Genomic DNA, 144,179 nt, shown 5'->3' with positions numbered 1-144,179 from the left:
TAACATTACATAATTTATTTTTCAATTTCCATGTATTATCTTTATAAGCACAATGGAAAACATTCATAACACATTCCTAATCATTATCATTTTAACATAAGTGCACAACGGATAATAAATGGGAGGGGTAACTCCCTGTAATGTGAGTCTGCCGACAATAATAATGACAATCTTAATTTACATAAAAATCACAGTTGGAGAGGAACCCCAAGTTCCAACTCTCAAAATCTACTAACTCTTACAACTGAGCTGCACCATTGTGCAGCCTTGCCTCTTGCCTAGCAGAGGTGCCCACCAGCCACCTCCATCGTTCACCATCATTCAACCTTCTTTTTCCCGTCATTCGACTGTCTTGTACAGTGTTGCCCAGTCATGTCACCCACCCAGCGCACACCCTGCGGCCTGCCTACACTATGCCACCCAACCCCGCACTTCAACTACGTTTCACCCGACTCACGAGTCGCTCACCCATTTCACTGACAGGCTCCTACCCACTTCGCCCAAACTCTCGTGTTTCCCAACTTGTGGGTCACCTGTTTGTCACCTCGGGCACTCCTGCCCACTCTACGAACTACCGTGTCAACTGACTCATCACACTTTGTGTGTGCCCACCCACGCTCAGCCCGTTGCAACTTGTGTGCACTTGCCTTCTGTAGTGAGCTCGCCGCCCTTTCGACATGTGGTTATACTACCGCCCGACCTGCGCTTAACCCGCCAGCTCGCCCTGCAGCCACGTTCCCTGAACGCCCTACGGCTTCACCCAAATGTGTTTGCCTCAGCTCTGTGCTTTGGCCTGGCCACTGCCTGCACTTCGCCCTTCACCCAATTCCACCAAGTCAGCTTGCACTCCTTGCTATCTCATTCAAGACTTTAACTTTTTCGTTATTCTTTCCTCTACCAATCCATCCCTAATATATATGGTCATCCTCCCATGGTGGGGGCTTCAACCACTGCCAAACCGACCCTCCATTTCCATGTTTCACCATTTTCAAACGTCGGCCTATGGTGTGGGGTACCCATGTGTGGGACCGCCTACCCATATAAACTCGCAACCCACCAACACTTAGTTGTTTTCACACATGACTTCGTGCAATGCTCCTTGACTTATTTGGTTGGCCCAACTCGTCGTTCGGACATGCCCCTTGACTCATCGGTTGTGTGACCAACTCCTCTCGCCCGTCACACGCCCACCAACTCGTGCCAACTCGTGGTTAAACGCGTTCACCCAACACACCCAGCTCGCCAACTTCCCGATGATGACTCAGGGACTTTACATCCTCCCCCACCTAAACTCATTGTCATTGTTGACAATTCTCCATCCCAGCAACCATTCGTCACCAAGCTCATGAAACCACACAAACTATGTATATGGGTAATCCAAATGTCTCCACCTCTCGACCTGCTTCACGACATAGATATTCCATTGCACTGTAAGGAAACATGTGTTGGTACCCCTCATGTCGATGATTAGTTGGGTAGATAATCCAACCATGCATCGCCTCCATAAGAACTCATGCCCCTACATTTTCATGACTCTCCACTGCATGCTACCTGTCAATCTGTGTCATCCCACCCCTAGATATTTGCTCAAAATGTTGGAGACCCACTGCCATGAGTAGCTAACAATGAGGCACATCTCCATGATAGTCTAAGAAGATGAGGAGGGAGTAGAGCCTAAAGGCTCTCCCTCACTGATCAACTCAATCCACCTATCCAGATCCTCCACTTCTAATATCTACAAGTATGTTTCCCGATCCTCCATCTGAACATTTGGCCTTACATAGTCATCGTCATCATCATCCTCCACTGCTTCTAGCCTCCTAGATAGATCCAAGATGATATCTGATAATGTCCTGATAACCTGTGACTGCTCCATAAGTTTTGCCTCTGTAATAGATAACCACTTATAGACCTCTTCATCTCGCTTCTCATTCTCCATATTCATCGATGTTAGTTTACACTCGGCCTTAGTTACTCCTATGGTCGAAACACCGATAGGTACATCCTCTCGTTCATCGTAAATGTACAATTTCTTCATATGGGGAACAACCATAGCTTCAAATTTATTCATAAACTCCATTCCCAATATAGCCTTGTAGTCATCTATACTCACTATAATGAAATTTACTTCCCTATCCATTCACCAAGTGTCACATCCACTCTCTCAGCTACATGGATTAGAGAATCTAGAGGAGAATTCGATGCCTTCATTTGTGCTTGCACTGGTACAAATTTCAGTCCAATCCTTCTCGTAGTATCCTCACTCATAAAGTTGTGAGTTTCCCCACTATCCACCATAGTGAGTACAACATCACTCCCAACTTTCATCTCGACATACCCTAACTTGTTTCTTTCCGGGTCTTTTCGTGATACAGCTTCCATAGCCACTGCAACTCCCAAACTCTGCATAACCCTTACAGAAGTCTCTTCTTTCTTCTTCGCATTGGCTTGTGCTAATCCAGCCACTTTTGGTCTTAAAGGACAATTTTTCACCATATGTGGTTCCTCACAAATCCAACACTTGAACGGTTTCTTCATCTTAGTCTTATCATGCGATCTCGAAGACTCCTCTTTCGTAGACTTTTCTTTTAGTTTGTCATTATTTTTCTTCTTATCATTAGATCCTTCATCATAGTGTTCTACCAAGAAATCCACAAAAACAAATGATTATTCAAGTGTCTTTATGTTTTTCCTCTTCACTTCATTCCGCGCCTAAGGTTTCAACCCTATGATCAAGTTGAAGACCTTGTTCCTTTTTGCCATGTCTGGAAGCTCCAAAACTGCACTTGAGAACTCTCACTGATAACCTTGTAGACTCCCTATTTGTTTTATGTATTTTATCTTCATCCTTGCATCCCATGTTTCACCTTGTGGACTAAAATGAGTTTGCAAAGCCTTCTTCATTTCATCCAATGAAGTAATGTCTGCAGCATTGCCATTGGCAATATGGTCCATTCTTCTTTGCCACCACATCTTAGCATCTTTCGTCAAGAATTGAGTAGCTACCTTCACTTTGGTTTCCTCATCGAACATCCCCAAATGGTCCAAGTATTGTTCCATATCCCATAGGAAGTTACCAAGACTTTTCACACTCCTCGTCCTGTCATAATAATCCAGCTCCTTGACTTTCACATGAGCCACACCTCCACCTGAGTTGTGCCCAACAACGCTCTTCAAAACCACGATCTTAATTCGAGCATCCTCAAGATCTTTTTGTAATTTCAAGATTTATGCCAAACCTTGATCTCTTGCTTCACTAATCTTCTTGACTTCTTCTTCTGTTTGTATGTATTACCATCCAGTATAATCATACCGAAACTTGAGGTCTTCAAGCTCCCCTTTCACCTTCTCATAGCCTTCCTAAGCATGCATGTTCTTAGCCTTCATTGAAGCCATGTCAGAAGCTAGCTCTTCCATATGATCCAATACCCTATCAAGGAAAGCTTCACCTGCATCCTTGCCAAATCCACCTATCATAACCTGAGGTTCTTCTGCCATCTCTACCATATTCCTTCCTTGTGATCTTATATAGACCATAAACCAATGTCACCAAATCCCATGGAATACAGAGCTCCGATACCACTTGTCATGCCCCTACCCTGGCGGTACTCTTCCAACCGCACAAAGAGTGGTGCAGCATCACCACCCGTTTTCTTTTTAACAATACTCACAAGTGTGGACTATGCCTAACATTCCATACTTAGTTTATTTTTCAATTTCCAAGTATTATCTTTGTAAGCATAGCGGAAAACATTCATAACACATTCATCATCATTATCATTTTAACATAAGTGCATAGTAGATCATAAATGGAAGGGGAAACTCCCTATAATGTGAGTCTGACCACAATAATAATGACAATATTAATTTACATAAAAATCACAGTTGGAGAGGAACCCTAAGTTCCAACTCTCAAAATCTGCTAACTTTTACAACCGAGTTGCACCACCGCGCAACCTCGCCTATGACTGGGTAGAGGTGACCACGGGCCACCTCCACCATTCACCATCGTTCAACCATTGTTTTCCCATCATTCAGCTATCTCGTGCAGTGTTGTTTGGTCGTGTCACCCACTTGATGCACAACCCATAGCCTTCCTACACCGTGCCACCCAACTTCGTGCTTCAACTACATTTCACCCGACTCACGGGTCGCCCGCCCGTTTCACCAAGCATGCTCCTACCCACTTCGCCCGAACTCTCGTGTCACCCAACTCACGGGTCGCCCGTTAGTCACCTTGGGTGCTCCTGCCCGCTCGCTGAACTACCGTGTCAACCGACTCATCACACTTCATGTGCGCCCACCCGCGTTCAGCTCGTCGCACCTCATGTGCACCTACCTGGTGCGGTCAGCTCGCAGCCCTTTCGACCTATGGTTATACCGTCACCCAACTGTGGTTATGCCCCCTGCGGTCACACTAGCCGAACGCCCTGCGACTTCACCCAAATGGGTTTGCCTCAGCTCCATGCTTTGGCGTGGCCATCGCCTTCACTTCACCCTTCACCCAATTCCACCAAGTCAGCTCACACTCCTTTCTAGCTCATTCAAGACTTGAACATTTTCGTTATGCTTTCCTCCACCAAGCCCTCGCTAATATATATGGCCATCTGCCCATGGTGGGGGCTTCGACCACCGTGAAGCTAACCCTCCCTTTCCACGTTTCACCATTTTCTAACGTTGGCCTATGATGTGGAGAGCCCATGTGCAAGACCGGCCACCCATATAAACTCGCCACTCACCAACACTTAGTCATTTTTGCACATGACTTCGCGCGACGCTCCTTGGCTCATCTGGTTGGCCCGACTCGTTGTTCAGATGTGCCCCTCAACTCGCCAGTTATATGTGACCAACTCATCTCACCCCTCGCGTGCCTGCCAACTCGTGCCAACTCATCGATTAAATGCATTCACCCAACGCGTCTGACTCGCCAACTTCGCGATTATGACTCAGGGGCTTTACACCGGGTATATCTATGTTCTCCTCACCATCATGCTCAACCTCCCCCTAAAGAGCCTAATATCTAAATCTAGGTCTCCACCAATAAGAGCGTCCCCTGGTCTCACCCTCTAACTGTCTCTGTCTTGCGTGGTCCTTTTCAGAAGATCTGGTGCCCTGATCTGGTCGACTTTCCCCACATGATGTAGATGGATACACCCCCAAAACCTTGTCACCTCTAACATCTCTATTGTAAGGGTGAGGATGGGTTTGGTATGTCACCATCCTTAAATGGGCCAACCGCAGATCGTTCCAATGAATTCCACCCTAGAATTTCTTCATACTGGATTTCCCTTGAGCCATGGGTTTGTCTCTTGTTTCACTCGTCATTGTGCACTCATACCCAAAGCTTCCATGATCTTCTATCTACTTTCCCATAGCTAGGCCTAGATCATGCTCTAATACCACTGTAATGATCCTTAATAGGAATATAAGTGATAACAAGAAAATATTACATGCAACAAATTACAAAAACGAAATATTCAGCAAACACCCATATAAAAGCTGCAAATGGAGAACTCCTGAGCCATTTTATTATATTTCTACAAGTCAAATACAATAGATGATGGAATGCTTCATTCGGGCTTGTCTAAAAGTACAAGCAGGACCAAATCCAGGTAGGAAAATGGTTGAGCTGAAGGCTGCCCAGCGGTTGTACCAATCTGCACTGCGTTGCCCAGAAACTACTACTCTACTAAAGTTCGAATGGATGGAAGGTGCACTGGAACTGCCAAGAAATTTATATGCTTTTCCCCCTGGACTCATTGGCCAAAACCCACAGAAACCCATAAATGGTTTGGCCCAATTTGGACTTCCAAAAATCAACCCCAAAAGGCACTATTCAATCCCTAGCAATTCTACATTGTCTGTTGCAAAGATAAGGCTTACAAATCCACCTCTGGTGCTTAGAAAATTATGAAACTTTATATTTTGGATCCTTGTTGAAAACCCAGCAAACCCCAGAAATTATTTTGGCTACTTTAGACTTCCGATTTTTGACACCCTTATAGCCTCACCTCAGCTCTAGCTCCGACTTGTTGGAAACTGCCTATAAATCCACCTAAAAACTTCTCCAAAATGATAATTTCACGCATGCTATCCAATCCCTAACTCCCAGGATGATCCCTTGGCCAACTCAGTTGCTCCCAAGTACCACGAAAATCTATCGTGTGGCCTCTACGCTGTCCCAGAGCGCAGTAGTTCGAATTGTCGGAATGTTGGTTGTAAAACCCAAGAAGCACACTGGTCTAATGCTGCTACCTCAGCTCTCCAACTCCCAGACAAGAAATCAGATCTCTTATTGCCTCAATATCCCTCTACGTGTTTCTTCGCTGCCGAGAAATACGAACTCCTTGGTCTGGTTTGCTTGGTGGTGCTATGGCACTGCCCTGGAACTCCTAAAATCCTTGTAGAAATGCCTCTCTAGGGCAGGCACAAATGGTCCCCCGAAGTATAGGTTGAATCTCCCGCTTGAGAGATTTATGGATAAACATTTGGTTGACTCAGCTAAACACCAGAGTGAACAGTCAAGTGATTTTTTTTGCAAGATGTATGAATGAATCCCAAAATGAGCGATGCTCGCTCATTATAACTCCTTGGGCCTCCCTTGCCTCATGTTGCCCCCTCCATCCACCTATTTGAATTTCCCTCCAAGCTAATCGAATGAGCCAATTTGAATTCCCATGTGGGTGGCCCCCACATTCCACTAGCAACCAAATTAAGTCGAATTGCCTCCTAAGTCCCTAAGTCAAAAATGATGGGTTCTCTTCCTTAGCCAAAATTGTCCAAAATTGTGTAGCAACACTTTATTACAAATGTGTTTGAGAATGGACATAACAATCCAATACACCAATATTTTTTGTAAAAAATATTGAATAAGAGTAAATCTACCCCTAGAGTTAGCCAATGATATATCCATAAAGATAGTATTTTCTGAAACTTCTCCAGTAAACAGTCCCAAACTACAATCTTGTAATTGTAGGGTTTTAATATAAAACCTGAATAAGAGAAACCCTCCCCAATATGAGAAACTACAACTTCAAATAAATTTTCAATATTGGATATCTCCTCCATATCACCTAAAGAACGCATCAATAATGATTTGCTAGAATTTAAACATAAATCGGAAGTAGCACCAAATCTGACAAAAATGGAATGTAGGGCATATCATTGATCCTAGACAACTTGTCCAAAAGTTAGAATATCATCTACAAAAAAGGAGTGAGTGGAAGAGACTCCAATATTTACATTTAGTCCACATAAAGTACCCAACATACGATACTGACGAATCTTATCTCTCAAATCATCCATGATCAGAATAAACAATAAAGGAGACATAGAGAATCCTTGGCGCAATCCTCTTTCCGTCAAAAATAATTTGAATGGAAAACATTAATAAGAATCATGAAACTAACAGAAGTTATGCAATATATAATCCAACGGGAATTATGCATCGAGAGCCCAATATTTAGGAGAATCACTTTGAAGAAAGTCCAATAATGCAATTATATGCTTTATGAAGGTCATGTTTCATAACTAGGGCCTTTTTATTTCTAGTATAAATGGAGTGAATACATTCTTGAGTTATTGCGATTGCATCATGGATCTGGCACTTAGGCAGAAAACCAAGTTTCTCTGGGAAAATATGCAAAGATAAAGTGTCCCTTATCTGGTGAGCAATGATCTTGGAGATAAATTTGTATGTGATATTGCAAAGTGATATTGGCAAAAAATCCAAGAAATTAGACATATTTTATGCCTTGGGAGTGAGAGTATGAAGCTGGAATCTATGGCCCCCAAGACCTTTCGGGATACACAAGACTCCTCAACCATATTCAATAGATCCTATCGCATGATATAAAAAAAGGGGAAAAAAATCAACAATCTATCTGTTCAGACTAGGGCATGGTTTTTTTCCAAGGACCTAAGAAGAACTAGGATCTCATCAATAGAAATAAGTTTTCTTACCTCCACATTCGATTCTTCCGAGAACATATTTGGAAAAATATCTACCCCCATAATTGATCTTCTATTTTGACTCCATTCCTACTAGAGAACAAATTTTCAAAGTATAGTACAACCTCCCTTTGAATATCAGTTGTACTATGAGCTCTCCCACCCCCCGAAGAAACTTCCATATGCCAAATAGCATTAGTATTCCTCCTCTGAGAAGAAAAATGTCGAAAGAAACGAGTACTTTTGTCGCCCTCCTTTATCCAAATTTCATGGTTTTTTAAACTATAGGAAACCTCTTGTAATTTTAAAATGTGTATTTTCTTTTGTTCAAAGTCCCGCAACAACATCAAATGGGATGAGGATGGAGACAAAAAATCTAAATTGCAACCAAAACTTTCAAAATCAAGATCAATCCTATCTAGATCCTCCCTCATTTTGATCTTTTTTTGTTCTGCTCTTAGGCCCGAACTATAGTTTTCAAACCGTTTAATTTATTTGAAATATTAGTCATCGCCGAGTCTATTGACATTAATGTGTGTTCCAGTGTGAGAGATGTGTTGTCGGTTAGGATTGATGTCAACATGGTTGTAGGTGGCTTGGTTATGCATGCGTATGTCTGTCTCTAGGTGGCTTCTATATGCATGATGTGTAGATGGTCCTTGGCATGTCTAATAGCTTGGACCAGCTTGGAGTTGTGATGATCATCTTGATCATATTGTTGCATACAAGTGGTGGTGGCTACAACCGGAGTTCGAGTTGAGGAGCCTTGTTGATTAGGTGTCCATGTCTCGAATTAGGTCTTCCATGTTGATGATGTTATACAATGGGATTGGAGAGGATATACATGTGTCAGTGAATGCTTGAGATGGTTGTACATGTGTTGAAGGATCTCTGACATGTTTTGGAGCAAGATATGGATGGCAAAGATATTGTGGAGAATTTTGATGGCCCATATGTTTAGTATGGTTGTTGGTTGGCATCCTAGTCAACCTAGTTTGACTTGTGATGATGTTGGTGATATGGAAGTGACTTGGTGAAGTGTTGTAGAGGTGTCAGTGACTTCCATAGGTCCTATAGAGGCTTTTCAAGCTCTAGAAGAAGGTTGAGTAGGATTTGAGATGATTTGACTAAGTTTTGACCATCCTCTGCCCCAGTCGCATGGATAATGGGTCATGGGAGAGACTGAAAAGCTCCAATCACTGGAACACAAACCTATTGGGAGAGACTAAGGAGCTCCAGTCGAACTATTCTGTGTTATGCGTGTGACCGATATCTACGCTAAATATGATGTCTCTATGTTATGTAGAGATCATGGAAACTATTACATATTTGTGATGAGGAGAAGAAAAATATCAAGGAGGAGCTCACTACCTTGAGGACCCAATTGGCGGAAGAAAAAAGAATTGAAGTAGTGTGCAACAAGAAAAAGGAAAGAAAGACTACGTATAAGCACTCGAAAATGTAGCAGATAAAGTGCGGAAGAAACTTGAATAATAAAAAAGCAAAAACTTGAAAAGGTTAAGAGTAACATAGGAGTGAATATATCTAGGTATATTATTCAAGGAGGAAATATAAGTTTGGATGTAGCAAATATTAACAGATAATCAAATAAACCGAAAATGAAGATTGCGAGAAGCCATGAGAATGTTGGAGAAAAGAGCCAACAAATTCATCATCAACAACAAAGAAGATATTTGAAAGGAGCTTCTATGACAATAAAATCATACACTCCTATAGTTGAGAGTAGAAAATTTCAAAGGAGAAATTAGAACTCATTTGTCCCTTTGATGAACAAGATTGAGTTTTTCAATCGTCACCAATTTGGACATGTGGCAGTTATTTGTAGGAGAAAATTGGGCACATTTGTGCAGCGGCTTATACAACAAATATGATGATATTATTTCATGTATACAAGTTTGTTTAATGGTTTATGTTATGCTTCTAACCTTTTTTGTCATAATGCGATTGATGGCAGATCTAGTAAGAGAATATGGAAATATAGCATGAGAAACAAAAGATCAAATACTCTAGCTTATTATCTTGGTAATATAGTGTTATGTGTCTCATAACTTTGGACACATGGCCAAGGATTTACATAAGCATAGATCCATGAGAACTTCATTAGAAAATGAGTAGCCAAATAAACATGCACAACAAAGGAACCAACCAAGAACTACGTGGAAGAAAACGGAGGAACAATTAGGAAAATGTGGTATTTCTATTTGTTCAGGTGATCAGGATTATAAATGGTATATTAATAGTGGATGTTCACATCATATGTTAGGATATAGGAGAAAATTTCACTTCTTAAAAAGAATCAAAAGTGGTCAAGTTTTTTTTGAAGGGGGTGAACTAATGAGAGTATTGGGAAGTGGTAAGGCCAACTCTAGTGAAAGGAGTACCAATGCTAAAAATGTATGTCTCATTGAGGGCCTAAAGAACAATACTATAAGTGTTATCCAAATGGTGGATGGAGGTAAGGAAGTGGTCTTCAACTCCAAAGGTTGTTTGATCAAGAAAGAGGGATCGAAGAGGGTATTTGCTAAAGGAGTTAAGACACCGGAAAATGTTTATGTTTTGAAGGGAAGACTAAGAAAAGGAATGATATAAAATAAGTACTCTTCATCTTCAGATCTAGAGTAGAAGAGATCAACACATATTGTAGTCCACTCTTGCATGGTATATATTTTAGACTGCTAAATGAATGTGAGGCGTTCATTGACTCAAGGGGAGTGTTTAGCACAATTTATTTTGCATCTAGTTAGGATGTGATGTTAATGATTCTTATCTCTTTGATTATGATTTCTTGACTATGTATTTTTACTACTAATGTTTTTTCTGTTAAGATTATTTTGATGAGGACATTTTCTATTGTCATGAGTGGATATGGCACATGTTCAAGGGGAGAACTTCATATGCTTCCAATATTTCAGTGGTGTTGATGGCATCATGGATCCTTGGAGAAGTTTACTATATGTTCCATGCTATGTTCTTATTTGGCATAAGTTTGTTGTAGGAGATTTCATTTTGGTTATGCATGGACAATATGATACCTATACTAGTTGACATGAGGACAACTAGTATTATGCATTTTGGTTTGATGAATGATGCATGTGTTGGTGCCATGGAGCTTAGTATGATAATTGATTATGTTTGTATTTCTAAGTATTGTGGTTAATGTGATATTGTTGCTATCACTACATCGTGTTGCCACTGTCAGTTCAGTTTATATTATAGACGTTCATGCTCCATATGATGATTATTTTTGTTTCTATGTATCACTAAAGAGCCTATATATTGGGTTGATTGGTACGCTATGTTGTTGGTTTATGATGATGGTGATTTATGTTATTGTTGGGCCACTATGTATTGTTATGTGTCACTGATTACTGCTGCTGAAATATTGATGTGTGATTGATGATTTGGAGAGGTTGATACATGTCTCTTATGTGAATTATATTGATACTATCTTGTTGTCATAAAGACAACATGTTACTGATTATATCCTCCATGTACTTGCATTATGACATGGTATTAGACATGCATTGACGAGAGGATTTTTATGAGATCCATGTTTGGCACATGTTACATAATAAGTCATAAGAGTTAGTCCAACTATGTATGGATTGTTGGTAGTGTTGTTGCAGCCATTTATTTCATGTTTTGTTCATGTATACTCTCACACTTATCATGGAGAGACAATCTAGATTCATGCATGCATTGAGAGAGATAGGTACATGAGTAATGGTTTAGACATATATGGGTTTATTGATGTAATTGTACAATCATGTATTATCATTTTATAAGCCATGTAATAACTCTATGAGGCATTGAACTCTATTGCATATCATTTGGTCATAGTCATTGGTCCATGTGGAGTAGCCTCTTTCATTTGGAAAGGATGCATTGGCAACTATATTTATCAGTTTACATTCAGCTATCGTGATGTTTTCATGCAGTGGAGTATGGTAGTTCATACTGTTGTGACCTATCGTCATGTATTTGTTTCTGCTATATCTACTTTTGAGAGATTTTTCTTCTAGATAGTCATTTTTCTTGATGATATATGAATTTTCTGCTGCTAGAGAGTACATATTGGAGAGGATGTATTTGATGTTGTTGTTTCAAAGTTGGTTTGATATATGTTATTTTTTCTATGGATTTGATCAGATTTGTTGTTGCTAGTTGGTCACATCATTTTGCTACTACTATATGTTGGTGATTTGATTTGCTGCTACTATTATGACAAGGATTATGTTGTTGTTTTTTTAGGAGATAGGGCATGTATTTCACATATTGTTGGTTCTACTTATTGTCATGTTGCCATAGGAGTGAGAGAGTTTATTGTTGCTGCTGATAGGATATTTATACTACTTCTCTAGTGTGTTGTTGATTGGGCATAGCTCGTAACTAGGAGAAGTTTAGTACACATATTTTTCAGATATGAGGGGGAGTGTTGTTGTTATTCTTATCATTTAGACTTGCATTCCATTATTCATCACGTGCGTATGATATTGAGTGGATTATACGTTTTTGTTGATGGAGTCCATTGCATGGAGAGGAGAATATAGCATTTTTCCTTGACATATTTAGCCCTTTTCCGTTGATGTCAGAGGGGGAGAATGTAAGGATGTTGATAAGCTTTCAGTGGATAGTTTCAGATTATTGTTTCAACTCAGGTTACCATTAATGCCAAAGGTGGAGATTGTTAGAATTGATATGTTTTCTAGTATTGGAGATGTGTTGTCGGTTGGCATTGATGTCAACCTGATTGCTTGGGTTGTAGTTGAGTTGGTTATGCATGTGGAAGTGTGGCTACAAGTATCTTGTGTATGGATGATGTGTAGATGGTCCTTGGAATGTCTACTAGCTTGGAATAGATTTGAGTTGTGATGCTCCTATTGATTATATTGTTGCATACATGTGTTGGTGGTTGCTATAGGAGTTAGAGCTGAGGAGCCTTGTTGATTAGGTCTCCATGTCCCAGATTAGGTCTCCCGTGTTCATTATGTTATACATTGGGTTTGCAGAGGATATAGAAGTGTTAGTGAATGCTTGAGATGATTGTATAGGGGTTGGAGGATGTATGACATGTTATGGAGATACATATTGATGGGAAAGATGTTGTGGAGAATTTTGATGGCCCAAATGTTTAGCATGGTTGTTGGTTAGAATCCTAGTCAGCCTAGTTTGACTTGTGTTGATGTTGGTGATATGGAAGTGAATTGGTGAAGTGTTTCAGATGTGTTAGTGACTTACATAGGTCCTACATAGGATTTTCAATCTCTGGAAGAAGGTTGAGTAGGATCTAAGTTGATTTGACTGAGTTATGACCATCCTTTGCCCCAGTCACATGGATGATGAGTCATGTGAGTGAATGAAACACTCCAGTCACTGGTAGGAAGGCTTGTGGGAGTGACTCAGGAGGTTCAATCAAATATAGCATGTGTTGTTCATGTGACCAAGGTTTTTCACAAGAATGTCTTCGCATTCCTCATGGAACTCAACTAATTTTGGTATTATGGTGAATTTTATGATCAGAATTTTCCATAAAATGTTGAATTAGATTGTGGGGCCTCTAGAAGTTGATCAACATTGAAGATATCAGAATGATAGTGGATTTAGTGGTTGATTGGTTCAAGAAGACTATATCAACCAAATCCGAAGCATTTGAAAATAATTGTTGAGTGGTCGAAAACATGTACTGTGTACTAAGTTACTCAACACAAAAAAATGATAAATAGAGGAATCCTTTGTGGCTATTTTGTTGGTTGTTTTGAGGGTGTGAGAAAATTCCATTGTGAGGGAATTGTGAGTGAGTAGATATTTCTCCAACTATTCACACAATATTGTAGATATCTATTAGAATTGTATATGCATAATTCAAATGTGATTTCGGAAGCCAAAATCAGATTGTATGTGTTGGAGAGTGGAGAATAATTGGTAGCTTGTGGTGTGCTTGAGAGAAGTGTTTTGGTGTAAGAAGAGGAGAATATTTTCCCTCCTCTGAGTCATAATTTTGATTCATATTTTATTTGCATAATGATGGTGTTGTTGGGTTGCTCATGTTGAGAAAATTGAGAACCCGGTGTGAAATATTTTGAAATTTGGTTCGCATGGAGGAAGTGAAGGCATGGATGCTTTGGAGTAGAAAGTGATTCAACATATTCAATTGAAGGAACCATTTTCTGCATCCAATCGATGTTGGAAAGTCCAATGGGTGTTAAGCAACGATAGTTGGTCGTGGGTGCTTCCAATGGATAGATTTCCATATATCTGCAAATGAAACATATTTCTTGTCTGAGAGGTGCCAATGTACTACGAAGGAAGCTGAGTCTTATGGATTATGGTTGTAATAAAATCCATGTAAATTTGTTCAAAAATTTAATAAAAGAATTGAGTCGTGTAGCAGCAACAGCATGGTTTTCTCCCAAAAGGGTTTCCACCATAAATATTTGTGTCTTCATGTGTGATATTTTTTCTTATACTTTCCATGATTATTATGCTTTGAGATTATTGTTTCTTTATTTTTTTGATAAGATAATATTGTGGATGTGTGTTTTAAATTGATAACCCAACCAAAAGATTTAAAATTTATATAAAGGCTGTGACTACTAATTCGCCATCCCCCAATAGAGATCTAGATTAAACAAGGTCAACCTCAAAACCATCTATCAAAGACTAGGAGGATCAAATCAAAGAATTAAAGTCCTCCTCCTCTACGGATGCTCTGTTAAACTTAAAAGGAAGAACCCTCTGCATCTCTTCCCCCCCTCCAATGAAAAAAAAATGGAAAATGATCAAACATTTCTACCCTGTGAGATCCACAACCGAACATTTCCAAATAATTCCAAAATATTATCACGTATCAAAAGTCTATCAAGTCACTTCCCAATGTGGTCCAAACCAAGGCATCCATTGCTCCATATAGGGCCAAGGGGATAAGGGCATACCAAGTTATTCTTAACAAACAAATCCTTTAAAAAGGATCCCATGGTGTATGTCCTACTACAGGTACCCAAACATTCCCCCTCACATAGGGTGGAATAAAAATTCCCTGCAACAATCAAGGAGCCAATATTTAGAATACCACATTACTCCAATATCTACCAAAATTTTATCTATATAGTTATGCGATTAGAAAATTAATACATTAATTAATCACAAATTTTTTAATTTGAAATAAAAATAAGAAAGAATAATATTAAATTACTGTACAATTGAAACCTACAAATTAGGCAAACAAAAATGATAATCACCATTTAATGCGTTACAAGAAATTTATTAAATGAAATACCAACTTTGAGAGATTAAGTGAGAGAACTTAAAAATTACGTTTTTGTTAACATTTACTCTTATAAATTTGATATAACATTGCAATATATTTATTAAATTAAATAAATAAAGAAAAAAATGGAAAATTATTAAACCTAACTATTGTTATAACAAAAAAATGAATTTATGAAATTTTAAACCAATTTAGAAATAATATAATATAAAATTTATAGAAATTGTTATTAATTTTAAAAAGATAACAAGATGTAAATTGATAAATTTAATGTGAACTCTTTCAACATGGTAGTTCAGTTGCTAATTGTTATGATATGAAGTAGTATGTAAATTATCAGATATTTGGTTCAAATCCCCTTAATTAATCCATGGCTTGGAGAGGGAAATACATAGACACCTTGAGATTATAGTGTTAGCAATTGGAATTGACCCTATGTTGCACGAGTATGAACTTAGTCCAATTGTCAGTTCTGTTAGATACCAAACATACAATAAAATAAAATAAAATAAATTGGCGCCAAGCAAAACATAATAGAACTTAAATCGAAATAATAAATAAAATCATATCAATGTAAAAATAAAAGGATAAATTCACCAATAAACTACCAAGTATATTACAAAAAATATGATAAAGTTATGCTTAAAATCTCAAATCAACATTATTAGGGTTTATTTCTCCTTATATTTTTGGATATATAAATTAGTGTTTATTATTTATGAACGGAAATTATAATTATGTGTAAAATAAAGAATAGTGAAATAAAATTCAAAAACCAAAAATTAACGAAAAATACAACCTAGGAAAGCCTTTCAGGATAAAGCTTAGTTAGAAGGTGAGGCCATTATGCCCTCTTTCTCTGAATGGAAAAATTAATTCAAGTACAAACAAGTGATGTCTATGGTCCATGGGCTACGATAGTGCAAAAATCCTCTCTATTTTTTATCTCCCTATTCATTCATGACTACTCTGCTCATCAATGGAATAAAATGCACTCGAATAGAATTGAAGCCCTTTTTCTCCTAGTGATCCACTTATATCATAGCTCATTTACTTACTAATGGTTAGTCTTGACTCCTTCAACTCTTAACTAGAGTTACAATATTGACTCTTCTAGACTCTTCCTCACCATGATCACATGGACAACCCCTTTTCTATGAATAATGGGGGTTTATGTGGCATTCTTTCAAATTATGGTGGTAAGAACATGAAGGTAAACTTGGAAGTTATGCAACTCAGAAGTTGATCTAGTTATGTTATCCACTTGCAATGATTGATATATTGTAGCTTACTCTAGGCCTGTTGGTATTTTAGTGACTAATGATATGTGTGGATTACTATTTCCTTTCCCATTAGACAGGGCTTCCACTTATTCACATCTTGCATCAGGGCATAGAGCTCTCTGTCATAGGTAGGGTAATTGAGAATTTCCCAATGCAATACCTTAGAATTTTAGCATACACGCCTTCCTCCTTGCATCAAATTTATTCCATATACCACTAACATCTATCTATACTTTAAAGGGTTGATACAAGTTAAGTAATGGCATAACTAGTGGCAGAATAATCTTCTTCTTAACTCCTCAGAGGTCCTTTTTTGTCTATTTCCCCATTAGAAATTATTGCCACTTGTTATTATGGCGTGGGGTAGTGTTGCTACTATTTAAAACAAGACTGAATTTTCTCAGCCATTGTGATTCCCCAATGAAAATCTCAACCATATAAGTATTAGTAAGCACCAACCACTACATGATGGTCATTTCATTATCTTTGTGTTGTTGAAAATTACGTAGATTCACCTCCTTCTCCATTTATGTATAGGTGATATTGTCATCCACATCCATTTTTCTTTCAACCTGGTTGCTTGAATCAATGGCTATGATAATCTTCTCCTTTTCATATTTATTTTTTATTATTTGGGTTAAGCTCCATATGAAACTTATAACACTTCTTCTTTGTATGAATATTAATGTTACAATGGTTGACATTATTGTTGGTACCTTTGCACAAGTGTGTTCTGGCTTTCATCTTTTTATTTTTCCCTTCTCTCATCTTCTTCCCCTCCTTGGAAGTATCCAATCCACTTAATTTCCCTTTCATTTGGCCTATTTTATATAGCTATTGTGATTATACAGAAGCCTCATCAACTGATTAATTTTGAACATCATCACCTTATTCTATGGATGGCTTTGTATAACCTCAAGATACTTAATAATTACATCTAGGTCCCTTGGCGAGATAACTAGAATTCTGGCCATCTTTCTAAACTCTATGGTTTATTCCTATATATTCTACCCTTTATTCTTCCTAATGTCTCTAGATGCATTAGCCCTCCACATGCCCAATAGAGTAACATTTGTGATTTTATGAGGGTTTGGAAATACTCTCACTTATTCACAAGAGGATATCCCTCCAACCTCAACGTCTTTGTGTGAATTTCCCACCAGATCAGGGCATGGCCTTCTAATTTTAGTTGAGAAAACAACATATTTTTTTCTTCCTCTATATGATGAAAACCAACATACACTTCTACTTGTTGCAACTAGTGATTTCTTATCTTAATATCAACATAATAAAACTCTATGCCGACCATTTCTTACATTTTTAATAGCTCCCATGAATGGTTCATGGCACTCAAACTAAGTTGATATTTTTTGGGTTCTTTATTTAGCTCATTCTTTATTTCTTCTCAATCTTCTTATATCCCCGCTTATTGTACCTCTGCATTAGAATCCCCATATTCTTTGAATAGGCTAATATTATTCATCATTGCTTCCATGAGGAGGTTGACATTATAGTTTATATAAGTAATTTGTTCTTCTAGTTGTGCCAACCACTCTTCTGCAGGATATAGAGGGTTATTCATAGATTCATTGGCCATGAATAGAGTTTTGTGACTTTTTTCATAACTAATCTAAATCCCCTACAACTCCCCACATTATAACGAAAGAAACTTTGTCAATTAAAGCTATATTGTAAAATGTTACAAGTCAATTTATGTCTTGTGGGCAATGGATCCAAATTGCAAAAGCACATAAACTTAGTAAATTTTGCATACTTTAACAGTGAGAAATAGATCAGATGAAACATCAAAAAACAACAATTTCGTGACGTAGTTCATCCCTCCTGGGCTACGTATCTGAGTCCAGCTTCGAATGTTAGCCCTTTATATTATATGCTCAAAATTGAAATTACATCAACATACAATGCTCAAATTGCAAAAATAACATTTCCATTATGTCTATAACACCCAAAAACACTTGTGTAGGCTCTTATTGGGCTCAAAAAGGCTGAAAATGGCCAAGTTATGTCTCCTTCTTCATTTCCCTATTAATTGTCCTACAAAATTTACCCTTTGCCAAAACTAGCAACGAATTCTACCTTTAGCGGTTATGTGAGATGACAAATTCAAGAGGGAATGGAAATAATCATACCAAAATGGTGTAATTTATTGGATGCTTAAATGTGCCAATAGGGTCACACCCTTATTCCTCCACCCTCAGATCAATTGTGTAGTTGTAATGTGGCTAGGGGTGCGGGCTAGAGGTCAGGCACTCACCACGACTACGTGGTGTATTAAATGACTAGGTTTGGGATGGTTAAGTGAGCATGCCAACCTCAACCCCCTCAAATGTGCTAATCATTCAACTATATCATAAATCGTTAGACCATAATATAACAATAATTATGATGCCGTTGTGTTAGAGTGGACGGTTAACTTAGCGAAGGTCACAAGGTTAAACCTTGTCGAGGTTTCTTAATCGCTCAACAAAATTTTAGCCCATAAAATAGAGCCATGTGGCAGCCTTCCATAGGGCCACGTGCTAACCTTTCATTGTTCCACATCGTGACTTTTGGTTGGCCCAACCACAAACACCACAACCAATCACACGTTGCCACTTGTCATGTCCTGATTGGTGCTCTGACAAATTTATTGCACAATCACCTGCTGATGTCAGGGCCACATGATCATATGTCCTGCATAATCACTTGCTGATGTCATGGCCACATGATCATATGTCCTGCACAATCAACCTTGAAAGTTGAATTTTTTAGTTGTTTTCCCAAAACTCCATAAAATGATACCTTTCTCATATGGTGTCATATTGAGGTGATTCAAGCCTCGTTGGAACAATAACAATGAGATCTATGGTTTGGCACTATTTTTGGAAGAATTTAATAACATTGATTTTTTAGCATAATTATGATCCCCTGGATCATTCCTCCCCATTGGAAGATTTTGGGCCACCAAAAGTATGTTTTCAATAAACAAGTGATGGTAAAAATCTATAACTTTCCTGATCTAAATCTAATTTTATTTACTTCGGTTGCTACCTTTGAGCCCCACTCGAAGATGCTCCACATTGCCTCTATGTGACCTCCTGATTCTCTTGTCAAGAATTGAGTCTTCTTGCAACTCATTTTAATATTTAGGAGAAAAATATTCTATAGATGGAATATAAACATTCTCTTATTGATCATAAATCATTGGAGGCTCATACAATCTCAAGTTTGCCACATTCACAAAAGAATAAATTTGCATGTAAGGTGGAAAATCTAATCGAAAACCATTGTTACCAATCTTCTCCAAGATTTCGAAAGGACCATATTTGATTGGATTGAGATTTTTACCTTCACCTTGAAGTCTTTCCTTATTGATGTACAACAAAACTTTATCTCCCACTTGGAAATCATGATCAACCCGATGCTTTCCATGTCTTGCTTTGTACTTGGATTTTATTTTCTCTAGATGCTTATGTACTATTTGATGCAGTAGCTAAATTTGTTCAATGAGTTTATTGGCTTTATCCACATCACTATGTCCATCTACTACAATATGTTTACCAAAGATGAAATCCAAAGGAGACTTTGGAAAATAACCGAAAAAAGCTTCAAATGGATATACTTGTGTATATGAATTCTTGACACGATTGTAGGCATGATGGATGTAATATAAATGCTCATCCAAAAGTTTAGGATTATTACAACAATATCCTCGAAGGAGATGAACTACTGTTTTTTTTCACTACTTTTGTTTGGTCGCTGGTTTGCAGATGAAATGCAGTGCTCTTCTTCAACTGTATATCTGTGAGTTCCCATACACTTGAACAAAAATTCCAGAAAAATAATTAATCTTGATCAGAAATAAAAGAAGTGGTCAACCCAAAGTGAACCCATACATTTTGGAATAAAATATTTGCGTTTTGTTTAGCTGTAACCTATTTCTCACATGGCATTAACACACACACTTTTCTGAAATAATCCATAACAACATGTAGATAATCATGAACTTTCCTAGATATTGGTAGTCCCCCTAGAAAATCCATATAAATACCTTCCCAAGGATGAGAAGTAATAGGAAGTGGAGTGTACAAACCTAATTTCCTATTGCTAAGATTTTTATTAGCACAAATGGAACATCCTTTTACATATATTGAAACAATTCCATCCATGCTAGGATAATAACAATACCGATGAATTTTAGAAATTATTTTTCCTACACGAAAGTGACCAACAATAAGAGAAGTGTGGAACTCCCTTATGACATTGAATCTTTCACCCTGTGGAATAGATAACTTGCCAAGATGATACAACAATTTGTTATCCTTGTTTGTCGTTTTGTTTGGAGGATCCTTGTAGGCCACTTCATGTGAGAGTTTGATATTTTTTCATGCTTAAGGAGAGATTATATGAGTCAAAGTTCTTATAAAAGAATAGCTCATGGAGATACATGCCACTCTAGTTAAGTGATTTCTTCCTTGTATTGACAACGAATACATCATTTATTCATCATCATCTTGCAACATTTAACGAAGCAACCTCCCCACTCTTGACACCAAGCCCAGATACGTAATCCACACTGGGTGAACTTTGTTATCGACTTGTCTGTTTTCTCAATTTGATGGTTTCCTTTATGTCTCATCTTCTATAAAGAGTGCACATGTGGTTTTTCATACTCTTTCGCATGCAATTTTTCTGACATCACAGAAGTAAAAGATCTTGGTTAATTATGGTAGCCGAGAGAATCTAGATCAGACATTCTTTTAAGAGATTTCTATTTTACCACATGGCTCGAAATCCTCTCACCAAATAATCCCTTCCACATATTTTTAATGGAATGTAATTTTCCAAACCAAGTCACATTCCAAACCCCAATTTTTTTGCCTTGATAAGCATTCCGAGATGGTTAGATGAAAAACTTTGTTGCGCTTTTTCCCAATCCATAGGAAACTAAACATATTTTTCCTAATATGGTTAATAATAGGCTTTGTTAAATTTGAAATGGATATCCAGAAGACTGGGATGTTTTCTAGAATATAATTCACTAATACCTTTCTTCCTCCAAGACTCAACCAGTTGTACCACCATAAATTTATTTTATTTCTACTTTTCTAAGGAGCCACTTCGAGTCCTCTCTCTGGTAACCATTTTGTTTTAGGAAGAATCCCATGTATTTAAAACCTTTTTCAATGGGTTCCATCTAGAAAGGCAGAAATCCATTGATGTGTGAGAATATCTTTGAGTTGACCCCATTATGATGAAAAGTAGATTTAGAGGTGCTAATCTCCATCCCTATAGCTTGGAAAAAAATATCGATAACTCGATGAAATGCCTTCCATTCTATGATAGAACCAGCCCCTAATAGTATAACCTCATAAACAAAGAGCAAGTGGGTGATGTGTTAATTGAATGTGATTTTCACACTTTTGATGTTTTCCTCCTATTTTTCATTAATAATAATGATACTCAAGCCCTCCATCACAAGAAAAAAAAGTAAGGGGGACAACAAACACCCCTTTCTAAGTCCTATAGAGTTGTAGAATGATATGGAAGGAGATCTATCGATTAAGATAGAGAAATATGCACAAGAAACACAACCCATAATCCAATTGGTGACCTCCAAGCCTAAACAAATTTGTAATAAGACTAGTCTGAGGAAATACCAGGTTACTATGTCAAAATATTTGTTGAGGTCAGGGCTTTCATATTTTTAGCTTTTATGGAATGTACAACTTTGTGTATGATGCCAATACTATCGTGAATCTTTCTATCATCTTTCTATCATAATTTATTTAGTTATATTTTTCTCCAATATTCTCTTGATCCTTTTTATATCAATTTTGATATGATTTTTTAAACTAAAAAAATCTTCCAATTCTTCTAGATTCATCCACAATTTCACATAGATCTAGCCCCATAACGTCAAAAAAGGAAATGAAGAGTTTGATCATCCAACCATTAGGGCTTGGACTTTTACCTTTGGAAAAAAGCTTGAAAACCATTGTTATCTCCTCGTAGGAGACAAGACTACCAATAATATCAGAATCCTGGGACTAAATGTTTTTAGATAATTTTGTGCAATCTAAAATTGAGAGACAATGTCAGTAGTGCTCGAGTCTTTAAAAGGGGAATAAAACCGAGATATTGTAACATCCTTTAGATCTTTTTCACTATAGACAATATTAGCTTCCTCTATCTCAAGCTCCAGATAGAGTTTATGTTCCTTCTAAGGTTTTCATAGTTGCGAAAGGATTTTGTATTTTCACCCCTATGCTTTACCCAAGTTTCCCTACTCTTAAGTCTCTAGGTATGTTCTTCGACCTTCTTTAGGATTTGCATTTTTCTAGTTTCCAAGAGACTCATTTTTTGAGCTATATCTGCTGGAAAAAGAGAATTTGAAAAATTCTAGGAGAAGTGATTATATTAAAATTATGTAGCTAGCAAATCCCCTCTAAGACCCACATTCCATTTTTTCCCAAGTCTCAAACTCCTTTTTGAGCTTCCTCGGTTTTTTGACAAGGGAGTCCATGGTGGAGGAGAAATTTAAAACCACATTATTTTTCCAACATCCTTTTACCAAAGATCTAAAGGAATCGTCTTACATCCAACTGCAGTTAAATTTATAGGAGAAAAAGGTCACGTAGTTTTAAAAAGCCTATTCTAATAGAAATGGTAGATGATAATAATTTTTTTCATGGCGAGTCCAGAATTTTTATCCCCATATTCTCTGTTAGCTTCACTACCATTGAAAATATATAAAGTCACCTTGAAATACCTTCCATTCCCAACCTACCATTTCACCACCTGGGAGCTAGTGGAAAGGGAGATATATCTTTGAGGTTGTGTTTCAGATGTTAGGTAAACTTGACTCAAGATAGAGTTAAAGTTGACCAAGATAAATAGTAGTGGTTTCTTAGGCACATGGTATAGTGTACCCATGGTATTATTTCCCATGGTATTTCATGTAATGTAGCCTTTAAAAGGTTGGGAGGACTTCAATGAAAGGTAGGCCAGGGAGGTGAGCAGTGAAGGCTACCTTGGCTGGGATGGCCAGGGTTTTGGCCAAGGATAATGAAATTTCATTATGGTGGGTATTCCCTGGAGTTGGGGTTTTTCCCAGGGAAAAATATTTTGTGCATTGTGTATGTTTTATTATTGTTTCTATGTTTATTAAATTATTTCTCGATAAATAAGTTAATATATATGGTAAATTTTATATATCTCAATTTAATTTCCTCATTTGGTATTAGAGCCGAATGTTGGATTTAGACGGATGCTTCTATTTACAAGGGTTTATGGGCTGATGAATATGATGTATATGAAGATATTTCTACAGTGGGAAATGAGGAGAGATATAAGTGTTTTTTATTGCCAGGTATATATGACCTAATTTTAATAAACGTCCCTTATATTATCTCGTGGAGACGGTTGATGTCAACATTAATGTGAATGATGTAGAGGTGAAGGTTCTCATTTTCTGTTACTATGTGTGTGGCTTTCAGATAGATGTGGATGAGAAGCACAAACAAAGATACCTACAAGTTATATTTTGTAGGGAAATTTTTGTGCTTGGACTTCGAGGAACTATAGAGGAGAGCCTGATGCGATGGAGATGTTAGCTTGCTATAGAGAAACAAATGGTTTATCGTGACAGAATGAGGAAAAAATAGCTAAGACCCTTCTAGTCAACTGAGGAGAGATGGGTGTCGTTGGTGGCATGTGATCATCAAAGGGTGCAGTGTTAGATATAGCAAATTGAGGAGAGTTCAAGTGGGAAAGAGAATCCCAATGCTCAGATCACATATATGGCATTGAATTTCTTAGGAGCATACATGCATTGCATGTCACTTGGAATATCAAGTGTGTATCCCTAGAGCTCGATGAGACATCAGAAGGACGCATTTCTTTTTGCAACTAGTTGTGAGCAGCGTGTTTATTTGGAGGCTAAGATAGCACCAGTGGTCGAGATGTTGGTCATGGAGGCCATGATGGCATCTTGTCCTTGTTAGGAGCACGATGGAAATCTAGACTTGATGATGGAGAAGGTTTCAATGATATGCAATCCATGGTTTATACAACGCAACTTTCAAAATTGAACTATGGGTCTGGAATGGTTGAGGATTGGTAGTGGACTGCAAAGGAATTAGCGTGCAAGATAGTGGGCACATGGCCTATGTATGAGAGACCAAAACAGAGATGGTTACAGATATTATATATCAACCACCATATTTTTATTTTCTATAAAATCTCTTAAGAATCACATTGTGTAGATCTTGCATGAGGTTAATGGAGGATTTTTAAGATAGGAAAATGTAAGCTTGGATCGGTTAATTTGAAGCATGTTTTATACTAAACATACCTTATGTTTAAGAAATTTATTTAACACTAAGACAATGAGGATCGATAAACCTAAAGTTGTAGCCTCATTGGTGTCTCTAGTCTATAGCCACGACCGCAATAAGAAAATGTTTGTGGTAGTAGAGTGTTGGGCATGGAATCCCCCCATAGCATGTTTTGGGGATCAAAGCCCAAGTTTTGGTCAAAGGTTTTGTAAGACTCAGCGAATTGCGAGAACGAAGCACGAAGCAGAGGTTAAGTCATAGGGTTGTCCACCCTAAAGTAATGTAAATTCATGGCGGCCTACCCATGGTCCGCGGACCATGGGATTGTATAAATAGAGCGATGCTCTAAGTTGAAAAGGTAGTAGATGATAGAGTGAGTAGTGAAGGAATGGTTCGAGCTTAGAGTATGATTCTAAGTGTATTAGGTCATAGTAGTAGGAAGAGGCTTTGTAGCCGAGTGAACGGAGGCCTAGCAGAGTCCACAACTGGGTGTGTGGACCCCTGCAACTGAGTGCATAGGGCGGTGTCGAGTTTGTGAGCGGGATTTAATATTAATAAAGAGATGTTGATTCATATTTCTGTGTATTTGTTGTGCATTATTTTCTTTATAGTTTATATATCGCGTGCATTGATATGATCGCTAAATATGTTGTAATAACCATAAATCTTACACACACAAGTTAAGTAATCGATTAATTACAAGCAACTTGGGTATTTTACGGGTCACACCCCGAGTAGGGCTGCGTGGAAATAGCAGCACGGGTTGTGAAGGACTAACAAGTGCACGTAGCGACGGGTCGAACTACAAACCTCCTGAAGCCCATCAAACATCCCCAGGGTGCGGAAACCTGGTTCTAGCACCCTCCCATACTACTTCGGGTGAAACCTCAGTTTGCACTCCGTGGACTGTTGCCGCATGGGCCAGTAGTACCGAGATTTGCTTGCTAAATCACCTCTGAACTTGGGTCAGGCCCATACAAGCTAACAAATGGTTCTGTTTTTGGAACCAGGATCTACATACAGGATTTCTAATTTCGTGCCACTGGAATCCAACGAAGAAAGAAATTGAAGAGTGGTTGGACAAGAAGATTCACGAGTTCACGGCACAGGAGAATAGAAATCTACGAGTATCTAAGGAACAGTGGTTGGAGAGCTACTTGTACACGGAAATCCATGAAATTTTCTTTGCATCCTTTCCTTCTGAGCTATATGAGTGGATCGCGAAGTTAGCAGACAGTCAGGGAAGGTGTAGGCTCGACAAACCAATAGTGTGTACTTTGGAACTAGTGCACAGACTAGAAGAATCAGAAGATAAGATAACACAAGTTGTGGACCACTAGCTCAACCGAATAATAGGAGGATTTATCATCGAGCTCACGATAGACATGACCGTCAGCTACAGTGAGGTAGAGCAACGTTTTCTCAAGGCACCTCGAGGTAAGTATATTAAATCCTTGAACACTTGGATCAAGATGCTATTGTGTGAAAAGAAGATTATGCAAATAAATTAATGTTTGGGACTACGCGAAGTGGGAAGATCTACAAAAGCAGAAGTAGTTAGGAGTTGGAAAACAGTCCTTTAATTTCACCCTCGCGGGAAAGCGAGGAGGAGCTCGTGCAAGTTTCTCCAAGAGGCGTGGTCAGTTTGATAAGACAAAGAATTCCATGTTTACCACCACCACCCATTTCACCGCCCTCACCTCCATCTCCACCCACTCCACCTCCGCCACCACCACAGTTCAGTATGGCAGGTGCAATCAAACTATTGGTGTTTCGAGGAGTAGGAAATGAAGATCCGAACCAATTCTGGTGTGTGGTAAGAGCAATATAGGAAACACAGGGCGTTGTGGATGATAATATTAAAAAGGCTACATTGGTGAGCACGCTGTAGGATCGTGCACTAACGTGGTATATCAAGCATTCTAATGACCACCTGAACGTAGGAATTGCAGAGATCCAGACCACGTTGAATAGGGAATTTAACAGGCCAAAATCAGAGACACAATCAATCATCGGGTTTAAGGAGATCGCAATGCTCCCAGGCAAGACCCCCTGGGATCTGGACCAAGGGCTGAAGAGTATGATCCACGAAGCCAATATGACATTAACAGATGCACAGCATCACACATTGTTTGTGGCCTCACTTACGCCACACTTAAGGACGACGTTGTCACAGCAAAAACTTTCTACCCAGGCCGAAGCATTGGAGATGGCAATGATATTACATGAGGCCCCTATACAAGACTCTGGGTTGAGAGTCCAACAAATCCATGTGCAACTGTAGAATCTATGTCTGCAGATGCAAAGTTTGAAACAGGACAGGACAACTCGGCTGGAGGTGCGCAAGGAAGTATGGTGCATAAAATGAAATGGCCAAGGGCATGACAAGGACCATTGTCCACTATTCATGAACTACTTGGCAGGGGGAGGGCCAATGCCGTTAAGACCGCAGGCATAGGCAGGGCCGAGCACGACGTCTGCATTATGGTGCATGATCTGCCAGATAGGAGGAAAACACACCACGGATAATTGCATCTATTGCAGAAGTATATGCAAGCATCCCAGCAATTGTTTTGTAATTTATGTAGGTCAGTAGGCCATGATGAACGCACCTACCGAAGCTATGAACTAATGATGGATCGAACTCCTGCCTACAGGGTGCAGGCCGAAACGCAAGCCCTCGACCCAAATGCAGGGATGGTGCATGCTGGGTTTCAGGGGCGCGGTCAGGGTCGAGGTGGAATGGGACCAGGAAGGGGTCGCGGCCAGATAATTTGTTACAATTGTGGAGGGCCAGGGCATTATGCCCACAATTGTACGAACCCGACTAGGATATCATGTTGGTACTGTAATCAGTTTGATCATGAGGCAGAAGATTGCCCTTCACTGATAGCGAAGATGCACGCAAAGGGCATACTCCAACCCCCTCTGACCCAGAATTTACAAATGATGATGTATGAACCACGCGAAGAAGACCCAAATGTAAACATGATGATCAGGAGCAGTATGACAATGGGAGATGATAAAGGGAAGCAGCCAGAAGAAAGTGCTTGGGTTTGCAAGGCTCCTACAAGGGAACCCAAGTTTGATTTAGAACATGCGAAGGAGACAGTGATGGAAGCTAAGAAGAGCTTCACGGAGGCCTCCACTTCAGGTAGTAAGAATCAACTAGAACCAGGAATGGATCCTTCCATGCTTACTACCTTTATGGAGAAATGCATGAAACTGCTGCGTGACAGCAAGGTAGTCAAAGGGCTACAGGAACTTATCACTGGGCGCGCGGGGTCAAGAGAATCACGCATGGTTTGAAAACTTGGAAAGCATGCATTACGCACAGGAAGGGAGATGAGGTTGACTGCATAAATAGGCGAGTACGAAATGGATCGCGTAATCCTGGATTTGGGTTTGGACGTGAATGTACTACCAAAGAAAACATGGGAACGCATGGGCAGACCTGCGTTACAATGGTCCCCTATTCAGTTATGAATGGCGAACCAACAAAAGATTTTGCCCATGGGAAGATTGCAAGGGGTGACAGTCGATATTGAAGGTGCGAGCAAGTAGGCAGATTTTGAAGTGATAGAGATTGTCGATGACAGTGATCCTTATCCCGCGCTACTAGGAATAGACTGTGCTACCGATATGAATGGAGTCATAAATCTGAAGAAGTGCAAAATGGCGTTTGAGAAAAAGTCACTACGTGTAGTAGTACCACTAGATTTAGCTGAAGGAGCACGATACACTAAACCGGTGCGTGACAATGATAGTGATGACGATCTCTATTGTATCTACAAGATAACTGGACAAGGAGAGGATTGGGTGAATCCGACTGCAGATGGAAGGATTTCGTGAGAGCGCGAAAGCTCCTGCACTTCAGATTCATACGAAAAGATAGAGCGATGGCAGAATCAGCTGCATGAAGTGAAAACACTAAACTGCAACATGATGATCAGGTCATTGTGTTGCGCAACAACAGAGGCAAGGGAGCTACTGACATATGATGGATTGTCAACGGTGGATAAATTTATGAGAAAATTCGAAAGTGTAGTACTACAACATCAGCGGTTCGATGCGCTAAAGTGGGCACTGCGCGCAACACCCACACGATGGTGGGGTATCCATCAAGGAAATTTCGAGGACTGGCATGGATGTAGAAGGATGATGCACCTACGGTTTGAAAACCCCAGCTTCAAATGCAAGTCAGTCAACAAAGGCGGAACAACTTGCGCGCCCGCCTTTTTCAATGGGTACAGACATATGGTGTAAAACCCACACAAGCGCACACCAGCCCCAGAATAACGACTCGGAACAAAGCGCAGTAGCAGGAAAGGTGACGCGCACTACAGGTTCTTTGTGACAAAGCCTTTGATAGGGTGTGCAGAGTACTGAACAAGGTTCATCAGGTGAGACGAAATTATTGGGACTTATGTGTACCAGTAGTTTGATGGGCCTACTGGACCATGTGTAAAACCCTGAACACGGAGATGATTCCAAAGGAGCGGAACAAAATGGTGACGGTACTTAATAACGAAAATATAAAAAGGAATCCACACATACTGGACCCTATAGTAGTGACAGTGCACAATGACTAGAAGGAAGAAATCACACATCTACGCAAGGTGGAACATCTAAGGATTCACGAAGCCATCTGACGAGGGAACCTTAGACTTTGTGCACTCGAAAAGGACCGGGTACAATTGAGGAAGAAAATCATTTTGATGGACACTGAGATCAAGAGGCTGGAAAATGAGATCACACAGGCATGTCTCGCCGATAAACCAAGGATGACAAGGCAAGATACAGGTGATCGTACCACTGTGTTAGAAGAATGTCGTCGCGAATTGATGACCATGTTTCCATGGCTATGAACGCACCTCACCAAATGCAGCAACCAGGGAAGCACACTACATATGGTAGAACGCACAGCCCTAGCGGCTACGCAGACAGTTGAGGAGTTTTCGCAGTCTATGCTAGAAGGCCAGTTGAAGTCTCGCACAGGTGGTGCGACCACCTGACTAGCCGTAGGGAGCACAATCACAACGCTCTAGAGAGTTGAAAGAGAGCACGGGACTTTAAAAGAGTCTGTTTTGGAGCTGCGCGATAAGGGAGATACGTATAGAACTATCATGTCACAAGGATCACGACCGCGCATAGGGGGTTGTGTTGCCACACGGGTAGGCTGGGAAGTGACCATTGGTATCACTGTTCATGACGAGATGTCCGATTTAAGGCAAAAAGGAGTGGGCGGTGGGCATTTAGGAAACAAATTAAGGGCAAGGTTTGGGACAATCTGCCGCCAAGAATGCATTAATGACTCAGAAATGGGGGGAACAGTCGAATTCAAATTCAAAAGACACTATAAAACTCCAAAGGCTAGCCACGAGACAACACTTGTTCATTTGATATTTGAGCTATTACAAAGAGCACAGAGTGTTGAGCGCCAAGCGGTATTTGAGCCCCCAAATTCGTGAACAACCACAGACAGTTCGAACAAGATGACAACTACCAGGAGAGGTGTGGGTTTTGCAGAGAGTACCGCCAAGGAAGCCACGCAGAACCCTACGGTGCAGGTTGGGGATGTGCTGGAAATTCCGAAATCACCTCGGACGCTGAGGCCCAAGAAGGATAAACAGGCAGCAAGACCAGTCTGCATGTCCCCGCGAAATCTGTGGTTTGGTAAACTTTCCATGGAAGAAAAGGGCAAGGCTATCACCATTGAGACAAATGATGAGCAGGAGGACCTACAGGCTCTCGTAGATGAGATAGAGGTGGATGAAGAAATGGAAGAAGACATCCAGCCGGTGCGCGCTGCAGAAAAATTGCCCGAGTATGTTCCTCCATGAAAAGGAAAAGCTAAGGTACCCAAGGATTTGGATGCCACTAAGAGCACACTCCAAACCCCGCTCCTCCCAGATGGAATTCTGTTTGAGGGCTCGGCCCTGGGCCGCGTGCCCACAATGAAATTTGAAGACTAGGACCTCACAGACAGTGAGAAGTTCCCACATTTAGAAACTAAGAACCTCATGAAACAGAGCAAGGAGGGGTCAGTTACAATGCTAGAGCTGCAGAAATGGTTGCGTGGTGTGGAGAAGGCCGAACTACTCCACCTACTATGGATTCCACACTTTCACCGCACAACTATCACATTCTTCGTTATCAGGCAACTTCTTTTCCTAATGCACGATGGGTACTTATGGCTGGAGGAGCCTATTCCCATCACGGCGGAGTTTATCCATAGGATTTCTCTGCTTCCCTGTAAGAGAAAGGACCCCGCAGAGATAGTCAACAAAAGCGGATATTTGGCACTCACAAAGGCCATGAAGAAGTACAAACTGGAAATGAAGAAGAGGGGCTACACAATCAGCAACATTAAAGATAAAGGGGTGCGCATAGCCACCCAACTCCTGGCTGGGAAGGTGATGATCAAATTCCGCAAAGACGAGGTACCAGCGTCGGTAGTTGCGTTGGCAGTAAAATGCGCGGAGGGGGTCCAATTCAACTAGGCCGAGTTCCTCTACAAAGAATTCCTAATTAACTACAAGGAAGCTCAAGAGCATGGCAAGACCTTCCACTATGCATGGTTTCTCTTGTCTATTTTATTAGTGACAGGGGAATTGCCTAAGGACAGTCAATTCCCTCATATTGGACAGGACTTGCTAGAGGCTACAACATATGCGTCACTCTGGGCTATGAAGGATGCCATGCGAATCCGCAAGACTAAGATCTTCTAGGTGCTCATGGAGGTGAGTGTCCAAATGTGGATTAACAGGAGACCATGCCTATGCCCCACAGTGTACAACAGTCTGCGGAGCTTTGCAGACTTCAAGGTGGATATGCACAATGTGTATATCATGGCGCATAAGGATCCGACACAGAACTGGACCAAGCTTCCTTTCATCACAATTGATGATGCCATCTTCTCTGTGCTCGAATCATGGCCTCCTGAGTGGCACGCCCCAGAGCTAGCAAAGTAGGATAGAATAGCGGCACAAAAGCAGAAGGATGCCACCAAGCTATGTATCACCTAGTTGGCTCAATAGAAGCACAACGAACAGTTGGCCGCGAAGGTAAGGGCTACTCGTGAGGCAGCAAAGGTAGCCGTAGAGTAGGAAAAGGTCGCCGATAAAGCAGCAGCAGCACAGGTAACAGGGGCTACCACAAAGCAGGAGGAAGGGGGCCCAAACTTGTCCACAGGACAAGGAGCAGAGGACACAATAGAAGGCGCAGACCCAAGCACAACATCTACACAACTGAAACAACCACACATTATGGAAATATCAAGCCCATGAAAGAAGGCCAGGGCTTCCAAACTGGACATCGAACTAATTACATTGACAGAGGGTGACCTCTACGACATCGGCAACACAGTTCGCGAGCTCACCAGGGAAGTGCTCCAGGAAACTATGACAGAGTAACAAAATGTGTTGGGGGCCCTAAGGGTGCAGTTGAAGGAACAATAGCTGCCTATGGCACCGCAGGTACATCAATAGTGGAGCAATTGATACACGCAAAAATGGCCAACACTATAGTGCTGCCAGAAGGAGCGCTAACAACAAAGACCGAAGAGGGCAGAGCCACAGTGGGCCAGATCAAGGGACTTTGCCTAAATTTGGTTGCCCTTCCACGGGACACGTTGTACCAGTTGCGGGATGGCATAACAACAAAGCTATACGCCCGGGAAGGTCACACGATCCATGTATTGAGTGAGCAGAAGATCAACATCGAACAGATCAGCCTACAGCATGACGAGCTAGTGTCACAGAATCGGCAGATTGCGCAAACAGTGGATGAAGCGTGCCGGTGCATTCCAGAATTATCCATCGCCACAGACCTACAAACCAATATTTTGATCCACTGTCTAGCAAGTGGACTCTGAAGCACGCGCAAGGAAACAACACGAGTGCAGTTAGAGCTGAACCTTCAGATTGTTGAGCTACAGATGAAGGCGCAGCCTTCCACTCCTCCGGAAGTTAAAGAACAGTGCATTAGCGTAACTCAGACATGATTAGATGAAATTGGAAGGGTGGTGCAGGACTGCACCAGTATGTTGGACCAAGTGTTCGATGTCCTCACATCCTTACAAGAGCACCCCAACATACATCGCCTGGAAACAGAGGCGCGTGAATTGTAGTAGCAGTGTGACAGTGTCAGGGGAACGACACAGATAGTCATCCTCACCCAACAGCTGGCTAAGATGCAACAGGCAAGGGCACTGAAGGAGCAGCTGGATGTTGCAAGACAGAAAGAGACCCTTCTCAAAGCACACATCCAACCTTGGATTGATGAGGCTTTCACCATTACGATTGAGATTAAGGGCAAGCTCGCACAGATGCAAGGACTATATGCGCTAACACAGACAGAAGAGCTTCACAAAGAAGCAACAGAAGAGCGCATGCAACAAGTCCAACAAACAACAAAACAATGCGTTGCAGACCTCTGGGCAGTACGGGAACACTTGGAGGGGATCCGTTCCAAGCTCGCCGCACCAGCAGAGTGACTCGGGATGAGTCACGATGAATGTGTTGGGCACCTGTTGGGCATGAAATACCCCCACAACATGTTTTAGGGCATAAAGCGCAAGTTTTGGTCAATGTTTTTGTAAGACTCCATGAATTGCGAGCATGGAGCGCGAAGTAGAGGTTAAGTCATAGGTCTTTCTGCCCTAAAGTAATGTAATGTAATGTAAATTCATGTCAGCCTACCCATGGTCCACGGACCATGGGATTGTATAAATAGAGCGAGGCTCTAAGTTGAAAAGGTAGTAGATGATAGAGTGAGTAGTGAAGGAATGGTTCAAGCTTAGAGTAGGACTCTAAGTGTATTGGGTCATAGTAGTAGGAAGAGGCTCTACAACTGAGCATGCGGAGGCCTAGTAGAGTCCGCAGCTGAGTGCGTGGACCCCTGCAGCTAAGTGCATAGGGCGGTGTCGAGTCTGTAAGTGGGATTGAAGATTAATAAAGAGAAGTTGATTCGTATTTCTATGTATTTGTTGTGCATTATTTTTTTATGTTTGTATTAGTTTATATATCACGCGCACTCATATGATTGCTCAATATGCTGTAATAACCATAAATCTTACGCACTCAAGTTAAGTAATCGGTTAATTAAGAAGGAATTTGGGTATTATACAGGTCGCAACCTGAGTAGGGTTGCGCGGAAACAACAGCACAGGTTGTGGAGGACTAACAAGTGCGCATAGCGACAGGTTAGACCGCGAACCTCCTAAAGCCCATTAAACATCCCGAGGGTACGAAAACCTGGTTCTAGCACCCTCCCATACTATTTCAGGTGAGATCTCAGTCTGCGCTCTATGGACTCTTGCTGAAAGGGCTAGTAGTACCGAGATTTTCTTGGCTAAATTACCTCTGAAACTGGGTCAGGCCCATACAAGCCAACATAGAGGTAGTGAGGATTAAAGGTTCAATACTCGCTAAGTTGCAACATGCATGGATGCTGGACAGATTGGACTTGTGACATGGGATCTCTACTTTGGCTTGAGGTTGTGGCTATGGGTATGTCCAATGTGGTAGATGATAATTTCGCAGTGATGTTTGATGGGAATTCATGTGGTTTGATAGAAGGTTTCAAAGCTTTTGCTTATGTGGCTATGGAGATCAAAATGGCCCAAAGTGTGGAGAAATAACAATGATAGAGGATGGGTCAGAATAGCAGCAACAATAAACAAGAAAATATATTATTAATTTAATGGAGTCAAAATTATTTCATGTAAATGGGCCTACTGTTGTTGTATAAAAACTGATGTATGTTAACCCGATAATGCAATATGAATCAAATCATAGTACTATAACCTACTTCTGCTATCAATTTTCAGAAGCTTAAAGATCAAGCTGAACAATATAACCAGAAGAAGAAGAATCAATCACACAATACACATGAAAATACTTTGGGGAAAGCCTCAGCTAGAAACCCCACACTATTGTATTATCATAGAGGTGGAAATACATATGAATTATACAAAGCCTGAGCTCTCACAGCTAGCCAACTCTTAGTATAATCCTCACAGATGCTCATAGGTAATCTTGGTTGCTCTCCAACCTTCCTCTCTTCCCTCCAAGCTACTATTTCCTTGCACTGTTTCTTGTGGATGATCTTCCTTCTACCAAGTGGATGACCTCCTACCAAATGGATGATCAAGCCTCCAAAACTGCGCAATCTTCAAGGATGATTCCTTGAATGCATGCATGAGTTTTCTTTATAAGAAAACACATGCAACTGATAGTACATTGTCCTTGACTTTAATCTCAACTAGTTCTTTCTCAGAATAGACATGCATGAGTTTCTGATGAGGGAATCTTTAGTTAACTAGAGTAGAACTGGTTGAGTGCATGCATGCATCAATTCACTGTTAACTCACTATTAGTTCCTCAAACAATTTGGAACTAATTTAACTGGACTTAACTCAGTAAACTGAGTTAACCAATCACAACTCAAATATAACTCAATCTTATCTCCTTAATTCAAGGGATAACTCTTGCATGACTTCAGAAAGACTTTTAACTTGAATTTCTCCAACTAATTGATTTGAAACAAATTAATTAATTATTTCCAAGTAGTTGTTAAGACTAAAATCGATTTTAATTCACAATTTAATTCAAGGACAAATTAAATTGGAATATTCGTGCTGGCATATTTCAACACTCCCTCTCAATAAGAAAGGGATTCTCTGATACCCCGGTCCTGTCTCTATGGAACTAGAATTTACACTTTGACAATGCCTTTGTCAAAATGTCACCATCTTGCTCCTCTGTCGAAATATATTGTAACAACATGATCCTCTCGACCTATGAAAAGCCACGAGCAACAAATCTTGCATTATGCTTCTCCACACTACCATCAGTAGCTTTCTTTACCTTGTAAATGCAACTGGAACTCACAACTCACTTGTTCTCTGGTCTTGGAACCCCGTCCCAAACACTATTACGAACTATGGAGTCATACTGCTCTACCATAGCATCAACCCAAATTGGTTGTTGCACTGCTTCCTAAAAGGAAGATGGCTCAGTCTCAACACATTCCCCAGCAAGGGCCATGTATCTACTGTACCTCTCAGCTTACCTCCTCTATCTGCGTTGAGAAGATGGTGCTCCCACATTATCTCTCACATCCTCCAACAATATATCAACTTCTCTTGTGCGCTTCCGTCCATCTCTGGAAGACTCTGCTTGAGCGGATGTCTCCACTACTGGAACCTTTGCACGCGGCTGATCTGCATCAATCTGAGGCTCCTCCTCCTTAGGAACCAATAGCTCCTCCATAACCTATAGTTGGATCTCCCTCTCAAGGGAAACTCGCATGACCTTCTGCTCATCAAACTTGAGATCTCTACGAACCACTGTCCTCTAACTGGTAGGAAAGTACACCCAATAGTTGTGAGGTATATCAATGTACCCCACAAGTATCCCCAACTCTGCTGTTGGCTCAAGCTTCTTCTATGCATCCTTTGTCACATGGAAATATACCGATGAGCCAGAGAACCTGAAGTGACCCACATTTGGTCTCTTACTGGAGAAATATTCCTCAGGAATCTTCATGCCAAGTATGTGATGCGGGATTCTATTCTGCAAATAGAACACTGTGTTGCATGCCTCAGCCCACAATTGAAGTGGTAGGCCTTGGTTGTGCAACATTGCCCGTGTTGCCCCTACAATAGTTATGTTCTTCCTCTCAGCCACCCCATTCTGCCGTGGGTTATGAGGTGCCGTCAATTCTCATTTAATTCCTTGCTCTGCACAGAACTCCTTAAACTCTTGAGAGACATATTCTCCACCGTTTTTGCTTCTCAAGGCCTTGATCTTCTTCCCTAACTCTTTCTCAACCAAAGATTTGAACTCAAAAAAATTTGTGAAGGTTTGGTCCTTCTTCTGCATGAAATAAATCCAGCATTTACAAGAATAATCATCAATGAAAATCACATAATACCTTTGATTCATTGTGGATGCCATCGAGAATGGTCCACACACACTAGTATGAACTCGCTCTAAGATAGCCTTTGCTCGACCGTCTCAATCATGAAAGGAAGAGTTGGTGTACTTTCCCAAGATACAACCTTTGCATGTGTCAACTTGCTCAAGTTTACCGTTGGGAAGTCCTGTAGATATCTCCTGCATTATCTTCAAAGCCCTATGATCTGAATGGCCCAACCTCCTGTGCCACAACTTGCCAATGTCTTGCCTTTGGACCAATTAGGCTTTCGTACTCAATGATGCACAATCATCTACCTCTAGTTTATATAGATTCTTCACCCAAATCCCTATCCTCTTGGTCTGAACCATGGCTATGTGTCTTAGGAACGCGTTCCCTTTACTGAAGACAACATCAGAGCCTTTTTCCTCCAACATCACGACTGATAACAAGTTCTTCTTCAGTCTAGGCACAGACTTCACATCTGTCAAGGTGAGAGGAGCTCCATGCTCCCTTTGAAAAGAAATCGTGCCCACTCCTGAAACATTATACCTTCTGTTGTCACCCATTGCTATGTGCATCTTGAGGTATTTCTCCTCCAAGGCACTAAATAAACTTTTATCGCCGGTCATGTGGAATGAGACTCCAAGGTCAAGATACCAGACACAACCCATCATCGATGACACCATGCATGCGATGAGGGTAAAGTCCATTTTGAACTGAGAGGTTAATGCCTCCCCTTTCAATCCTTCCGAGGATCCCTTCTTGGACTTATTTGATGGGAAATTAGTTGCATAATGTCCCATCTTGTGACAATTAAAGCATCTTACTTTAGACTTGTCACCCTTCTTCCCTCCATGAGAAGAATTCGATTTTGAATGGGAAGTCTTCCCCTTCCATTTCCTTGCCTTACTTTCTAAGGCCATATTTTCTTCATTGTCATCCTTGGATGAAGAACTATCTCGTGTGCTCCTCTTGATCTCCTCCTACATAAGATCTGACCATAGTCGTTTCCAATCCAGAAGTTTCTCCCTTCCATTCACAGAGTCCGGTAGATATTCCAACTCTTTGGAAGGCCAAGAAGAGCGAGGCTCACCATGTCATTATCGGCAATAGTTATTCCCGCACTGCCATGCTCATCTCTACAGGTGGTGTATGTGGAAATAGTATCGCCCTTCTCCATCTTGATTCTTTGAAGATTATCCTTGAGCGCCAATTTCCTCTGGTCACTACTGTTCTGGTAGAGGTCCTTCAATGTCTTCCACATTGAAAATGGAGTATCCTTCCCATGGAGACTCGAGACAATATGGTCTCGAACACCTTCAATGATGATCCATCTCGCCTTCACCACGCACTTTTTCCACTCAGCCAATTCTTGTGCATTAGTTGAAGCTGGCTTTGGGATTTCATGATCAATGAATTCCTTCAAGCCATTGTCTTCTAATACATCCTCCATTCTATCTTTCCATGCTATGTAATTTGAGCTACCTTCGAAGGCATACTCAAGTCTCAAACCATAGAATGCCATTGGCCAACCTTTAAGTATAATATGAATTCGATTTGCACCTGCAACCTCGAAATTCAAAATTCAAATTCTCTTCTAAGTATATTGTTCACAACTCTGATACCATGTAGAAATTTCTACAAATCTCGCTTTGATACCATGTAGAAAAACTGATGTAGGTTAACCTGATAATGCAATATAAATCAAAGAAGAATATTATAACCAACTTCTACTACCAATATTTGGAAGCTTAAAGATCGAGTTGAACAATATAACCAGAAGAAGAAGAATCAATTACATAATACACATGAAAATACTTTGGGGAAAGCCTTGGCTAAAAACCCCACACTATTGCATTATCATACAGGTGGAAATACATAGGAATTATACAAAGCCTTAGCTCTCACAGCTAGCCAGCTCTCAGTACAATCCTCACAGATGCTCATAGGCATTCTTGGTTGTTGTCCAGCCTTCCTCTTTTCCCTCCAAGCTCCTATTTCCTTGTGTTGTTCCTTGTGGATGATCTTCCTTCTACCAAGTGGATGATCAAGCCTCCAAAACTGCGCAGTCTTCAAGGATGATTCCTTGACTGCATTCATGAGTTTTCTTTATAAGAAAACACATGCAACTGATAATATATTGTCCTTGACTTTAATCTCAACTAGTTCTTTCTCAGAATAGACATGCATGAGTTTCTGATGAGGGAATATTTAGTTAACTAGAGTAGAACTGGTTGAGTGCATGCATGCATCAATTGACTGTTAACTCACTATTAGTTCCTCAAACAATTTGGAACTAATTTAACTGGACTTAACTCAGTAAACTGAGTTAACTAATTACAACTCAAATATAACTCAATATTATCTCCTTAATTCAAGGGATAACTCATGCATGACTTCAGAAAGACTTCTAACTTGAATTTCTCCAACTAAGTAATTTGAAACAAATTAATTAATTATTTCCAAGTAGTTGTTAAGACTAAATTCAATTTTAATTGTCAATTTAATTCAAGGACAAATTAAATTGGAATATTGTTGTTGCCATATTTCAACAGCTATAAGACTTGGTACGACATGCGTACCCCTGGATAATCGTTGCTAAAGTCTGGGTTAGACCTAAGTGATAGGGGGATGTTGGGTTAATAGATACTCGGGTAAAAACTTTGAGGTGGGTAAAGGCCAGAGTGTGCAGGGTTGGGGTGACTCACTTGGCAAGGTTGGCTGGATTTTACTCAAGGAACCCCAAAGTCAAGTTTAAGGGGGGGAATGTTAGGTAAACTTAAATTGAGATAGAGACAAAGTTGACGAAGGTAAATAGTAGTGGTTTTTTGCGCACATAGTATAGTGTACCCATGGTATTATTTCCCATGGTATTTCTTGTAATGTAGCCTTTTAAAGGATTGGAGGACTTCAATGCAAAGTAGGCCAGGGGGGTGAGCGGTGAAAGCTCACTTAGCAGGGTTGGCCAGGGTTTTGGCCAAGGATAATGAAGTTTCATTATGGTGGGTTTTCCCTGGAGTTGGGTTTTTCCCAGAGTAAAATATTTTTTGTGTTGTGTGATTTATTATTGTTGTTGTGTTTATTTATTTCTCTCTTGGTAAATAAGTTAATATCTCCAGTAAATTTTATGTTTCTCAAGTTAATTTCTTCATCATAAGAATCTCCAAACAATAGGGAGTCAAGGGATCTATGCAAGCATGAGACCCTCAAGTATCCCCTGGGGCGATAATGAAATTTAAGTCTCCTGCTAAAAGGAGAGAGGGATCTCCTAGTAGTCCACTCGATTAGAACTTTTCCAAAAAGTCCCACCTCTCCCCATAGGGACCATAGAAATTTACTAACTTCATTAGAAAGTGGAATCCCCTTACAAAACCCTTTAAAATAATTCCAATCAAAGAATAGGAGGCATGCAAAGAGGCATACTTTGGATTCCATAAAGAGAGGATACTTGCAAATAGTTCATACAAGTCCATAGAAACAAAATACCACCGTAGACATAAATGACATAGCACCTCTCTAGCCTTCATCCCCATAACCATAGATTCCAGAAGTGAAATAATCGAGGGTTTATAAATTTCAAATAATGTTTTGAGGGAAAGAAATTTGGAGGTACCCCCCAACCCCCCTAATGTTGAGAGAAAAAATAATCATTTGGGAAAAACCTTAGAGGGTGAATGTGCTCTAATATCCATGTAAATATTTTCCTTATCAGAAGGGGGAGTCAGTGTTAAACCACCCTTAATGATATAATAAGGATTTCCCTCTCTAGCCAAAGACTTTTTGTTAGTTTTATTCTTTCTAATGGTGACATTTTGAAATGTAGAAGGTTATTATAAGGATAAGGATTTGATGGGGGAAATACCATCAAAGGTTGGTATCAATGTAATGCTCAGTCTGTCCTTATAAGAGAGAGTTGAATATTGATTCAGGCTGGTGAGAGAGAGGAGCTCCATCAAGAAACTGAGAGATGGGTAAAGAGTTTGAAATGAGGTTATTTCCTACCACTAGAATAGAGTCAATGAAAGGAGAATTTGTAGAGGAAACTGAAGAGGAAAGATTATAGGAAGAGGAATATGCAAGGTTTGTTTTGAATAAATCAGAGAATATATTAACATTTGAACTCAGAATAGGGTTTTGCAAGAGTCCAAAGGGATTTATCCTTTGAACAGTAGGAATCGAACATAAGTTTTTAGTCTCCAAATCTAGGTTTTTGCAACAATGAAGGTCTTGGCAAGAATATTTGGAGGGTTTGGAATTCGAGAGAACATGTTTTTCTATATTTTCAATGAGCATAACATATTCAATCGAACGAAATTGGATGAGGGAATCAACAGGAAGAAGAGACTTACAAGTCTGATCATCAGATCCATAGGAGTACTTTGATAAGGGTTATATAACATCTCCAGTCACAGCCATAGACATATGTTCCTTTTTGAATGAAACCTTCATGGATAGCACCTTACTCTAGGACTAGAATTGATAGCCTAAGATTTTGATCCTTCTACCTGGTCTTCCTTCATGTCTTTAGAGACAGGAATGAAATATTACAAACCAGCTAAATCTGACCTAATGACTTTTCCTACCCCAGCTGAGGAAACTATTGAATTCCATGTCCTTTGGTCCTCCAAAGAATGAGAAGAAGAGAGAGGAAGCCTTAGCACAATAATGTGTGGATATTCTCTATATTTTTTATGGAAATGAGGTATGAAATTCTAGCGAGGAGGCATTGCACGTGCTAGCCATGTGCTCCACCCCTTTGCAATTCAAGCACTTGAACAAGGTCTTCCATAATTTGAATGGTTTCCATATAGTTGTCTCCCCCAACATGATTTTTAGATTTCCTAGAATACACTCAAAGACATCCATCTCTACGAGGACCAATGTAATCCTTTTGTCCAACACTCTTAAGGAAGATTCCTCTAGAAAAAAAAACTTACTAGGGAATTTGTGATGGTTATGAAGAACACCTCTCACCCTACCTCTATTGGGAAGTTGGGTAGTATAACCCACAGGTTCTTTCGAGTTCTCTTTTATGTTCTAGGGAAAAAATCTGGGTGTTATCTTTGAAGCCACAAGGTTCTCCTACCGATGACCCAGGGCATGCTAAGGATCGGCTCCAAGTTAGATTATTGCAAAACATGGAAATGAATCCATTTGTTTACCAACATACATATGATCGGGGTGTAGCCTAATAGTGGCTTATACATTTCTCTTACTCAGCACATGATCTCTTCATGAGATAATGAAATATAACTGAATTTTTCCCTTAGGGAATTTTTTGACAGAGATTTTGCTCTGTCCATCTTCACATCCAAGCCAAGATTTATCTCCTTCATGGCCGATAGTTCCCTAAAACATGCTTAGGCATGTTTATGGTTTTCTTTCTCCCCTGAGCATCTTTTGTCAATCACTTCTCTTCCTGCTCCCACTACCTGAAAGGTTACCTATAATGACTGAACCTCATTGTCATTTAGACCAAAACCTGTCATATATTCTCATCTCATTAAGGGGATCCTTGAAGATTCCATCAGATTCTAGCACCTGCTTATAGGTAGACCATAAGAACATAGATTTACTACAAGTTCCTTTAAAGACTAAGAGATGTATGTTGGAAGTGCTCCTAAATCCCTTCACCTTGATCCAAAAACTATGGGGCACATGCAATATAATTAATCAGAGAGGATAGGAGGATGGTCCACAAATATAGAGAATCTACTAAATATATGCACTCCAAAGATTTTTTTCAACCCGAATCATGAAGAAGAAACAAAGACAGATTGACCACCTGAAGAAGAAGAATGAAACATATAGAAGTTATATTTAGACAGAATCCAGTAGGACAAAATTGGACCATCTCGCTGCAGTGGCTGCAACACAGGACAAGGATTGATCTTTTTCTTTAGAGGCTGCATAATTTTGCTTGCATAGGGGACATTCCAGAAGTTAGGCATGCGAGAATTTTGTGCCCATTTTTGCTCAATTTTGACACCCTTCCAAGACCTTGTTTTCCCATTTTGGAACTCTATTTGACCCCTAGTTATACCTATTTCGACCACATTATCTAGAGTTTGGCCAAAAGGGTAATATGTGCTTAAGGTATGAAAATCTGCTTAAAAATTGTAATTTAATCTTACTCTTAAGTAGTTCCCTAAGTTAATTGTTCCTTATTAAAATTATAGAGTCAACTAATCGAAGTCTTATGCAGATTTGAAGTAGCTCTGCCATTTCCTATAGACATATTGCAGTCACAATTTTCCTACAGATGCTCAACAATTTCCTATAGGTGTAGATTTCTTACAACCATCCATATTTCCTGCAACCATCCAAGTTTCATGCAACAAAATCAGTAGTTTTCTATGTTCCACTTAATCTCAGAACAAATAAGAACATGGGTTTTGTACAGAATTCCATCTACATGGACGTTGTCTTATTGGCTGCTCCAGATTTATCATCAAAACCACCTATATCTCCAATCTCCTTCTCATTGGCCGCATGAAGAAAACTTGCAGTAGATGTAGTGAAATAGTCTGATCCATGCTTTCAATCATGGATCAGACTCAGCAGAGCTATTTTTAATATTTTGTACCTATAATATAGTAAATAGTTCAGCAAGTAATTTTTATTTATTCAGTCCGCTCATATGCTTGAAAACTTGTATAAATACTATTACATTGTATGTGTAAGGGGATTGGTTGGCTGATTAGCGCATCAGATTATACGAGACTGTGATCTTTTCTATATTAATACAAGTTATATGTCTTGTCCATTTTACTGAGTAAACCCTTTTAATATTGAAGGGGTTGTGAGTAAGGGAGGCCCCCCTTTACTCACAACTCCTTTAGTAGTACTAGCATATTCTTTTTATTATGTTTATTCAGTGATATCGTTGTTGCACAGCTAGTGTTCTCTTTTCTAATTCAACAACATATATCGATTGATTTATGGTTCATATTTAGGTGATTCATTTAATCAGTTTCAACTTTCCATTATCAAATTGATTTCTTTTAGCTGTTTTTTTTATCTTTTATCTTTCTTGATCAATATCGGCAATATTAGAGTTGTAGAGGGAGGTGAATCCACTCTATAGCATTTGCTACCAAGTGTTGATGTAGAAAAGAGGCATTAGTGTTGTGTATATGTGACTGATTTAATTAGGAAGCACTTGAGGTATCAAGCCTGCATATATTTTGCACGACATCTCACAAGTTTACTTACCCTTGGTTGATAATTTATGTTGGTAAATTATAAGTCTATAATTTAACTCAACATTTTGGCATCATTGTCGGGGAGGTGCTAAGGGATGATACTCAAAGTGTTTTAGTATGATTTCTGTTGTTTAAGATTTTCAGGACTAGGAGAGTCGATGTTGTAAAACGTAGGGTAAAGCCTATGCACCTGCCGGGTTTAGAATTCACCAGAGCCATGTCCTAATTGCTTGGTAAGTAAAAGATTTTGAATTTTTTTTCATAATAGAGAAATAGCGTCCAATATTTAGAAATGTCTTTTGTGGTGGTGTGAGCACCTCTTCATTCGCTAATAAACTGGCAAGAAAAAGGAAGCCTGCAAGAAACAAGGAAGAAAAAGAGGAAGAATCCAAATGAGAGGTTTGTGGTCCTGGAGATAGCTTGGTCTCCAACCCTAAGCAAACTAATATTTCCACAGTTGAATATTTTGCTGAAAAATCTTATGTTGCTGCCTATTTAGAACCTCCTCTTACAAGGAAGACAGTATCTCTTCTCAGTGGTCAACCTAAGAAGGAATTCCTTGTCAATCCTATCCAAGAACCGGAGTTCCAGACCATTGACTCGGAAGAATCTATGGTTTATAAGGGTCCTACGTTCTCTTGGATCGACATGGCTCATGAAGAAGGTACCGATAATAAAGATGGATTCCACGTTGAAGAGGAACTAGTCACATTTGAATTTCCGATTAGGGAGATTGTTGGAGCTACTCAAATGAAAAATATTCCTCCTTCATCCTTTCCCAACTTTCATGGTGTCTTTAGTGAAGATATTGATGCCTTCTTATTCGAATTTGATATGTAGGAGCTATGACTATTCTTCCAATGCTCAGAAGTTGAAGCTGTTTCCTACTACATTAAGGGATTCATCTCTTGGGTGGTTTATGGGGTTGGGATCAAACTCCATTGCAACTTGGGATGAAATGAAAAAGTTATTCTTGAAAAAATATCAAGATTATTATAAAACTAGGGACCTCAGGGAAGAAATTTTTGGCATGACTTAGAAGTAAGGGGATATCGTTGAGGACTTGGTCGAAATATTTCAATATAATCTTGAGAGATCCAAGATGAACTAGTTGAGGAAAGAAACCTTGAGAACAATTTTGCTCAAGGAAATCATACCGGAATATCTAGAGGTTTTGAATGTAATGGGAGCCAGTGATGCATCAAAATTAAGCTATGATGATGTGTGTGAATTGTCAAAACGTTATTGATGAGGAAATTCTAAGGTTGGAGGAGGACTAAGAGACAATTCTTCTAGGATTGTCAAATCATTTGCCGGAGCTAGAGTAACCAGAGTTGAAATGGGTAAATTATTTGAAAATTTTAAGACTGATATTCTTAACACTTTATCTTCACAACTAGATGTTTTGCAGGCTAATAAGAAACAAGAGGAATTAGAAAAATCCATAGTAGTATTCTGCTCCAAATGCAGGAAGAAACATGCTCTAAGGAAATGCCCTGCTGACAGCATAGAGGTATGACGAAGTTGCCAATGCACTCTATGAAATGGCACCTCAATGACCATGGAAACCATATGCTACAGGTATGTCACAATCACATTTTCAATTTTCATATGCTCATAATTAGTGTTGGTTTGTGTTATACTCTTTCCACGACTAACCCACGTAGTGAACCAGGGGGTTATAGGGGGGGCGGAGCCCCCCTTCGTTGTTCCGATTGCGCAGCACGGGGGTCACAGTGGGGGTGGCAGCCCCCCTTATCTGGGGGGTTGGAGGGGGGTGAGTAGCCCCCCTCTACAGGGTCTAGGGCAGCGCCCTGGGAAAAAAAAAATTGGACCATATATTAGGTTGGGCAAACCAACCTATGGTTTTCGGTCCATGCTTTTGGACGCGATGGTTTTTGGTCCATGGTATTGGATGCTTCGGCATGTATAAATATGTATTATAACATTGAAAGGAACATAATGAAAAATCAAGCTGGTAGTCCCAGTTTTGAGATTAGTGGGAAAATCTCTGTGTATATGTGTTTTATATGTTATGCTCTCACATTATTTATTTTCTATGTTTTAGAATTCGTATGCAGGTAATTTCTGTACGGGGTTAAAACCTACATTTGGTATCAGAGTTGTTTTGGCTTCAAGGGGATGCCTTTGTTGCTGAGGGGTTTCACTCGGGCCTATGGTAGACCCTGTTCAGTGGGAGATCTGCGGGATCGATTCTGGTGGTGAAAGAAGATGGTAAGTAGTGGAAAGATAAAGATCGAGAAATTTAACGGTCAGAGTTTCGAGTTATGGAAACTAAAGATGGAGGATCTGTTGGTGGATAAAGATCAGTGGATCACGGTAGATCCGAGTACTAAACCAATGGGAGTTTCTGATGAAGAATGGAAGAAGTTGGATCAGAAGGCAAAGAGCACAACACTATTGTGTGTCTCGGATTTAGTATTGTTGAATGTATCAGGGGAAGCTATGGCGAAGGCTTTGTGAGACAAGCTAGGGACTTTGTACCAATCTAAGTCTCTGGTGAATAAACTGTTCCTACGGAAAAGGCTGTATAACCTGAGGATGAAAGATGGAGACTCAGTGACAGAGCATCTGAATGTGTTTAATACTATGGTAAGTCAGTTATCATCTGTTTATATCAAAATTTCTTATGAAGATAAGTGCATTAGTTTGTTGTGTTCTCTACCAGATTCGTGGGATAATCTGGTTATTGCCATAGGTAGCAACGCAACTGCCTTGCAGTTTGATGAAATAGCCTCATCCTTGCTGACGGAGGAGATGAGATGGAAAAATATGGAGAGCTAGAATGGTGATGCCTTGTCTGTAAAAGGACAGTCCCAGAACAGAAGCAAAAATAAGTGATCGCGTGGGAGATCTAAATCTCCAGGAAAACCTGTAAAGGTGGTGTGCTAGAAATGCGAAAAGGAAGGGCACTACAAAAGGGACTGTAAATCTAAAGCTCCTGACAAAGGAAAGGGATCTGATGATGATTCTTCTGCTGAGGTGAAAATCACCTCAGATGAAGGTGGGAATGTGTACTTGGCTTCTTCGAGTACACATGTAGGTCATGAGGCATGTTTGATTGACTCAGGTGCATCCATTCACTACACTCCCCATAGAGAGTGGTTATGCAAGTATGATAAACATGATGGTGGTGATGTCTTCTTAGGGGATGATAGGAAGGCTAGAATCGTTGGTCATGGAAAAGTAAAGTTGAAGTTACAAGGTGGAAGGGTTATAACACTTCTGGGTGTTCTGCATATTCCTACATTAGCCAGAAATCTGATTTCTATAAGCAAGCTAGATGATGCAGGTGTAAAAAAAGTGTTCGAGAAGGATACCTGCAAGATGGTTCGAAGAGCACTAGTATTGATGCGGTGAGTTCAGACTGGAACTCTGTACAAGCTGCAAGGTAGCACTATTGTTGATGGGTGCAACAGTTCTATGGTTCCTGAAAGTGGAGCAGAAAATCTAGTGGTCTCTGGAGAGAAGACCATGTTGTGGCATCAAAGGCTTGCACATATTGGAGAGAAGGGCCTTCGAATACATCATGGTAAAGGTATGGTAGAAGGTATGAGTAATAGCTCTTTGGATTTTGATTTCTGTGAAAATTGTGTATAGGGAAGCAGAATCGGGTGAGTTTCCCCTCTGGTGGTAAGAGGGTGAAACAGATATTAGAGCTTGTGCACAATTATGTGTTTGGACCTGTGAAGGCTCCATCACTGGGTAAGTCTGTGTACTATGTATCATTTATAGATGACTTATCAAGGAATACATGGATATATTTCCTTAAGAAGAAACCTGAAGTCTTTGACCAGTTTAAAGAATTTAAGGCTTTGGTGGAAAACCAGACAGAGAAGAAGATAAAGGTACTGAGGACAGATAACGGTGGAGATTTTTGCAGTAAGGAATTTGAAGAATTCTGTAAGAAGTTTGGTATAGCACAACAGAAGACTACTCCATATACATATCAGCAAAATAGAGTTGTAGAAAGAATGAACAAGACGTTGATGGAAAGGGAAAGAAGCATGCTCAGTGATGCAAGGTTAGGACAGGAATTTTGGGCAAAGGCAGTGGAGACAACATGTTACCTGGTCAATAGATCTCCTTCATCAGCATTGGAGGATAAGACTCCACAAGAGTTATGGACTGGTAAGAAACCCTCTCTTTCACATCTGAGGGTATTTGGATGTGATGCATATGTACATGTTCCACAGGAGAAATGAACCAAGTTGGATAGTAAATCTGAAAAGTGCATCTTTATTGGGTATAAGGATGGTTTAAAGGGTTATAAGATTTGGAACCTACTAACAAGGAAGGTTGTGTACAGCCAAGATGTGGTGTTCAGAGAGGTGAAATATGTCATTAAACATGAATTCCAACCAAAGGAACCTGAGAAGATAAAGTTTGAGCTAAAGGAGGAAGAATCAGACTCTACGGCAGAGGAAGAATCAGAAGATGAAGAGCCACAAACTCTGGGTGTGAGAAGATTAGTTTGAGAAAGAAGGCAGTGAGAAAGGTATAGTCTATCTACTTTCTATTCAAATTTTGCTTTATCTATTACTGATGATGATCCCAGAACTGTGAAGGAAGTAGTAGATTCAGAGGATGGAAAACTCTGGAAAGAGGCCACAGTTGATGAAATGGCATCTTTGCACAAAATGAATCTTGGGATCTAGTGGAGTTGCCTGCTGGAAGGAAACCCATTGGTAGCAAATGGGTGTTTAAGAAGAATACAAATGCAAAAGGAAAGGTGGAGAAATACAAAGCTCGGTTGGTAGAAACAGGTTATTCCCAGGTGCCGGGAATTGATTTTGGTGATATTTTTTCTCTTGTTGCCAAGGTAGATTCTATTAGATTACTTTTATCTGTTGCTACTACTTTTGATTTTGAGGTAGAACGGATGGATGTGAAGACAACTTTTCTTCACGGGGATGTGAAAGAGGAGATCTACATGAAGCAGCCTAAAGGTTTTGCGGTGAAGGGTAATAAAGAACTGATATGCAAGTTAAAGAAGTCTCTGTATGGGTTAAAATAGTCACCAAGGATGTGGTATCATAAATTTGATACATTTATATGGGGACTTGGCTTCACCAGAAGCAAAGCAGATCATTGTGTGTATTTTAAATTAATTGGTGATTGTGTTATTTATCTAGTCTTGTATGTGGATGATATGTTGCTGGTTGGAAATGACAAAGAAATTATCCAAGATTTGAAGACTGAATTGTCCTCCAAATTCGACATGAAAGATATTGGCCCCGCAAACTATATTTTGGGCATGGAAATTAAAAGAGATCAGGAAAAGAGGAAGCTCTGGTTAAACCAGAGGAAGTATGTCAAGACAATATTGCAGAGGTTTAATATGCAGGATAGTAAACTGGTGAAGGTTCCTATTCTTGTAGGTGTAAAGTTATCTGCTGAACAGTGTCCCAAGACACAAGAAGAGGAAGAGGATACGTCTCATCTTCCATATGCAAGTGAAATCAGTAGCCCGATGTATGGGATGGTCTGTACTAGACTAGACATTGCACATGCAGTGGGAGTATTGAGCATGTTTATGTCAAAACCTAGGAAGGAGCATTGGACATCAGTGAAGTGGGTTTTCAGGTATTTGCGTGGCACTAGTGATTATGGTTTGTGCTACCAAGGAAGACCAGGATTGGATATAGTTTTGGATATCTGTGGTTTTGTTGATGTAGACTAGGCTAAAGATCTGGATCAGAGAAGATCTACAAGTTGGTATGCGTTTAACCTATTTGGAGGTGCATTCAGTTGGATGAGTAAGAAACAATCTGTAGTAGCACTATCAACTACAGAGGCAGAATACATGGTAGCCACTCATGCAAGCAAGGAAGCAATTTGGTTGCAAAGATTGTGTTCAAGTATGGGGTTAGTACAGGGAGCTATAAGGATACACTATGACAACCAAAGTGCAATTTTCTTGGCAAAGAACTCTTCTTACCATTCAAAGACAAAGCACATTGATGTTCAGTATCACTTTGTGTGGGATATGATAGAAGACAAAAAGGTGTTACTGGTAAAGATGGACACTTTGAAGAATATTGCAGATGCATTGACAAAATCTGTGAGCTCTGAGAAGTTCTCTTGGTGTAGAGAAACAATGGGTGTTCCAGGGTTGGATAAATGACTAAGCTCTCCTGTGGCCCACTTCGGAAAGAAAACAACAAGTGGGAGAATGTTGGTTTGTGTTATATTGTTTCCACGACTAGCCCACGTAGTGAACCGGGGGTTAGAGGGGGGGCAGAGGCCCCCCTTTGTTGTGCCGATTGCGTAGTGGGGGGGTCACAAGGGGGGCGACAGCGCGCCCCCCCGGTCCCGGGGGTTTGAGGGGGGCGGGTATCCCCCCTCTACGGGGTCCGGGGCAGCACCCTAAGAAAAAAAAAATTGGACACTATATTAGGTTGGGAAAACCTACCTATGGTTTTCGGTCCATGGTTTTGGATGTGATGGTTTTCGGTCCATGGTATTGGATGCTTCAGCTTGTATAAATATGTATTGTAACATTGAAAGGAACATAATGAAAAATCAAGCTGGTAGTCCTGGTTTTGGGATCGAGCGGGAAAATCTCTATGTATATGTGTTTTATATGTTATGCTATCGCATTGTTTATTTTCTGTGTTTTAGAATTCGTATGCAGGTAATTTTTGTACGGGGTTAAAACCTACAATTAGATGTGGAATGTTCCAATGCCCTAGCAGCCCTAGCCTCCTCGATAACCTTGGAAGGGGAACTTTTCTTACCCCGTTGCACATAATTTTCCACCTCAGAACTTTTATCCACCACAGCTCATGCCACAACAAATGGTACAACCAGCAGCAGCAACTTCAGTTGCCTTCCCCACCAAATCAACCTTGTGCCACACAACTTCCTGCTCAGCCAATATCTAACCCTAATAATAAAACCATCCAATTTACTCAAAATATTGGAATGGTCACTTATCCCACTTTTCCTACTTATTGTATTGCCCCACATCCACTGCAGGAAGTTTATGTTCCTTTACTGTAGGAATTTCCTGTGTCGCTATAGGAAATCAAACTCTAATCAAGTAGGTGGAAAACTTGCAAGTCTTATGTCCACCGGAATTGCTACTGAAAAATATGCGGATCTGAGAATCCCTATGGTTACCACATTCATCAATGGGTATCCAATAAAAAACACTTTACTTGATTTAGGTGCAACCATCAATGTGATGACCATGGTGACTTTGTCTCACATGGGATCCTTTGACTTACTACCTACTCCTACAATGTTAGAATTAGTAGATAAGTCTAAGGTAAAGCCAGAGGGAGTATTAAAATATATTGTCGTCTCATTGGATTCTTGGGAATACCCTGCAGAATCTTATGTTCTTCAACCTAAAACTAACTTGGGAGGGCATCCTTTGATCTTGGGGAGGTTGTAGTTAGCCACAGTAGATGCCTACATAGGGTGTAGATCGGGGAATATGACTATCACTCACAGGGTTGAAACAAAGCATATCAATTTGTATCCCCCTGCTAAACCCTTTTTAAGATAAGAAAATACACAGTGGGTTGAAGAATAAGAGAATGATTTAGAATGTACCCAACCAATTTTAACAATATCCCAAGCCATGAGCCTTTAGGAAAACTCAGAAGAAAATCTTATAAATTGTTATATTTCTAATCCCGACTTTTCCCATCATGAACAAGGGCAATCTAATCATAATATAGATAGCATTACTAACTTGCAAAATTATTATGAGAATAGTATCGCAGATGAATTACATTCATTCCTCTTATTTGTATTTTATGCATACTGAATTATTGAATTTGAAGCTTAGGTAGTTGAAATTTTTCCTGAAAATACTATTAATATTAATGTTGCCTTGACTCTTGAACAAGAAAAACAATTAATTCAGACATTAGAATAATTTTCAGATACATTTGCATGGGAATATATAGACATGAGAGGTATTCACCCAGATACTTGCATTCATCATATTTACATTGAGGGAAGTGCCAAACCTGTAAGACAACTGCAAAGGAGGATGAACCCCGCTTTAAGAGAAATTGTGAAAAATGAATTGCAAAAATTGTTAGATGTAGGGTTCATCTATCCTATTTCAGATAGCCAGTGGGTGTCCCCATTGGTTATTGTCCCTAAAAATAATGGTAAATGGCGAGTGTGTGTGGATTATAGGGAACTAAACAAAGCTACATTAAAAGACCACTTTCCCTTGCCTTTTATAGAACAAGTGTTGGACACTGTTACACAAAAATATCGTCACCATGATTATTTGCAGTCAGTATGGGTCTATCATTACTTGTACTGTCCTCCTAAGCAAGTCTCAGACCTCAGCTCTTCAAATCAAGCTTTGGAAATGAGAGAAAGACATTAAAAATCAATGTAACTCTGGTTCCGCACTTTCTCTCATGGTCACCTGCTGTCCCGCACCTTCTGTGTACAAAAACTGCGGATCTGCTCGCTCTGTCCCTAACGGTGTAGGTGCGGACCCCTGTGAAAGTCAAAAGGCGTAAGTTTTATCTTAAAAAACTCACTTTGGGTTAATTCTAGAGGTTTCTAGAAGGAATTTTGACGTGGATTATTCGCTCTGAGGTGGTTCATGCATCCCAAAAGAGAAGGAGCTAATCCCTTGATGAAAGGAGCTATCCCTTTGAAGGAGGGCTTTATCCCTTTGAAGGAGGACCTAGTAACCTCCTTCCATTACACTATAAATACAGGCATTGGGCTGGTTGCTGGGGAGGTTAGAAGCTGAACATTTTTGAGGGTAAACGCTGGTGAAATCAAGACTTCCTAGTTGAGCTTAAGAGGAGAAATCACACATCTTTTTGGCTTCATTGGGGAGTGAGTGAAACTTGTCAAAGTAGAGGAGACTTCTTGCTGGACCCTGGGAGGAGCTTGTACAGCGTCAAGGCAAAGGTTGTAAAGTTCTTCTTCTTTTGAATTAATACAATCAAACTCATTTTTCTCAACAAGTATCTTATGTTATTTGTTTCATGGACTCCTTGACTTTCATGTTAAATATGTTTTATGCAATTGGCTTTTCAGGTGCTATTTAATTTTTTTTCCTTTTTTGTGTTTGCAGATTCGCGAAAAGGAGCTCATTTGGATCAAAGAGGCGAGGGCATCCACAAGCTTGCGTTGGACCTAAGGTAGGCCCTAAAAACACTTGTTTGCTATTGTTTATCAAAGCATATTTAGAGAAAAATAGTGTCTGGTTGGTTTGCTTGTCATTAGGTCTTCTTTAGATTCTAGGAAGGTCTATCTTGTCCGCAAGATCGACTTATTCCGTGTGACAAAATGGCGACTCCACTCGGGACTTGATTGTTTCCTTGTTTTTACTTTGACCTGAGAAACTCTATTTTTGTTTATGTTTTTGGCTTGTTGTGTGTAAAATTGGGTAGATTTTGTAGATCCAGGGTTATTTTTCATTTTTCATAGCTTTGGGAGAGGACCGCACCCTAGCCGTTTGACACAATGCGTACTTACCCGCAGCTTGGCTTTTAGCACAGAGCGGGACCGCACCTGTGCCAACTGTGGACCTGCGGACCCTGTCAAAATTTTGAAAACCCTAAGATTTCCTCTGTTAGTCAGCTTAGTTTGTCTTTAGAAATTGTTATCCACTGCCCAGACCTGCATATAACTTGTCAAAAGCTTTCCTTGGATTGATTTCGTTATTGTTAGGGTTTTAGGTGAAATTCCTAGGAGTTTTGCTTATTGGGTTTGTTTTTCATTTTGGTTGTGTAGTGGCTCTGAGCTTAGAGGCTGTAGGGACTTCAGATCACCTTAATGTCTACCAGCTTTCTTACGAGTTTGACCATTTATGAAATCTCCCCTTGTTTGAGGAATCCGCTTTGAGTTTTCTCTTTACAAAACTTCGAAAAGCTTGTATTTAAAAGTTTGAATTTTCATTTTCAAAAAGAAAACAAAATTGGTTGTTCTTGACTTATTTGTGATTCTGCATAAATTGGTCCTTAGCTTGCATCTAGCTAAGTAAAACATCCTTAAAAAAGACTTTTAGTAGGCTTTGACTTCAAATAGGTTTTCATAATTTGTAGATCTCAAAGTTAGTCATTTTCATTAGTTTTGAGTGTTTTATAAAAATATAAAAATCTCTTTTGAAAACAAAAAGTTTGTTTTTTGTAGTGATTGAGTGCTTTGAAACGAAAAAGGGAAATTTTTGTGAAATAACTAGTTGTCTTGTTTTGAGTGCTTTGGAAAGGAAAAGCTCTTCTTTTAATTTGTTTAATTGAAAAATATTTGTGTTTACAAAGTATTTGCATTCTCAAACTCTTTCTTAGTTTAGAAGTTCATCGAAGAGAAATAGATTGTTTAGATCATCTTTGGTGCATTTTTAGTGATTTTGAGTCGAGTCTTCATACCATGAGTTTCATCTCCGCACCTTTGGACTTAAACAAAAACCACTAAAATTAACGCTTAAAGTAAAATTCACCTAATAACATTTTTATTTCTAGGGCTCTGATACACCAACTTAGCTTAGGCTAGTGTCTTGGAGTAGGAGAGTAATTAACTCTCCAAGACAATAAAAACAAACAAGTAGCTGTATCTTGTGGTAGGGAAGAAATCCAATTGTTGCATTTATGCTCTGGGAAAGCTCCTCTTAAAGGAGAAGCACGAGATCGTGTCCGAACCAGTGTGGGAATCAATCCTTCCTCATTGGGAATGACGCCAGATATTCACGTATTAAAAACTGTAAACCTCGGATTAACCATTGTTGAGGAGCCTGGGGTCACTTGTTGGTAAACCTTGGATTATGTCAAGGAGCCTTCAAGGGGATTGAGCTTGCTACTCTTCCCTTGCGTGCGTATCGGATCGTAGACTGTTCCCCCAGGTGTATTTGTCTCAGTTGGTAACCTTAGTGGCCATATTCTTTAGGACTCTTCCTGAGGTGACAATGGTGGGAAGATCCCACTGTACCTGGAGCAGACGTCGGCTAGACTCACTTGGATTTTCTGGGGGGTTCACTTCACTCGAGACGATTAAGTGGAGGAACTTGTGCCAGTCTATTGATTAAGCAAGTTGCCGGGGTAACTGTTCCAACCGCCATTTCTGTATTGAACTCTGCGACGTTGGATTTCATCACCAACTAGTGTTTTCAGTCCGGAAAGTTACTATTTGTGTGTGTTTGATCTCCTAGATTCTTTAGGCATGTGATTCAAATTTGTTTGGTTCTTTAGAGACTTTAGGTGTTTTTCATTGAGATTTTACTTTGTTTGCGTGTGAAGTAGTTAAAATTTTTTAACTGTGGCTGAATTACCAAGGCAGTCCCGTAGACTTCGGGGCCAGTCTCCTGAGATTGTAAACGTGGCTGAATTACTGAGGAAGTCCCGTAGACTTCGGGGCCAACCTCCTGAGGAAGTACCAAGCCAGCTTGAAGGCTTAAAAGTCCTCGTAACTCCTAGAGACAGTAGAGTTGGGTCACCTGAGGAAGGAGAATCTTCTTTGATAGTACATCCTGATTTTCAACCATTAGTAGCAGAGTATAATCCGCAGTCAGTGTCTGTCTCTGAAATCGCTGGTAGCTTTTCATCTACTAGTGATATAGGTGAAGAACCTGAAATATCCGAGCCTGAAAGTGAATTTTCTGCTACTCCGACATCAGGGTTTGTTTCTCCAACTTTTAGTGGTCCTAGTTCACCTAGGGTAGAAAGAGTAATCACCCAAGATCTTCCTTCTGGACTTATTGCTATTGAAGAACTTGCTCCGGAAGAAGAAGTAAGCATCCCTATCCCTGAAAATCAACCTGTTATTGAACTAAGGGAGCGTGAATCAATTTTTTACAGTCCACCTAGGAGTAGTTCTTGGTATCTTTCTTTGACTAATTTTCTAGAAAACTCAGGGTTAAGTTTTTCACCACCTCGTGCTCCTTATCACCCAACACCTAGAGGTTTTTATACTCCCGTCAATATGGCAGGACAGTCATCCATGTTTACTCAATCACCCGAATCTTTTTTTTACGGCGGTCCTTCTGTTCCCTCCGGGTATCAGTCACTTTCTGGTACTTTTTCGGGAGCATCTCCTCAACCCATTGATCAAGGATTATTAACTGGAAGTAATGGTACTAAGCCGTTGAGCGTAGAAGACATTTTTATGATGTCAGGTTCTATTCCCAATCCTCAACCTCAAGGTGGCCAGTTACCGCCTGGGGGGCAGCCTCAATTAACGCCTAGGGGGCAACCTCAAGGTACACAATTTGCATCTGGGGGGCAACCTCAAGGACAGTACATACCTATGGGACAGTACGTTCCTCAAGGTCAACCCCAGACTCAATATGTACCCCAAGGTCAACCCCAGTATCAATTTATACCTCAAGGTCAACCCCAGTATCAGTACATGCCTCAAGGGTATCAACCCCAAGGTCAATACTCGAACCAAGGTTTCCAACCACCCCAAGGTCAAACGTTTGTTCAAGGAACGAGAAATGTACCTTTCAATTATCAATCCTACCCTCAACCCGGTTATGGTCCTCAGTATTCTCAACCAGTTATGGGTCAGTACCCCGGAATGAATATAGTGTGGGATCCATCGCAAACCCAACAGGTGTTGCAACCAAGTGTACAGTTGTCATCTCAAACTGGACAACCCTTAGTTTCTGGTTCACCCCAGAAACCAGTCCAGTCTAACATTCAAACTTCTGTACCTTCGGTAGTTTCTCAGCCTGGGCCCAGTACACCTCGTACTCCACCTCAAACGACTGCTACAACTGCCGCAACATCTGTTCAATCTACCTCGCCTACTTCTGGAGTATCGACAGCTCCGGTTTCTACTGTTCCTGTATCTACTCCTCAGACATCTTTACCACCGTCTGGATCTACGATTCAAACTTCGGTCCAAATGCCTGTAGGACAACTTGGTTTAAGTACGGTTGTCACAAGTCAACCACAATTCACATATCAACCGTACCAGGGACAGTACCAATTTGGTCATGTTGTCTAGCAGCCAGTCTATCAGTATCAACTGTATCCTGGGTACACTTATCAACAACCTCAACAACCCCAGTACGGTCCTGTTAATCCTGGTTTTCCGGGAGGATACAATATCCCGAACGCAATTCCTATTCCTAGTTATCCTGGATATCCTCCTCCTGGGGCTGGTCTCATGACCCAGAGTTTTAGGGATCCTAATCAGCAGTTACCGTTTATCGCAACTTTGGACTTACCTGACTTGTCGCGCCTAACGAACGATCCCATTAATTATCTTCCGTTTTGGCCGCCAATGCCGAATAAGTTGCCCAATGACATTCCCAAGTTTGAAGGTAAATCAGGAGAGGACCCGTCGAACCATGTGATGACTTACCACCTCTGGTGTGCGTCTAACTCCATCACAGATGATTCAATTCGTCTTAGACTTTTTCAGCGCACTCTAATTGGTCTCGCGGCCAAGTGGTACATTGAGTTACCGCGAGGCACTTTTTATAATTTTAGTTAGTTAGCTACCTCGTTTTTAACTCATTTTTAGTTGCCAGTCCGATATGACAATGGCACGGAATTGTTAACTTCGCTAAAACAATCGACATCCACTTACATTTCAAATCATATTCATGAGTGGAGACGTCGACGTCGTTTAGTGAAGGTATTTATTCCGGATCAAATCTTGGCTGAGTGGTTTGTAAAATCTTTGTTGCCAAAGATCACTGAAGATGTTGCTAAAGCCGGAGTTGTTACTGAGGAGCAAGTCATTGCTCAAGCACAGTACCTTGACTTGGTCTATACTAAGTCGGGTATGTTACACGAAAAAATCCCCGATCTTCCCAAGTAAAATCAAATCGCTGTAGCTCCTTCGGGATCTCATGCCATCGATGGTATGATTGGCACGATTAACACTAAAAGTAAGAAGAAGTCTTCCAAGAATTCTTCTCCCATTATAACCTTGCTTGATTCCCCAATAGGAGATTCTTCTGCAGAGATTTCCACCGATATTCACGTTGTAGAATCATCTACAGCCAAATCAAAATCCGGTGGGAAGAAGAAAGGAAAGAAGAAGAATAAAACGGACAAAAGTTAAAAGGAGAAACCTGAAAAGGCGGAATCCAATGATGAAAAGCGCAAACCTCGTTATCCTTGTCTCATTTGTGACGATGATCATTTTACAAGAGACTGCCCTCATCGTGCAGAGGTTGCGAAAATTGTCAAGGGTTCCCAAACTCCTGCTGTTTTGAAGGATCCTTTTCCGGCTCAAGACAGTAAGATGATAGGTTCATCCTCGTGTGCCAATGAAGAACCCATACTGATGATGTCCCATGTTAGGATTGCGACTCGATCGCAAGATTATGGTAGTAAGAGTCCTGTTGATGGTAAAGAAGCAGAATCTTCTCATTCTAATCCATCAACCTCAGCTCCCGGTTCCGATCCACTACAGATCGAGAAACCTAATCCAGACTTGGTAATCAAACTGCCCGCCAAGGGTATACTTCGAAAGTCAGCTTTCAATCCACATGCAAGAGCGGCTCAAAATTATAACATTGTTGAGGATTTAGCTGTTTCACCCTCAACAATGTCGGCTTTGGAAGTGCTGCAATCATGCCCAGCACAACGTAAATTACTTTTGTCGGCTATAGGAGCTGTTGATGTTCAGGACTCGAACCTAATAATTTTCGATCTAGAAAATAGTACACCGCGTTTGCCTCACCAAATGGCTTTCCATATTCCAGTGATAGTCAAAAACAGGCCTATTCATCGGACTGTAATTGATGAGGGAGCCTCAACGTGTATTATGTCGATACAGTGTTGGAGATCGCTTGGTTCTCCTTCGCTAAATCAATCCCCAACAATTCTAAAGGCCTTTGATGGCCGCGGGTTTCATCCTTTTGGCATTCTACAGGATTTGCCTATAGGGGTTGAAGGAAAAACTGTTAGTCTAGATGTGGAGGTGGTTGATGCCCCTCTAGATTACAACCTTCTCTTGGGTCGAAGTTGGTCTTACGCTATGATAGCAGTGGTTTCATCGGTCTTTCGAGTAATAAAGTTTCCACACAATGGGAAGATCGTAACAATAGACTAGCTAGCTTACTTTTCATCCGACCCAGCCTCTTCGGAGAGTATTCAGCATGTTGGTAAAACGACAATCCCATATAAGGATGTTGGAGTAGGATTAGTTAAAGATGCCGGTTTACTGGGAACTTTTCCTTTTCCTCCAATCAACGCATCATCTTCATTTGCAACCATTCATATGATTACATCAGACACCATTATTTATGATGATCCTTGGATCGTCCCTTCTGAATCTGAGATAGACTCATTTGGTAATGCCATGCCTTTGAGTCCATATGAAATTGCCTATGAAGCCGTGCAGTCTTTTGCCGACCCATGTTCAACCGAAAATGACTTAATGAATGTGGTCTGTGAGGAATCACTTTTCACATCAACCTCGGATTTAACTACGTTTTCTGAACTTGTTCACTCTGATGAGCAAATTCGTGAAATCCTATGTGTAGATGATTTACCATGGGAAGATCTCCATCACAGATCTTCGTTTTTACCTGAGGATGATCATTTTGAAAATGATTTCTCATCAATTTTTACAACTGAATATGTCAAGGAACCTCAGAATCCAATGAAACATCCCGATTCAGAGTTAAATTTGGGAAACATCTCTCGAACTATTCCTATTGACATTTCGGTTAAGCCCGGAATTGTTGAGAACATTCATATAGGTGCCTCGTGTACAGATGACGAAATTCAATTATATAAGGCCCTATTTCAAGAATTTCGCGACGTGTTTGCCTGGTCCTATGAGGAAATGCCAGGAATTGATCCCGCGATTGTTGTTCATGAGATCAAGACTTACCCGGACACTAAACCCGTCCGGCAACATTTGCGTCAGATTCACCCACGAAAATCTGCTGCAATTAAAGCAGAAGTTGAAAAATTATTGAAAGCAGGTTTCATTTATCCGATCCCGTTAACGGATTAGGTATCGAATATTGTTTCGGTTAACAAAAAGCAGGGAACAATAAGAATATGCATCGACTATAGGGACATTAATCGAGCCTGTCCAAAGGACAATTACCCAACTCCCTATATCAATCAAATCATTGATGATTGTGCCGGCAGCGAAATATTCTCCTTTATGGATGGTTTTTCCGGATACAATCAAATCAACATTCTCCCTACCGATCAACCAAAAACAGCTTTCATTTATCCATGGAGGACATTTGCTTATTGCAAATTACCTTTTGGGCTTAAGAATGCCAGAGCAACTTTCCAAAGGGCGATGTCTTATGCATTTTATGACATCAAACACATTGTGCAACCGTATCTCGATGATTTGCCTGCTCATTCATTACATCGAGCTGATCACCTCGTCCATTTACGAGCAATCTTTATGGGGTGTAGGCATTATCATATTCGGTTGAACCCACACAAATGTGTCTTCTGTATAGAAACGGGTCGATTTCTGGGGTTTGTAGTTTCGAAAGCCGGCATTCACGTTGATCCCTCAAAGGTCGAAGCTATCATCAAATTGCCTCCTCCTTCGAGTCTTTGCCAACTCCAAAGTTTGCAGGGGAAAGCAAACTTTTTACGACGATTCATTCCTAACTACGTCGAGGTTACAAAGGGTTTTACCCAGTTGTTGAAGCAAAACACTCCATTCTATTGGGATGAGATAGCTCAGAAATCTTTTGATGCACTCAAACACGCGTTGACCCACGCACCGTTGTTGCATCCTCCCAACTACAACCAAGATTACTTCTTGTATCTCGCCGCCTCTCATTCCACCATTGGAATGGTCTTAGTTCAGGAAGACGAATCAGGAACTGAACATGTGATATATTACCTTAGTCGCACTTTAAATCCAACTGAGCTAAAATACTCACATGTGGAGAAATTGGCATTGGCAGCCGTTCAAGCCGTCCAACGTTTTCGTCACTACATTCTACTACGTAAAACTACGGTAATTTTGGATTGCAACCCTATGATCTAAATTTTGACCAAGCAATTGCTAGGGGGAAAGTACTCTAAATGGATCGTTATCCTACAGGAGTTCGACTTGGAATTTGAGAAATCTAAGTCTAAGAAATCTTTAGTTTTTGCGGAGTTAATGTGTGACTTCCCGCGTGCTGACACGGAAACTGTGGCAGAGGAGCCCATTGCGGATGAATCCTTGTTTCTAATCATCACTTTAGATCCGTGGTATGGGGATATCATCGTTTATCTCCAGACCCAATCCTTTCGGCCAGAAATTTCAAGGTCAGAACGTCGAAAAATTCGATTCCAGTCCCAACAATTCGGGATTATTGGAGATACTCTTTATCGTCGTGGGGCGGATTCTGTTTTTCGACGTTGCTTAACTCACGAGGAAGCTGAAAGGGTTCTAAATGACTGTCACTCTGGAGCGTGTGGCGGTCATATGTCTGGGTATGCCACAGCACAAAAGATATTGCGCTCTGGCTACTTCTGGTCGTCTTTATTTAAAGATTTTATCACGGCGATCCGAAAATGCCACAACTGCCAGATTTTTTATTGTAAGATGCGCGCTCCACCTGCTCCTCTCCACCCTATAATTGCCGTTGGTCCTTTTGCCAAATGGGGTATCGATTTTATTACATGTAACCCTCACTCGGCCGAGGGGCATGCGTATATCATCCTTGCAGTAGATTATTTTACTAAGTGGGCCGAGGCGATGCCTACATTTGAGACAGACGGCAAGACCGCTGCAATTTTCATGTTCAATCATATAATTGCTAGGTTTGGTGTCCCACAAGCGATAATCACTGATCATGGGCACCATTTTCGAAACGTTATGATGGCCGAACTTACAGGCTAGCTTGGTTTACGTCACGATAGTTCAACCCCTTATTATCCACAAGCGAATGGTCTGGTTGAGTCCATCAACAAAGTTTTAGTTATCATGATCCGACGAATCATTGGGATTCATCGGTCGAATTGGCACAAAATGCTATTTTCAGCGCTTTGGGCATACCGAACTTCAGTAAAAACATCAACAGGGTTCACTCATTTCCAAATAGTCTATGGTTTGGAAGCCGTGTTACCCATTGAATGCAAAATCCCGTCACTGCAAATGGCCATCGAGTTACTTCCAGCCACTTCCGAAGAGGAAACGAATTTGTTATACTTTGCTCAATTAGATGAAAATCGACGTGATGCTGCATTGGTGATCGAGACTCACACAAAACGCATGAAAGCTCAGTATGATCGAAATGTGACCCCTCGAAATTTTTTGGAAGGAGATCTAGTCTTAGTTTATGATCAAGCTATTGATAAATTAGGCGATGGAAAATTCGTTCCTATGTGGCATGGTCCCTATGTTGTCAAGCGAAAGTTAGCCAAAGGGGCTTATGAATTGGTAGACTTTGATGGGGACTCTTTGGGTAAACCCAGAAATGGCCTTTACTTGAAGAGGTATTATGCTTAAAAGAATGGGTATGGAGATTTAGTTAGGATAGTTTTTCTCTCTAGCTGGTGTGTTTTAGTTTAAACAGTGTGCTTAGCTTAGAGAGTGTTTTTTTCGTCATTATTCCTGCTTATCTTGGTTTTACTCTTGATATTGCAGATGTCGATGCCTCTCCAAACATACATTGGTTTAGCTGATGGTGCTTGTCATAATACACGGAACATCTTTTCCACAGCTTGGGTTATCTATTCGCCCTCTGACGAGTTAGTATCTATGCATGGGCTAAGCCTCGGTCAAACAACGAACAACATTGCCGAGTATAGTGCAGTGATTGAGTTATTGTCTGAATCTATTTCATTTGGGATTCGGAGTTTGATAGTGAGGTTAGATTCTGAACTCGTTGTATTACAGCTTAATAGAGTATATGCCATTAGAAATCCAGTGTTATTAAGATTATTTTTTAGAGTGCGTCTCTTGGAACATGAATTTGATTATATTGAATATCAGCATATTCCAAGGTCTTTAAATACGTTAGCAGATGCAATTTCTTCTCGAATGTTAAATAGACATTTGCAATAATCATACATGTAAATTTAAAACCATTCCATAACATGATTTACAAGATAAGCCGGTAATAGTGATATATATATATAGGAGTGTGTCAAAAAATACATCGTCCTCGATCATAGGTTGAAAAACACCTTATGATCGGCAAAAATGATAAGTACAAAAAACAAAAATGTCACATGTACCCACAATAGGCGATCATCCTATCACTGGTGATGATCTCTATAAAAAACCACTGCACGGGCAACCTTGCAAAGGAACCTCCTAAAAGGTCCCAAGACCCCAATCACATAGCGCTGAAGTCGACGAGGAATGTCGTCTATAGTGGTCTCAGGAATATCTCCTGTCAAGCGCTAGAGATGACCCTCCAACTCGGCCAAAACCTCTGTTGATTCGTCCTGTGGGGCTGGCGGGGGTGCAACTGGTTGTTTCCTCTCGAAAGGTCGGAGAGCGGCTGGTCGTTGTGGACCCACATCTGCATTTTAAAATTTTTACTATTAGTTTTGAGACGATGGAAAAATAAAAATTAAAAATTAAAATAGGAAAAATGTTGAAAAGGATTTTACCTGACTCATCCCACTGCTCTCCTGGTGGAAGAACCATGTCTGGGTCACCACGAAAATCTATCCCAACGTAAGGGAAGTCCTGAATAGAAAAGACCTGGTTTTCCAGCCATTGGAAATACTCAGGTTTGAATCGAGCAACCTCTGTCCTCTCGTCCGGGTGACGGGCCATGACTGTGACCCATCGCATCAGTTTGGGCTCTCGAGGAAGCCCACCTCCAACAGTAAGGTGTTGTGGGATCAGCATAGGAACCCTCTCTAGGCAAAAACTCACGACTAAAGCCCCATAACCAAAGGTCTTTAGTCGTCCGTTCTTGGCCCTGGTCAGTTGGCCTTTCACATTGGCCAACACGGCATCGCACCAGTTGAAGATGGTGCCTCGAAAGCAATCAACTGCCATACGCATCTGAGATCCGGCGGCAATATGTAGTGCGGCAGCTCCGCAAAGTTTGATGACAGTGAATGCAATCACCATGAGCTTAGGACGGGATATCGTCTTTATGTCTATCCCTTTGTCTCTAGCCTGGCTGTTGCAGTACTCTAGCCGGAGGTTATCGACAGACTGGCCACCTGGCCTAGTCCCGTGCAGAGTCAAGTCTTCGCCTCTCTTAGGCAAACCAGTCAAGAAATATATGTCCGCCAGCTCGATTTCGAGCTGGTGGCCGCCGATGAAAAAGCACTGGTCCTGTATGCTCCATCTGTCAACCAGCCACTGTAAGAAATCCACCTGAGCCCTCATGCCAGGAATGGCCCAGAATTTATACAATCCGCACGCCCTCAAAGCATCAAGTGAAGGCTAATGATTCCATGCGGCGGCATCCACATCCTCATGCTCTCGTTCACGCTAATCTAGCATGATGTACTCTCTGCATCAAGTATAAAGATTAATTAAATTGCTAGAAATTATTTTGATTGGTCCATTTTTGAGAATTTTTGGGTTAAAAACCCTTGCAGCGGGGTACGCACCCTCCGGGTTAGACACAGTGCGTGGGACCGCACTTTGTCTACACGGAAGGTGCGGACCCCGAGCTTTTTCCCAATGGAGAAAAAGTCGGGGTCCGCAAGCTCGCAATGGTAAACTTGCGGGCCCCCGCGCGTGGGTTTTGCGACTAAAAACCCTCCCAAAAATGAAATAAAGGACTAAAACAAAAAATTAAACGGTTAAAAATGAAGAGTGGGATGATGTGGATTACCTGGAGAAGACGGTGTTCGATTCCGACGGTTGGATTTTCCGCAATCTTCACGGGAAGTTTTCTGAGAAAAAACACTATTTTCTCACCCAAACTCAAACGGTAAAAATGAATTGACAAAGGCCCTTTTTATAAGTTTTTTGAGTAAATAAATTGCAAATTTGTTTATGTTTCACTTTGAAAAGGTATTTTGCGACATTTTTATCCATTTCAAACAGGTATGAGTAATGTTTGTGTTTTTGTGCAGAATAAAGGATTATTCAGGCGAAATCTATCATTTTCAACGAAAAAACATGTAGAGTCATCTTTAAGCTCTTTTCTGACTCCTAAAACATGAAAAGATTGTAGAGTGTTTCTTTTAAACTCATTAAAACGGAATTAAAAGACGGTCCACTTACAACTCTTTTCCGACCGTAAAAACATGAAAAGATTGCTGGGTTTTTGTCGTTTCAAATTCGATATCGGTCATAAAACGACGTGTCATTGATCGCTTTTTTACTTTTTCGGGTCAAGGGCACTAATGACGAAAAGTACTCCTTGGTCGTAAAAGATCAAGCAGTTCTCTCAAGTATTATTTTATACTTTTTCGGGCTTGGGAGACACAAATTTACGAAAAAGGTCAACCCTAGAGTCTTCTTAATTTTTTTCAGACTCTCTAAAATTGAAAAACGCCGAGTTTCTCCTATACTGGACTCGTTAAAATTTCAGAGTAAAGGACTTGTTCAATTACAAACAGGAATGAACCACTCCTTCTTAGGGTTCAAATTTAAACTAAGTTGGACTCATCCGAAGGATGAGCTTATAATCAAGCAAATGTTATCCTCCTCAAGCTTGTCAAAAATAAAGAGGTACTTGCCAGAAATGGTGGGGGAAAAGAGAGAAAAATGAGCCTGTTTGTCATACTTTGTAACCACTCTTGAACACGACACTTTTATTCACCTGGGTTGGGAAATCCTTTGCCTAACAGTTGATCAAACCACATTGAAAGTCTTCAGCCGGTTTCTGGGTATTAACTTTGGGTCAATTGTCACCAAGCCATCTGTCGTGTCATTATGTGTTCAAGAGGTCACTGTCAATAAGCCATTCATTTGCAAAATATCTGTCATCCATCTTGACCATCCCTGAGTCAGTCCTTGCAACTAAATTTCTTCAACTTGATCTATGATTTCGTGTTGTGGGCTTGCCTATGACGGATCGCTTTCTATCGACATCAGCGCATTATCTAGAAAGATGATCTAGGAATCTTCAGTATCTTGAAGTCTGCATGCCTCAATGGCAGGTTTCTCGCCTTTGACGACAGTTTACATCATTGACTTTCGATCAAAGGATTCTGTGACATGTTCGACATCAACACATTTATTCGCATCTCATGGATTGTACTGGGTACTTTGAGAGCCATTGACATCACTGGTGGTTTCTCTCACACTTGTTAACAGTTTACATCATTGACTGGTAATCAAGTGGTTTCTACCATGTTCGACATCAACACATTCATTCGCATGGATAGAATCGTACTGTTTCGGGAAGTAGAAATGAAGACCTTGGATCTAGTTTCCACAATCCAGGCTGCGAGGAATTTTGTATTCATTATATAATGGACTATTCATAAACAGATGACTATGTCCATACTGTGTCCACATGAGTCTATACTTGTGACGTTTTACAAGATCATTCCTATATCAAACCAGTAGTTAGTTTTTCTAGTCAGTTTTGATCTGAGTATGGGAATGCCTACCTTAACGATGATATGATCTCATATATATATCTTGCATTGAATGTTTTTACAGGTTCCAACCGGGTTCTCCACAAGATGATCCTCGAAATGATAAAGTACTTCACTCTTCCTAAATGATAAGAAATCCTCATCTACTACAGACTTCGCACTTTAGGGGGCAATCTGTTACACAAAAATATTGTCACCATCATTATTTGCAGTAAATATGGGTCTATCATTACTTGTACTGTCCTCCTAAGCAAGTCTCAGACCTCAGCTCTTCAAATCAAGCTTTGGAAATGAGAGAAAGACATTAAAAATCAATGTAACTCTGGTTCCGCACTTTCTCTCATGGTCACCTGCGGTCCCGCACCTTCTGTGTACAAAAACTGCGGACCTGCCCGCTCTGTCCCTAACGGTGTAGGTGCGGACCCCTGTGAAAGTCAAAAGGCGTAAGTTTTATCTTAAAAAACTCACTTTGGGTTAATTCTAGAGGTTTCTAGAAGGAATTTTGACGTGGATTGTTCGCTCTAAGGTGGTTCATGCATCCCAAAAGAAAAGGAGCTAATCCCTTGATGAGAGGAGCTATCCCTTTGAAGGAGGGCTTTATCCCTTTGAAGGAGGACCTAGTAACCTCCCTCCATTACACTATAAATACAGGCATTGGGCTGGTTGCTGGGGACATTAGAAGCTGAACATTTTTTAGGGTAAATGCTGGTGAAATCAAGACTTCCTAGTTGAGCTTAAGAGGAGAAATCACACATCTTTTTGGCTTCATTGGGGAGTGAGTGAAACTTGTCAAAGTAGAGGAGACTTCTTGCTGGACCCTGGGAGGAGCTTGTACAGCGTCAAGGCAAAGGTTGTAAAGTTCTTCTTCTTTTGAATTAATACAATCAAACTCATTTTTCTCAACAAGTATCTTATGTTATTTGTTTCATGGACTCCTTGACTTTCATGTTAAATATGTTTTATGCAATTGGATTTTCAAGTGCTATTTAATTTGTTTGCCTTGTTTGTGTTTGCAGATTCGTGAAAAGGAGCTCATTTGGATCAAAGAAGCGAGGGCATCCACAAGCTTGCGTTGGACCTAAGGTAGGCCCTAAAAACACTTGTTTGCTATTGTTTATCAAAGCATATTTAGAGAAAGATAGTGTCTGGTTGGTTTGCTTGTCATTAGGTCTTCTTTAGATTCTAGGAAGGTCTATCTTGTCCGCAAGATCGACTTATTCCGTGTGACAGACACTTTAGCAAGGAAGAAGTATTTCTCCTTCCTGGATGGATTTAGCAGGTACAATCAAATCAGGATAGCTCCAGAAGACCAAGAGAAGAAAACATTCACATGTTCCTTAGGGTACCTATGCATATATGGTAATACCATTTGGTTTATGTAACGCACTAGCCACATTTCAAAGGGCGATACTTGGTATTTTCTCTGATCATTTGCATGATTGCATAGAGGTATATATGGATGATTTTACAGTAATAGGTAATACTTTTGGAGAAGATTTACATAATCATAGGAGAGTTTTGTAGATATTTAGAGAAATTAATCTTTCATTGAGTAATGAAAAGTGTTTTATGGTTATGACTGAGGGCATTGTTTTTGGACATCATGTTTCTGCTACAGGGATTAAAGTTGATCCAGCTAAAATCAAAGTAATTGTAAAAATGCTTCCACCAACTAATCAAAAGGGAGTGAGATGTTTTCTTGGACATGTGGGCTACTACAGAATGTTTATTGAGAATTTTACAAAGGTATCATCTCCATTGTTTAAATTATTAGCTAAAGAATCTGAATTTCATTGGAATGATGAATGTCAAGCTACTTTTGATACACTCAAGGAAAAGCTTTCTTTAGCACTTGTCTTGAGAGGTCCAAATTGGAAATTGCTCTTTCATATTTTCACTGATGCCTATGATTCAGCTATAGGAGTAGTATTGGGCCAAAAGGAAAATATTGTAACCCACGTTATTTATTTTGTTAGTAAAAATTTAACACCTGTAAAGTTGAATTACACCGTGATTGAGAAAGAATTCCTTGTGGTAATTTATGCTATTAACAAAGTTAGACATTACATCGCTGGTTATGAATTTTTTGCATATACTGATCATTTTGTTATTCGATATCTCATGAACAAACCATTCACTAATGGTAGGATTACTAGGTGGTTGTTTCTTTTGCTAGAATTTGACATCACGATATTGGACAGGCCAAAAAAGAAAATCAGGTAGCTGATTTCCTATCTAGGCTTAACCATGGAGGTGAGGATGTTCCTGTTAATGATAACTTTCCCGATGAAAATCTGTTTTCTATCTCTGTTAAAACACCTTGGTTTGTAGATATGGCCAACTATCTTTCTGCAGGAAAGTTACCCCCCCACTTTTCATCTAGTTAGAAGAAAGCAATTATTAGGAAATGTGCTAATTACTCTTGGATAACATGACACCTCTTTGTCACCAGACCTGATTTGATTATTCGCAGGTGTATTAGGGAGGATGAGATGTATGATATCTTAAGAGCTTGCTACAATGATCCTGTTGATGCCTCTAAAATCCTAGCACCAACATTGGGGATAACCACCCGGTCCGAACCTTAGTACAACTCCTTTTTCGTTTGTTATGGTGGCTCCGACTGGATATTATGGGACCAGTTTCCCACTAATGTATGATTTGATGGATGATTGTTTAATAATGTATAATAAATATGATAAGTGCTTTGACCTATAACTCAAAAATATACAAATATACTTATCTAACCCGGGTAATGTATTAACAATGCGATTTTTTATTATTCCTAACAGATAAATAATCATATAGATGGCATACTTATCAATAGAAAGATGCATTCATATAGAATGATTAGTTTGTTTAAGAAATTAAACAAAGTAATTATAAAAACATATCGCATTCATAACAATGTATATCGGTGACATATATCTTTAAAGTATAACAATTCTAAATCTTTAGAAATGACATGATAAAGAATTGTTTGAAGAGCATACATATATCAATAATCGCAACTTTTAAAATGAATGCTTCATCACATAAGGAAACAAGACAAAAGAATAGTGATAGAAATACTACATTCATTTGAGTCTTTCCAATGTAAATAACACTCTGATTCCACTTTCTTATTTGAGAAAACTTCGAGGAGATACAAAAGTGTAGCTCTTGAAAACATTTCTTCACAAAAATGTAGAACCTTGATCCACTACTGATAAAAATATATTTAAAATTACAAAAGTGTAACTTCACAAGTCAAGTTTTATACAAATTGAGGACCCCTTCTTAAAAGACATGAAAGGGTTTAAATAATAAAATAAAGACTAACTGCCAATAAAAATCACTTTGAGCTGTTGAAACTACAAACATGAAAATGTAGGATTTGATTTATGAAAATAATAGTGTGATAGCCTTTGAACTGATTCATTGTATCTACTTCTTCTCTTGCACTTGCAGCTGACAAATTGAGAGCATTCCTGAATTTCCAGAGGATGACTCAGCCTGGAATGTAGTTGACCTGTGTATGTGGCATCTGAAAGCTTAGGAACCATGCGATTGACATCGTCAGCAAGGCATTTGGTGGCCATCTGCTGATTGTGCAGCTTGACTAGGAAGAACCAAAATGCATCCCAAGTCAGGTTTTTCACTTTGCCGATTTGTTATTCTCTGCTGGACGGATCTTGTCTCCATTGATTTTCTAGCGCTTTTGCCTTTGGGAGCTTTCCTGGGGAGCAATCGGAGATCAAGTTAGCTCCATATAAGCTATCATTTACCAACTCGATCACACTGTTCATTGTAGCCCTAGCTCTAGAAGTAGCTCTTTCGGCCTTTATTAACTGTGATTCCCACTCCGAAAACAAGACTTCTTTATGTGATTCTTGGATTTTCGGTAGATTAGCAACCATGCCTTCTTCTGTACTTTGCCAAGAGAGAAATCTTGTGACCTTATCATCTGCGTTTTCAAATTCTAACTTGGTGTCAACTGCCTGTTCAATGAGTGATGCAGTGATGATGCACAATGGGTCAACCAATGATATTTTATGGCAAATGATATTCATTTGCTGAGATAAGGCTTTAGTCACTTCTAGGGCTTCTTTCTTGAATTCATCAATCTTCGGATAACCTTTGAATTTCTCTACTTATAATTGCAACTGTGCGATTTGTTCTTCTTTGGCCTTCTTTTCCTACAGAAGTACCGCTTAAATCTTGTTGAGTTCTTGAGATAATTTTTGTTGTTTCTGGAGAGCCTACTGATCAATATTTTGTTTCTCCAGATTTAACTATTCTTTCAGCTTCTCATTCTGCTGGTTTTTCTCTGCTAGTTGTTGCTCAAGCTGACCGATTTTCTGTTGTTCCACTGCCATTTGCTCTTCAATTTGGGTGATCCTTACATCATTTTCTTTGATTATTTGGCTAACTTCGAAGTACTTTTCCATTGTAGCGGCTGTATAAGTACTTGCATATTGATAAAACCTAGTTAAATCCTCAGAAGGATTAACTTCTGAGTCTTTCCATACCACATTCATCAGTTCAGCTTGAGGAGTTGAGAATGGTCCCTAGTCAATTTTCCTCTTTTTCCTTTATCTTTTGACCACAACCCTATGCTTTGGACTGTAAAATACATCCAGGGGTGGTATTTCCTCAACCTTCAATACAATTTCTTTGGAAGAATTCTCTGGAATTATTTCAATATCATGCTGAGTGTTAACTATGCTGACTGCCCCTTCAATTTTAGTACTAGTAACAATAGGCTTCTGTGCTGCAGACGATTTTGGTATAATGATATTTTGGGATTCATTCTGGTTCTTGATCTGTTGTATCTAGGAGCTCACTGGTCTTTTCATTTGTCTGCTCCTTTTCGGTAATCTTCTCAGTAGTTTGTTCTTCGTTGTGGCCTTCTTGTTGCACCATAGGGTTAGTGTTCAATAAATCCATAGGTATGATTTGTAACCATTGTGTCCTGAACTGCATAAACTTATCTATCTCCCCTGCTCCCAATTTGATCCTTTCTAGATTTTTTACCTGTGAAAACAACTAGTTGAAGCAAACAAGTCATCATAGTCATCTTTCTCATGTTCAAATTTGGCAAGTTTCACCTGACTAGTAAAGTTGTAAGCCACTTCATTTGGGTCATACTATCTCTTAGGGATGACTGCTAACTTCAAAATTTTTATCTTCTGTGCTTCTTTCTTGGCATGTTTGAAATCGTGCAGTGAGTAAATACCAAAGTGGAGGGGAAATGTAGGCCACATTTGTTTCTTGGACACTTTGAGGTTCCTGGACATTCCTGTCTCCATTCTCTGGTGAACTAGTTCTCTAGCCAATAGCTTATCAGGAATGTATAATGGGAGAACATGTGGATCTGTGGTGCTACCAAAAAGTCTAACATAGGTGAAATTTTCTTCATCGAACCAACTGCGGATTGATGTTAGGTCAATGCTAGCCTCATCGGATAACCGAGGAGCAGGTTTGTTGAATATGACATGATGGACGGGTAAAACAAAACCATGGCAGATTCTATAAATATGATCTTTATAATGGGCCTTCCACAAATACTTATGATAAATGTGAATAGGAGTTGGGTCTTGAGGAGTCCATTTCCAACCTAGAATGGGGAAGTCAGAATTGAAACAGATGGTATCCATAATGTAGGTGTTCATATAGAATGGGGGTAATATCCGAGTAGTTACATCCCTATTTCTTCCATAATCAAGGATTTGGTTGGCCATTTTATCTGATAAAATGGTTGCACAATCCATGATAAAAGAGTTAATTGTTGCTTCCATTAAAGGCACCATTTCTATGGAGAATCTAGTTGAATCAGAGGCTCCAAAGAGTCTACATATCATAGCACCAACATAGCAATAGGGAGATGCTAAAGAGTCCATGGAGTACATACCAGAGGATTCATGCTTATGCTTGTTTGGGAAATGTCTCCATTGCTTGATAGGGTCCGACTCTACATCGTTCTCCTTGGCGAAAGCTTCTAAAAATGCCTTGTTGTAATGTTTCTGGGGATCTGGCAAATGATACATCTTCTTGACATATTCTGCCCTGAATGTCCTAAACATCCTTCCATCGACTGTAAAGAATGCTTTGTCAGTTATGTTGATATTTTCTGTTACCTATTTCACCAGGTCATTGTATGGTAACACTTTCGCATGGGCTGCTATTTTGTGGAGGAAGGAGTTGGATAAATCCTTAAGAGTATTTTCTGGTTTATCACTTGCATCATCCATTCCTCCTCCTCCTTCAATTTCAGTTGGATCCTTGGCTTCGAGTAGATTATATATGCCCTCCCATGAAGTCTTGCGAAGGCCTGAATAAGTAGTATTAGTTATAAGTACCAACTTTGCTGTTTCATCTTTCGCTATGACGGGGACCTTACTTTCTGAGATTTCTTAGACATTTTTGCTAGACTGATGATTTCAGATTCACACTGCAAAATGAAATAGAAAGACGTAATAGTGGAAAAACTTGTTAAAATCTAATACACAGTGCACAAGACTAACCGAAATTAACCGTAACAGATGCTACGGATCTATGATATATTAAGCCACCACGGATGAAATCCTTGAAGGATTCAACCATAACTACTTCTTAATGATTTCCCCATAACTTCCAGTGTGAAACTTTAATGCCTTGATGCTATGTCACATCAAAAATTTATAACGACCCTTTTTAGAATGGGTATCGTGACTTCCCAATCGGCAACTAGCGATAATTGCATATCGCAGATCGGGAGTTACAAGTGCCATGCTTAAATGGTTCCTTTGCATGGTTGCAATTGTGATCAGTGGTACGCTGGCATGGGGAGGCGGCATGCTTTAAAATTGATAAATCATTTAAATTTTGTTTATAATTGACTTATAAGTTTAGACCGCACATGTTCGTAATACTTCATGTTTTACCTTTATGAAAAGTGCGATATACGATAACGAAATCGCATCGGATTTTCTTAAAAGGACCTCCATGGGTTCAAAAGTTTTGCAAATTGCAATTGTCATCTAACCTACCCTAAAAGAAAAAAATTATATGACCTATTATAAAAATTTATTTTTAAATATCTTATTGATTTTATTTATATTCTAAAGGGGACCCATTTCTTATTAAAGTTTTATATGAAAAATTTTGAAATGGGAAGGGTTGTTGTATAGCACAACAGAACCTTCTGGAGGTCACTTTGCAGACAAGCGGACAACCTATAAGATCCTTCGCTCAAGTTATTATTGGCCATGTATTTTTAAAGATGTAAGGGAGTATGTCCGGAAGTGTGATAGTTCCCAGTGAATAGGGCGACCTGTTCAATCAGAGGAAATTCCCTTGCAACCACAAGTTCTCATAGAACCATTCGAGAGGCAGGCTCTTAATTTTGTAGGTCCCATCAATCCTATGTCCAAAGGTAAGAAATATATTTTAGTTTGTACTGATTATGTGATGAAGTGGGTGGAAGCAAGAGCACTATCTATAGCAACAGAGACAGAAGTGGCCGAATTTATTTTTTCTGATATTTTTGTGAGATTTGGGGTACCAAGGGAGATAGTTATTGATCAGGGTACTCAATTTGTGTAAAATATTATGCAGGGAATTGTACAAAAATATTCGATTACTTGTCGGAAGTACACCCCTTACCATCCACATTCCAATGGGTAAGTGGAATCAACAAATAAGGTGTTGGAGACAATCCTTACAAAGAAAGTGCAATTACATAAAAAGGATTGGTCTAAGCGACTTCTTGAGGCATTGTGGGCCCACAGGATCACATGGAGAAATACCACTGGCTTGTCTCTATAAGAATTCGTGTATGGAAAATAGGTTTTACTACCCATTGAATTTCAAATCAGAACTTTCAAGATGGCAGTAGATTTGGGTATAGACCTTGATGAGGCACAACAACCGAGGATCTTGTAGCTCAATGAGTTAGATGAGATTAGGCAGGATTCTTTTCAGCATATTGACTTGATCCAACAACAATGGGATGAATGGAACGACAGATACATAAAGAAGAAGAAGTTTAAAGAGGGACACTGGGCATTTCTGTATGATTCAAGATTTAAGAGCTTTAAAGGGAAATTCAATACACATTGGTTGGGTCCCTATGAAATTGAGAAAGTTTTTAACAATGGATCTGTCCAGGTTAAAACACCTAACATGGGAATGTTTCCTTCTTAGTAAATGGGCACAGACTCAAGTTATATCAAAAACCCCAATCCAAGGAGGAATTTGTGAAAAACATTGTGAAGGAGTTGGAAATGGCAGGAGAAGGAGTTTTTCCTTCTACTGCCTCTTCTTTATTTTTTGTTGTCATAACTTGAGCTTACTTTGTTCCTTCGCGTGCTTAGTAAACCATGAGAGGAATGTCTATTGGGTACAGGTTTATTCCTCTTTCTCAGCCCAATGGACTAATTACAGAAAAGGAGTCCCCTTGGAGTCTTCTTTTTCAGTATTTCAGAGTCTCTAAAATTGAAAGTTGGCGAGCTTGAACTTCCCAAAGCACGTTAAAATAACAGTATAGTAGATCCTTTGGATCCTCAGAATAAATTTTATTTTTTAGCTCATCTTTAGATTGCTCGTGTTGGATTGATGTGGGATTCCTTAAGGCCATCCTTCAAACAATCTTGGCCCATCGACATCAACAAATTATCTGGGCCCAAGATCAAAAGCCTCATGATTCCTTGAAGCTTGTATGCCTTAACGAGAGGTTCTCTCGCCAGCAGTAATGGGGAATCATCATGGCTCCTTGAATGCTAGATCCTATAGGGGGTTCGACATCAGCTCATAAATTCACACCTGATAGGATGCATCAAAATAAATTGGTCCTCACTCTCATTAAGGGTGATGAGCCTCGTATTGGTTAATAGTTGACCTTAATGGTTGTTAATCCAATGAGCTCATTGCACATTCAACATCAGCACCTTCATTCATGTGCAATGAACTATACAAAATTGGGTTTGTTTTCTACAAAAGAATTTCCGGCAGAACATTCAGCAATTGTGTAGACAGAACAATTCCTGCAGCACACCAACGATTTCTTGAAAACACAGACAGAACATTAGCCTGAAATTAATTCTATAAAGTACTAATATTTTATTATTCGTTAAGATCACAGTTTATGTAATCATGTTTATAACCTGTGATGTTTAATGTATACATGAATTATGTAATTCTAAGGTGGGTTATGATTTCGAAGCCAGTGGTAATTGTCATCAAAGGACTGGATCATGGGGAGGTAAGATCGGTAAGGTACATTTGGTGATAAGACACTTAAAGTGAAAGGTAATGATGCTTTAATCTTTTTAAAAAATTTCACGAACTTAAACCTATGTACCCTTTGTGCTAACACGCAATCATCACTGTTACGTCATAAATAGAGTTCCATGTCCACCTATCATAACTCTGACACATCCTTTAGTGATATTTCCGATGTCCATTATGTAGGTGGGATCATGATGCTAATCATGATCACGAAGTAGTGCTTTTTTTTTTAAATTTCCATACTTCCATAGTACTTTCAAAATTAAGATCAGCTTGTTGAGTATTTGCAAAGGCTTGGAGGCATCACTCTGAGCCGAATTAGCTCTGTTTCTTCTACTCCTAACCATGTCTAAACTATGTGCCCCTATTCGGTTTGAACCGAAAGGCCCTGCACTGTTAGATGTTGATCCTAGAAGAAAAGCTAGGATGGAAAAGGTAGGGTGGTTGCCCCTGTTTCAGAAATTCTGTGGGCACAATTCGGAAGTGACCAAATCCTTCACTCTTAACCTTAATGGTGACAAAGCGCAGGTGGGAAATGTCCAATTTCAGTTGATGGAGGAGATGGTGGCTTGAGCCTGCGGTATTCCACAGGAGGGAGAATGTTGGTTTAAAAATCAACGGTTTGACAAAGGAAGTTGTGCGCCCTTCCTCTAGAAAGAACACACAAACCCCGATTGGAGTAAAGGCATCCCACAAGAATACCTCCAGAGTAAGTATTGGCACCTACTATTTTTCTTATAAAAATATATAACTTGTGAAGGTTGTTTCCAGCTTGCATTTTTGTTTCATATTCACCTTCTCGGGCACTTCCGAGATAGGCCTTTAAATTTTCCTTATTTCTTAAGGATGTCTTTGATGAAAATGTCTACTCCCGCTAAGGACAAAGCAACCCACATAGAGGAAAACCTCTATCACCATGGGTTAATAAGAATTATCCTGACCGAGGTTCTGAAGAAGAAAAATAAAACGTGGGACGATTTCCTCTCATAAAATCATTTCGCGGAATATGGGAAGGACTCTAGTCCTTCTAAAGTTAAGGAAGAAAATCTGGATGAAAATCCAAGGAAAAAGCCACGAACCTGAGGTTTACTCATAAAGGAGAATTAGAAATATGAATAGGTAGTGGTGACGGGAGAACTCATGAGGAAGAATCCTAAAATGAAAAACGTTTCTACCCCTACTAAAAGAGTTACAAGGAGCCAGATTGCAAATTTGGCCACAAACGAAATTGCAGCAAAAGGAACATCACCAAGCAGACTTGATAAGAAGAAAAGGGAGGCCCAAGGCTTGGAAAAAGGAAAGGAGAAGGTGGTATCGGCCAAATTTATTGACAGAAAAGCAGTATCCTTCCAGGATTCACCGCTACAGGAAAGTGGAGATAAGACAGTAGAAGACCACCAAGGGCAGGAGATGCTTACCTTCCCTCAGTCCTCCCCTGGACAACAGGAGACAGATGTAACTTCGTAGAAAAAATAGGGTCGACAGGAACTCAAAGAAAAAAATCCATGAGCTTACTATGTTAGAGTGAGCTCTGCAGAAGGAGAATGAAACCTTGATAGAAAATAGTCTACGCATGCAGAAAGAGCATGATGAATGGCATCAAAATGTAGTTTGAATCACGAAGAAGAAACAAAGATAGATTGACCACCTGAAGAAGGAGAACGAAACATAGAGAAGCCAAATTCAGGCAGAATCCAGTAGAACCTAATTGCACCATTTGGCTGCAGTAGTTGCAGCACAGGACAAGGATTGATCTTTTTCTTTAGAGGCTGCATAATTTTTCTTACATAGGGGACATGCAAGAATTTTGACAGCCTTCCAAGACCTTGTTTTCCGATTTTCAAACTCTATTTGACCCTTAGTTATACCTATTTCAACCATATTATCTATATTTTTGCCAAAAGGGCACTATGTGCTTAAGATATGCAAATTAATTTAAAAGTGTCATTTTATCTTACTCTTAAGTAGTTCCTTAAGCTAACTATTCCTTATTGAAATTATCGAGTCAACTGATCGAAGTCTTACATAGATTCGAAGCATCTCTTCCATTTCCTATAGATAGCTTGTGGTAGCCATTTTCCTACAAACGCTTTACAATTTCCTGCAGGTGTGGATTTCCTGCAACCATCCAGATTTCCTGCAGCCGACCAAATTTCCTGCAACATAAACGATGGTTTGCTATGTTCTACTTAATGTCAGAACAAAAGGGAGCATGGATTTTGTGGGGTATTCCACCTACATGGACATTGTCCTATTGGTTGCTCCAGATTTATCATCAAAACCACCCAGATCTCCAATCTCCTTCTCATTGGCCACATGAAGAAAAGATCCAGCAGATGTAGCGAAATAGTCTAATCCATACTTTCAGTCATCGATTAGACTCAGCAAAGCTATTTTTGATATTTTGTACCTATAATAATAGCAAATAATTCAGAAAGTAGTCTTTCTTTATTCAGGTCACTCATATGCCTGCAAACTTGTATAAATATTATTACATTGTATGTGTAAGGGGGTTTGTTGGTTGATCAACGCAACATATTGTACAAGACTGTGCTATTTTCTATATTGATACAAGTTATATGTTTTTTCCATTTTACTGAGTAAACCCTTTTAATATTGAAAGGGTCGTGAGTAAGGGAGGGCCCTCTTTACTCACAAATCCATTAGTAGTACTAGCATATTATTTTGATTATGCTTATGCAGTGATATCGTTTTTGCACAGCTAGTATTCTCTTTTATGATTCAGCAACATATATCAATTGATTTATGGTTCATATTTATGTGATTCATTTAATGAGTTTCAACTTTCCATTATCAAATTGATTTCTTTTGGTTATGTGTTTGATCTTTTATCTTTTTTATCAATATTAATAATATCATAGTTGTAGAGGGAGGTGAATCCACTCTATAGCCTTTTCTGCCATGTGTTGATGCAGAAAAGAGGCATTAGTGTTGTGTATATGTGACTGGTTTAATTAGGAAGCACTTGAGGTATCAAGCCTGCATATTTCTTGCACGACATCTCACAAGTTTACTTACCCTTGGTTGATAATCTATGTTGGTAAATTAGAAGTCTATAATTGAACTCAACAAACACCTTTAATCATTTTCGAAAAGAAGATCCCTCACGACTTCAGTGTTGAATCTTCACATATGGCAGGATTTGCAGAGAAATCAACATCAACAAAGGCTTTCCTGATAAAATTATCTTTAAAATAGTTGATTTTTATTGGACCCAATATCTAGACTACAAGAACACTGCTTTTTGGTGTCCGCTTTTCCATCAAATAGGTGATCTTACTAACACGTTTTCTAAAAATTGAGTGAAACAAAAACCCGGATCTAAAGCATGGAAGCCATGTAGCCCTCCTCCTCGAGAAGAGGAGGATTCCTCTTCCTTAAATCAAGAAGATTATGAGTCTGATGCCGAAATGTTCCCATTGGACGAGGCCCAGAATTCAGATATTCAAAATCCTTGTGTAAGAGGTCAGAAGATCCAAGTTTTGTTAGCCAAAAGATAAGAACTCAAAAATAATGATCCGATGAGTGCCATGAAGAGCACCCATGAAATAACCTCATCGGAATTTTGTAAGGATGCTTCCGTAGATTGTTAGAATGATATTAAGCTAGTTTTGGTAGCCACAGCTCTAGAAGCTTGGAGAACATAGTAACTAAAGAAGGAATGAAAGGATGCATTGGCGATCAGCCCCAAGCTACGTGGTTCCAATGGTTTTATTTTTTTAGTTTTCTATATGTGTTATCCACTTTGTTTCAAGGCCATCCTTAGGCATGTTTTGTCTATGGCTATATTCAGGCTAATTCTATCATATTTCCATCATATGTTATCAATGTAAACCTTTTTATATTAATAGAAATCATTTTATACTCACTTACAAAAAAAGGAATCTAACCAATCACTTAACTTATATAACTAAGTTAATAATTAGCCAAAATTCATCTTAACTCTGGATATACTAAGTATGAGAGGGATAAAATATTTTATAAATCTAGGTTGGTTTAACTATTGATAAATATTAATTCTATTTCTTTTTATATTAATTTTAATTGTAAGTTATTTAATGGAGTCAAAATGTTTTAATTAATAATTATAATTATAATTTTTTTATTTTCTTTTTTAATTATATTTTTATATAATTTCACTAAATCAAAATATTTAAGGGGACAAGACATCAAAATATCTCTTTCGTGCAATAAAATAATTTTCAATATAAAAAACTAACTAAAACAGAACATAGATATCTCACATCAACTTGGAAAACATCTTCAAATTCTTCAAATTCTAAAACTAACATGACCATCTCGTTGAGTTCATGGAGATATTTCCAATGATATAAATTTATCTCAATATGAGTCCAAGGTAGAAAATTATTCCCCTCAACTTTAGTCCATTACAAAATCCATGTCATTGCGAGGAATCTATATGGCACCCATGTGGTCACCCACGCCATTTCCAAGTGGGGTTCCACATGGAACATACATTTTATCAATAATCACACATCATTTAGCTTCCTTGATATCACAGTTACACGTACTATCTTTCCTCATACCAATATTCTAATACTTACCTCAGTATTACATTCCTCGCATATGGCGTTCCCGCAATATCATATCACTCATGTACCATCTCCCTGATATCATCTTCCCTAAGATCATTTCCCCTAGGAATGATGTCCATGATATCATCTCACCTAAGATCATTTCCCTTGGGAACCATCTCCTCAATATAATATCCCTCAAGATCATTTCCCCCAAGCTCTATTTCCTCGATATCATTTCCCTTGAGATCATTTCCATCGAATACCATATTCCCCGGTGTGATGTTCACTGAGATGGTATTCTAACACCTCCCCAAGTGCCACCTTCTTTGATATGGCATTTCTCTGAGATGATCATCTTAAAACGTTGATGAAAAATTGATTAAATGTCTTGATTAAAAGGATTATTATTTAATCCCATGGCTTATGTCCACCAAATTTCATTAAGAAAATGCATTATTTCAAATACTCTCATCATTTCATCAATTCAATGAAACATTTAATAAACCACTACCAATTCCCTACACAATTTTCAATCTATTCAACCTTGTTTAGAGGGATATGATTTTCAATTAACTAAGCATGATCACATGTTCTCCTAACTATACAAGAGGAGTTATTTTTTGTCTATCAAACATTACTAATCCTTTGACCAACCTGAGCTACTATATTCAAAAGCCATTTATATCAACTAAGATACCAAATTATATGATCTGATATGACCACATACTAAATACTAATGTAGAATTGATTAGCAATTATCAATTTGAATGATAACTGAAAGAATGGAAATTGATGAAAACTGCTAGAGCAGAAACTTTACGACAGTTGATAAACCATAATTAAGATCCAAAACAAAAGTGAAAACATCGAAAACACACTTATACCAGACAACAAGATCGATTACGAAGTTCGTCCCTGATGGACTATGTCTTCAGGTCCACTTTCAAGATGGGAGATCATTTTTATTAGGAATGAGAAGAAGAAGTCGATTACACAGTGATTTGGACAGACTGAACTTACACACAATAAATTCTAACCTCTGTCATCAAATATCTCTCTGAACTAGCTTTCCAATGCCACTTACAGTTTCCAAATACGACTTTGGATCCTCCCAAAAAATTGAGAACAAAACAGCCTATGTCCTCCAGAACTTGCATACAAAAACCGAAAACTACCAATCTCCCTTTTCAATGAGCAATCCTACCTTTTATAGGCCTGCAAGTACATTAAAACTTCTTTGAATCAAATTGGGGTGAATAAGCTGACTTGAAGGTTGAGTTGATTTGATTTTAGCCACCTTAGGGGACACCTTAAGGTTTATTAAGGTCCTTGAATTAATTGAAAACCAATTTCAACACATAAAAACCCAAAATAGACATTGGTTAACCCGAATGCCGTTAGCGGTTAGCTAACTGGGCGGAAGAGTGTGACAACTCATGTGAGTGTTGGACAAAGCCACGGTTATCATGCCAGTGGTTCCGCTCTGTAGTTATGACATCACTGATCACATGCAGTGGTTTGAAAACCCGCACAGTTAAAGCCCGCGGTTGGGGACCTCCGAACACTATGACATCCACTAGCAGTTAACTTATAGTGTTCACATAATAAACAATCCCGCTACGGGTTCTGGGCTACAGTTATCGAGCGGTAAAGACCCACGGCTTTGATAACCCTTGTCACATGCATGGTCCCGCAACAGTTAACTATCCTGATGGTTTATCTGTCGATTAGGGATTGTTTTATATATATTTGTAATGTTTTTCCATGGATTAAAATAGGGATTAGGCCAAGAGGGTGTAGAGTTAGGTTTTAATGTGTTTTTTCATAGCTTTTGATGCGATAGGTTTAGGACTAGGTTTGGTAATGGATTTTTAACATAGGATTTAATACATGAATGTATAATGCATGGTTTAGTACATGGTTTTGATTAGAGTTTGTAGAATTTAGCCATAGGTTTATGGTTTGTACATAAATTAGGGATTATTTTAAAAACTCATATGTACAATTTTCTCACAATGCAACGTTCGCGAAATTCGTCACACGATGATAAATAACCCATGCCGATCATTGAGAAATGATGATATAAATCCTCTAACACAACGACAACCCACACACATCATTGACTCCAGCTGTCTTTGCAATGAAAACTCGGACGATGAATCTATGCCATGGACAACACTGATCTCGACACATCAATCCTGCAAAGTCGATTAACAAAACACATGTTGTTGACCAAAACCCTGGGGAACTGTCAATGAACTCAAGTAGACAACCAGGCGCTAAACCATCTCCACTAAACGCCATGAAAACTATGAACATTACCTGAACAACTTGATCATAACCAACACTGTCGAAACTGAATGACACCCATAAATACTGATGACGACACTTTAAACACTTGTGCAATTGAATCGATGGATCCTCCTGGATCATTGTGGCTCAATTCCTCACCCTAGGAGCTCAAAAAAGGTGGAATATCATAATTCAGTGTCCTTGATAAAAAAAAATGACCCCTTCTTCTCAGCAGTTCCTTCACTAGGCTTACGATTGTTAGTCCTTACCATAGTGCATGACAGTTAGAGAATATCAGGTCAACCGCAAGCTTAGATGTTGAGATTTCATCAATCTACAATCATAAGTCTACAATTCACGCCCCTTCAAGTCCTAAGCTAACTACAAATATCCTCCTTCCCGCATGGATGAAGCTTACTTCACATTTATATAGTAATAATTCATTTTTCAACAGGAGCTAGTTTCTCATCATAACCATCTTTCTCTAAGAGAATACTTCTTATCATAGTTTGAACCATATTATGGAAGCATCAAACACTACTACATCTTAGTCATCAAGAATGGTCCTTGCATAAGGGACACATTTCTCTCAGCATCATGTTAGACAGTTCCACTCAATCTACTCCCTCTGAATAGGAAGCTTCGCTAGTCATAATTATCAACCAAGAAGACTACAACTCTTCCTTCAAGGTCATGATCTCTTGTTCATTTTTCAACCTCCACTCTAATCATGGGATGGCTCAACATCTTCCTCAATCTCGATATAGAGGACTTAACCCTCACATTTATCAAATATAATTTTGACCCCATAACAAGAGAAAGAGAAATAACGACAAAGTAAATAAGCATAATGAAAGTGTACCTAGTCATGAGACAAAATTATCTTTCTTTTTTAGATGCAAGAGTGGATCCTTCATTTTCCTGCACCAACTCCCTCTTGGAGCTAACCCTTCCTCCACCACTTTTCATCTTGATGATTCTCAAGATTGATCGCATCCTCATCCAAGAAGTTAGTGAAACAAATAAAATACCCATGGAGGAAGAATGACCAATAATCAAAAATAATAAATTCATTAGAATAATGACAAAAAAAAATAAGTCTTAAAAGTTATTATATTTAATGTATATCGTAGGAGGTTGTCAACTCCCTCTTGATATTATCTTCCTCTTATAAGGAAGGCACCACTATCCATCAATCACATACCAATGTTGTCTTCAAAAGAAATGCATCCTCTTGAGCAACATCTAGATTCTCTTTCTGATCCTTACAAGACTAGTTACAAGATAATTACTAAAACACATCATCTCCCATTGGGTAGGAGACAACTCCAGCTAGGGTTTCTCTAAATCTATCATAGGTACTTGAAGAATTCAATGGCTTCCCACTGGTTAAGAAGATTATGCTTCACACTAGGGTTTCAATGATATAGAACCCAAGCCATATCCAAGGCGACTTCAAGGGATTCTCCCAAACCCTAACCTTCTCTTGTAAGAAAAAAGCTTCCTAGGGTTTCCTCCAAAACCTAGGTTTTGGTTTATGCCTCTTCAAATTTCATTTGCTTCCATTATCAATGTCTTCAAGGGGCTGTTCACGATGACTTTTCTTCAGCCTAGCTCTAATACCATGTTAATTTTAGGGCTAGATTGTTCTTTTCTTTAGATAATTGAATTTAAGAAAATTTCATTATTTACATGATACATTCACCCCATAACATCATTAGCAATTTGTAGAGATAACAAAAATGTCAACAATGCAGCATTACAATAAAAAGTAGTAGAGGAAAAGCATTCACAATAGAGACACCATGATTTAGGTTAGAGACCAGAGAAAAACCACACAAGGGGGAAAACCAATCCAAATTATTCTTATATTAGATATTCATCAATTGTTCAATTGAGATACAAATTACCCTAATAATGAGATGTCAAAAATATTAATCCTCCTAGGGCCAACCTGAGTCAATTCACAACTTCGTTTGTGAACTGAATGAAACAAATCCTAGAGAACAATATCACATATGCCATCCATCATGTTATTATTGTCATCAAAATATATGCAATAACAAGGACATTGCCTTACATTAAAAGTCATTGTCACGAGGTTCTATGGAATGCCATTCATTAAGGTTACTACTAAGACATTCGTTAGAGTCATTGTTGTACATATAGATCATTTCCATGTTCTTCATTAAAGTTTCTCACATCACTGTCTTATTAGGGTTATTGTTATACATCAAGGATTACTTTTACACACATCCAAGTCATAGTCATTAGAAAAGTTGTCCATGATAGATACACTCATCATATCGAGGCTCAATGTTAGATAGGTTACTATCATCAATTTTACAGAATTCACTGTCTCGCATAGGTCACTATCTCACATCAAGGTTATCGTGCATACATTATAGTAACATGTATGAAAACATTTCTATACATACTACCCAAAGAAAATAATAATTATTGCTTAAGGATCACATATTAATACAAGTTATAGTAAAATGATCCACATAGACAACAAATGAAAGCCATTAAAAGGATAACATAGAGATGCCACTAAAAATTAATAAAAATGGAAATGTTTGTATTAAAAAATAAAACCCACTGGTCAGCTCTACGAAAGATAGTTTGAACCAGGAGAGTCTGGCTCTGTAGAACACTCTACATTATTCATCAACATTACACATTAAATAAAATACATGGTTTTAGGAGTGTTAGAACAACATCTTAAGAAATAGAAACTAATTCCTATCCTGAGGCTACATGAACCAACTCTACCTATTCTAGGATATTCTCCATTATCTTCAACACTCCCCCTTAATGGAGAATGGGTTCACATATATGCCTAACATCTCCCTAAACATTTGAAATTTTACTTTTCCAAGGGGCTTAGTGAAAATGTCCGCAACATTATCACATGTATTACAATATTCCAGATGAATTTCTTTAGATTGCACTTTCTCCCTTACAAAATGGAATTGAGTATCAATATGTTTCATGTTTTTGTGAAACACTGGATTGTTGGCCAGCTTGATTGAACTTTGATTGTCGCATATGATTTTTGTTGCGACTGTCTATTCTTCCCCAACATCCTGGAGAAGTTTTCGCAACCAAATTGCCTCACACATTGCTGCACACATGGCTTGATACTATGCTTCTGTTGAGGACAAGGAGATTGTGTTCTGCTTCTTGCTGCTACAAGTGATCACCTCAGATCCAAGACTGAATGCATAACATGTTATAGATCTGCGATCATCTACATTTCCTGCCCAATCTGTATCTGCAAATCCTACCAGTCTAACATCAGAAGAGTCAATGTAAATAATTCCATAATCTACAGCACCTTGTAGATACCTCAAAACATTCTTCGCTAGATTCCAATGGTTTTCAAGTGGCTTAGACATAAATTGGCTTAACACAAGGACTGCATAAGCCAAATCAGGCCTAGTGGTGGTTAGGTAGATCAGACTCCCAACCAGTTGTCTGTAAAGTGTTGCATCGATTGCTTTTGAGCCATCCTCACTGCAATTTGATATTCTACTGCAATGGTACCACTGCAGACTTGCACTGATCCATTCTAAACTTCTCTAACAGGGCTTTGAAATACTTTGCTTGAGACAAAAATGTTTGACCTGAATCTCTCTAGATATCAAGACCTAAACAGTATCTGAGTTCACCAAGATGCTTCATCTCAAACATCTGTGACATCTACTACTTGATTTCATCAATTAGATATATAGCATCACCTATAATTATCAAATCATCTACATATAACGAAATCAACACTACACACCCTTGTTCATCTTTCATGGTGTAAAGATTAGGGTCATTCTTACTTCTATTGTAGCCAGCTTGTAGAAAAAATAAGTCAATTTTCTCATACCATAACCTGGGACCTTGTTTTAGTCCATAGAGTGCTTTCTTCAACCTACAGAGTAAATGTTCTTTTCCCTTCTGGACAAACCCTTCCAGTTGCTCTAAATAAACCTCTTCTTTCAGTGCCCCATTCAGAAATGCAGACTTTACATCTAGTTGGTGCATCATCCAATGTTTCTTGGTAGCTAAGGCAATTAACATTCTGATGGTGTTCGATTTACCTACAGGGGCAAATGTTTCCTCATAATCTATCCCTTCTTTTTGTGTATACCCCTTTGCAACCAACCTAGCTTTCAGTTTTTTTGTAGTTCCATCTGCATTGATTTTCGGTTTATATAACCATTTGCAACCTATGACCTGTTTTCCTCTAGGAAGTTCTACTAATTCCCAAGTGTTGTTTCTGATTATTGAATCATATTCATTTTCCATGGCTATTTTCCATTCATTACTTTCATTTGCTTCTTTATAACTAGATGGTTCAACAACATTCATCATACTAGTTATAAATGCATTTTCCCTATGTCTTGTAGGCATTTGAGCTTTCCTACCTCATCTCCTGAGTGGTGGGGTGGTGGTTTCAAACCTTATTTCTTCCTGCTATTGTTGCTGCTGCTGTTGCTTTGTTGTTGCTGCTATTGCTGTTACTGTTGCTGCTGTTATTGCTGCTGTTGTACTTGCTTCTGCTGTCACTTTTCATCCTCTGCCTTCGTTTGCTGCTGATCCTGATTGTTCTTTGTATCCTCTTCTTCAAAGTACAGAATGTCCCATCCATCATAGTGCTCATCAATTTCTTCACTATCCTACTCATGGAATTTAACATCTCTACTAACAAAGACCTTGTGAGTAGAGGGATTAAATAATCTGTATGTTTTATATGACGAACAATACCCTATAAAAGTACATATGATGGCTTTTGAGTCTAATTTATTTCTATCTTCCTTTGGTATGTGGGCAAATGCTTCACATCCAAATATTCTTAAGTGTTTTACTGCAGGCTTATATCCATACAAAGCTTCAAAAGGAGTTTTAAACTCAAGACTTCTTGTAGGACTCCTATTTTTTAAATAAACTGCAGTACCCACTGCTTCAGCCCAAAACCCATTTGAAATATTCTTACTTTTCAGCATACTTCTCACACATTCCACCAGAGTTCTGTTACTCCATTCTGCTATGGAGTATGGGGTACTATAAACTCCTGCAAAATTCCATGATCTTTACAATATCTGATCAGCTCATCTTTCCTATATTCTCCCCCTTGATCAGAACAGAGAATTTTTATCTGTTTCCCTGTTTGTCTTTCAATCATATTTTTAAACTGCTTAAAGTATTTGAATGTATGACTCTTCTTACTTAAGAAATACACCCAAGAAAACTTTGTACAGTCATCAATAAACAATAGGAAATACATTGCACCTCCTAATGATTTTGTCTGCATGGGACCAAAAGGCTCTGTGTGCACTAACTCCAGTATATCCCTCTGTTTCTTTTCTACTCTAACAGGGAATTCTTCTCTATGCATTTTTCCTTAAGTACAAGCATCGCAATCATTATGTGATTGCTTTAGCATAAGAAGATCTCTTACCATTTCTTTCCTCTGTAGTAACAACAAATCTTTGTAATTTGATGAGGCCGAATCTCTGGTGCCAAAGCTCTTCTGTAGTCAGACTCGCTGCAGTCAATTCTCGAACCGGTGCAGGTCTCACATCCAACTTGTACAGTCCTCCTGTCTGGATTCCAGTAGCAATTGTCTTCATACCATCTGGCAAATACTTAATGTAGCAGTTAGATTTTAAAAATTCAACTTTCAAATCTTGATCTGTAATCATTGATACAGAAATCAAGTTATTTGTTATGCCAGGCACATACATTACATTGTAAATTTGTTTAATATTACCATCAAGTAGAATGACAGAAACTTTCCCACATCCTTTGATTTGATGGCTTCTGTCATCTCCTAAGTAAATCTGTGTGCCTTCGTTGATCTCTTTAAAATCCTCCAGCCAGTGCTTATTCCCTGTCATGTGTGTTGACACTTATGAATCTACATACCAGATGTCTGCATCAACATTTTCCTCACGATCTGCCATGAAAAACCTCAAATTCTGCACCTGATCCCCATTCGCGAGATGACTTGCATGTCTTTTCGACTTCTGTTGTTCTTCATGATACTTCTTTTACCTACATTCCCTAGCAATATGACCTAATTTTCTGGAATAAAAACATTTAGTTTTAGAGTAGTTTTTATTCGGGTGCATACCTTAATTCAGATTTGGCCATTTATGTGAATTTGCTCCGTTTTGCTATTGTGGACCTCCTTTCCCTTTGTAGAAGTTTTTCCTCGAAACCAATGCAAGATCGACACTCTGGGGCTTCAGAGTCAATCTCCTCTCTTCTTCCTACATCATTATACCTGTCAGCTCTTCAAAATGCTGGATCTTTTCTCTGGCATTGATCCCAGTGATGAACATCTGATAATCATCAGTGACACCATTCATTTTAATGGTCACAAGATCTGTATCGTCCATTGTATGACCAATATCTGATAATTTGGTTTTTAGATCCTTGATACTCGCTACGAATTAAGTAATCGTTTCATTCTCCTCCATTTTCATGGACAAAATCTTACTCTTGAGGAACAAAAGACGATTTGAATTTCTGATCTCGTACAATTCTTTCGGAATTCCCCAGATCTCATTCGCTGATTTACCTTCTCTAATGTGCGGTATAATACAATCTTTCATTGACATATTTAACATTGTCCTTGCTCTGCTTTCACGTTTCTCCCAATTTGGGACCAATGTTGATCCAGTCGCGGGCCTCTACTCATCCCCATTCACAATCTGCCAAGCACTCTGTGCTTCTAGCAGAGTCTGCATATTAAACTTCCAATTTGCATAATTGGAACCATCGAACTTGTTATGCTCATTCATGCATGCTTTAAAAATATTGTTATTCATCTTAGTGATTTAGAAAAAAAAATTGACATGTAAAAGATGTTAAATTTACCCTAGATCTGTGACAGAGACAAATCACTGTTGTTCGATCTCACAGCACATGCGCAAATCATCGTGGCTTCCTTCTCAACCTCCAGACAACCTCTTATTGTCAGCTACAGCATCGTTCTTGGCTTCCCCACTCAGCTTCTCTAACAGCTACAGCCTTGTTCTTGGCTCCCTTTGCAATTTTCTTTGATTTACACGATCGTCATTGATATTTGCCTAATATCTGAGACTAGTCGCTGAAATACACCCAATTTCAGAGATCGTCGCAGTTTTTCATCAATTTTCCGCAACCATCACAGCTGTACACCTGAAAAGTGCGACGATTGAAAAATGAAAATATCCTGGTAGTGTAAGAGTGATCGTCGCGGCTATCCACTCAAAACCTGCGACGATTTAATAGTGATTGTCACAGCTGTCCACTCAAAACCTGCGACGATTTCGGTTCAAAGAACCACCCACCAGCCAACGTACAGGTTCCTCAGCCCTGACGCTCTGATACCATGATAAAAATGGCAATGTTTGTATTAAAAAATAAAACCCACTGGTCAGCTCTACGAAAGAGAGTCTGAACCAAGAGAGTCTAGCTCTGCAGAATGCTCTACATTGCTCATCAACATTACACATTAAATAAAATACATGGTTTTAGGGAAGTTAGAACAACATCTTAAGAAATAGAAACTAATTCCTATAACCAACTCTACCTATACTAGAATATTCTCCATTATCTTTAACAAAAATGATATCACAAAGTATAAAATAACTATTTTAATGGAAAATATATATATATATGCCACTGTAGAATCGAATCTCAAAAAATATGATGCCGTTGATTGTATGCAATGTCTAATCGTTAGCGATGCATCATTGCATGGACCAGAAAGCAAACCATATACATGCCACTGTAAATAGCACCACAGCTTGTGGCATACACGGACCATTGTAAATATTACCATATATTGAACCATATGTGGATCAATGATATTAGAATCGAGCCATCGTGTGAGAGTAAAAGCTATACAGATAGTGGATTTTAGCCATTCGATATACGAGTGCACGCAAAATCATAAAAGTGTGAACGTTATATATATATATATATATATATGGTCGAGTAATAGAAACGGAGAGCACAAAATACACAGATAAAATATATACAATGTGATAATCAAACCACTTTTCAACTAATACGATCCCACATCATGTAGCGATGCTATTGCACGAGTTGTCACAAGGTACGAGGTCACCGATAATGTCATCAAATGCGAGTCATAGAATTGATCTAAGCCACAATTGCATAGATATAGTCCATAAAAGGGAAGTGAACCACTATGATACAAGCCTCCATGCAAGCACTGCAATGCGGGTTTCCATAGAGAAAGTGAGCCTTAGAATCTACATGCCTTTACTGTGATATACAAACGATAAGATAGAATAAAGATTCCTGAGAATTGATTCTATGAACCATAAAATCACTTGATGTTATGTGATTCATCGAGGCTTAATTTATATATTTTGATGGTGTCTCCCTTTTGGTGAGGCGAACTTTGAATTGGAGCGGAATATGAAATTCAAACTCGCTCAATAATATATATGTTCCATTTTAAATAAATGCTTGCCCATGTATATTAATCCAAATTAATTTAATAATTACCTTCATTCAATTCAAATTCTTCTTTGCGATGTATGGGTTTCATTTGAACCTTAGGATTTTCCTTTAGGATTTTTATTTTTATTTTTTATTTTTTTTTTGGGGAAACTCAAGTTTGGGTAAATTTTCAATAATGTTTGGTTAAAAATTTAGAATAGAGTCCATTGTCCAAGTGGTTTATTAACTATCCTCTAAAATCAATCACAAGGTGGTTTATCAATTTTATGTATAGTAAGCGCCATGGCAGTTTATTAGTTGTTTCTTAGTAGCAAGCACCACAATGACTTACTCTTTCTTCTAAGTTCATTCCCATCGGTGTGCCCAAGATTTAGATGAGGTATAGATTAGTATCGAGAGTTGGAATTCATTGTCCAATGGGTTTATCAACTATATGTGCATAACGAGCACCACAGGGGTACGATGTTGACTATCTAGGAATTTATCAGCTACTCAACAAGAACCACAATGACCCAGAATTCCCTGTGTGTGTCGCTTATTAGCTACACAACAATTCGGTCTTCTACGAAGCCTCCCACTTATCCGCATAGGATTAGATAGACAATTAGCTGGAGTAGTTTGTAGGGAATTTACCTAAAATTCAAAAGGATTTCATCCAAGATTTAGATAAGGTGTTTCTTACTCTAAAGAGTTCAAATCCATTGTTCAAATGCTTTATCAACTATACAACAAGCACCATAGTGATTCATTCTTCTTTTGAGCCTTCCATTGATATAAACAACCCAATAATCTAACACAATTTAAAAAGAATTCACCCAAAATTCAAAAGGGTTTAACTCATGGATAAGAATGTGCATACTAGCTCAAACAACACTTTGTCTTCTAGTGCCAATGCCAACAAATATCACATGCTCCAGTTGAATGCACTAAGAATGGAGAAAAGCTATGTATAGGAGAGAACTTAAGAGTTAGGAGACTGACTAGCGAGAGAATATGTTCTCTTTAGCCATGCCTTCATATAATTTTTCCCAACATCTATATGTGCTTTTGAGATGATACAAGCTTGTCTCTTCGATGCATTAGGTGAAATGGAATCATGCTTTCCTTAACCACATACAATAACATCTCTTCATTGCTAACGAGTGGCTTTCATCAAGTCTTCACCACCGCCACCAATCGTGTCTCATAAATTAGCGTCTCATAAATTAGCTGTTAGCAAGTGGCTCAACTAGCTCTATAGATAATGAGTCATCGACATTAGCATTTAATTCCATGGTTGGGTTTATGGATTTCCATGCAACCAACCTCCGTTATGCATTCGGGTCCCAACACGTTGTCTTCTCCTTTAGTCAGAAACCATAAGAATTAAATCTAAATGTTTAAGACACACATTATATTAGCTAGCTGTGACTCCTGTGCTAACATCGACATTCCAGTCACATTATAAAAATTGAGGTAAATGTGAAGGTTATCACACCATACATAAAAAAGAACTCAAAAAGCATCTCATTTATTAAATAATAATGCTTTTAAATTATACGGCAAAAAAAAGGGAAAAAGATTAACTATAAGAAAAATATTTCTAACTTATCTCCAAATCATTCTCAACAGCATCATCACTTAGTTATATATTATTAGTTTTTGCAAAAGATTAAAGATTAAAATTTCTAACCTATCTTCAAATCATTTTCCATAGCATCATCACTTATTTATATATTATTAGTTTTTGCAAAAATTATATATATATATATATATATATATATATATATTTCTATTTTCCATAGCATCATCACTTATTTATATATTATTAGTTTTTGCAAAAAATTATATATATATATTTCTTTAATAATATTCTTATATTATTAATTGGTAGAAATTGCATAGTCATAAGTTTTTTAGTATTATAATAGTGATATTTTTTTATCTTATACAGTGTAATTATAGTAATAAGGCAAAAGAAACAAGCATAATAATTAATAACAATATTTTATTATAGTATTTGATGATCACATACTTTATATAATATTTCATAACACAATTATCTTATTAAAAACAAAAAATAAGAAAAAACTTTACTTAACACTTTTTTAAAGTATTTAGGCAGTAAGGCGTTTCTCTGAAATCAACACCCGTAACTGCTATAATGTGCGATTATAGACCCTCGATTCTCACTATAGCACTATCTCCTACCGACAGAGTGATAGCTCAAGACAGTTACTAACTCCCAGCAACTACACGACGAAGATTGATACCTCCACGCGGTTACTAACTCCCCCGCACATGTGCGATGAAGATTGCTACAGTTACATGGAAGCTCCTTTTTCTATGTATCCTACAGAGCCCGCGGCAAAGCGCTCCATGATTCTGGCGAACATTGCTTTTGGTGAGTAAATTATTATTCAAACTTTGCCACAAACCTGTATCTGACTGCTTTTTTAAAAGGTTTAACTGTTGAATGGGTTGAAGGCTGATCAGTCCGAAGTTGCACTACTTTCAGTGTTCTTCACCAGAATGGTCGAGACTCCTCTCCCAGATACGAACAGTATTGAATTTACTTGCTCTTCCTCCTAAACCTTATCTTTGATTGTTGTTATGGATTTTCTTGTTCGTACTGTTGTGGTTTATACTTAAAATGTAGTGTGGAAAAATGATTTGGTGTGAAAATGTGCTGCTTCTATTGAATTATATCACTGATGAAGGGAGCATCAGGATAATGATTGCGCTAATGGGAGCTAAAGCATTACAGCAATAGAGAAAATGACAATGTAATGCGAGGCTAATAGTTCTACAGGATGTTGAACTGTAGATCTACCTGGAATTCCCTCGACATGTAAAGAAAACTGTCAGTGTTTTTGAAAATTTCCTCAAACCCAAAGGTTAATGCCAGACACATTGAGAAACTCTTGATCCTGCATATTTCTGCCTGCATTTTGTTATCAATCCCATGGTCAATAAGTATCTTTGTTTTGAGCGAGTTCTAGATCCCTTTAATCCATTGTGCATCAATGATATTTGTCCTTTCTGTCTCGGTCCTCTATAGATTTAGGAGTTTGGATTTTATTTTGGTAGACTATGCAGGTTTAAGGCGCATGTGAAACATGTTGTTGCCATATTTGAAGCGTTGATTTAACCTCTTTAACATTATTTTTCAACTTTCAATACCGTAAAAGTTGCACTTTCATTTCTTCTGCTATGGCAACGGATTATGTTGTGAAATTGGCTTATTGGATTATTGTCGTGATGACGATGTCAATAATTTTTTACTGCTTTTGTTTTAAAGTGTTTCATTCATAATAATAAGCTACTTTCTCGAAAACTATATGGGATGTATTATCCTCTTTCAAGGTTTTTTTATCTAGCGTGTTTATTGTAGAAATTTCACGATAACATATTTTTCTTGTCTTGTTTGTCGTAAGGGCTCATGAATTTAATTCGTTATATTTGTTATTAGATCGGAAGTACGGGTTTTTTGGGGTAATTTAGTGTGCTAAATTTATTGCCTTCCTGTTGATGACTGGGCCAAAACATCGCTTAGAAAAAACAGTGCAGGATGGTGGAGAATGCAAGAGTGTGATTCTACAGGCTTGATTGGTCTGGTGAGTTGTATTTCTGATATCAGATGGTGAATGTTGATATTAACTTTTAATGAAATTTTCAATCAAGATATGTTTTTGGGTTTTTACTAAGCGGTCATTTGAGACGGTCATTTGGTCGTCGTAAAGTTTTTAAAAGGGAGAGAAACGTAATAACATTAAATTTTGATTCTAGGCAACTTGGAAAACTTAGTCTTGGATAAGAAGGGATTTCATTCCATATAATCACCTAACAATCGAAATTTTCTTATTAAAAACTCTAGTGTAATCATAATATGTTCCGATAAATCGTGTCAGAATAGCATATCACAGAGCTTTCAGAGAGAGAAAAACTTGGATAAAAACCTGGAGACATGAATATTATGACACCAGAAATATTAAAAATCTATGGTTTGGATGAGATGTGATTGCATGACAAATAAATGTCCATCATTGAGAACATGATGTAAATGACCATATCATCTAAATATTTTAATGTCTGTCTTAATATTATAAAGTAATTGAAAAAAAATTACGATTAAAATCTTTTATTATTTTGCATTTTAGTTATTTTTCATATATATATATATATATATATATATATATATATATATATATATATATATTTACTTAATTATGTTTTAAATTTAATAAAAAATTGTTAGAATTGCAATTTTAATTTATATATTTACACACTTAAGTGTTTAAAAGAATTTAGAGTATTGAAATTTAATAAAAATTTGTTATAATTGCAAGTTTAATTTATATAGTTTATACATTTCAAATGTTTAAGAGAATTTCAAAGTATTGAATCTATTGATACATTATAAAATGCAATTCTAAAAATGAACAATTACACATTTGTAAAAGAAATTTTCATCTCAAGAAATTGGATCTTTTCAACACATTAAAGTGAAATAAATCAGGATGAAGTAGAAAATTAATTGTATTTACAATCTCCCAGCTCGAAACATTACAAATTTGAAAACTTTGACAGGTTTATTGTTAATTTTACAACTATTTACAAACACAAATACAATTCATGTGAACTTTGGAGGTTTAATTGGGATTAATATCTGAAAGGTTAATTGCATGTTACTAATCCTGGACGGTACAATTTAGTCCCACAGAAATCATTTGCTTTATGGCCTGCTCATCTCAACTCCGCATTGCATCCAAAAATTTTAAAAGGGGCTATATGCTAGCCCGTAAGATACACTTGCAGATCCAAAATTTTTAGAAGGGACTATAATCTAGCCCTTAAGATATACTTGCAGAAAAACGAAGAAAGCCATAATTATGAAAGAAGCCTACATCCTGATATATGGCTACAGTGATATCATAAGCTTTATGTGTCTAGTAGATTCATTTTGAATAGTTCCTTACTCGTCCAACGGTTCTCTCACCTTATTTTTTGATGTGCATTTCTTAAGAGGCAGCATAATAGAAACCCAAAAACTAAAGGGCAATAATATAACCCTACTAAAGTCAAGGATCATATTTTCCCCCAGGATTAACCAAATATGGCAGACTTATTTACCGTGAACTTGGAGAATCCTCACAGACGAAATTACAGAAACAAAAGAAAACGAAATGCAAGTTTTGATATAGAAAAGCACATTTAATTCTAACAATATCAAGATTTTAAACGTAACGAAAACCAAAGAAAAAATGTTGAGAGTAAACAGATAATATTGCAAGTGTTGATAAAGAAAACTATGTCATATTCAACGAGATAAATGCAAAAATTTACCATATTTACAGTGTCTAAAAATATGTTTACTACACTTGCCAGAGATCATCCTGTTGAAATATTATTTTCAACTGCAGGGCCTGTACTTTGCCATACCCCTGTAATGTTGAATCAAGTGCCATACCTCTGCATTGATGAATCTGCCATTAAACAGCCGCAGCTCCAGTCCTTTCCTGAATCAGCGATTACACGGCAACTTATTACGGAATGGTGGTCACTCACGGAATGATGGTAATTTATTGCTGTAGTTGGTAAATGTAAGTAGGATTTTTAATTTTATTTTATTTTAATTCACAGGTATAGTTTTGTTTTTACGAAAAAAAGAAAAATGTGAAGTTCAGTTTTTTGTTGAATCTGAAAAATGTAATGAAAACACAGCAGTGTGTGTAAATTTTTTTTTGAACAGAGACAGAGCTCTCTTTGTAATGCACAGCAGTGCAGAAGTTTTTTTTGATGTACGCAGCAGCGTGAATGTATGAATGAAATTTACACACAGCAGTGTAAAATGTTTTCAAGGAAGAAACAGAGTGTTACAGCAGCGTTCTGAACAAAAACAGAGTGTTTTGTAGATGCACAGGAGTGCAGACACAACAATGCAAAGTGCAGACACAGCAGTGAAAAACAACCTGTTGATTTTTCAGAGGAGACAGAGTATTTTGTTTTCTGTAATGTACAGCAGTGCAGACACAGTAATGTAATTTCTGTTTACAGCATGAAGTTTTTTTAAAGTTTTGAACTGTCTTTAAAGTAGTCTTGTAGAAATCCCTCTGTTAGAGGAAGTATTATACATGAATACAACTTCCCTTTTGCTGTGCACTGTTGAAATTCAGTTTTCAGAAAATATTTTTTTTGTGTTGCTGAAACACCAGTTTCAGCGTTGCTGCAACACCAAACTGCGTTGCTGCAACACCGTTTCCAGCAAACGATTTTCAGTTTTCTGAGTTTACTGTGTTAAAAACAGTGTTAAAACAGAGCATTTTTTTTTTTACTGTCTGTTATGGAATTTTCATAAATTCCCAACATGGTATCAGAGCTAGTCCAGGCTCTTTGAAGTGTCAAAGAAGCTGAAGGAAGGGTTTATTGCTGTAGCAACTTCACCAGCAGAGTGAAGACAGTCAGTGAATTTTTTTTACACAGTCAAGTATTGAAAGAATGGCTAGCACCAACACTAGTATGGGTATGTTTAACACCCAGCTCCCACGGTTTAATGGGAAAAACTATGACTATTGGGCCATAACCATAAGAGCCCTGTTTATCTCTCAAGATTTATGGGAATTAGTTGAATGTGGGTTTGAAGAACCAACAGATGAAAAACAATTTAACAGCCTAACTCAGGCAGAGAGAGATCTGCTGAAGAGCAATAGGAAGAAGGATGCAAAAGCCATTGTATTGTTGTATCAAGCAGTGGACCAGAGTGTGTTTCCAAAGATAGCAGCAGCTAAGACACCCAATGAAGCATGGCAAACCCTCAAAACAGCCTATCAAGGCATGGAGAAAGTGAAGACAGCAAAACTACAATTGCTGAGGAGAGATTTTGAGAATCTGAGCATGAAGGAGTCAGACAATATTGACTCATTCTTCACACATGTGATTGGTCTGGTCACACAGATGAGAACTCATGGAGAAACCCTTGAAGAAAGGAGGATTGTGGAGAAACTGTTGAGGGTCCTACCCTCAAAGTTTGATGTGATTGTCACCACCATAAAAGAGACAAAGGATCTCTCAAACTTTTCAGTTGATGAGCTACATGCATCACTGATAACACATGAGCAGAGCTTGAGTAGAAATGAAAACTCATCTCTAGAGCAAGCCTTTAAGACCCAGATGTCTTTTCGAACAGGAAGAGGTCAAGGCAGAGGAAACAAGAGACGAAGAGGCAGAAGTCAAAACAGAGGTGGAAGGAACAACCCAGCAAATGCTCAAGGAAGAGGCAGCAATCCAAATCAGAACCAAGGCCATGGCAGCAGCCAACAAAGTGGACAACATCATGCTCAAGGACAAGGGTATGAAAAATCCAATGTCCAATGTTATTATTGTAAAAAATATGGGCACTATGCCAGTGAATGTAAGAAGAAACAACATGATATGAACAATAGATCTAATGCAAATATTACTAGAGAAAATATCAGCCAAGATAATGTATTGTTAGCTTGTAACATGGCTGAAACAAACAGTGAAGATATATGGTTTCTAGATTCCGGTTGTAGTAACCATATGATAGGAAATTTAGCCTTTTTTTTCTGCTTTAGATCAAAGTGTGAAATCACAAGTCACACTTGGAACTGATAGCAAAATCTCTGTTATGGGAAAAGGAGAAGTTAAAATATTTACAAAGAAAGGAGAAAAGAAAACCATAGTAGATGTCTATTATGTTCCTGGAATAAGGTGTAACCTCTTGAGTATTGGACAGCTTGTCCATAAGGGGTACAATGTTTTCTTTGAGAATGATGTATGCACCATCATGGACAGAGCACCCAGCAAGCGATACATTGCTGAAGTGAAGATGACAAGGAATAGAATGTTCCCTCTTAGAATAAGAGCAGATTTGAAAAATAAAGAAGAAATTGCAACAGTGACACAAGAGGCTTTCCAAAGCGTGCCAAAGGATGAAAATTGGTTGTGGCACTTAAGATTTGGACATCTCAATTTTGGAGGTCTAAACCTGTTAAGCAAAAAAGGAATGGTAAGAGGATTACCATTGATAGAGAAACCAGACAGCCTTTGTGAAGGTTGCATTTTGGGGAAACAACATAGAGAAAGTTTTCCATCAGGTAAAAGCATAAGGGCAAAGGCACCCTTAGAGATCATCCACTCAGATTTATGTGGACCGATGCAAGCTCCATCATTAGCAGGCAGCCAATATTTCCTAACATTTATTGATGACTTTACAAGAAAAACTTGGGTATATTTCCTTAAGAACAAAAGTGAAGTGTTTGAGAAATTTCGAAATTTCAAAGCACTTGTGGAGAACCAAAGCAGGCCGCATATAAAAGTTTTGAGAACTGACAGAGGAGGTGAGTATATCTCCAAGGAATTCCTACGATTTTGTAGAGAAAATGGAATTCACAAACAGTTTACAGCTAGGTACACCCCACAGCAAAATGGAGTTGCTGAAAGGAAGAATAGGACCATCATGGATATGGCGAGGAGCATGCTGAAGGCAAAGCATTTGCCAAATGATTATTGGGCTGAAGCTGTAAATTGTGCAGTGTATATTTTGAACAGGTGTCCTACAAAAGCAGTGTTGAACAAAGTGCCGAAAGAAGCATGGAGTGGGAGAAAGCAAGGTGTCACCCACTTGAAAGTTTTTGGATGTGTGGCCTATGCACACATACCAAATCAGCTAAGGAGGAAGTTGGACAGCAAAGGGGAGAAATGTATCTTCATTGGATACAGTGAGGAATCCAAAGCTTACAGGTTGTATATCCCATCTACCAAAAAAAATTTTGTCAGCAGAGATGTTCAATTCATTGAGGAGGAAGCTTGGGATGGAAGCATAGAGAAAACAGTGAATGTTAAAAACTGTTTGTCTCATGATGAAGATGATGAGGAGGTGGCTGAAATGCATCCCCAAACAGCAACGCCAACACAAGGACAACAAGAGACACCCTTGAGAAGAAATGAAAGTGCTTCTTCAAGCACACCACAAGGAGGAAATTCAAGTGCTTCTTAAAGCACTTATACACCAAATGAAAGAGGTAAGAAGTTCAGAAATTTAAATGAAATTTATGAACAAGAAGTAGCAAATGAAGGTATGGATTCTTTATTTGCTTTATATTGTCATGTTGAAGACCCTATTCATTTCGAAGATGCAATTAAAGATGAGAAATGGATAGAAGCTATGGATGAGGAGATGAATGCCATAGAGAGAAACAAAACATGGGATTTGGTTGAGCTACTAAAAGGCAAAGAAGTCATTGGAGTGAAATGGGTTTACAAGACCAAGAGCAATGCTGAAGGTAAAATAGAAAGACACAAGGCAAGGCTGGTTGTCAAAGGGTACAAGCAGCAGTATGGGAGAGATTATGAGGAAACTTTTGCACCGGTTGCTAGAATGGAAACCGTGAGAACAGTGCTATCCATAACAGCACAAAACAAGTGGAAAGTTTACCAAATGGACGTGAAGTCAGCATTCCTGAATGGAGTGTTAATGGAAGAGGTTTACATTGAACAACCTCTAGGCTATGAGAAGAAAGGTGAAGAGCACAAAGTGTGCAGATTGAAGAAAGCTCTTTATGAGCTGAAGCAAGCGCCAAGAGCATGGTATAGCAGGATAGATTCCTATCTATTGGATAATGAATTTGACAAGTGTGAAGGAGAACCCACCGTCTACATCAAAGAAAAAGATGGTAAAATTTTAATTGTTGTCTTATATGTTGATGATGTTATTTTCACAGGTAATGATGATCAGCTCATTGAGAATTTTAAATCAGTCATGAAAGAGGAATTTGAAATGACTGACATGGGTTTCTTGAGATACTTCTTAGGCATAGAAGTAGATCAAAATGAAAAAGGAATTTTTATCTCACAAGCTAGATATGTAAATCAAGTGTTGGACAGATTTAACATGCAAGAATGCAAAGCAGCGATCACTCCCACAGTAATGGGATTAAAACTCAGCAGAGAGGACAGCAGCAAAGATTTTGATCCTAGTTTGTACAAGAGTATTGTTGGCAGCCTTATGTATTTAACAGCTACTAGGCCTGACATTATGTTTGCTGTTAGTTTAATTTCCAGATTCATGGAGAGGCCAAAGGAAGCACATTGGCAGGCAGCAAAAAGAATTCTGAGGTATGTCAAAGGTACCAAAAGGTTTGGAATTTTATATACTACTTCAGAATGTTCAAATTTAGTTGAATACACTGATAGTGATTGGGCTAGAAGTGTAGATGATCGGAAAAACACTTCCGGTTATCTTTTTCACATGAGTTCAGGAGCCATTTCATGGGCTTCCAAGAAACAGCCAATTGTGGCATTGTCTACAGCAGAAGCAGAATACGTGGCAGCTACAGCAACAGCATGTCAAGCAATTTGGATGAGAAGGATGTTAAGGAGCTTAGGCCAAGAGCAGGTAAAAGGAACTGTGATTTATTGTGACAACAGTTCTGCTATTGCATTATCCAAAAATTCTGTGTTTCATAAGAGAACGAAACACATTGACACAAGGTTTCATTATATCAGAGAGTTGGTAAATAATGGAGAAATTGTCTTAGTACATTGCAAAACTCAGGAGCAGATTGCAGACATTTTAACCAAGCCTTTGGGACAGAAAAGTTTTGAATTTTTTAGGAAATGCCTGGGTATGACTGATAACCCAGCAGTTGAAACTAAAGGGGAGTGTTGAAATATTATTTTCAACTGCAGGGCCTGTCCTTTGCCATACCCCTGTAATGTTGAATCAACTGCCATACCTCTGCATTGATGAATCTGCCATTAAACAGCCGCAGCTCCAGTCCTTTCCTGAATCAGCCATTACACAGCAATTTATTACGGAATGGTGGTCACTCACGGAATGATGGTAATTTATTGTGTAGTTGGTAAATGTAGGTAGGATTTTAACTTTATTTTATTTTAATTCACAGGTATAGTTTTGTTTTTACGAAAAAAAGAAAAAGGTGAAGTTCAGTTTTTTGTTGAATCTGAAAAAAGTAATGAAAACACAGCAATGTGTGTAAATTTTTTTTTGAACAGAGACAGAGCTCTCTTTGTAATGCACAGCAGTGCAGAAGTTTTTTTTGATGTACGCAACAGCGTGAATGTATGAATGAAATTTACACACAACAATGTAAAATGTTTTCAAGGAAGAAACAGAGTGTTACAGCAGCGTTCTGAACAAAAACAGAGTGTTTTGTAGATGCACAGGAGTGCAGACACAGCAATGCAAAGTGCAGGCACAGCAGTGAAAAACAGCCTGTTGATTTTTCAGAGGAGACAGAGTATTTTGTTTTCTGTAATGTACAGCAGTGCAGACACAGTAATGTAATTTATGTTTACAACATGAAGTTTTTTTAAAGTTTTGAACTGTCTTTAAAGTAGTCTTGTAGAAATCCCTCTGTTAGAGGAAGTATTATACATGAATACAACTTCCCTTTTGCTGTGCACTGTTGAAATTCAGTTTTCAGAAAATATTTTTTTTGTGTAGGTGTTTCAGCATTGCTGCAACACCAAACTACGTTGCTGCAACACCAAACTGCGTTGCTGCAACACCGTTTCCAGCAAACGATTTTCAGTTTTCTGAGTTTACTGTGTTAAAAACAGGTGTTAAAACAAAATATTTTTTTTTTACTGTCTGATATGGAATTTTCATAAATTCCCAACACATCCCATGGTGATGACTTATATGTCGTTTCCTTAGATATCTATTATCCTCGAAAACGACCTTTTGAAGTTAAGAGGGGTTTGCAGGAAGATATTGAAATCAGAACACAAAAAATCCCTGAAGATACTTGTTTTTCTCTGTATGAAAGGTTCGAACCTCTGGCAACAACAGAGACCTTAAAAAAAACCCTAATAAACAGCTCAGAATCCCTGCAACCTTAATATAATGAACTTCCCAACATAGAAGTTTTGATATATATAGGTGGGAAGGTACTCGATAAGTTTATTGAGTGGATAGGCTCATTCTACAGCCCGGTATGATGTGTAAATCTGTCAGCCCCACATCAAAATTGAATTTAATTTTCGCTCATATGAACCAAAATAAAAATTATGCAAAATCTAAAAATAAAATATAATTTAAATAACTGTACAAAACATTTAAATAATGCAGGCTCATAAAAAAATTTACACTTAAGAAATTAGATCTTCTTAAAATTGAATTCAATTTTTGCTCAAAGAAACCAAAATAAAAATTATGAAAAATCTAAAAAACAAATTAAATAATTATACAAAACATTTAAATAAAGTAGATTTGTAAAAAAAATACACTTTAAGAAATTAGATTCCTGTAGGTTCATATTAAATGGTCTTTAATTAAATCTATACTTGTCTAAAATCCTTAACGAAAAAAACAAAAAAATAACACTAAAACTAGAATTTAATTTGTCCTCATAAGTACAAATGAGGGCATGGGAGTAATCTTGAACAGGATAATTTAAAAGATCATGCATTACTCAATAATAATACCGAAGAGATAAAATCATTTATAGAATCGCTACAAATTTTTGGAGGCTTCACCAAAATAGAGCTAAAACTCCCAAATTAAATGGAACGTCAGTATGTGGTCTAAAAATTAGATCTCGTGACAGACATACTACTCTATAAAACATATGCGGAAATGCGGCTACAAGGTGGCATTCTCGGAAATTCTATGCTGGACTCTGCTCTGCATTTAGGATATTCTCATCAATAGTATATGCTCTGTAATGTGAACAGAATCTTCCACAATATATAACATTTCCTAAAAAAACAAGGAGCCGGCCTCTACGCAGAAATATACAAAAATAAAATATCTACAGTAGGCAGGTCACGTAGAAAGCATGGGACCAATTTCTTCTCCTATTACATGGCGATTAGGCAGGGGTTCCCCATATTGGGAAAACAAATACGTCGGACTGTAGTTCTTTTCTGGTTGGTTACAAGGAAGTTAACTTGAGTGCGTGATGTGGCAGTTATTTTCCCAGTGAGGCGTCCCATTGTTCTACGCACCCATCGTTGAATACGGGAGGATAAACATGATAGTTTGTTACGAGCTTCCTACAGGTTTCCTAATTCCACAGAATTATGGATGTGTCTGATGTGGACTCTTACCACTGTTTCAAAGTGTGCAAAATTGGAGGGCTAACCATAAATAGCGTCGCTTATCAATACACATTCTCAAAACTTATAATATATATATATATATGTGAGAGTAAAGGTGGGAAAGAGTATTGTATAGCTCTAAAAAAAAATACTCAAGAAATATACATGGGATTGGAACAAATGACAAGAAATTAGCCCAAAATGCATGACTTGTTGCAATGTTTAATGTTAGCCACCTTAGCACAAGTGCTCAACATGAAGATCCTCCGGGACTACACCTATGCAAATGAATCTCACCCAAGGATAATCATATGGAGAACCTTTTGAGTAGATCAAATCTCGCCCAAGGATAATCTTATGGAGAACCTTTTGAACAAAATAAGGAAATCATTGGACAATATTCTGAGAAAACACTACTTCAATATTCTCACACAACACAATGCAAATGCTAATAATTGTGCCAACCTTGCTTGCCATCTCCAAGCAGGGCACATAGAGATAAATGGAGAGTTGGTGTGGGAGAGTTTTCCCTAAATTAAATAAGAAAAAAGATCTATACTGAAAAAATATATATGATTGAATTATACTCATGAGTGGCCAGTCTAAGTGCTCAAAGCACAAGGCTTATGAATGAATTGTGATGCTATGGTTATGCCAGAAGGGTGTGGGATTATGATGAGAATGTTTGATGTCAAGTCACCAAAACATTACAAAAATCTAGAGTTCCAATTAGAACGGTTAGCTCAAGATGTAAAATCTAGAGTTCCAATTAGAACGGTTAGCTCAAGATGTATAGCTTCCAGGAGCATCGTATGAATTGGCAAGTTGCTTGGGATGTATCAAGAAGACAACCTTGTCAACCAAACCCTTAAAGGCTAATGCTAATAAGAGAATCTCTAGCACAGTGAAGGACTCTAGGAAAATTTTGTCTATGGTGATGGTGTAGCCCTTAGCTAGAAAGGGCGATGGTGGTGCGAGCAAGGTATTGGGTGGTGGTGCAGACTTACATGGGCTAGAGTCCAACCACCCCGTGTCTCAGTATATGTTTTCACTGCCTTTTGAAAGCCACCAACTATGTTGCATTAGAGCTCTTTCTCTAGATGTGACAAAAAATGGAAGTCTTCCAACACGACATATCTTAGCTTATAGTGACAAGAATAAGGACAGAGATAAAAGTGGCGCCCAACGCTGACATGGAATAGAAATCGAAGGCATTCTTCATTCTACTTGGATATTAGAGGCAAATGTTGGGCTTACAAACTTGGGAAGCAACAAAATCTCTTAGATTGTATGGACCAAAATGAGAACATGTAAGCAAAAGAATTGGGCATTAGCAACCATGGAGGGAATACAAGCTACCCTTCGAAAGATAGAGTCTTTCAATAGTCCAATCAAATGGAGGACCTACAAATGGATTTGATGGCACTGAACCTAAATTTGAGGGCATACAAGATACCCTTCCAAAGATAGAGTCTTTCAATAGTCCAATCAAATGGAGGAGCTACAAATGGATTTGATGGCACTGAACCTAAATTTGAGAAAACAAATGGAACTAAATGTCGATGTCATAGAGGAAATGAAAATTTTTAAAACCAAGTTTGTTAGGCACAAGGATGAAATAGAGGCCCTACGTCAGCAGATGGTGGAGCTACAGGAACAACTACAACTTATGTGCAATAACTCCGATGTATCCAATTTTGGTTGCTAGAACGACATGCAACAATGCCCCAACCTCAACAAGTTGCTAGTGGAGGATGATGTTGAACTCAAGTAATAAATTCACTGTTACAAATTTTGTTTTTTTGTCAGGTTGCTTTTATAAAATGTATACAAATCAATATGTAATGAGTTTTGAAAACAATTTCAGAAACGCTAGTACCAATGATCAATTATTCCTATTAAAAGAAATAAATAAATAAATTGAAAAGTAAACAAAAAAAATTAATATTTTTAAAATAAATGTTACATACCTATTTGTGACAATTATTAAAACTAGTGCACACATATAAATTAAAATATTGATAATAAATAAATTGAAAAATATAAAATATATATATATATTTTAAAATAAATGTTACTTACCTATTTGTGACTACTATTAAAACTAGTGCACAAAATTAAATGGTTGGTAAATATTAATAAATATCAATTCATAATAATTATCAAAACACATTTCATCATAGATCCCAAATTATAAAACAAAAAAATTATAAAAAATAACTAAATTATAACTTTATTGAAAATAATAATAATAATTATTAATTATTTATAAAACATATACATTTTAAAAAAAATATGTAACAAAATTATGCCAAATTATACAATATTTAAATAACCTATCACAATTTTCATATGCCTTGCCATTTTACGAATTTGGCTTCTCCAGGGTTCTTGATATCTTTATTAAGCACCTTCTTAAGGGAAGATGCAACTGTCCTTAGAAGAAATGGTTTATTGACCAGATGGATCTCGAATTTGTCTGTAATGATGCTTGGAAATTTGTTAGATAATTCCAGAGCATGTTTTTGCAAGGAGATTTGGCCATTGAATATAGTATGGCCAAGAAATTTAGTGGAAGTCCAAAAGACTTCAATTTTCTTTTTGCTTAATACAAGACCATTCCTCTTTATTGTATTTACAAAGGTCTGTATATGTTTAAAATGATCTTGCAATTTTTTTGAAAAAATAAGTATATCATCTATATACACAATCAGCCAATCGAAGAAGGGTTTAAATATAGAGTCCATCACCTTCTGGAACTTGGATGGTGCATGCTTTAGGCCGAAAGGCATCACATTCCATTCATAATGTCCAATTGGGACACTGAAAGTTGTTTTGAATTTATCCTTCTCTGATATAGCAACTTGCCAAAATCCTGATTTCAGATCGAACTTGGAAAATATTTTTGCTCCTGTTATTCTGCTTATCAAATCTCCTTTATGGGGAATCGGATATGTATAATCTGCTAGCACTGAGTTCAAAGGCTTATAATTGATGACTAGCATTGGGATGCCTCTGATTTGTTCTTCTCTTTTATTTACATAGAACCCATAACAATTCCATGAGCTCTCTGATTCTCTGATCAATTTCTTACTCAAAAAATTCTTGATTTCTTTTTCGCAGAGCTCACGATATTACTTGTTCATCGGAATTGCCTTAATTTTACATGGCTTACCTGTATATTATGTTTTATAGGGCAATTCAACACAATATTACTTTTTGTGCCAAAAAGCATTTGGATCCTCTGCACAACACTCTTTCTCTATTTGTGTCTTTAATTCTGAAATCTTCTTTTGTATTGTTGGTAAGCTTAGCTGTTGTGAGATATGAATGGTGGATTTCAAATATTTTCAATCTCTTAGCTTTGATTCAGCTTTATTTAGCTCTTCCATAGTCTGAACCATTGTCGAGACTCATGGAGCTGAGACATATGGTAATTTAATTTTTCTTGGGCCATCCGAAGAGGTATGAAGAGTAATAAACTATCCACCCTTATTCTTTTTTGTTCTAAATGAACCATGTGGTTCAACAACAGCCAAAAATATGTTACCTAAAATACAATCAACAGGGATGTCAGCAACTGCAAATTTTAATTTTATGCAGTGATTATCAAAGCAAATAGATGCTTTGGGAATTTCATACTTCAGTGTTTTACTTCCCAAGCCAATAACTTTTCTTTCTGTTGTCATCCAATATTTAGCAGGGATCACTTTTGTATTTAGAATATTTATGTCTGCTCCAGAATCAATAAGAGTAGTCAAATTGAACATCTGTCCCTGTATGCAAATATTTATTTGTACATGATGTTGTTGGTACTCGATGGCGAGTATCCTCATTTCCTGAAAACCTGAAGCAATATCTTTTCTTCCTTCATAAATCTATACATTTGGTTTGTAAAATTCTTCTGTATCATATTCTTCTATAGGATCTGCTTCATCAATGGATTTTCCTTTTTCTAATCTCACAATCTGAGATTTAAGAATATAAATTTCAGATTTGAGATTGTGAATTTCATGACTTACCTCCCCCCAGGTAAGTGCGTGAACCTTATCCTGTTGTTTATGCCTTTGGAATGATTTTGCATTCTTTTCATAAGAGGCGTCAATGAAGAGTGGCTTCTTTGAAGAACTTCTGCTGGAAGATTTCATTTGGTCCATGAAGGCTTCCATAAGGCGATTCTTCATTTATCCTTCTTCCATAGCTTTTATTTGGGACAAGATTTTTATCTCATCTTATTGTGTCTGTGCCATAAGAATTTTTTCTTTTTATTCCTGTGGTTGTATATCTTCATCAGAAGATTCATTAGAAACTTAAAATTCAGAAGAGAAAATACATTTACAATTTTCAAAATATGAACAATCACAAGCATTTGCATAAAAATTTAATTCTTCAACTTCTTCTTCTGAAGTATATACAGAATTAGAATTAGAACTTTCAACAGATGAGTCAAGCAACTGTTGTTGCTGAATCTGGGGGTGTTCCTTGATCACCACATTGGGGCAATGGTCAGTTTTATGATTTCTAGACCCACATCTCATGCAAAGATAATGAACCTCTGTTTTTGGAGTTTTTAATTTTTTATTTTGAGGCTGAGGTTTCCTACCTCGATTTCTTTTTTATTCTTCACCTACTGGACAGTGATTTGCAATATGTCCATTTTCGCCACACAACCAACATGTCAATTTATTCCATTTTTCTTGCTTGGCACTATGCAGATGAATGTCAGATGGTTTATAATAATGTGTCTTAGGGACATATTTGTAATATCCCTTTCTTTTATGATGTCTAAAAGATCGGCCTTTCTTCTTAAAGTCTTTTCTAGTTGATAAATTATTTTCCTTCTTAGCTCGTTTCTTGATTTTTCTCATTTTTACTAATGGATCATCAAGAGATAACCCATACTTGCTGCACAATGATTTGCTGTCGGGGAACCTGGACAAATTTTCTAGAGACTTATTAACTTTCGAGCTTGTGCAAAGACCAACCAGAGCTTTAGTAATAATTGAATATATTTGTCCCCATGTGTAAGACTCAAAAGGCATTTGAAAAAATTCTTGCACTCTAAGATAGTCAACAAACCTGGAAGGAAGTGTTGCAAGATAGACTTACTTCCATAAAAAATTCTTTGAGTCTTTGACTTCATAGATTCTCTGCATCCAATCTCGATGGAAGTCTTCATATTGGGATATTTTATTGCACTTGAGATTCATTAAAATAATATCATGCTTATCAGCTATTTCTGCATCAGAACCACACCAGTGCTCAACAATCATTGAGGTCAAGGCTCCAATTATGTTGTTCTGTATAGTCCCATCTGAATTATGAATTATATTTCCTTGCTCGTCTTTGACCAGGGGTTCTTCCATCTATTTAATTAAAGCAGGAGAGGATTATGTTTCCCACCATTTTGATAGTGTGCCTATGAAACACTGGATAATTGTTTTACAAGCTTCTACCTCAGTTTTTCCTCTTAGACACATAAGTTTATATTCTGTAATCATCATGTCTACCATTTGTCTTATTTGGTTGATATTGAAGTTATCTATAGTCCATTCCCTATGAGAATCAGGGAAGAAAGTGTGGGTTTCAGGCAGTTTGCCTTTTCCTATGATATCAGGTGTTGAATAACTGTTGTATTGACTTTCCAAAGGCTCATATATAGGCATAACTTCTGGCTCTTTTTCCTCTTCCTTAAATAGACTTGCTATAGAAATATGTTCACTTGAAGTCTCAACTTTTTCTGGTTCTTGGGATGCAATTTCTTTGGGGAATAGAAAAGGAAACCTGTCGACTGGCTTGACAGGATCCTGAATACGGACACTTGCTTTATGCAGAAAAGAAGAAGGAACTGGTTTTTCTATTTTGGATATAGATAATTGATTCATCTTCTGTACCAGTTCATTTATTTGTCCAGATGTAGAACCAATATGTTCTACCATTTTGTCTTCAACATTCTCTAGCTTTATTAGAGATTCTCTAACATATCCTCTAATTACTGAAGTAGAATTTTGAACATTATTCAAGGAATTATTTACAGAATTTAAAGAAACTTGGACAATATCAAATTGTTCTTTGACCTCTTTGGATTTGGCCATGTTCATTTCAAGACCCTTCACCGCTGTGTTTGTCCAATTCAGCTGTTCAGAAGTTTTATGTATTCTGCCATCAATAGCGGATGCACTGTCATCCTTTAATACTAATGGTATTGCTTTGGCAGAATTTTGTCCTTCTCTAAGCACTATGCCTTTGTATGGGGGAAAAGTTGTAGGTGTTTCAACTTTAAGGCCATCTAGTGCTATCCAAGAATGTTCAGATGAAGTGGATGTATCAGTCATTAAAATCATTTGTTGCTTTCTCCTTTCTAACCGACATAGAATGAGATCCATGTGTTAGTACAGTCCATGTGGTTTTTCCATTCTTGACACAATTTTATTTTATCTGGAATAAAATGACTGAAACCAAATTCTTCTGCTTTAGGATTTGTAAAAAGATCTCAATTCAACATGGCTTTCATCCATTTGGCAAGGACTCTATTTTTTAGACATCCATCCATTAAAGTGAAGAATTTGTGCATCTCCATGACTGTTGGATTTTTGCAGTCATCTGGAACAGAACCAAATTGGTAATCTGGTATAAGACCATCAACTTTCTTAAGATAACCAAGACCATATCTCGGTTTCGCTGGTCTCATTATTGAAAACATTTGGGTTAACCTTGGATGTTCATTTTCCAAAATAAGAATCTCATGCATCATCAAAACATGCTCTGACTCATGAGGAAATGGGATTTCTGAGCACTTAGGATTAGGACATGGATTGACAGAAGTTGTAGGTGGGGCTTCACCAATCCTAGGATGATGATTCTCATGGATTACCAAATCTGCAAGCTGGCTTAAAATAACTGGATACTGACACTTTGGGCATTTAACTTCTAGGGAAGAAAAATTTACCATCCGAGCTAATTAAACAATGAAATATATTTGCAAGTATTTACAGGAGAACTTGTGCAAGCAGTGTCAACAAGTTCAGGATTTCTGTATAATGGGGAACTCCTGCACATTTGATCTGTCCTCTTTCTGTCTATAGTAGATCTGTGGGGGAAAGATAACACTGCAGAGGGGGACTCTTATCTGATATTTGCAGAAGTAATTTTCTTGACTGATGGATGCCTGGGATTTGAAACCACCTAGTGTTCAGGGAATGTCAAATCTTCCCACCTAATTGTTTGGTGTTCTATTTTTTAATTTATAGAGTCTGTTAACACCAAAACACTAGCTTTAGAATCTTTACTGGGGGCATGCATGACAACAGGATACAGGGTATTTGTGTGCCTGAAGCAACCTCTAGTTTGGATTGCTATATTATGTCTTTTTTTATTCATTTCAAATCCAGTTGTCTAGATTTGGAGCTGGAGAATGCTCTCAATGGTTTCATCAAAGACATAAATTGAAAAATTTGGATAGAAATCAAATAAGCTGGACCATTTGAAAGAGATGCAACTCTCCCTCCTATTAATGAATCTGTATATTTGTTGTGTGTAAGATCTCGGATAGTAGCTAACACAAAATTATTCAAACCCTGATGTGTTAATGCATGTATTCCAATTCTGATACAACCCAAATGAAGGTACTGGGTTTTTAGATGCTTAGCCTTAGCATGTAATTGTTTGGGGTTAAGTAAAGGAATAGATTGTACACAGTCAGAATTTTCCTGGATCTGACTGATAGATTCCTTTATACTTATCCTAGTAGCGGCAATTAAATGGAAGGCAGATAGATCTGCATAGACTTCTGAAGCATTAATTGAAGGTAGCTGCCATCTAGCAGAGGGTTGGCTTTCTTCATATTCAAGTTCAGCAGAATTTAAAACCTTACTAGATGCAATAGCGAACATATCCCGAAGGGGATTTTCTTGAGCAGATGACTCTTGCTCTTCGATATCACAGTATGAAACAGACTTTCTAATTGGATCCATTTTATATAGAGTGATGAAAAATGAGTATTGACCTGGCGAACTAGACGTTACTGGCTTTGATACCAATTTGAAGCAGGGGCTTTCAACGAAGCTTGCAATTTGAGCTACAGTGCTACTACAGTAGTGCTACAGTAGTGCGCTTTGCTGAGTCTCCTCCCTCTTGGCCTTACTGAGCCTCTTCTTTCTTGTTGTTATGAACTCAAAACTACCAGTAACCTTTCACGCACTCTGAGACCTTCACAACGACACCCCTGGCCTTCCACAGTCTTTGGGTCCCTTCGGCTAGTTGATGTAGTGACAAACTTTTATGCAAGAATTACTATCTCAGCAACACAAATTAAAGCACACAGTACTTGGATGCGAAAAATGAAATAACACTCTTTTATTAAATTTTTTCAGATATGGATTACATTGGATTTATAGTTTGTTCATACCAGAGATGGACTGTGTTCGCATTTACCAGACTGTTGCTACTCAATACTGAGATAACTTACTGGAGGCTACCTGGCTATTACACAAACTCTATCTTTGAACATACACTCAAAACACACATATAGACAGACACACTAACGATCTGGCCACTTTAGGTTCTCACCAGTGCTCTCACACTGATGCGCAGGCTTCTCAAATCACCTAAAGACTTGAGTTCTTCTTGTGATGCAAGCAGATCAGACTTAATGTCTGCAGTTGCAGAGCAGGAGAAGCTCTCGACTCCCAACTTCAAAAGACACAATAACTCCAACACACGATGCCCCAAATGAGCCAAACTCTCTTCGTTTTATAGGAAGAAGAGGGGACATACTTTTGACCATCGGACCAACAAGTTGAGTATGAAATATTCTATCAATCACAGAGATGTGGTTCAATATCCACCAAAAGTCGAAGAAGTGCTCTAAGTCTCGTGACTAAAGAATCTTTTTCCTATTACAAGATTACAATCAATCCTACGGAAAGCATATTATCTACAATGTGGATGCCTTTTAACCAGTTAAGGCCCACGAGGAAACTGGCCATGAATAGTCCTCATGACTAGACAACATAATTACACAATGGAGCTTTCTGGATAAACCCATGGAAACCTTTTTATGAAGAAGGACTAACATTGTAGGATGATTCACCAAGAGCTGTAATTCCTGGGAACCTATTTTTGGGATAAATGAGGCCGTCCCATGCCTTTGTATAGATCCGCCGAACTATCATAGGTTTATTCAACACATATTGATGCTTTATTTTAGTCATGACTAGCCATTCATCATGCCTAGCCATAAATTGTTGTAGTATATGGTGATCTGGATAATTCAGCAGATCACTTATTGTGGTACAAGGAATATGAAAACATTCAACGGCATTTCTGTGGAAGCATTTGTCACATGACATCTGAAAATAACTTTCATAAAATATTGGATCTATGGCAGTGCAATTTACTCCAAAATCTTTCCACTAGTCACCTAACCATCATGAAAATTGATTTCTTTACATGGTCCTAATTGATCCAAATTTTAATTTTGTATAATGAATTTCTTTCTTTCCATCAACATTTAGGAGATCCCACCATAATTTTTTGTAACCTGCAAAATTAAAGATAGTGTCAGGAAAAATAAGATTAGGATTATTTTGTGGCCATAAGATAGGAGAATTTCTGGTGATTGTCCAATCTGTGTTTCTGGTTCTGTTGATGACTAAATATCTGTAATAAATATTTCTTTGTCTTCCTCCTTCAGACCAGATTATTGTGATGTCATGGAAATTATTTTGTAATGCCTCTTATGCTTGATGAGTTGCAGCCATACTGCTAGTATACACCATATCATGGATCCAGTGATTTCCTTTGGGAAATACTCTTCTTTCAGGCACTAAGTGTAAAATATCTATATGTGGCTGTAGATCCGCATCGAAGACTTTTGTTTGTTTTAGCTGCCAGGTTGGCTTCCAGCTCTTCTTGTAGTGTTCCCAGCTTTGGTCCTTCTGATAGTTCTGAGAACTTCTTGTTGTTTATCTCGATCCCATTCAGTAACAATAACAAAAACATGTTCTTGTTTTTGTGACTGGGTTTGTATGTATTATCGGCTGAGAAAATCAGGTAGACAATTGTGTGTTCCACTTCGAAATCAAAATTGGCAAAAAAAACTTGCCATCTAGTAAATTTGGCTTCTCCGGACTTCTTGATATCTTTATTAAGCACCTTCTTAAAAGCAAATACATCTGTCCTCAAAAGAAATGGGTTATTGACCAGATAGATCTCTTAACAACATTTAGTACATATGCTAATACTTCCATCATCAATTAACGTACTTTACATGCCTTACATTAATTATTAGAAACTTTAATTAACAATATCGCCTAACAACTTTTCTTAACTATATATGCATTGCCGCGATGACAATAATGATTTAAAAACGAATACTCCAACAATATCAGAGGCTTTAAATAATTATATTTCCTACTATTTTTATGGTTTATGCGTTATAACGATTACAATAACGGTCAAAATAACAACCAATACAACACTCTCAGTTGGTTTTAAGTATTATATTTCTACTACTATTTAAAACTTTCTTCCAATTTTAATTAATTCAACAATATCCTACTTAACTTTAAGTTTACATACTACATAACATATGTAAGCGACATCTTGTCATAACTACTTTCTTCAAATTTAATTCAACATTAAGCTATTTAATTTTGAGTTTACATACTTTTTTTAATAGCATAATTATGAGTCTACATACTCTTCCTTAATTGTGAGTTTATCCGAGCCACATCTCTGTCATATTTATCATAACTCTCGCTTCCTTAAATCTAGTTCTTCAATTAAAATTGATTGTAGCTAAATTAAAGTAGAGAATATATACATTTTAAAGTAGATATGGATAAAGTAGATAAAACTTAGAAAGGTAAATTATCGACGCTGTAAGTTTATTGAGTCAAGAGGCTCATTTCATCCCGATGTGTAAGTATATCTGTAAGTATTTATGTCTCTCTTAAAATAAAAATAAAATATTTTCTAAATAGAAACTCAAGTGTTCATATGATTTAATAATATAATTTCATATAAAATAATTATAAGTAAAAAAATGTGAGTAAGATGTTTAAACTTTATATCAACTTCATATATATTTAGATTTATAGTAAAAAGAATGTTAAAAAAAAATATTTTAATGTTGTATAGAATAAAATATCCAATATAGATTATGAATAAAATATTTTAATATAAATTAATATTAATGTATACTAAAAAATTTATTAATAACAAAAAAACAATTTAATGTGGGTTGATAAAATGGATTAATGCACATGTTATGTAATATGTACAACATTCAAAAATACAATTTAAACAATAAAAAATTACATATTGTTTATTCACTTGCACCTGAAGAAATTTGACTTATCTGTGCTTATATTAAATCCATGATTAAGATATATCTATATTGGTCTATTCATGAATTTCACTATTCCAATATTGTAAAAATCAATATGTCTCTCAATAGAACTTCCATTGCAGCCTGCATTCAAAGTTGGTCACTCCTCAATCGGGCTTATACGGCTCTCCCTCTCTATATCTGCCCTCAATCGAGCTTATACGGCTCTCCCTCTATATATATCTGTTGGAATCTAGTGTTGTAGGAACACCAATATATTTGAGTATGAACTCCAGTTTTTTATTTTTATATATTTTGGGGACTAAAATTCCCATCAAAATCATCATTTTCTTTTTGCTGGTCTACAAAAACAAAAATCTCACTTAGGAAAAACTACAAAAGAGGCAGTGGCGTGGACCGAGTATCTGTGCGATTTGCAAAATAGCAGAGGAAAACAATGAACATATGTTTCTCAAATGCCCCTTCATTGAGTATCTGTGCGATTTGCAAAATGGCGGAGGAAAACAATGAACATATGTTTCTCAAATGCCCCTTCACGGTTCAGGTATGGGAAAAATTGGCATCTTATATTGGTTTCCTTATAAACATTTTGACAGCATCATGGTTTGTATGCAATGGTGGATTACACAAAAGCATTCATGGAGGATCATTCCCCCAATTCTTTTTTGGTCGATATGGAAGTGGCGGAACAAGAACATATTTGAAAACTCAAATGACAACTTTATGTTGGTTTTTGAGCGCTCTATATCCTGTCACTCTATGGTTATTTCACTTGATACTAGAAATAAAAAAGAAAATCACAAGCAGCCAGGCCCTTAGATGGAGTATCCAACAGGTTTCTTCGATGGCGCGGCTCAAAGAAACACATGTGGATGCGGCTTTTGGATAGCTTTTTCAAAAGAACAGGAATTTTGGGTACACTGGAATGTGCACTGAAGCAATGGCCCTATGGGGCCTTTTATGGTTTACACACTTCCTCAACATCCCTGACATCCATATATTTGGGGACTCCAAGATTATTATTGAGCATGTCAATGGATGTGAAAAAATTAAACAACAATTGCTCCTTGGATGGCTCTGGAAAATCGACAATCTATGGACACAGTTCAGTAACTCATCAATCATGCACACCGAAAGATAATACAATCAACAAGCAGATGAACTATCAAAGAAAAGTCTACATGAACACTTGGGAGACACTATTATAGATGCTGGGGTGTTTCCATTTCGTGGGTAACTATGGTTGTCTTTTTGTATACTTGTGTTTTTTTCCTTTTTTGAAAATCTACATGCCTCTTTTCCTCATGTTGTGAATAGATGTTAATGATGTGGGGAAACATTGGATTACTATGTATATATCCTCAATGATGCACTCGAGGATGCTTTTCTACTTTTTGATCTTTTTGACTAAATTTACACCCTATTTTATATGGTTGAACTGCATTTCGGCCATATTATGAAATATGATGTATATACTGCTATCTGGTTTTCTGAATGGGAAGCTTGTCTGCTTACCCAAATCTGATATATGAGGTAGAAGACATAGATAGGTAATAACAAAAAATTATCTTGATGTCATAAGATAATATATTACGCTTTTTTCGTATTGAAAAAAAAAAAACTCCAGATTTGGGGGACGACTGCACTGTCCATTGATGTTTATGTTATGGAGATTGGCCTATGGCAATCTTCATAAGATAATATATTACGCTTTTTTCGTATTGAAAAAAAAAACACTCCAGATTTGGGGGACGACTGCACTGTCCATTGATGTTTATGTTATGGAGATTGGCCTATGGCAATCTTCATTTCATGTTTGCAGTTGGTCTCACGAACCTTGAGAACATCTTCCCTGTAGGTTACTGTAGGTTACTGTAGGTTACTTTGATGATGCCGCTATGAATAGGGAGTGTGGATTTGGTGCCATTATCAAGCTCAGCTCCACTATAGCATACCATTTCTATTGGTTAGGAGGTCATGGATCAAATGTCCAGGCAGACGTGCTGGTGTTGTGGGGGACTCTAAGATAGCTACTGACTGGGTCAATGGACAAACTCTGCTATCTGTCCATTCTGGGTGCACTTAAGCTTAACAGAATTACATGTAACTGTCTTTTATATTAATTTTTTTTTTTCGTTGAAAAAAAAGATACCATGAAATTGTTTATTTTATTTTTCTGCTGATATGTTTTTATAATTCTAATTCTATAATTATTTACACATACAAAAGCCGGCAGAGGTAGGGCCACCAGAGCAATCAAATTATTATTAATTAAAATAAAATTCTCCCTGAGATTCCAGGAAAAGAGGGTTGCAAGGTCAGATGTTAAATAATTTGTTTATATAATTACCGTGTAAATAAATTTCAATATATCTCCAATTTGACAATATTTTCTTCGAAAAGAAACAATCATAAATCACAAACCGTACCCGTTAAAACCGTCGTTTCGAATCGGCCAACGCCTCCGGCAACGCTGCCTCAGCTTTTCGCTTCTTGGCGTCTTCCTCGACCGTTATTCCCGCGCAAAGATTTAACAGCGGCTGCTGCAGGTTTACTCCGAAGATCCGGACTGAAGACGAATATGAATTGCTGTTGTTTGACAGAGACGGCCCTTGGATATCGGCGACTTGGAATGGGGACTGTTGCCCGTCATCTGACACAGATTTGAGGGCAGACAAGAAGACGAGAGGGTTGTTTCTGACAACGCAAGGAATCGAACTGTGGGCAACGGAGTCGATGTCGAGCGGTGGCGGCGCGTAAAACGGATAGATGGCGTGAGGGCATCGTTTGAACGTCGGTCGTGTGGCAGCAGAGGGGAGGAGATGGGAAGGGCGGCGGCGGAAGGTGATGAAAAGGCGGCGGGAGCGGCAACTCCGCTGGAAGGTAACGATGTCTCCGGCTTGGAGGCATTTTTCTTTGACGTAGCGGCTCCAGCCCTTGGTGAGCACGTAACTCTGGCTGCTGTTCCAGTAAGAATAGCGAAACCGCCATGTTTTGTGGATGGTGTCCTCGAAATTTAGCAGAACCCCCTTGCCCTTGTCCCTGCCCGACCTATCGTTGAGTGGAAAGTATTTCTCGGCGTGCTGCTTCGGGATGACAAGACGGTTCAGCTTCCCGACATCGCTGGGCGTGACGGCCTTGTCGAACAGGTGCTCGCGGGGTTCTGTCGTTGTCGAGCACGCGATGTCGGGATAGGCAGAGGAGGCCGTGTCGTTTTCTTGAACCTCTTGGTCGTAGGTCAAAGCCACATCAGGTGTAGAGAGATTGCCATTGCCCACAGCCTGCAACAAATCCCGTAAATTCAATGACAATCCCAGAATCTACACAGAGACACGCATAAAATATATTGCTGTGGCACAAATCTGATACACATTCACTTATAAAACCCAGATCACTCATAAGTCCAAACCACTCGGAGCAAATACATACACAACGAGTATATCACATCGACTAACCTTGAGTATTAACTCATAAGGGGCGGCGATCATGGGCACAACGACAACAGTGCCAGACATTTTTCTTGTTCACTGAGATCAAGCGCCACGAAATCTTTGAAGCAGGTCGCAAAATTTTGCAGAACTGGATACTCTGGAATGACACAACGATGGATGAGTAAACTCCCCCGGTGCTCATATTTATAAAAAGACTTTGCTTCTATATATAAAGACTTGGGTTCTCTGCTGGTCCAACATAAATAGACAATTAGGGTTGCTCACATGTTATTTCTTTGTTCCTATGGATGTATAGGGTTGAAATGCATTTTACTGGCTCAACTCTGGCACCCAGCCCATGTTTCCACATATAAATAAACTATGCAGTATCGAGATTCGATGTCCTCGTTGGAGCCGTAACGCGGAGCTCCCGATTACCAAGTCAACAATTCAATTAAAATACGGTTTTTCTGGTACGAATCCCGTGGCGCACACCTAGACAATGTAGACAAAAATTTAGTACAATGGTATTTTTACTTCCGAAAAGTTTTTGACCGGTACTTGCAAATGTTTTCAGAAAATTTAACCAAACTTAGAGCCGAATCTAATTTAAAACAAGGGGCGCCGAAGTTGAGGTTCTTCTGTCCCTCCCGCTGTTCTCCATTGATGTCCAATTCCATTGATACCCTATTTTCTCGAATTAAATAAACGTCTTTCTCAGTAAGAATCCCACGGCATCTCCAAGTGCGCTTTCTGTTGGCTTTGGACAACCAAAACACTTCAGCCTAATGGCGCCATCGACATTTACCCCCAAAATGGTGCAAGATGAAGAAAGTTGGGAAACAAGCCTGGTTTAATTGAAACGGTGCACGATGAGCAAAGGTGTGAGACGAGCCTTATTCAACTAGGTTGAGCACGCATTCCATGACAAATCTATTTTGTCGAATTAAAATCAAGTTTTCTGGGAACGAATCCTGCGGCATCCGCAAGTGCGCTTCCCCATTACCCGATGACTTTGGACACCTAAAATACGTCAGCGCAATGATGTCAGCGCCCTTGTCCATTACCCGCACTCCTAAAGCTAAATGCTAAATGGCGCACAAGGAAACTTCATCTACCTAAATGCATCGTGCACGAGGAACCTTCACTCTTTTTCTAAAATTATTAGAGCATAAGCCTAGTTAAGGATTTAGTTATAGAATAATTGCATAAATTTGCTAGAATTGAAAAAGAAAATCAGAAGAGAATGAGAAAGTAAGCATTAAAATTAACCAAAGGTAACTAATGTATATGTACACTAACATTTTTTTAAGCATAACTTAGGTGAGTACGATGTAAGATGGACAAGTCCCAGTATCAAGGCCATTTTAAGAACCCATGTACAATGCATGAAAGAGGAAAGAGGGAAAATCCAATGGGAGCAAACCTCCCCGCTCAAAATGCAATGCAAAACTAAAAGAAAAGACAATTGTTAGCAGTTGTGTCGTTCACCCCAAAGACAATCCCACAAAAAGTGAATTTTTTGCTTAGCGAAATTCATGGTGACAATGTGGACAGTTTGCTCAAAACTGGGATAGTATTGCAAATCGATGATCTCATTATGAATCAATCCTATGATGTATTGCATGTGGATCATGATATGTTTGGTATGTTCTCGCTGCACTCGATCTTCACAAAACTTTAGTGTACTCTAATTGTCACACTATATTATAGTCAAACTATAGACAATGGTACCAAGATCCAGAAGGAAATGTTGCAACCAAATGGCCTGAATATCATCATTGATTACTCTTGTGTACTTGACCTATGCTGATTATAAAACAATGGCAACCTCCTTCTTGCTTGACTAACAAATGGGTTGGATCTCAAACTAAGTACATAGCCCGAAGTGGACTCCGTCTTTGCAAATGGATATGGAGGAACACAATTTTTTTCAAAAGTATAGGTATTAACTCCCATGTTTGGATCAAGCACCGATTCTCTTTATCTATGGTCGCATGCTAATATGGACCCCTTGCAACATCAACATGCATTTTATGATTAAATGCATGTTCCATATATGCATGCATGGACATGCTAATATCTAAGGATGCATGCATCAATTTAGGGATGCCTTGGTTGATGCATGCATGGTGTTATAGATGCCTCATTAGATGCATACAACGCTTTGAAGCTCATAGTGCATGTGGGGCATCATCAAATTGAGACCTTGCCAGATTTGCGTCATAAACATAATCAATAATAGATGAATCAAAGTCCTCTTCCATGTTTTCAAAAGCAGTGTCTTCATATGCAATAGAGTCTTCATCTCAACAAAGGAAGGATTTACTCATGTGCGACATCTTCATTATTGGATACGATAAACTGCTCATCTGCAATAGCTTCATCAACAACAAATGAAGCAAGGTATTCAGCAACAAAAAATAAGGTCTTCATTTTCAAGATTATCTCGAGAATATTTGTCCACGTTGTTGAAGAAGTCTAATGGTTTCATGATTTCTATGATAGATCAAGTTATTTATATCCAAATGGTGTTCTTTTATATCATCTTCATAGCCATATAATCCTTTCAATGTAGCCCACATTTCATGTGTTGATTCAGTATCTATGATCCAATTATAGACACAATCTTCCATAAGCCATGTTAGATTTGTTAAGCCAATCAATCTTCTCATCCTTTGACATTGGTTCTGTATCAATTCCCATGACGATCTTGTTCAAGTCGTTTCTCCTAAGATCAATCAAAATCGTTGGCTTCCATTCATAGTAATTGTATGGAGTAAAAATGGTGGAAGCTAAGAATTTTATTCTTTCACCAATTCAATTCTTTGGCATTTTTTTCCACTTTCAATTTGTGGAAAGTTGTAGCACTTTCAATCTCTTAGTAGTTTCCAATGCTTTGACCTTCAAACATGAAAAAAAGTATTCATGCAGCTTTTCGAAGCCCCTCATCGTTGTAATACCATGTAAAATTATTAAAACACACATAAGGACCTAGCTAGAGAATGTAGGTTTTAACCTTGTACAGAAATTACCTGCATATGAATTCTAAAACACAGAAAATAAACAATGCGAGGGCATAACACATTAAAACACATATACACAGAGATTTTCCCCTGGATCCCAAAACCAAGACTACCACCTTGATTTTTCATTATGTTCCTTTCAATGCTACAATACATATTTATACATGCCGAAGCATCCAATACCATGGACCGAAAACCATCGCGTCCAAAACCATGTGTCAAAAACATGCACAAAATCATAGGTAGGTCCGCCCAAACTAATATAGGGTCCAAAACCAAAATTTTCTGGGGCGTTGCCCCGGACCCCATAAAGTGGGGTTACCTGCACCCCTCAAACCCCCTGTGACCCCCCCTGCTACGTAATCTATGCAACGAAGGGGGGGCGAACCCCCGATTAACTACGTGGGTTAGTCGTGGAAAGAATATAACACAACCCAACAGAGAATAATTGCATAAACTTGTAAGAATTGAAAAAGAAAATTAGAAGAGAGAATGAATTCGATATATTCAATAGTAATGAAAAAACAAATACAAGAAACTAAGTTAATCTTAATTGCATGCAAACACTAAAGTTAACTAAAATTAAGTACGCTAACTGATGTACATGTACACCAACAATTCTAAATAATAGGCACGACACCAACATAATTTAACAACAAAGTTATGAGCCCACCAAGGTTCAACCTCGTGGAATGGACCTCATTGTGTGTTTTGTATAGTTAACCAGATGAAGAGTTGTTTGGAAAGTGTATAGTAGTATATATTAAATTTGTTTATAAGCCAAATGTGTTTACTAAAAATTGTCTTTTTTAGATTAATTAATTGGTTTTTTTTTTTTTAATGTACTTATTAAATCTTGTATTTTATTATTTATATATTTACGTTGTAAGCCGTTCCCTTTGAGAAAGGCTCCCCCAAGTGCCACTTTGCACAACTCTACACCTTCAAATTTAATGTTAGATGTCAGATTAATAGTGAGTTAATAGTTATTAATAATAGTTTTATGTTAATATTCATTTACTAGTTAATAATAGTTAACAAAAAAAATTAGAAGTTTAACTTGTAGGAAACTCATTTTAACTGTTTTCCTTCTATGTCTTCATATTGATCCCGCATCTTCATATCGAGAGAGGTTTTACCAACAATGAAAGGAAGAGGATGTTTCTAGAGAGTTTGGGGGTGTGTTGCATTGTGATTCTCTCCCATGTTTCGCATGCATGGTACGAAGAGCTATCACAGAGTTGTTTTGTTCCATTTCATCATTTTTTTGAGTGCCATGAACAAGGATGGGAAAGAGAGGAGAAGACAGACAATTTTTTGAACTATCAACAATTGCCTTTAAATAAGAAGATAATTAATTACTTGGATTCGACGCGGATTGAGAATTAGATCAATTCATCCATTGATGATAACCCATGAATTTGTTGGAAATATTGAGGGGGGGGTGAATCAATATTTATTTTTCCGACTATTGTTTTACCAGTTAAAACATATATATTTAGAACACAAGATGAACAACAAAAATAAGTGCTTTTATTAATATAAACAGTGCAGTAAAATAGATACAATATATAGATAGTTGCAATCAGTTGTCAAGCTCCAACTTGGACTTTGGAAAGCTCCAACCTCCAGAGCACCAACTCTATTTTGCCAAGACACCAATCTTGGACTTAGGAGCACCAACTCCCAAGGACTTCAATCCTTCCATTTCCTGAGACATCAATCCCAAGGACACCTATTCTTCCTACTTCTGAGGCATTAGCCCCAAGGACTCCAATCCTTCTCGCTTCTGAGGCACTAGCCCCAAGGAATCCAATCCTTCTCACTTCTGAGGCACCAACCCCAAGGGTTCCGACCCAATATTGTCAAAGCATGTTTGATAGTAATCTTCTACTCTCAAAACTCTTCTCTGCTGATTTCTGTCTGTTTACAATTTCACTGTAGTCTCCAAGCTACAGTATCAATGACAACCAGTCTTCTTATGAATGAGTCTTTACAACTCTGCACACTGCCCACACATAGTCTCCAATAGCCTTCATGCTCTCTGATAATTTCTTCACACAACTCTAGTCAGTCTATTATTAGTTGCACTAAGCTTTGCATAAAGAACAACTTCCTGTTCAAGCTTATGTTCTCTGCTAGCTACTTCTCCCCTTCGATTATCTGCTGTCCTATTGGCCCTTCGGCCCTCCTTCCATTCAGCTAGATCCTCTCGCTGCCTCTGTCTCCTCCAACTTATTTCCACAAAAGTGTTCAACAGCGTTCAACCTCCTTCAACAGCATTCACCACTTGCTTGTTGGCCGTTGTAGCTTCCTTTGTCTCATCGTGCTCACAAGACACGTTAATTCATAAGAGAGTGCCAAATAATCCACAGAGAACACATCTTCCCGGTTAAAACTGTAACAGCGCTCCTTTCGACAATGATAGTAGGCATACACAGAGCTTTACGGTGTAACGGACATGCCACGTCCTATCGCAATCGCAACCGGCGTAGTTCAGCCTCCTGAACTATCGGGACCGTTCCTTAATGTATTTTTGCCTCAAAAGCCCAGCGCAATACATTTTTGAGTTACACAGGAAATATATGAAAAACAGGTGAAAAACGCTAAAGGCGGACTTCAAATTTATTTTACCCGCATCTATTCCTGTATCGGGTCTGCTGCTTAAATCGCAATCGGCGATTCGCGACTTCTGGAGGTCCTTTATATGTCGGGCCCATGACACCGCCAATGGCCGACGATCGATCCACTTGCAGATGCGATATTGCATTGAACCATGTTGCAATCGGACCATCGGGTCCGTGACTTACATCACAATCGGTGCTCAGGAGAGTGAAATTCCTTTGTGTATTGTTGCGATGGGCAGATGCGATATAGCATTCAACCATAACACAATGCCGCAGCAGGTCTGCACATATCATAGTTATATGATATCCATATAAATATCGCAGTCGAGAGTTTGGGGTTGACAACCCTTTATACATCGCGATTACCACGGATGCGATATAACAATAGGGTGCGATATAATAGGACCATCAGGTCCACATACATTATCGCAATCGAAGGTTTCAAGGGTGACACTTAGATAGAACCCGCCGATATAATATACTGCTCTGCCTCCGATAATGTATTTGGAATATATACATATGCTTTGGCCTTCGTTTGCACCTCCGATAGTGTTAAAAGCATATAAGCATGGCTTTTGCTGCCGATGGTGTATTTGCATATATAACCAAGTATTCCACCTCTGTTTGCGTTAAATGCATATTTATATGTTTTTTTGCCGTTGATAATGTTAAAGCACACATATATGGGTTTTTGGCCGCGGATAGCTCCCAATAGTGCATTTTTTGACATTCTTGCTCTGATAGCTCCCGATAGCTGTTAAATGCATCCATTACTCCTCCGATGGCTCCTGATAGTGCAATTTGTTTCCTCTGTAGCTCCAATAGCTCTGTTTGCTTTGATATGCCTCCTTGCTCTGATATGTTTGTTTCCGCATATATATATATATATATATATATATATATATATATGGCTCCTCCTGTAGCTCTTCTTAGTCCAATGTGGCTCCTTTGTCTTGGTAGTGTCTTTCAAAGACCTCCTTGCATATATGAATGCTTCTCTTGCTCTGATATCCTGTAATATGCTTTGATATGCCTCCTTTAGTAACTCCTCTTGCTTATGGCTTGGCTATCCTGATGGCCTTTCTCCTGTCTCTTCATGGATTGCTTAGCTTCCCCTTGGCTTCATGTCATCCTCTAGTATCTAGAATATTTCCATATTGACATCAATGACAACCTAAGTCAACAATCTCCCCCTTTGTTATTGATGGCAATATTCTTCTTCTCTCTCCCTTTGACATCAATGGCAAAGGAGTGCTCTCGGACTCCACCTATCAAGCTGCTTCTGTTCTTCATGAATGGTAGATCTTCATGGGTATGTGACTCCCCCTGTCATAGTGCTCTTCTTCTTTTTACTCAAGATAGAAGGATTGATGCTTTATCATCAATTAGCACATTATTCCCTCTTCATGTCACAGAACTGCTTTATCATGGCTTCAACAATGCTTAAAGATGCTCTACTTTAATGTTTTCATTCAGATTTCAAACTTCCATACACCAAGTGTCCAAGTCCAGGCTTTGATGCTTCAATCCATAGTGTTGTCTTCATAAGCAGAATTGAGAGACCTTCATAGTCCGAATCAAGCGAAACTGCCACTGAGATTGTCTTTCTTGTTGTCTTTCTTCATATATGAGTTCATTTGTGTCTTTGTGCTTCTTCTTAACTCACTGCCATCCTTTCCTTGTGTTCTTGTACATATCTCAGCTAGTTATTTCCTCTTAGCAGATTTAGATATCCAATATGTGACTGTCTTTTAAATACAATTGTTGATCTGCATCTTCATGTAGTGCGAACAGCTTTGATATAGGCTGCCAGCTACTCTTACTTCAAACTCTCTTCCAGATGTATCTGTTTGTTTGAACACTGCCTCTATTAGTTTCTAGAATTTATCTGTTCTCACATTAAATCCATGAGTTAAGACATAAACTTCTGTGATAACAGCACCTTGGTTGTTTGCCCTATTTTCTCTAGCATTAGATGACTTTCTTTGTTGCTTCAATTACTACTTAGTGATTAAGTGGAAAGCATCTTTAACAACAGTCCAAAGAATGGTTACAAGATCATATTCTTCAATGGAGTACCCATGAGAAATGATCTTAATCAAAGAATCACTGTTAATATAGTTCAACAAGGATTTCATAAGGACCCTTTCACTAATAGCTTTAGCAATAATGATAAAGAATTATAGGCTCCCCCTAACTGTATGCATCATCTCCTTTTGGCAGAGTCTTCTTACAAAATGCTTAGATTGTCAAAATTCAGGCCAATGACATATGTTGTTGGCTGGAGAGCTAAAGGGGCTTTCAGATTGTATTTCCTTCCTTCTCCATACTTGTGTAACTTTCTTCTTTTACATGGTTCTAGCTTGTATAAGAGCCCACGTTAAGTTACAATCACGTGCCATATGACCAATGCTGTGACACTTGAAGCATTCTACATTGTTCATGAATAAGAATTCATGATTTCTTCCTGCAAAATTGTTTCTTGGAAATTTTTGGCGACTATAATATCTATCTCTATGAGATGATTGGGGACCATAACATCTATCTTTATGATATGCTTTACAGTGTTTTTCCGTGTGACCAAAGTTTGTACAAGAATAACAATAACCAAAAAATGAACTTTGGTACCTGGGAGATGGAGATTCCCTTGATGTACTTCTGAAGCCTTTTTGCCTTGAGATCCTTTGATGATAACCATTGCCTCTCGCATCTTTGACATCATCTACCTTTTTTCTTGGAGCAGGATTTGTTCTATTGTAGCCTTGATTTTTCTCCTTGCCTTTGCTGGCGCTGGGAGCATCACCATTTATTTCTAGCTTCTTCACATCTCTTTTGTTTAAAGCATTTTCATTCTTGTTTGAGGATTCACATACATATCCGAGACCTGATTTATCATATGGACATCTGTGATAGTCGAGCATGTCATCCAAGGCTTGAGAGCTCTTCAAGATTTTGTTCATCCCTTCAACCTTTGTTCTGAGGAAGACAATCTCTTCTTCCAATCTTTCACACTCATTATTCTTCTTGGCAAGTTGTTTCTCAGTTTCTTCCTTGCTACGAGTAGCTTCATCTGCTACTATTTTAAGGGAGATGATATCTGACTTCATTTTGAAGATTTCTTCATCCTTTTCTTTCAGTTGATAGATCATGGTGTTTCTTTCCTTTCCTACTTCATCAACCTGTCCTTCTATGACTTCCAATGCTTCCATAGTCTTTTCAGCTCCTTGTGCTTGTTTCCTTGCTTCTTGTAGTTGAGACTTGAGAGAGGAAACCTCTACCTTGTACTGACCAATCTCTTCTTCAAGTTTGTTCAAGCTCTTGTGCCTTTGTTCAAGTTGACTTGACAAGGTATCTTCCTGCGTCTTTGCTTTATTCAGTTGATTTGTCATGGATATGACTTCTTCATGATGCTTTCTTTTACTTTGATGAAATTCCTTCTTAAGCTTGGCAAGCTCTTCATCTCTCTCTTGTACTTGAAGCTTGATGAGGTCAACTTTATTCCTTGTTTCATCTTGGTCACCATCTAGAGCTATCTTCTTAAGTTTCTCATTTTCCCTTTTCAAATTGTTAATCTCTTCCATGGTAATCATAAGTTGAGTGAAAAGTTCTTCCACAAAATCTTTTTCATTCTCTTCATCTTCTAGGTCTGTTTTAGCCTTGATGTCATCATTCTCATGTTCATCGTCTATGATGGGTTCTAGATTTCCTTCTAGATTTCCATCATCTTCTTGACTGATGGTCATGGTCAATGCTCTTTTTGAGTGAAGATCATGAAGTTTGTCCCATATGCCCTTTGCTGATTAATCTTTTCTTAGATTGTTCTTTACATAATTAGGGACCCCATTCAAGATTGCCTTTACTACTTTTGCATTGTACTCCTTGGATTCTCTATCCATCCTGCTATCATCAATCACTGATTTCTAGATTTCAATGCCTCGAGTCTATAAGAAATTTCTCATTCTTGCTTCCCATATATTAAAGTTCCCATTGAGCCTTGGAGCCTCCTCAAATTGATTGTCTTCTATTTTAGTAGTAGAGGGAGACACATCCTTGGGATGATTGGAGACTTTCTTCCTTGACTTCGCCATTTGTGTTCTAAAGATCAACCTTCAAGCTGTTAGGCTTTGAATGAAGGTACTGGCTCTGATACCAATTGTTGAAAACACTGAGATGCGGGGTGAATCACTATTTGTTTTTCCGACTATTGTTTTACCAGTTAAAACATATATATTTAGAACACAAGACGAACAAGAAGAATAAGTGTTTTTATTAATATAAATTGTGCAGTAAATATAGATACAATATATAGATGGTTGCAATCAGTGGCCAAGCTCCAACTCGGGCTTTGGTGAGGCTCTAACCTCCAGAGCACCAACACTATTTTTCCAAGACACCAATCTTGGACTTAGGAGCATCAACTCCCAAGGACTTCAATCCTTCAATTTCCTAAGACACCAATCCCAATGACACCTATCCTTCCTACATCTGAGGCATCAACCCCAAGGACTCCAATCCTTCTCACTTCTTAGGCACCAGCGCCAAGGACTCCGATCCTTCTCACTTTTGAGGCACCAGCCCCAAGGACTCCAATCCTTCTCACTTCTGAAGCACCAACATCAAGGGTTCCAACCCAATATTGTTAAGGCATGTTTGATAGTAATCTTCTGCTCTCAGAACTCTTCTCTGCTGAGTTATGTATGTTTACAGTTTCATTGTAGTCTCCAAGCTACAGTATGAATGACAACCAGTCTTCTTATGAATGAGTCTTTACAACTCTGCACACTTCCCACACAGTCTCCAATAGTGTTCATGCTCTCTGATAATGTCTTCACACAACTCTAGTCAGTCTATTGTTAGCTGCACTAAGCTCTGCATAAAGAACAACTTCATGTTCAAGCTTATGTTCTCTGCTGGCTACTTCTCCTCTTCGACTGTCTGCGGTCCTGTTGGCCCTTCAACCCTCTTTCCGTTCAGCTGGATCTTCTCGCTGCCTCTATCTCCTCCAGCTTATTTCCACAAAAATGTTCAACAACGTTCAACCTCCTTCAACAGCATTCACCACTTGCTTGTTTGTCGCTATAGCTTCCTCTGTCTCATCGTGCTCACAGGACACGTTAATTCATAAGAGAGCGAAATAATCCACGGAGAACACATCTTCCTGGTTAACACTATAACTATGCTCCTTTCGACAATGATAGCAGGCATACACAGAGCTTTATGGTGTAACAGACATGCCATATCCTATCGCAATCGCAACCGGCGTAGTTCAACGGACTTCAAATTTATTTTATCCGCATCTATTCTTGTATTCGGTCCGCTGCTTAAATCGCAATCGATGATTCACGACTTCTAGAGGTCCTTTATATGTCAGACACATGAAACCACCAATGGCCGACGGTCGATCCACTTGTGGATGCGATATTGCATTGAACCAGGTTGCAATCAGACCATCGGGTCCGTGACTTACATTGCAATTGGCGCTCGGGAGAGTGAAATTCCTTTGTGTATTGTTGCGATGGGCAGATGCGATATAGCATTCAACCATAACACAATGCCGCAGCGGGTCTGCACATATCATAGTTATATGATATCCATATAAATATCGCAATTGGGAGTTTGGGGTTGACAATCCTTTATACATCGCGATCACTGCGGATGCGATATAACAATAGGGTGCGATATACTAAGACCATCGAGTTCGCATACATTATCGCAATCAAAGGTTTCGGGTGTGACACTTAGATAGAACCCACCGATATAATATACTGCTCCACCTCCGATAGTGTATTTGGAATATATACATATGCTTTGGCCTCCATTTGCACCTTCGATAGTGTTAAACGCATATAAACATGGTTTTTGTTGCCAATAGTGTATTTGCATATATAACCAAGACTCAAGTATTATGCTTCCATTTGCGTTAAATGCATATTTATATGGTTTTTGGCCGTTGATAATGTTAAAGCACACATATATGGGTTTTTGGCCGCTGATAGCTCCCGATAGTGCATTCTTCGACATTCTTGCTCCGATAGCTCCCGATAGCTATTAAATGCATCCATTGCTCCTCCGATGGCTCCCGATAGTGCAGTCTATTTTCTCTGTAGCTCCAATAGTTCTGTTTGCTCTAATATGTCTCCTTGCTCTGATATCTCTGTTTCCACATATATCTATATATCTATATATATATGGCTCCTCCTGCAGCTCCTCTTAGTCAAATGTGGCTTCTCTGGCTTGACAGTGTCTTTCAAAGACCTCCTTGCATATATGAATGCCTCTCTTTCTCTAATATCCTGTAATATGCTTTGATATGCCTCATTTGGTAACTCCTCTTGCTTATGGCTTGGCTATCCTGATTGTCTTGCTCCTGTCTCTTCATGGATCACTCGACTTTCCCTTGGCTTCATGTCATCCTCTAGTATCTAGAATATTGCCATATTGACATCAATGAAGACCTAGGTCAACAACATTCATAAGAAGTCGTTGAATAAGAAACATCATACGATTAGGAGAGTATCAATGGTTGCGCCTAGAAGAACAATATCCCAACATGAGGCATCTGTGGTAAATTTCCAAACCATTATCATTACTATAAGTGGTGGGTATTTACTTGATTTTCAAGAAGTTGAGTATGTCGGGCATCCTTATGTTGATTGGAGACAACCACGGGAGATGTTAAAAAATTGACCTCTCTCGGCCATCAGATTCTGGGATATCCCAAAATTTGGAATCGATGAGCATGAAAATTAAAATTACTTCAACACCCCCTCCAAAACCAACTTGGAAATTTAATCTGGTCCAAAGGTTCTCATACCATGTTGAGATTTTTAGTTGCACCACAACTGGTAGTCATTAGTAAGCTTCCAAAACCTTACCATTACATTGAATAGTAGTTATTCCGCATAATTGATTCCCGACGACATCGATATGACAATTACTCCAACAATCACCAACTTGGTGATCTGAAAATGGGGCACTTAAGCTTCTTGTCTAACTTACAAGAACCTCTCCCACTTCTAAAACTTTAAATATTCCCAAGTCTTTATGATTAACCAATGTGGAATTAAAAATGCTTGAAAATAGGTGTATGCCGGTATTTGTTTTTAACTGATTATATGCTTTAGAATCTATTGTTGTGTTGTAAGTTGATGTGCTTAAACTAATATATAGATACATATAATAGTGAATAATGCAGTAGTAAAACAAACACATAAGACAACAAATTAATGTGGAGTTCACCCAAAACTCTTGGGCTACATCTCCATATTCCCAAGTCTTTATGATTAACCAATGTGGAATTAAAAATGCTTGAAAATAGGTGTGTTGGTATTTGTTTTTCACTGATTATATGCTTTAGAATCTATTATTGCGCTGTAAGTTGATGTGCTTAAACTAATATATAGATACATATAATATTAAATAATGCAGCAGTAAAACAAACACATAAGACAACAAATTAATGTGGAGTTCACCCAAAACTCTTGGACTACATCTCCCTGAGCTCTAGTCAATTCGACTAGGCTCTCTGGGATTATGGCAAACTCCTTTTACAAGCTCATATCTCAACTCCACTATTTTACACAGCAACAATGGGTTTAGAACACCATCTTATCCCGTAGCTCTTGAAGCTCTCGGCTTTTTGGCTCTGGCTCTTGATTTTCTGCAACCTTTAGCTCTCTAGCTTTTCACTTGACCTCCAAGTGACTCCAAAGACTCCCTCAGCTACTATACACTTTAGCTTTCACTCTCTAGCTCTTTTTTCTTATGTGTTCCCTGCTTATTCTCTCTTTTAGCAACAACTCATGCTTAATAATGCTTTGTTCTCTTTCAGTCTATGGCTTTTAAGCCAATCAACACTATCTATTCATTTCCTCTTCTCAGGCTTTCTGGCTCCCGGCCTCTGTCCATTTGAATCCCCCTTCCGAGCGTTAGCAACCATGGCATAACGTCTTCAGGGGAGGTGGCCACCTATTCTACAACAGAAAGGTCCATTGAGCCTTTGAAAATCCCAAAAATAGTGTTCTCTGTTTACACAAAGAAATACACTAGAAACATGGGAAAACTCTGCCAATTATCTGTTTCTCGGACTTCAAATATCCATAAATCTACTTTATACTTCTATCGGGTCCACCTTTTAATCGTTTATCGTATCTCCACCATTGATTTGAGAGATCTAGATCCAACGACTGAGGTTCATTTCGGGTAGCTCATGTGTAAAGGAGTTAACCACCCGAAAAAGGGTAGTTTTCTCTCTCTAGGGCCTGGACACGTGGCGGCCAATGTATGGGCTTGGGCGGAGCCCGACCAAAACCACTTACCACTTACGGCCCACCCGAAATCCCACTTGTTTCGTGATTTCCCTTTGTATTAAAAATACATGAAAACATTGAAAAACCCCGTAAAATAGCTTTAGACGGACTTGAAATATTATATATTTGCATTCATAACCCCTTCCAGGTCTGGTTTCATCTCATCGGCGCTTCCCTTCGTATTTTGTTTATTAAATGAAATACACAAAAATACATAGAAAACTGTCATTTGATGGATCTCAAAATATATCAAATATTGTCTATAGCCCCGTCGGGTCCGGCTATCGCATCGCATATATATATATATATATATATATATATATATATATATAACGGCCCCACTCCTTTGTAATACTCCGATGCGATATTGCGATGCGACTTGTCGCAATCGTATATCACATAAGCCTGAGCTCTTTCCATATGGTATGGCTTATGCCAACGCCAATTGCGATCTGTCGATATCGCGATTGGCGATATCGCATCGGCCCGGTCTTATCGAATGTCTGCCTCTGATATCCTTCGCCTATCACCGCCAATTGCAATATGCCAATCAGATTTGGACCGTTGATCGGCCAGATCCTACAGCGCCTGTGTGTTGCTCCTTTGACCGCCAATAAGCCTGTTTTCCACTATTTTTTCATATTTTTGGGTCTCGATAATCTTTTTCGTTTTTTTGAAGGTTTTCCTTTTACGATAGTTTTGGTCTTTAGAAGACTTAAAGGGTTTTTAGGATCCATTTTTAGGGTATTTTGCCCTTTTTTCTAAAAGATAAAGGGAAGCTTCATTTTATGATAACTTCAGCATCTTAAGTCCATTTTTGTCGATTCAAGTTGCAGTAGATTTAGAATGAGATGATCTCTGCAATGGGGCTAGTTCTAGGAACTTCCTTGGATCCATTTTGGATCACACCTTCCCACTAAAAAAACTTTTGGTCTCCAAAACACTGATATATTGATCTGAATAGTAAATGAGAGTCACTCACCCTATTCTTTTATCCTCCCCCTACACTTTCCTTGCATAGTGCCTCCGAACCAATATTTCTAACCACTTCCCTTCTTGGATGGGTTGGTCTTCCTGGGAAGAGTTGCCTTCTTCTTTGCCTTCCTGCAGAACTCCTATTTAGATGGTCACAGAATGTAATTTGAACTTCTCTGCCTTTATCATTGATCCAAAGTTGCTCAAACAAATGTGAAATATACCTACTCCATAAAAATCCCACTTGTACATATTTAACAAACTATCAACGACAACTGTTAACAACAATAGAAATAGAGAAAACCACTGGATGTTCCAACCCCTGTTTCAACAAAAGAAACAAATTTCACATCTTGTAAACACCTCCATTCCTTACATATGCATACAAATGATGGACTAGGTAACAAGCCCACAAAACAAGGCCTTAAAACAAATGACCCTTCAAGTCAAGCATGTAGAAAAAGACCATTTTGACTCTTTTTCAGCTCTAGATAAGATGAAACACTTCTTTATCAGCTCCATATTGGAGACCAGTCAACTTTTTCCAAGTTAATATTGCATTACATGCATGTTTACAACAAAGCAATCAACCCTTCAAGTTAATTACACATACATGTTCAAATACAACGAAAACATCAACATCCCTGTGTTCATGCACATCATGCTTATGCATGCATTTCATCCTTCAACTTTCACTTAAGCAAATTGTACTTTTGAAGCTGTAATGAAATATAATGTTGCAGCAACAAAGTGAGTCTCCTACTCAATCTTTTTCCTTTCACCATCTTGGTAGACCTGCAACTTTCTTCTCATCAACAAAGAAATGCAAATAGATGCATCAATAGACATGAAATCTTAATTGGAAAAGAACGCTATCCATTTCTTTCCAATCCAGTTCCAGGGTCTTCCCTTTTTCTGCACATCAACATCAACATGTGAATCATCCTAAGACACATCGTTCATCGAAACTTCATTTCCATTTCTGCCATCTTCTCTTTCCACTTTCCTCAGCTTGTGTGGAAGCATTGTTGGATTCAAAGTGCAACACCTTTCAGCAAGATGACCTTGCTTATGGCAGTAAGAGCAACACATATGCATCATCTTGGCAGCATGCTTTGCCTTGTCCAATGGACCTTTGGCTTTCTGCTTCTTCTCCTTCAAAAGTTTCATGTATGTGGCCGTTCTCTTCCAACATCTGGAAACATGATGGTTATCCAAACCACAAAAGGAACATGCAATTCTTCTCCCATGCTTATGTGGAAATTTACCATGCTTTGCAAAATCAAAAGGAATATGTTTAGAACTAGATTTATACCTGCCTCTTTCACCTTTATTGCCTTCATGAGGAGGTGAAGCAACTGAAGAAGTGGCTCCCTTTGGAACACCCTTAATATCTTCAATGCTTTCAGAGTTTCCACAACTCTCTGGTTCAAGTGTGTGCTTCTGAACACCTGCATCCTGCAAGTGATGTTTCAAGCTATTGCATTCCTCCTTAACACAATCTTCACACTCTGCAATGCAACTCCTTCTCGGGGCTATTTCAATAGTCTTCATAACAACTTTGGAACTCTCTCCATAACACTGTCCATAGCCAAGACCCAAGTACTTGGGCGTTTCTTTAACCATTATTGGTTCAACAATACCTTTTGCATGCTTTCCCAAGCCATTTCCTTCATAGCCCATCTTGGACATTAGCTTGGAACCTATGCCTCTAGTATGTTTTTCAAAAGAACCAATATAAGCATTCTCATAAGAATTTAAAGACAAACTAGAATGGTTTACCTCTTCTTCAAGCTGATACTTGGCCAAGGCTTATTTGGCAACAAAGAGTTGGGACTCCAACTCATGCATCCTCTTCAGGTTCATATTTGCAATATGAAGTAGTCTCTCCATTTCCTGCACTCTGTAAGAAAGCAATTTCTTCTCTTCCTTCATGGAATTCAACTGCTCTCTAAGTATGCTGCTCTTTCTTCCATACTCATACATTTCTCTCACCTTGTCCATCATGATGAACAAGTCTTACTTCATGTCTCCATCACAGATACACTTGAAGAAATTGTCATTATGCCAATGGACAACGAACTTCAAACAAAATTAATAAAGAGCTTATTTAAGCAATCTTTTGCAACAAACCTCTTGTGCTTCAGGGATTGCTTTGAGGTCCTTGGGAATAGAAGAATGCCTTCAGCCCTTCTTCCTTCTTGTCCTTCCTAGACTGAGCTATCAACAACTTTCCCTTCACCTCTGCAAACTCAAACAATAGTCAGTCTGCAACAAGCATACAATCAACCTCTCACTGTTTAAACACCTTTCAGGAAAACAATCTTTGCTCTGTCAATCAAGCATTCTGATATAACCTTCTTTGAAGGTGAGGTCAATCAATCTCAGGCTCTGATACCACCTGATCTAAAAATGTGGCACTTAGGCTTCTTGTCTAACTTACAAGAACCTCTTCCACTTCCAAAGCTTTAAAAATTCCCAAGTCTTTATGATTTACCAATGCAGAATTAAAAATGCTTGAAAATAAGTGTACGCTGGTATTTGTTTTTAACTGATTATATACTTTAGAATCTGTTGTTGTGTTGTAAGTTGATGTGCTTAAACTGATATATAGATACATATAACAGTAAATAATGCAGCAGTAAAACAAACACATAAGACAACAAATTAATGTGGAGTTCACCCAAAACTCTTGGGCTACATCTCCTTGAGCTCTAGTCAATTCGACTAGGCTCTCTGGGATTATGGAAAAGTCCTTTTACAAGCTCTTAGCTCAACTCCACTGTTTTACACAACAACAATGGGTTCAAAACACCATCTTATCCCCTGGCTCTTGAAGCTCTCGGCTTTCTGGCTCTCGGCTCTGGCTCTTGGCTCTGGCTCTTGCTTTTCTGCAACCTTCAGCTCTCTAGCTTTTCACTTGACCTCCAAGTGACTCCAAAGACTCCCTCAGCTGCTCTGCACATTAGCTTTCACTCTCTCTGGCTCTTTTTGCTTCTGCGCTGCTTGCTTATTCTCTGTTTTAGCAACAACTCCTGCTTATGCTTTGTTCTCTGTCAGTCTATGGCTTTTAAGCCAATCAACGCTATCTGTTCATTTCCTCTTCTCGGGCTTTCTGGCTCTCGGCCTCTGTCTATTCAAATCCCCATTTTGAGCGTTATCAATCATGGCATAACGTCTTCGGGGGAGGTGGCGACCTATTCTGCAACAGAAGGGTCTATCGGGCTTTTGAAAATCCCAAAAATAGTGTTCTTTGTTCACACAGAGAAATACACTAAAAACATGGGAAAACTCCGCCAAATATATGTTTATTGGACTTCAAATATCCATAAATCCACTTTATACTTCTATCGGGCCTGCCTTTTAAGCGTTTATCGTATCTCCACCATTGATCTAAGAGATCTAGATCCAACGGCTGAGGTTCATTTCGAGCGGCTCATGCGTATGGGAGTTAACCGCCCAAAAATGGTGGTTTTCTCTCTCCAGGGCCTGGACACGTGGCATCTAGTGTATGGGCTCGGGTGGAGCCTGGCCAAAACCACTTACTGTCTACGGCCCACCTGGAATCCCTGCTTGTTTCGTGATTTCCCTTTGTATTAAAAATACATGAAAACATTGAAAAACTCCGTAAAATTGCTTTAGATGGACTTGAAATATCATATATTTGCATTCGTAACCCCTTTCCGGGCCCATTTCATCGCATCAGCGCTTCCCTTCATATTTCGTTTATTAAACGAAATATGCGAAAATACATTAAAAACTGTCGTTTGACGGATTTCAAAATATATCAAATATTGTTTATAGCCCCGTCGGGTCCATTGATCTAAGAAATCTAGATCCAACCGCTGAGGTTCATTTCAGGCAGCTCATGCACATGGGAGTTAATCACCCAAAAAGGATGGTTTTATCTCTCCAGGACCTGGACACGTGGCATCTAGTGTATGGGCTCGAGTGGAGCCTGGCCAAAACCACTTACTGTCTATGGCCCACCTGAAATCCCGCTTGTTTCGGGATTTCCCTTTGTATTAAAAATACATGAAAACATTGAAAAACCCCGTAAAATTGCTTTAGATGGACTTGAAATATCATATAGTTGCATTCGTAACCCCTTTCGGGTCCCGTTTCATCGCATCAGCGCTTCCCTTCATATTTCATTTATTAAACGAAATACACGAAAATACATTAAAAACTGTCGTTTGACGAATTTCAAAATATATCAAATATTGTCTATAGCCCCGTCGAGTCCAGCGATCGCATCACATGTATATATATATATATATATAATGGCCTTGCTCCTTTGTAATGCTCTGATGTGATATTGCGATGCGACTTGTCACAATCTCATATCGCATAAACCCGAGGTCTTTCCATATGGTATGGCTTATGCCAACACCAATTGCAATCCGCCGATATCATCGATCGTGATATTTCATCGACCCAGTCCTATCATATGTCTGCCTCCGATATCCTCCGCCGATTGTGATATGCCGATCGGATCTGGACCATTGATCGGCCAGATCCAACGGCTCCAGTGCGTTGCTCCTTTGACCGTTGATAACCCTGTTTTCCACTATTTCTTCATATTTTTGGATCTCGATAGTGTTTTCCGCTTTTTTGAAAGTTCTCTTTTGCAATAGTTTTGGTCTTTAAAAGACTTTGAGGGTTTTTAGGACCCATTTTTTGAGGATTTGTCCCTTTTTCCAAAGGATAAAGGGCAGCGTAATTTTATGATAACTTCCACATCCTAAATCCATTTTTTCCCATTCAAGTTGCAGTAGATTCAGAAAGAGACGATCTCTGCAATGGAGCTAATTCCAAGAACTTCCTTGAACTTTTATTTTCCTCAGTGAAGTAGACTTTCCAAGAACTTCCTTGAAATTTTATTTTCCTCAATGAGGAACACTTAGACTTAGGAGTCTATCCAAAATCCATTTTTGATCACTTTACATTTAACATTGGGTTCGATTGATATGATCTAAAAAAAAATTAGACAGATGGTTTAGAGTGACGCCTTCCAAGTTTGTAATCTAGAACACTTTTCGTAAAAGTTTCACAGTGAACGTAGATAATAGAAAAATCACACAAAGATTGTAAGAGAAAAAAGAGAACAAAGACAAGTTAGAAAGAACGAATGAAAAGGCAATTAGAATGAGTAAAAACTTGCATAATATAATCTACTTGGTTCAACTAATGGGTCATAATAGTGAATCTAGAGAGATTATGGAAGCATCCATGCTACTGAAGAAACATAAATTCTTAAGGAAACATCTCTAATAAGAGGCATATAACATCAATAAGGAGGAAACATCTCCAATATCCCCCCTCCAGCACTACTAGGAAGAATACGATGAATGGGTTTTGGAAAGAAGCCATGTCAGGTACCCATGTTACAATGCATCTAAGTAACAAAGAACAACTAAAACAAGATTAAAAATGGAAAACCCCATGAGAAACCCCCCTCAAAGTATAACGTAGTAAAGAAGAAGAAATAAAAAACAAGTCCTAAGAAACTTTGTCTTTCACTCCAAGAAAATTGCAGAAAAAATTGAAACTTCTAAGTGGTAAATGTCTTGGTGATGATTTTTGCAGTCTGGTCACAAATCAGTGGTCCAGTCATGAACCAGCTATCTGAGGAAATGCATGTGGATATGGATGTGTTTTTTCCACTATCGTTGAATTGGGTCTCTACAAAACTTTTACATTGTATACGTTTGTCATTATGTTTCATAATATGGCTATTTGTTGGTATTTCCCACGTCCTTATCAATTATTGATTACCATGGCAATTCGTACACATGACAGAGAGCAATGTTGCATTTGTGGAATCATGAAACATTCACTGTACTATTGATTTACAAATCATGGACTAAGCCTTCATCTTTATGCATATGCATAGATAAATATATAACAATCTATTTCTACACTATGTATGAGACTATTGCAAATCCCAACAATAACACTGCATATATTTTTGTTTTCCTTCCATGTATAAAGAAGCTAATATGATCTATTTGAATCACGGAGAATAGTTTCTAGAGGTGAAAATATGGACAAAAGAATACAAAAAGTAATCCACTTCCAAGGTATTATTACAAATGTGCTTGGGCACCAGATTTCATAGATAAAAAATAGGTTCAACATCCTCTTTTTCCCCATATAATTCTGCCACTGATGGACTCATTGACTATGAAATACATGCAAGGTCTATAGGTAGTACAAACATGTTAAAATAATGGATTATTTGAGCAAGTTCTAAGAAGTGCAGAAGACCCCACGATTGTCATCACAACCTACAAAGGTGAACATACTCATTCTTTAACTCCTCTAGTTATAGTTGGTATGCTCTTTGGCTTGTCTGAATTGATCACTAGTGAGGGAACGAGGGATTGAACACATAAAATTTTGTTGCAGAAAACCAATTTATACCTTTCATTGCCTCAATATCAACCTCGAGCCCGTTTCCCAAATCACTCTTGACCTCACAAACAAGTGAACAAATTCAAGATCATAGTCTCTACATTTAGCGATAGGAAGCTTCCAACCCTTGACTCAATTTCTGAACGATGTGGGCCACACACTAGATCACTCACCAGTGATATGCTTCTATAAGGTAGATGTAAACTTGAATGCAATCATTGTTAGAGCAATAGCGAGCTCTCTTCTCTGTTTGGTTGGTCGAGTCCAAGGGGTGATTAAATGCACACCAAGAACACAATGTAGGAATGGTTCAACTTAAGAAACATCTGTGTAGACACTTGTTCTTTGTAGAAATTATTTGGGAAATATCTTATGTCGTAGTATTTTCACTACGAGGAAATATTTTGGTTATATTGTAATTTGTATGCTAAAATAGTTTGTAATTCGATAAATAGAATAAATGGACGTTAGAGCAATAGCGAGCTCTCTTCTCTGTTTGGTTGGTCGAGTCCAAGGGGTGATTAAATGCACACCAAGAACACAATGTAGGAATGGTTCAACTTAAGAAACATCTGTGTAGACACTTGTTCTTTGCACAAATTATTTGGGAAATATCTCATGTCGTAGTATTTTCACTACGAGGAAATATTTTGGTTATATTGTAATTTGTATGCTAAAATAGTTTGTAATTCGATAAATAAAATAAATGGACAAATGGTTGTCAACAATTTTAATCAAATATGAAGAAATTTTAAAAAGATGCAATAATTAATTTTATATATATATATATTTTTAATATTTTATAATTAAATAATATTTAATAGACAAAATATAAAAATAATCCTAATTAGTTAATAGTTAATTTAGTGTTTGATATTTATCTATTAATTTTTATTGCAATGATATAAATATTTAATAATAAAATAATATAAATAATAAAATTAAAATTTATAATATTATTATAATATAAATATTGTATTAATAATAAACTATATTTTGACTGAGAAAAAATAATATAGTGAGGTTGAAATTACATTTACGAAGCCGTCCTAAATTGGAGAGTCTCGGAACAAGTAACAACTTTCACATTGAAGAGTAGATGAAATCTCAGAGTATATTTTGATTGCTAAATTGAAATTTAAGTTTTTGCCTCCAAATTATTAGTTGAATTTGTCAAGAAGATTATAATATTTGGAAAACAAAAGGATATGTATGCCAAGAAACAAATCTTGTTTTATAGATTGTCTATCAAATCAACATAGAATATAGGTTATCAACCTAGGGTAAGGAAGTTCATGGCCAAGTATGCTGATGCTTTTATATTTTTCATTAAAAGGGAGTATATGAAGAGTTTAGTGGGAGGTAAGTGAATACTTTTATATTTTAGTTAATAATAAATTAATTATATAATCATAATTATTTGAGTTATTATTATTTTTTTTAATGATAAATTAATTATATAATTATGGTTTTTTGAATTGTTATTATTTTTTTTTACTGATAACATAATTATATAAATATATTTTTTAGAATTATTATTAATTATTTAAATAAAATTTAAAAAATAAATTAGGAAAAAACAATAAATTTTAAAGAAAACATAAATTGATTAATATAGTTAAAAAACAAATAAAGAATAATAATTAGATATAAATTAAATTTTGAAGAAACTATAATAAAGATATAAATAAGATCAAATAAATAATAGAACAAAACAAACAAACAATTAAACAACCAAGATAACCAAATTAAAAAACGTGAGAGAGAATAAAGAAATATAATAAAAATAAATAATGAACCAAAAAAATTTATGAAAGAGATGGAAAATTTAATAATATATATTTTGATTATAAGATGTTTACTTATAAGTTATGAGATATAATATAGAAGAAAAATAAACATGACGCAAAATAAAATTTTAGATAGACATTAGGGAATGAAATCAATGGGATTCTTCTCAGGGTTTCGTAAAAGAAGGGAGAACCTATCTTTTATAAGTGCATTGTTGACAGTAAAGAAGCGTATTCAAGAAAAGGAGGTAAAGGAAAGGGGGGTCATCTTCAAGGTTAAGTTGAAGCTTAGTGATAAGTGTTATAATTTAATTACTAAAATGAAAATGTTGAAGCTCGGTGGTTAGTGTTATAATTTACTTGAGTTGAGGGAGTAGAGGGTTGGGAAAAAACCCTAGTTTCCTGAACCTTTCTTTCATGGCTCTGTCTGATCCTATTTCGAGGACTTCCATTTTCAAGTTGTGCTACCAACGTTGTTAGTTTGGCTCTACGTGGTGTGTGGATTTGTTTGATCTCTACGTGTTTGTGCTCATGTTGCCGCTAGTTCTGTGTTTGGGTCAGGTGATTCTTAGAATTCTTTGTTTTCGTCATCTCTCAACCCCCTTAAACTATTATTTGTGCATTCGTTTGACAATTTTTCATGTTTGCAAGTTTGCATGGTTCTGAGATATTTTTATTTGGGGTTTCCTGCCCTACCATATTTTTTAAGATGCTCGTTCTTGGGATATCCACAAACCTAAAATACACGCAAGTGTGGTAATTTCCACACACCTAAAATAGTCATGGAGACTATGAATTTAGTAACATGATAAATCATTTTCGTTCTATGCTCAAGCGGGCTGCAAGACAAGCCCATGGACTTGAAACCATGGCCTGTGGATAGATCATTTTCATTAACATACATACCCAAGCCACTTTGTTAACAAGTCCTCGAGTTTGGGCCTTTAGTATATTAATGTATTTTTGTGGATCATTATCGTTTGTTGCGTTTTTTACCCAGGAACGTTTGGTAGGATATGCATGCTTTGGTTTCTTCAATGGTCGAGTGAACCATACAAGTTATATTGGTATAACTTTATTTCTGGATTCATCATTTCAGAGCCACTAAAATTTATTGTGGGAATTTATTATGGGAAGCTTCCTAATGAATTCTTGGGAAACGTTGTACAGGTTAATCTCCTCTCTTCAAATCCTTTTTTTTCCTAAATATGTTTGTACTTGCGAAAATTTGGTTCCTCTTATACAAGCTAATTTAGTTCAGTGATAAAGATCATCATTCCTTGACTATTCCATCTAGTACGTGGCAAGGTCTTTTGCAAAAAACACAATGTGAATAGATAATGTGACCTCAGAGACAATTCTATTCTTACATAGCTTTCTAAATAATTTTATAATTTATTTTAAGGGGCTTTGAAATGTTTGTTTAAAGAGGTGACGACTTACTTTGATTTTTTTATTTAAAATAGTTTGATTTCACATGAACAATTCCATAGTTAGGCTAAAACCATGAGAAATTATTGTCCATTATAACATGCAACTTTAAAATTCAAAGAGGAGAGATACTTGAAATGAAATAAACTCGGCTATGAGGCATACCTGCATGTAAAGAATTATCCGAAGATGAGAAGCATACCTTGGTGTAAAACATTATCCAAGTAATCCTTGGTGACAAGTGAGGAGGAGATTTTAATGAAAGAAAAGGAGATTTTAATGAAAGAAAAGGGATGAAGTACTAAAATACAACTTAGAAGAGATAAGATTACAAATTCTCTTACACATGTATCCTTTTCAATATCAAATGTCATATTTGGAGTACATGATTTGATTTGTTTATTTTGTATGAGTTGTAAGGTCAGTAAGCTAGTGGATATGTTCCATTTTGGTTTAATCCCCATGTATACGCTTACATGTCCATGAGAATTTTACTTAAGAAACCAATATAAAAATTAATTAATATAGAGCATAGCATATGATATCATCTTCACAACTAAAATATGAAGACATTTTAAAATACACAAAACTTTAATTGTCAATTTGATAATTGTGATACCCCGTTGTGTCTATGTAAATATCTTTTATGTTTAGATTGAATAATTTTTAGTTGTGATCGCTAGAAAGCCACAGTGAACTCAATTTGAAATAAAGTATGATGTAATAAATAAAGTTTATTAATAGAAAAGGAAAAAATGAAAATTAA

Source organism: Pinus tabuliformis, chromosome 4_2, assembly GCF_031772625.1.
Source record: "Pinus tabuliformis cultivar Carrire ecotype Pingquan chromosome 4_2, CPIR1, whole genome shotgun sequence".
Classification (NCBI taxonomy): Eukaryota; Viridiplantae; Streptophyta; class Pinopsida; order Pinales; family Pinaceae; genus Pinus; species Pinus tabuliformis.
The sequence above is the reverse complement of the archived record's forward strand: the minus strand, read 5'-3'. Positions refer to the sequence as shown.